At 40.4% G+C, this 144,179-nt stretch overlaps 4 protein-coding genes and 1 long non-coding RNA gene across 9 annotated transcripts; 1 reads left to right on the top strand and 4 right to left on the bottom strand.

Moving 5' to 3' along the window:
• Positions 1-53,838: 53,838 nt before the first annotated feature.
• LOC129366835 (ependymin-like) lies at positions 53,839-56,533 on the bottom strand. Its single transcript, XM_055040896.1, has 6 exons — positions 56,428-56,533; positions 55,918-55,952; positions 55,667-55,798; positions 54,770-54,953; positions 54,325-54,412; positions 53,839-54,088 (listed from the first exon to the last, which is right to left on the bottom strand). Exons 1-6 carry the CDS (start codon positions 56,501-56,503, stop codon positions 53,938-53,940), a joined length of 666 nt encoding a protein of 221 aa, XP_054896871.1. The 5' UTR covers positions 56,504-56,533; the 3' UTR covers positions 53,839-53,937.
• Positions 56,534-57,802: 1,269 nt separating this feature from the next.
• Positions 57,803-91,734, bottom strand: pnpla6 (patatin-like phospholipase domain containing 6). Of its 5 annotated transcripts, none has more exons than XM_055040891.1 (39): positions 91,661-91,734; positions 89,762-89,953; positions 89,163-89,295; positions 86,534-86,622; positions 85,209-85,262; positions 84,956-85,043; positions 84,768-84,850; positions 84,304-84,395; positions 84,075-84,215; positions 83,815-83,974; positions 82,838-82,918; positions 82,404-82,532; positions 80,955-81,035; positions 80,035-80,170; positions 79,144-79,215; positions 78,345-78,445; positions 77,979-78,158; positions 77,180-77,257; positions 76,894-77,099; positions 76,580-76,711; positions 75,363-75,486; positions 75,158-75,271; positions 74,297-74,372; positions 74,019-74,168; positions 73,847-73,910; positions 72,520-72,688; positions 72,258-72,440; positions 72,043-72,161; positions 71,383-71,539; positions 71,120-71,236; positions 70,404-70,473; positions 66,726-66,842; positions 63,995-64,111; positions 61,776-61,924; positions 61,508-61,660; positions 60,948-61,064; positions 60,739-60,826; positions 60,334-60,473; positions 57,803-59,296 (listed from the first exon to the last, which is right to left on the bottom strand). In XM_055040891.1, the coding sequence occupies exons 4-39, from the start codon at positions 86,579-86,581 to the stop codon at positions 59,231-59,233; spliced, it is 4,152 nt and encodes a 1,383-aa protein (XP_054896866.1). In that variant the 5' UTR covers positions 86,582-86,622; positions 89,163-89,295; positions 89,762-89,953; positions 91,661-91,734; the 3' UTR covers positions 57,803-59,230. The 5 variants fall into 5 exon arrangements, with proteins under 5 accessions (XP_054896866.1, XP_054896867.1, XP_054896869.1 ...); XM_055040892.1 differs by having other exon boundaries at positions 80,047-80,170; XM_055040894.1 differs by lacking the exon at positions 63,995-64,111.
• Positions 91,735-93,566: 1,832 nt separating this feature from the next.
• Positions 93,567-97,141, bottom strand: atp5pd (ATP synthase peripheral stalk subunit d). The gene is made up of 6 exons (XM_055040797.1): positions 97,063-97,141; positions 95,300-95,428; positions 94,435-94,531; positions 94,095-94,166; positions 93,842-93,904; positions 93,567-93,750 (listed from the first exon to the last, which is right to left on the bottom strand). The coding sequence occupies exons 1-6, from the start codon at positions 97,110-97,112 to the stop codon at positions 93,619-93,621; spliced, it is 543 nt and encodes a 180-aa protein (XP_054896772.1). The 5' UTR covers positions 97,113-97,141; the 3' UTR covers positions 93,567-93,618.
• A 1,989-nt stretch (positions 97,142-99,130) lies between these two features.
• On the bottom strand, positions 99,131-101,411 carry LOC129367071 (homeobox protein MSH-C-like). The gene is made up of 2 exons (XM_055041299.1): positions 100,904-101,411; positions 99,131-100,268 (listed from the first exon to the last, which is right to left on the bottom strand). The coding sequence occupies exons 1-2, from the start codon at positions 101,334-101,336 to the stop codon at positions 99,856-99,858; spliced, it is 846 nt and encodes a 281-aa protein (XP_054897274.1). The 5' UTR covers positions 101,337-101,411; the 3' UTR covers positions 99,131-99,855.
• An 891-nt stretch (positions 101,412-102,302) lies between these two features.
• Positions 102,303-121,802, top strand: LOC129367144 (uncharacterized). Its single transcript, XR_008606683.1, has 4 exons — positions 102,303-102,391; positions 103,996-104,387; positions 104,470-104,599; positions 121,232-121,802. It is a non-coding gene; the product is annotated as an uncharacterized LOC129367144 (long non-coding RNA).
• Positions 121,803-144,179: the final 22,377 nt, after the last annotated feature.

Here is a 144,179-nt window from a genome sequence, read left to right as displayed (position 1 = left end):
GTCTTTGCGGCGCGACTCTGGGCTGGGGATATTTCCCAGGAAAATAATTCGCCTGGACAAATTTATTTTCCAAGAACTCATTATGATTGAGAGAAATCTTGTCGTCTCGGAGACCACAAAGCATCACGAGACGTGATTATTAGACCTTTGAGGTAATTTGCTCCGGTTGAAAGAAAGAGAAGATGCACGATTTTAAACTGACCCGACTACATGAAGGTGTTTGCAAGCCAAGATGGGCAATTGATCTGTGTATCTATATATTCAAACTTTAAAATGGAGGGTTGTAATTGGGGGTGATTCCATAATTCCAGCCCTAATTCAAACTCTAATTGACATGTAGCCGTCTGGAGGACAGAGTACAATTGATTGTGTTCTCAAAACAGAGTTTGGATCAAGGCCTGCTGCAGATGACTGTGATCAACTCCAACTACCACATGTTCGTCTGCATGTAGGTCACTGGTAGCAGTAAGCTTCACAATTTTGTCATACATACGCTGTATGATGGTCAAATCAAACATCAATAAGTGAACGTAGTTATTTGATGTGTTTCTTGAGTCGAGCGACAATCGGTTGTTCTGGTCAGTTTATTCGTGGCGTCTACATGTTGGAGTCGAGCTCATTTGCCTTTGAGCGCAACGCGCCTCATTTGAGGCTCCAGGATGGATGTAATTACAGAAGAGCTATTTACAGCTAGCTTAGAAACTGAACGTTACTTTTTCCCTCCTGATCGGCTGAACAAATTGCCGACTTTTGCCTGAATTCACGCCACATAATTTGGAATTCACTGTCATGAACAGCGTTTTTCCTCCCACCAGAGAAGCACTGAAAATGTACGGGAGGCGAGACGCCCCCACCATCATGTACTGCCAGGCTACATGATGGAGGGGCGTTGTTTACATGGTTACTAATGGGCGGGTGTGTACCTCCTCCATAATGAGGTATTCAACATCTTTCTAATACTTATTTACATACATACTTATTGATAAAGTTTTCAAACGTTAATCTTCTTTCTTTGTAAAAAGTGTTCGCATCAAATCCGTGATTACACCAAGGGCTGCCAGTCATTCTTTGCTTATTAAAAGTTATTTTCTTTGACACAATAAAATTAGTCGTTTGGTTTTCACCCTCGTCTCCTTGTGCAGCCAGCCGCGAAGCTTCCTGTTAGTATTTCTCACTGTGAAATCAACTAAATGAAAGCGATATTAGGCGACCAGCTGTGGGTTTTTTGACAGGCTTTCCAGGAGCGCACAGATTGCGGGTCGAGTTTTGAAGAGAGTGCGAAGACTCAATATGTCGTCAGCTCTACAACAGCATGGCAACATGCATTTCAAAACCAGCACCTTTTTATGCCAATGTTTATTTTTAAGCGTTTTCCCGAAGGCAAACCAACCAGGCAAGACACACACACACACACAAACGCACGCACACACGCACACACACACGCACACACCTAGTTTAAATAATAATTTGAAAGATCACACCTTGAAACCATTTAAATTTGAATGAATGTGCCAAAGACATCTGAAGCAAAAACTGCACATGAAACACAATTGGCGTATAATAATTTACTGGTAATTACACAAGTTTATGTCAAACGAAGCATCTCTTTGCAGTAAAAACTCCCAGAGTGACAACATTCCAAACAATCGTCCACAACAAGAAGCGTCTGACACGGCTGGCATGGCTTCTTCACAGGGCTGACATACAATCTGTGATACAGAAAAGACATTTTCACAGCATATCTTCCGTGGTGTCTGCAGAGGTCAGTCTGTGACTTTACCCTGCAATAAGTAACCGTCCCTGTGTGAATGATTTCTTTCAAGAACAACATTTTCACCATCACTTTCAATCTTCTCTTCCATTAAGTGCTCACTAGTAGAAAATGGGCATTTTATTTCCAATATCCCTGCATTGCCATGTTCGCACACTTTTCCGTCCAGAGAAGCTGCAATAAAAGGAAATGCTGGAGTAATAACAAGTCCAGAGTCACGAATACGGCTTCCAGATTGACGTTGATGCATATTTCTGGCAACCTTCTCACTCGAGGTGCCACAACCTGTTGCTTAGAGTACCTATTATTGTCAGCAAGTTAATTTGTTCATTTCTCGCCATTTGTCACGTAAATTTTGTTCACAGGTGTTGCTTATTTTGTCAGAGCGAAGGTGTCCTGGTGCTCATCCACAGTCCCGAGATTCCCAATATCTGACTCCCTCTGAGACTCCAAATCACCACATCCATTACCGTCCGGCAGAAACTGAACAAGACAGGAATTTAATGTAAACAAGTAAATAGAGCTGCTATGAATTTTTCTCATTTGTTGTTTTAAGAATTATTTTAATGCTGAGCTCTTTTTTGTTGTTGTTTTCTCAGCGATTCCAGCACTTGAAAATGAATCTTTTAAACAACAATTGAAAGACGACCAGAAAGTCATGCTAGGATGATTTCTAATAAACAGAACTCTTCGGCACGAAAATACCAGGGTTCAGGAAAAAACATCTCAAAGGGACACAGAAACAAAATTCAACAGAAATCATAGTCTCTGTGGAAAGTTTGAGGAACAGTAAAGGAAAATGGTACTTTTAAGTACTAAGAGGGTTCCACTTACCTTCAGTTTACTGTGATTTTCTTGTGCCAAATAAATGTAAATTTTGAAGAAGCCTTCCAAGAACAATCACAAGCATAAAAAAAAGAAAAACTTTCCTTAGAAAATCACTTAAGTCTAAAGTGAATCAAACTACGCCCAAACTTCCAATTCAGATGCTGGTGCATTGTTTTGACTCAGCCCTGCTGAGTCGAGTGCTCTGATCACACATCCTGTACTATTCTCAAACGTCTTGTTGGAATAGATTCCTGCGGATCCTTCATATTCATCTCTACATTGTTCTCATTCAAGGAAATTACGGTTCAAAGAGGACTATAAGACATGGTGCAGAAGTTGTTACACTGTGAGGAGCTAAACCATGGAGACGGTGTAATGGTTGATAAAGGACATCGTAAACAGCTTTGGAGAAATACAGAAAAACAACCAAAACAGCTGCATTTAAACAAGCTTCGCAAACTGTTGCATTTACAAATAGGAGCAACAGACACGAATAAGATGAACAATCAGTTCCTGAATACAATCTCTTGGAGTAGTTGAGATTTCTATTGGATGACTGATTGAGCGTCACATCCATCCATCCCTGCAGCAACACCATCTGCCCAAACAGGGTTTGCTGTTGAATTTTCCAGATGAACGCAGCACACAGCACCTGTCACACATCGATCATCAACTGACAAGCTGATTGGTCAGATGGATGACCTGGCAGAGCGATTTAAAAGAAAAAAAACATTAAGGGAAGAGTATTTAAGCAAGGTGGAGCACAGAAACCTCTCCGGGGCTCGGCTGACCCTGCGGTACACCGAGCACTTTGTGATTATCACAGGCTGGAGAAACAAACAGCTGAGCCATTATTTCAGCTCTTTGTCATGAAAATCCTCTGTCTCGCTGAAAGTGAGTGACAGCAGAGAAGAATGTCTGCGCTCTGACATGGCAGCAGTAAAGTGAGCGCCAGGCAGGAAAGACGGTGTTAGTAGGTTGCTATAGAGCCTGTAATGACTGTCTTGTGAGTGCTGATGGACGGGCCGGTGGGTGTTTGAAGGAGATTATACCTAAGCACTGCGCTGCTTCATCGCCGCAGCTCTTAATGACTGAGATTTAATGAAAGCAGCTGGTTCATGGACTTGGCCAAGTCTTGGTGAGTTTCAATGTGATTTAAAAAATAAAAAATCTCTGAAAGGGAGACTGCTGCTTGATACTTCAAATTCAGACCATGTTCATTTTCAACGTCAGTCACTTGGAAACACATAATCCAGGATGAATAATCCTAAATCCACTCACTGTTTTAGACGTAGCTCTTTATTGGACCCGGAACATTAAAACGCGTAACAGTTTTTTTTGGCAACGTCACTATTGTGCCTTTCATAGACACCAGGGTGCATGATAAATATGAGTAAATAAAGTGTTTTCCTGCAGAGCATAATGTGGAAACAAAGTGTTTCTTTATGACTTGTGCTGATTCTAACGTACTAAAATTCATGGTAGGTTTGACCTGAACGAACGGACTAAAGTCATAGGCTGTTGCTCCTTTTACATACTTTTATAAACACGTCTTTTCTTCTGATAAACCATACAGGACATATCACAATAAAGTAACGCTTGTACAGTTTTCTAAACCTTTCATCTTGATTTCATTTTTGTATCAAACTAATGCCTGGAATCTTAAAGAGGGTGTCTACACAGCTGAAAAGAAAAGCAACACAGAAGTAAGAATGCATGTTTTCCAGGGATTTTGCGACGCAAAGTTCTGGGGAATGCATGAAATTTAATCAAGCTTTTACAAAAGACAAATCACGGCCACCTGCTCAGCTCTGCCCTCCAAAGGTGAGATGCTACACCTTCACTCTCAGTAGAAAATTACCGCACAACAACAAACCGTGGTGGGGTTGCTCGCCATTGCTTGCAACCAAATGATCCAGGTAACCCATTTGGAGAATGGGCTCATCCAATAAAGAGCCACGTTTAAAACAGTGAGTGGAATTAAGTGTTTGTCTGACTTTGAAAATGAACATGGCCTAAATCTGAAGGATCAAGCATGAAAGTCGTCACAGCAACAAGAAACTTTGATCAATTACATTTTGTATTCTCTAATTTACACGATCGAAGTTTAATTTTCGTCATTCGCCTTTCAATCTAGCCAAAAGAAAAATAAACGCTCCACCAAAACAAATAGTGCCGCTGCATTAATGTTGTCATGTGACGTCAGCAAAGTACGCAAACGGCTCGCTCATTGTTAGGCTCCAACTGTGCATGTAGATTTTCTGTCATTTTCAGCCTCCTGCTGCAAGAAATGACATCAAACGAAAGGCTTCTTCTAACAGGTGAAGTTAATGTAACTCACACAGTGTCACGCACTGGGACCTCGCTCTAACGCCGTGCTCATCCCATATTTCCATATCGAAACTTAGGATAAATAAAGCACATAAAGGTTGTCATTTCAGACCCAGGGACGCATGAATAATTCAGCAGCGCCTTGTTTTTGTGTGCGGTTGAAACCTTTTATGTGAAACCAAAAGCAGAAGTAGACGCTCGCAAATGCCAGACAAAAAGGATCACATTAGAGTTAATTATCTGTATCATGGAAAATTGGAAGAGGTGTATCAGTGAGCCTGAATCCAAATGATGCAGATTATCTCATATCTGGGCGTTATCGAGACATTGATCCTATTTGTACCAGGGGAGACAGATGGGAGGAAACGCTAGAAGAAATGTAATAAGGAGAGAGTCGAAAACTGAGAAATAGACAGGACTGGAACAGGGAGTGTTAGGCAAAAAGTACAAAGTAAAAAGTCCTGGGTAGCTCTGCTATTGTGACAACAAACAGCCAATTAAGATCAGAGTCAAATATTCACAAGTAGATCTCTAAGCTCTAAGCAAAGCGGCTGTGAGAAGTGAATACATTTCATCCATATGCTAAATCCTGCTCTGTTTGCACAAGAACATCCTCCGGTAGTGCAAGCTTTAGTGATACCTGAATATTCCCAACCTCTGCGCAAACTGAAGCAGTCTTTTTTTTTTTTTTTTTCCTTCGTGAAGCTGATGTGATTCTGTCTCTTCCCAGCAATGAGAGTAATCCTATTTCACTCAGACAAAAGGCACATCCTTCATATCAGTGGCAGTGGTAAATTAGTCTGAGGTCCAGGCATGGAAAATGGACTGGATAGCCCATATTTATGGCGGAATTGGTTTACGCGGCCGCCAAACACAAACAGACAAAAACCACTGGTATTCTCTCTGGAACATTCCCAGCAAACCAGAGGACGGCTGGACAAGCAGTGTGTACATTAAACACAGGCGAAGCTGAGTGAATGTGGGTCTGGAACCCACTGGGACGCTGCAACACCCGAAAGAGTCAAAACAAAAAACATAAATAAATACATTAAAAAAGAAATGGTTACAAGTCCAGTTTGCCATATTGATATATCAAAGAAAGAGACAAAAATACTTGCAAGGTCTTTGAAAAATAGTTGCACCATCATTTGCCCAAAAATAAGAACTTAAATCTCACTGTTAGAGTTGGAGTTCCACAGGGATGAGTGCTTGAACCAGAGCTCTTGATTGCTAAGCTACCCATCACAGTTTTGCTTTCAAATTTAAGCAAAGCAGAGGTTGTTGTCATTAAGCATCACCACCTAAAATAATAAATTAGCTTGCGGGTCATTTATCTCGGTGATAAAACTTTAATGTAAATAAATCTAATGTCACCTCTGAAGGCCCCCTTTTGTCCCTCTGTGTCGCTTTGTTAAATTCTGTCTAAAAGGGACAACGGAAAACTTTTTCATACATTTAAAAGTGAAGCCATGCGAGTTATTATTATTATATAATATTTGCAGAAGAAAAATGATTTTCTGGATACATCTAAGAGTTTTTTTTCAGAGACTGGAACTTGTGAAAGTCTTCTGAAGGGCCGTGTCTCTCAGTGCACCCTTTCCTACCACACTTTTTTCTTCCTCCAAGCTTTGAAATGATTGTATATAGAACTTCATGTACTTTTCTCAGCCACTCCTGTGACTTGGGCTCCTTTTGGCGGGAGGACAGTGATTGTCAGCAGGTCGTCCCGTTAAAATGGACAAAATCAAGAACAACACCGGACCGAATTCAGCCAGTCTGTGTGCAACGAGCCCCTGCAACGTTTGACTTGGACTTTTCAAGTAAAAGTTTTTAATTGTGATATTGATATTCTAAAGTTAAGAGGCACCTGAATTAAAAGCAAAGTGTCACATACTTTGTGTTCTGCGCAGTTCATATTATTCGTTCACTCACATAAACACACCATTATGTACAGGAGAAATAAAAGTGCCTGTGGGTGTTGTGCAAGCACATCAATGGACTTTAATGCCTTAATACAACTGTTCCCAACACCGAACAAAAGATCTGCTCATTATTTTGCTTCGCTCTGACAACATTTCAGGTTTTTAAGGCGCTGTTTAAAAACTCCTTAAAGCAGAGAATCGGTTCATCTGCAGCCCAGTGAAGGAAGTGAGCGCTGCTTCATAATTCTTTCCTAGATTACATATATATATCTGAGAGGTTTTCAACCTTTCTGATGAATTCACAGCATCCCCGCCTACAAAAAGGTCAGCCTTAAAATTGATCTTTTTGCATGTTTTGCTGGAACTCAGACCTCAGCCGCTCCACGGCAAGACTACTACAGATCATTTTCTTTCTTTGTGTGTTTCGCTGTTCATCCGCTAATATACTGTTTAAATGCAGCAAAAAGATTTGTATTACAAAGTATTAAAATCTGAGCAGAAAGTCGTTTTCGGATGGGCTCTGAATGCTGCCCTTTGACCTCCCACTCATCCGCTTCTTCCCCTCTCGTCCCGCGTGGCTACGTTTTGAGAAAACTCCGAAAGCACAGATTCTCTTTCTGATTCCTGTTTTAATTTGTTTTTTTTGTTTTGTTTTGTTTTGTAAATCACTTTCTCTAATTCTGTGATCCTATCAGAGTAGAGCTGGAAGGGTGCTTAGCAAAAAAAAAAAGAAAAACCAGGCAGAGTGTGAAAAATGAGACGAGAGGCAAATAAAAGCGGTAACACATGGGCGGCGGAGCGCGCCCGGCCGTGAATACCGATGGGATGATCATTTGCCTTTCGGCTGTGCGTGAAAAAGCCGGCCGGGTTGGCCTGAAGTGGGGAAAGAAACGAGAAGAGAAGATGGGAGCCGAGCTTCGGGGACCATGACATCTGGCACGATCTCGCACTCTTTGCTCTGCACTTTTTTTTTTTTTTTTTTTTAGTCCTTGTTTATTTCTGGGGGAATTGCTCAGCCCAGAGGGGAGTCGTCCGCGGGAAATACAGACATCAATCTCCCATAACATGGAGGAAGAACTGAAGTACATCAAAGCATCGCTCTCAGCGCCACAAATGACGGGTCGCACTACGGCCACACAGGGCTGTGAAAAATTATGAAAAAGATCTGCTCTGCTTTTGCTTTTTTAAAATTTTTTGTCACTCTTAAATGTTTCAGATCATCTAATCAATTTTAACGCCACACATATCGTAACCCGAATCAACACGTAATCCATCCATTATCTAATACGCTCGTCCATGCAGAGTGGAGGGGGGGAGGGGGGAAGGTTTCCTGTTAACACAAAATGTATTTTTCAAACGATGATTGCGCCTACATAAAGAAAAAAAAAATGAAATGGTAATGGGCTTCTAAACCTAATGGCTGGAGGAAAATTGGCATACTGTTCTTGACAGAATCAAATTTCAATTCAGCTGAGCTACACTGAGCAGTAATTGAGCATCGTTAAGGCCACGCCACAACATCTCAACTGGACTGAAGTCTGGACTTTAAAGAGGCCATTTCAGTACTTTCCTTCTTCTGTTTTTTTTTTTTTTCAGATAGATTCAGAGATGGGCTTTTCTGGTGGGATTGCTATTAGCATTCTGCTTCTTTTATGGAAGAGCAGAATTAATGGTTCTGTCAATTAAGCTGAAAACCGGCTCGAAAAGGGCAGGAGCTTCTTAAAGAGACAGAAGCCAATTTCACAGAGTCAAATTGTGAAGACAAAATACTTTGAAGTTACGTTTGATGTATCTAACTGAAGGTAACAGTGACTGGATTGTGCCATAAAGTGCCTTGAAAATATGTGATAGGGCCCCTTTAAATGTGATCTTGGAGTCGCTTTGGTAGGCTGGTCACTCCTGGGAAGGTTCAAGGCTGTTTATGTTTTCTCCATTTAAATATAATGGCTGTCATGATATTAATGACTTCAGGATAGACAAAGCTGATAGATAAAACGGACTGTTCTTGGATTTCTGCAGATCAGGACGTGGGGCGTCGTTTTTCTAGATCTTTTGGGCCGACTTCCTGTTTTCAAACAGATTCTGATGAAGTGATTTATGATTTTACAAGTTTGTGTGGTCTATAGAAAACTCAATAAAGTCAAATTCTTGATATATATATATTTATAAAATTATCATAATACGCATTCTCAGTGCTCATTGCTTTAGAAACACTTTAATTTGAGGAGCTGGTCAGCATCAGATGTTTCTGTTCTTACTCATCCTTGACATCCTGCCAGCTATGAAAATCTATTTCTTGCAACTTTGTGCCTTGATAAAACCGTCACCGAACATCATCAGCTCAGTCGCTGCCGTCAGAAAGAGTCTGAGCAGGTGGCGAGCTGCTGCTCTGCGGCCCTCAACGTTTTGTCAGCCGAGTGTTTTGGCCGCAGCTTCTGGGGTTTTTCTGCTGTATTTGTGTTTGTTGCATCTGACATGGAGTGGGTCCAGAGTTCCACAGTAGTCGGTTCTCACAAGATTTTCGAACCTTCCTGAGGGGATTAAGCGATAAACAGTCAAACTCATCCTGGAGCTGCGCACCCCTTCCACTCCCTCCTCCACTGGTGATTTTTCTGCTTACGTATTTCACCCTCTGCTCTTCCTGCATCCCACTCATTATTTCCATATGACCACTTCCCTTGGCTTTTAAATGTCTCGGCTCAACATCCTCTTTTCCCGTTATTGCCGTCAATCTTTTTCTCCTCCTCTTCACTTTACTGGTTTTTATGTTCTTCCATATTCATTTTCTGTCCACCCTTGTTCTTGTACTGGTTTCGTCGAAATGCTCCAGTCCCGATCGAGGTCTGACCTCTGACCTCTGAGCATGACTCCTGTTTTCTGCTCTGGCAGCTAGATCCACGGAGCTAACCAGGAAAACATGCTGGTGTTAGCCTCCGCTATGCAACTTCAGCATCAACAAGAGCTACTTTAAGGCCTTTGTTTATTTCTTCTTGGGTGATTCTGAATTAAATTCACTGTCACAACATAAACTACAGAATCAAACTACAGTCTCGTTCATGTGTCATTTTTAAAACTTTCCCTGCATTCAGGCGTTTAAACACACTTCCTCAGTATTTGGCAGAATTGCCTTTTGCTGACTGCTTTACATGCTTCTAACAGCAAATAGTTTGGTGGAAGTTGGGCCCATTCCTTCAGGCCCAACTGGTTGGGTTGGGTTTGTAGGCGCCTGAGGTCTATTATCTTTTATGGGACTGAGATCTAAATTTTGTCCAAAACGTTGACATTGTTGTCCTAAAACCACGCTGTACCAGTTTTTTGTTGTTGTTGTTGTTTTTTGTATGCTTAGGGTTATTTTTATTTCTTCTCTGCAGATAACACTATCTGATCAGCTTCATCCAGTATCTCAACAAGGACTTTGTTTTGTCTTGAGGGCCAGTTGGAAAGTTTTTACCGAAACATGTCAATCTCTGAGGCACAAATCTGGACAACTGGATGTGATCACTGTGGAACTGTCTGCAAGCGTTAACCAGCTGCTGCTTTAAAATATAACTGCCTCTGTTTACCTGTTTACTGCTTTTGTTTTGATTTGTTTTCAAGAAGTATCCAGTCGTGACATTGTCGCCGTTATCATCTGGAGGTGTGCAGCAATTGGCTTGGTTTGGCTGTGGATTATAATCAGTGCCAAAAGTGATTGTGATCTGACATATTAATTTTGTTAGTAATTATCCAAGTCAGGACGCCGTCTGTTTATTGTGAAATAATACCCAAAATAGTTTTCAGTCTCATTTATTATTTCATTGGAATTTTTGGAAATTTCAATTCAAGAGGGAATCTGAAAATAAAAATAAATATGTATCTGTTTGGAAGAAAACTGGTTCTGGTTATATAAATACGGTACAGTTGATATTTTACATATGATTTATATATCATTCATTGATCAGGCTTACCTAGTTTAGATAAAGTACCAAATTTAAGTTTGAAAAATGTACATACCTTTAATCTCTTCTGTGTTTCTTTAGGATCATTTTTGTAATCCTGTGCAATCTAAAAAAAAAGAGACAAACTTAGCCCAATTTAATGTCAGTGAACAAAAATATTCTCACGATTTCGATTTTATACATTTTTTTTGTTCCAACGTTTCATTAAGTTACTGCAGTTTTCAGCTGGAACTGAAAACAAGTGAGTTATAACTGGACATCCTTAGTTTGTTGATTTTTGTTGCTATTTTTCCCTTCTTCTTCTGCCACTTCTTCTTTTTCTTCTCCTCCTCTTGTCTAACCTTTCCTGTCTTCCTCCTTTCCCTCTTCTTGAATCTGGTGACCTCCACTCCCCAGCGGCCATTTGACTAAGTGGGAACTTGTATCAGAAATATAAAATCAACAAGCCAGACACAAGACAAGCGGGGGGTTGAAACTGCTGTGCAGAGATAAGAGACCAGCTAGAGTCACTCCTCATCACACACACACACACACACGCACGCACGCACGCACACACACACACACACACAGTCAGATGCATGTGTGGCAGCAGGTAATTGCGGCTCTGCTTTGGCGGACAGGAATTACACCAGAGGGGGATTGAATTTCAGGGACCTCCCTCAGGCTCTGCATGCGTCCTTCCATTACACTGTTATTTTGCAGGGGGGATGATGAACTTATCATCGTGATGTGACACTTGGGAGATGCAATACAAACAGGAACATTCACAAGCGGTATATGTGATTATAGAAATGTTCACTCCACTAAATTCTTTGCAGGGAGGAAACTCGGGCAGCGAAAGGTGGATGGGATGAGAGTTTTTTTTTTTTTTTCTTCTTCTTGCTACATGTGGGAGAATAGGAAAGAATTGAAATACCTGGAAATGGATAAAAACCCAAAACCTTGCCAGTTGATGGGAGTGCAGCCTCTCCACATGCAACACGATGAGAAACGCCTCCAGAGTGTGATTGCTCTTTAACGAGACTCATGTTTACACGCACGCAGAGGAGAGTGAGCCTGTACGTGTGGCTGCGTCACGGCGCTTTTCTTGAATAATGTCAAAATAATCGTTGGGATTTAGTTACAGGCTCAGGCTCGAAGCGACCCAGACCCAAACGATCAGAGCTTAAAAATGTTTCGGCAGCTCGTCTCTTGCTGCTCAATCAACTCGATGAACTTTAATACGAAAGATCATCCAACTTCTGATCATTTGGTGTTTTTGTGTGTTTTTTTTAATTTTTTTATTCAAACCAACGAGAGCATTTGGACAAAGTTCATAGGTGTCTACGAAATACAAGCAGAACCAATATGAAATACAAATCTGTGTACAGTTTTTTCTCGCTAAATAAGGGGTGAAAATTTGTTGAGAAAAATCACAATACAAAATAAACTAAATTTCAAGAGGGAATCTGATGCAACAGTTTCCAGCTCATCATGCCAGTATTGATCCAATATTGATACTTTCAATACTTTGGCTCAACCTGCCCTCCTCTATTGGACTTTATACAAGTCTCACAGACGGCGAAAGTTTCCGGTGAGAGGAATAAAGGCTTGCAAACAGCAGTCCAACAAGCAAAAGGATAAGGACAGAAGCAACCTCCTTGTTAGTCGAGGCAGACGTGACCAGAAATACCTGGGAAACAAATAAATCTCGGTGGATCAGGCAGTTTTATGGAGCGTGGCGTCTCTGGATACGGCCTGTGGTGATGTTTGATTGGAAAAAGATGACAGTGTTTGCATGGAAGAACACCGGTCCATCATGAAACAATGGGAGACTATGTGACAAACGGATATCCGGCGTTATCATCGGCGATATTTATTGAATGAGTGTCACTCTGCTCGCAGGTGTATGCGTGTGCATTCATGTCGGCGCTGACGCCCCGCAGTCTTTGTCCGTCGGAGTGACTGAATGTTGATTGTTTTTGTGTCGTGTGGGTTTATTGGGACCATATTTCAGAAGATCTGCTGTGTGATGGTACAGGTAAAATGGCATAAAACAAAAAAGAAAACACAATTTGGTGCCAAAACGTCTGAATTTACTCAACATTTGCAGTCGTTATGTCTGGCTCATCTCCAGTACGTCTCTTTTCTGCAGTCTTGCTTTTTTGCCCAACACAAACAACGTCGACCGTACTATGATTCTGATTGAATTTATTTGCTTGCTAAGAAAGTCACCAAATTAACCAAGTGAGTGTTAGTGTAATATGCACAGGTCTATTTACAAGCTGGGGCATCTCAACCAGCCTTTGATTTGTACGGTAAGAGCTGAATAGCTTGTTTTTCTCGATTAATGCGTGCGTTTTTTCTCACAGACAGTGTTGACCTGCAGGTCATGTTTTATTTTTCAAAATGTAAATGAAACTGGGATGATTTGGAGGAGTGTTAAAAAATAAAACCCCAGACTGATCAGGTCAGCTTAAAGACAGGCTTGTTTAAGACTGAAACTTATAGTTCGATTTCCATTCAGGTGAGTTTTAGATGGCGGTGACGATACCTCAGGGGGTAAAGAATTTCCTGTTGAATTGTAACGTTAGAGGCCAAAACATTTGCCCTTTAGTGTTGTAATCTTGTATTTTTGTTCCCAGAAGTTTTAGGTTTCTTGTTAAAAATGGGCATTTGACAAGAGCGGACACTAGAGAAAGAGAATAATGTGATGAAACTGTATTTATTCAGTCAAAGCTTTAAGTTTGTTTGCAGAAGGTGATTTATTTTCACTTCTCTGTTTCCATGATGCTACAGAATCTAAAGTTTAGGCGAAAAATGTTGTTTCCGTCTGCTGGTAAAATGTACATATGCACGTGTGTCCTTATGTTTAACAAAGCAAAGACAGCTTAAAACGAAGCTGAAAAGAAATTCTGGCATTGAAATAAGCTGAAAATATCAACGCTGTCTTTGAAAATGTTGGACTGAATATTTTTGTTTTATGAGTCTGAATTTTTGTTTGTCAGGTAAGAGACACAACTTAATACCAGGTTTGCAAAAAAAATATTTGTTTTATTCGTATTTTCATCATAAATAAATCTCCATGATCAATAGAAAACGCTTTACTGGCAGTGGGTATCTCAGCTCTGCAATCTTTCAGGTTGGAAGGTCTCCTTACCATCACCCTAATCTGTAAGTCTCTCCACAAATTCCTTTGCTAATCAGAAGAAACATGCTGACCAATAAAAAGCCTGAAGCTGCAGGCTGAACTGTAGGTCGCCTTAAGAGTTTTATTGTTTCATGTTTTGGGAAAGAACTGAACATATTTCCTCTGATCACTTCTAACAACCTTCTGGCACATCAGGCAGATTATGTTTTATGAATCTTTGGCAGCTCGGGTATTTAACGTGCAAGGACGGTTTGAGCTGAACTTCGCCTCAAGACGAAGCTCAGCTCAGTCCTCTAAACATTCAGCTCTTAGGTTATTTTCTCAATACAGCATGAGAAGACGTTTTAAAAACCGCGTGTGATTTGTTTTCATCTGTTGCGTTTAATCGTTTTCGTGTCGTTTGCCTGTCAGGATGAGAAACAGAGGGAGAGAGAGAGAGAGAGAGAGATGCGGCAGGGTTTTGATTACAGCCGGTTCTGCAGAAAAACATGTTTTGCCAGTGTGATGCAGTTTATTGGAAGTGTTTATTTTATTAATGGCAGTAATTTGCTGCTCATGTTACAGTGTTTCAGGCTACGGGCGCGCAGCCGCTTAATACGACCCGCAACCCGGGTTCAGCGCCGCATTTAGACGTTATTACCGAACGCCGTGTGCTCTGTGCTGCAAATCATCATCACACCGGCCACTACCGCTCTGCTCTCTTGTTTTGGTTGCTTTCTCCCCCCCGCCCAAAGATGAGTGCATATCTAATTTGCACAAATGTTTTCGTCACGCAACACTTTAACTTCCGCAATAACATGCATTTTTCTTCATTCGTCCTGCAGAATGAGAGATTTTTCATTAAGAGTTTTTTCCTGTTGCTCCCGTCATCCGAGCTCAGCCTCTCAAAGTGCACGAAGGTGATATTAATAAAACAACTTACGTGAAATATATGTATAAAAAAAGAAAATGATAAAAGAAACAAACTGTATGAATCGTGCAAAGGAGAACATTTCCTCCCACAGCCTTATGCAGATGGTTATTTGTTTTATCGCTTTGAGACATTTCTATTGTAATTTTCACAAAGAAAATTAAACAGAGAGCAGAAAACAAAGAAGCGCCCTGGTGTAAGGCTGAAAAAATTAATCGGATTACTTGTGATGAATCAACTATTGAAATAATCCTCGACCAGTTTAGTAATCGATGAATCATTACCTGAAGTATAAACACCCCAAAAAGGGTAAAGTGCTGAAAGAACATCGCATTCAGAGCAGTAATTAAGCTCAAGTTGTACAAGAACATGTCTTAAGCAATAAATCTGCAGAATGTACAAATTTCTTCTATCCGATCGATCGATCATCAGAATAAACAACCGATAACCGAAATAATAGTTGCAGCTCCACTCTGGTATTGAACAGCCCAAAAACAGACAGCTGGCCATGTCTCTTCTTCTTCAGTTCTTGTCGTTGAGGGTTTTTTTCAGGCCCGTTTTAACGTGCTGGCTGCACCGCGCCGTTTTTCAGCCTTTGTTTGAACAGTCGTGTTGACAGAGGACGCCTGGTTATGTAAAGCGGCATCCCAGCGGATGCGGCATTTATGCCAGAGAGCTGGTAGATTCAACTGGTCAGCTGCATCAGCACTCATTTGTTATGCGTCACTTAGTTAAAAGGAAAACGCTTTCGGCCTTTAAACAACGCATCCAAGGAGCGGAGAGTTTTCCTGCAGGGCCTCGTTGCATGTTTTACATACATGCTGAAAAAAAAAAAGACTTTGCATGGAAAAGACCTAAATAAATTGCAAGTCGGAGAGTTTTGAACTGACGGTGAGTTGCCCGACTGTTTGGAACGGGCACAAAACGTGTGTGGTGGATCCTCATGGTGGCGACATGTCTGGCCGGTCCAACAAACACATCGACTGATCGCATGGCAAATTAAAACCAGCTCAATAATTTCCATCTGCCTGATTTATCGTTTTTCTCTTTTCTCTCCTTCTACCAAAGATGGAATGATAAAAGTCTTCAGTCTGGTGTTTTAGTCTCAACTATCCCTTTGTTGAAAGATAATTTTGTTTACAGTGACTTCACAATTTATTTCATTTGTTGTTTCCTTTATTTATTTTTGGATATTTCAAATGTCTTCCAGCTCCAGTGTTCAAAGGTTCATTAGCACTTAAAGTTTATTGATCTTTGAGAAAACGTTCTTGGATTATGTCGGAGAAAATTTCGTTTTTAGCCTCATTTCATTTTTGATGGAACCTACGACGGTCTTTACCATTTATTTACTGATTATAGGTGTCAAGGTGTGTTTTTTTCCATTAAATAAGTTTCCAGATAATATTTAGATGAGAGCAGAAGAGAACTGAAGACATCTTGAGTCAAATGCCTGATCTGGACATTGTCTTAAAGGACTGATGTGTGAAATGTAGCTGTGCCCTTGTTTGAACCTGCGCTGATGAGTAACTGACAGAGAAGAACTAGAAGTTTCTCCTGCTCTCTTTCCTGCCATAAATCATCCCCTCCAAGAGGTGAGGGACGGTTCATGGGGTTGGGGTCAGGAATAGAGATAAGATCAGTCTTTGCCTTGCTGTGACTGTATAACCATGTGTGTCGCTCAGGGCTCTTCTCCTGACTGTGCTCAGTGAGATGGGTCTTCAAACACTTTTGCCTTCGAATAAAGAAACTTAAAGACGAAGATTCATCTTTCTCAGATCTACGACAATCATTATCCCATTACTAAAGTCAGTGTTGTTGTTTATTGCAATAAGTTGTGGGACGATTTATTGTCCAGCAAAATGTCATTGTGACAGGCCTTGTGCTGCGTGGAGGAGACTGGCTCCCAGTTTAGAAGAGGCACACACACCTCCAAATCGTACCTAGGTTAGTTGACGAAACAATGCTGCTTGTTTTCACCTTTTGTATTTGTCATGGCATTGCGTTGAGTGATGTGTGCACAACCTGTAGATTCTTGGTGACCAACCAGATGACAATATGCTTTATCACTTATTATATTGGGGTTATGACCAACTTGGAACCCACACCGCTCTGTGAGTCAGCTCCCAAGGGATTCCAGATGTTTCCGCTGAAGTCGCCTCTCGTCTCTATTCCGCATCGACGCGAGTCAGTCTTTGGCATCTGTGACCTCAATCGAGTCCTCAATGTTCACGTTCAAATAACAGAACAAACGTTTTTCCCCCCTGAGGTCACAAGATGCGACTACTTTGAACTTCATCAATCTGACAGCAAACTTTGCCAACCTGTCAGTAACAACGAGGCTAAAAATAACTTCCTCTGTCATCATTATGACTCGTCTCCTGTGTCAGCTGCTTTGAACGCTGGGCATCGGTGGAAATGACCTGAGAACAGTTTTAGTGTTTGCTGACGGTTGTGACATAGTTTAGTTTAGATGCTCCAGATTTGATTTTATGGCTCGGTTTTCAGTGTACATCCATTAGACTTTGGTCAGAGGCGTCTTATCTAGCGGAGCTAGCCCTCAGGTGCAGGTGGGTAAATAAGGAAAGGGGACTGCGAGGAAAGTACAGAAAAAAGCAAACCTTTTACCTGATTTACAAAACCTCCAGGTATAGTGCTTTAAAACATGTTTTATATATCTGTATGACTTTGCAAAACAAAATCGTTGATCACTGGGTAATTAAAAAATTTAAGTAGTAAACAGTTCTCCTTGCAGGATGACACTGATCCATGTTAGCACATTGTTTTCATCGTCGCAATGTAAATAATTTTTAATTAATGTACAAAAATGTCTAAAAACGTGTTTTTACTTTGTCTTCATGGACTATTTTGTGTAGGTTTTTCCACAATCTTCACAAGAGACTCTTGAGTTACTTTTAGAAGACACATAAACAAATCTGTCAAGAGCTGTGAACACTTATATTTGTAGGAATGGCGGCTTTAGACACTTTTGTCCATATTCCCTTGAATTGCACACATGCACTCAGAAACAAGGAGATTTAAAAACCAAATGAAGCAGTCAGAGGCCAGCAAGGAGCAACGAATAAGTAAAAAGACAAAAATGTTTCAATGGACCGTCCCTCCACAAAGAACGACGAGTGGACTTCAGATCCAGAACGTCAGCTGCAGAAACGCTCACTGCGGTCTGCAGCATTAACAAATCAGCAGGTTGTGATTGATCCTCTTCAGAGGAAGCCTCCCTCTGCCCTCTACTTTGTCGACATGATTATTAACTCTATATCCTCTCAGTGCCGACGTGATTTCCCCCCACGCTCTCCGGCAACAAAAGAGAGGAGCGCTATACTGAAAAACATAAATAAAATATGTCTATCAAAATGTTTAAACTCCCCTTTACCTCATTCCTGGACACCATATTGGAAAGGCAGCACGAGCTCGTGCCTTCGTTTTTCGGACTAACGTTATCCCTCGGACCAAATCTATTCTGTTTAGATGAGCAGACGAGAGGCTTTTTCAACACTCGTACATCAGAGCTGGGGAATGAGCAGGAACATTCCTGCTGCTCGGCGCTTTCCCCTCACAGCTGGGAGTCAAGTTTCCCTGAAGTCACTAAAGAGACATTCAAAGATGGCTAACCTAATAACAGCGGAGCTGTGAGAACCGCCATTTGTCAACGGCGCAGTATTTCATTACCCCTGGACGCTTGTCTGCTGTTGGCATAACTCATACGCATGCGACCCAAACCTGCCAGCCGACACTAATGAGAGAAATGTAGACGGATGAGCCGAGAGCCGGAGCAGCAAAGTCCTTTATTGGGACATCAACTGTTTTCTGCAGACGACAAAAAGGAATGACACCCGGTGAATTTGATTGTATTTGACACTTTTGCCCTTGCGTTATCACTTAATGGATTGATTGAAAGTTTTATTTTCCCCATTTTGCAGGAATATCTGTCTTTGGCTTTGCTGGGGAAAAAAATCGACTCGTCCGCTGTTACTGGTGTCCGTTTCATTTACATTCTGAAAGTTCAGAGTTGCGACGCTCCGCGCGACGCGGCCTCCCGCTCTGCACACACCAGTGGACTGTGCGATTCCTGAGAGGTCGCCTCTTCCTTTCGCCCATCGATTTTCTCCAACAGCTTGTGGTCTAATTGCCCTTATCAAAAGCACGGCCTGCTTAATGATGACTGCCTTTAATCGCCCGCTCCCTTGCCAGCAGCTACTGACATTTACTACAATTAATTAATGCGCAGACAACGGGGAGTTGGGCTTCTGTTTTGGCTAAAAGCACCGTTTTAGTTACATAACAAACCCCCAAGTCTCAAAGTTGGGTTAGAAAACGATTCCTCCTCCACAGGCTGAATTAAGATGCTTCATTCTTACTTAAATGCTGGGTTTAAAAAAACAAACCAAAACAGCAGGCGTCCGGTTGCCAGGTTAGCTCTTCGTGTTTACGTCCTGAGAATTCAGGCTTTAATCATCCTCACTTATCACCCGATTGATTGATTCCTTCTGGGCGGGTAAAGCCGGTGACATGTTTCTGTTGACGTCTTCTGCTCAGAACAACAAGATTCCAATCAGGTCCGAAAGGATTTCACCTCGTTTGTGAAAATCCAAACGCGCTGTCACAGATTACGCTGAGTCGCGATATCAAAACTAAGTTTGTGACTTTGACCCCAAGGCAAGTGCCTGGTAGTAACCTCTGGTCCTGAAACTGGAATGCTAATCCCAGATTAGCTGCTGAACTCCCAGACTGTTTCATAAAATCTGTGCAGAGGGAGAAATCACACACAATAGTGTACGAGTATGTACGCGCCCTCGTTTATTTCCAAGAATTACACTAACAAAAACAAAAAACAAATACAATCTAGGTGCAAATCACAAACCATTGTGTTTTGGAAGATCCCGCCCAGCCTCACAATGGGAGAGGGCAGAAGCGACACCTGGACTGTTGCCTTGACGAATTCATGCATGTTTGAGAAATCCTTAAATCTCCTGATCCTAAACCGCTTAGTCATACAAAGCTGAGGTCCGTCTCCCCACATATGACCAAATATGGCCAAAAATCTACTGAAGACAGAGAGCAAGGAAAGCTTTTATAAGAACCTTAAAATCAACACTTCTATCATAGGTGACATTCTTAAAGTTATTCTCCACCGCTCTGAAAAACAACGCTGACACTGTTGAACTGAAACTACTATGAGAGATGTTTTCAAAAAGCTGCACTTTTAAGTCGCACCGCAGTGGGAAGATCCTGATTTTTTTCTTCTTCCCCGGTTTCAGTAGTGATTAATGCATCAACCCCCAGTATTCTTGAAAACGACATTTTCAGCTTCCTGGCTGTGTTTTTTTCCCGCCGCTATTTGTTCCACCAAACTCCTTTTACGGGTTTGCCACTGTTTACAAGTCTCATGACTGGCGCTCATTACATGCTCTGCCTTCAACGTGCTCTCTGAGAGTTTTACGGCCCTCTCTACGTGAGATCCAAACATACGTTCCCGGCGGGGCCGGAGCGTTCACCTCCCTGGGCCGTCTGTACCAAATGGCAATTTACAATTCACATCTGTCGCTCCTCGGCTTGTGCAAGTGACACAAATGTCGTGAGCAAGCTTCCTTTCTGGGACTCGCAACTCCAAATTGAACGCAGATGTTATGGTCGGGCTGCCAAATGCAACACAGATGCTGTCGGAGTTTGATTGCCTGCTAAAAGAAGCAATCACATGCCACAATGCGTCTTATATCCCTCCAAGCGACCGTCGCCCGGCTCTGCCAAGCAACAGAGAGCAGGGAGGAGACAAGTGATTGAAAATTGTGATCAAACTTCGACGTGAGAAAAAATGCAAAATGAGGTTTAATAGTTACAAAAATCAGAACAGAAATTTGATGTATCAAGTGCAGCGCCTTGCAGAGGTATTAAATTGGGCTTTGATGGAAAATTGACTTTTTTTGAGCCTTACATCCTTCGCTCCCTCATGAAAAACATACCTGGAGTGTTGTTTTGATTCTTTCATGCGTGTTCGAGGAGTCCGAGGCTCTCCCATGGCAACCATTCAAAGCGCTGCCTTGGAGCTGCTGTCTCCTACAGAACGCCCCTCTCTCACCACTTCCCCACTCGGCTCCTTCAGACTAGTGGCAGCGGCAATCAGCCAACACCTGGTGGAACTGGAGCTCTGCTGAGCTCATCAGAGAAACTACTTCTCAGTCCAACGCTCCTGAGAACGGATGTGAACGGCATCATAATGCGATGGCGTCCTGAAGGAGGCATGTCAGAAAGAGCAGGAGCTTCTTAAAGAGACAGGCCCAATTTCAAAGTACTAAATTATGAAGTGAAATTTCTTTGTCATGTCATATATATATACATATATATATATATAAATAGCATTTTTATAACAACTCATGGTAACATAATTACTAGGTTATGTTCGTTCTGCATTTCCGTGACTGCTAAAAGCTAGTCTTATTTTTATTAGTCTTATGCCATACATACTATTTTCTGAGAAACATAAAATTAAAATATCGAATTTTGGGTTTTCATGATCGGTAAAATCAGCAGAAAAAGACAGAAAACACTTCACTGTGTGTGTAATGAAACTATATCATCTGCAAGTCTCAGTTTCTCGACTATAATTCACATTTTCACTGATATTCTGTAACTCGCTGTGATGCACCTGTGCGCCTCAAAACAGGGAAAATGCAGCCAAGGCGTCAAGTGAGGCTGTTGCCCACAACTGTCTGTTTGATGTTTTGGAGCCAAATTGGGGTCTTTGATGTTGCAGGGGTCCACTTTAGAACATACTTGGTTTGAAAGCTCTCAGCAAACAGTAGGAGGTAAGAAACAACTAAAAATTATGATTAACCTTGAATCATCCAATTTCTCTTCTACTTGTTTTTGTGATTTCATCAGAAAACAGACAGAAAAGAAATGTGTGTGTGTGTTTTTTTTTCCAGAGCCAGAGAAGCCCAGGTAAATGAAGAAACTCTTCAATGTGTGCTGGGTAAATACAAGCAATGCCAGTCCTAAAACATTTTTACAATGTGGAACCTTTAAGTCGACTGGATGCAGTTTGGTGTTTGGGGTTGAATCTTTGATCTCACAGCGTCCAAGCAGCAATTACAATCACTTTGGTTTGCTTTGAATTTATGAAAGAAAATTTTTATGAGCACATTCATAGACACCGTGTTTATAATACACGTTTCTCATCAGGACGAAGCTGTGGAAAGACAACAGGTTTTGTTATCTGTCGTTTTGACTGGCACTGTCCACAAAAAATCCTGTCGTGAACTTTTTTTTTTTTACCCGTTTATTTATATAATGGTAACGATGACATGTTCAGTTTAAACATTGATTGGTCAAATGCCACCATCAGAATCCTCCAACAAACACATCAAATATATTCTGATCAAAGTTCCGCTCAGTTCTGGTCAAAAGCAGAACTAAACCGGTGGGTTTTTAGCACTGACTTAAAGGCGCTCAGTGTTTCAGCTGTTTTGCAGTTTTCTGGGAGTTTGTTCCAGATCTGTGGTGCATAAAAGCTGAATGCTGCTTCTCCTGGTGTGGTTCTGGTTCTGGTGAACCAGAAGACCTGAGGGGTCTGGAAGGTTGATACAGCAACATCAGATCTTTAAGGTATTGTTGTGCTGAGCTGTTCAGTGATTTATAAACTAACAACAGTGTCTTAAAGGTTGTTCTCTGAGCTGCAGGAAGCCAATGAAAGAACTGTAGATCTGCGGTGATGTGCTCCATCTTCCTGGTTTTAGTGAGAACACCAGCAGCAGCGTTCTGGATCAGCTGCAGCTGGAAGATTCATTTTTCAGGCAGACCTGTGGATCGATGCAACTAAAGATGACTTTTTCTGCATCCTGCTGGGACATTAGTCCTTTAAGCCTCGAAGCGTCCTTCAGGTGATAGAAGTGTGACTTTGTAACTGTCTTTTTGTGATGCTGAAAGTTTCAGGTCAGAGTTCCTCACTCAAATATCATGAATGATCAGCAGTTTCTATCTATGGCGACTGAAGCAATGTGTGACTGTAGATTGTTTTTCTTGAGACCTGTCTGCAGTGATCAAAACCACAGACTGTGGCTCTAATAAATACAGTAAATAATGAAACTATTATCAATAATTCGCCTGCTGTGGCTTGAACCCACAGTTTCACAACTTCCTCCTGGTCTGCATGGGCTTACATGAACTTACGTCAACCAAAGTTTTGACATCAGGGAACATTTCTCTAACTGCAGCGGCCCAGAAGTTGGCATTGCTCTCTGAACGAGGGGTTTCCTGATCCTTCAAGCACTCGCCTCCACTGGAGGAAATCCCACAGGGCAATCTGCTGATCTTGTTCCAGCAAGGAGTTCGCCACTGCCAAAACACACAAGCTGGTTGCATGTTGCTTTGACTCTTGGCACTTCACAAAGTCAAGCAGCTGGTCTGGTGGTTGAACTCAAAACATCTGCAGAGAGACCCGCAGTAATCAGTTCGCAGCCACTTCGCTTTCAGACCCTGTCCGATCCAAAACCACACACAAAGCAGCTGCAATTAAAGAGTTTATTCATCTATATAATACAAGTCAGGAAGTTTTTTTACAAAGAAAAATTGCAAAACTTGAGCAAAGAAGGAGAGATGCTTTTAGCAAAAGTAGTTAACCCTCAAAATTACCTCCTGTTCTTTAAAATAAACAGCTGTTAAATTTGTTTGCAATGTGATGACATATTTAGCATTACAGCTTTTGTGCTTGTGGCAGATAATGCAACGAGGACAGACTGCCGGCGAGGCTCACAGCGAACCGCATGCAGGTCAGTAGCCTGCGAATGTAGAAAAGCCTTTTTTTTCCCTTCCATGATGCCTGATATTGATTTCATGGGAGGAGGGATAGCGCATTAGAGTGGAGGGATCAGAGAGGCTCGGAAAACAACGTGAGGTTGATGGTGGTGGTGGTGGAGGGTTGATGCTCAGAGCAGGTAAAGCAAAGGGAGTATGGATGTTTCTCACGTACAGATGGGTGACCGTTCTCACTCCCTTCGCTCTGCAGGACTTCAAATGGGTTGATTGGTGCATTAGGAGCTTGTTGTGGTCAGAAAGGATCAGTGGCTCATGAGGTGAAGATCAAAGGAGAAGTACATCAACCACCCGGGGTCGGTGTGATCTGGGCCTGGTGTGCGGGATGGATACGTGGCAGGAATCTTAATTCTGCAGCGGAGGAAACATGTGAGCAACTTTTGAAGCAAATGTGTTGTTAAGACAAGCTACATTGAACGAATAAGAAAAAAAATATATATATTAATGATTTAATCCCCAAAGTGTAAATTAGCTTTGTAAGGACACATGCAGCTTGAGAGGAGACAAAACACAATATTTTGTTCACAAGGAAAAGAGTTTAGCAAAAATCTTTTCCATCTTTTTCCATGAATACAATCAAGAAAAAAAAGTTTATATAATTACAATTTAAAGAATTGGTAGTCCAGGTGTGACTCGTCTGTTTTGAATTTTCACAATAAGAATAAAAGTTTCATAAAGCTGTGCTTCAAAATAATCTCTGTGCAGTATAAAAATAAATCCAGCTTGTACAGAGTAGCTAAATAAGCTAAAAAATATTCAATAGTACATAGCAATATTTCATACTTGTACCAAGAGGTGATCAAATGCAGCGTAGCTGTAAAGAAACCTGTGAAATTGCTTTTTTGTTTCCCACAAAGAAGCTACGCATCGATGCTAACTTTAGCATCCAGTCTTTATAAATGCATGTTGAAGAGAAAACCTGCAGCGTCTGGAGGATGTTCAGTCGTTCAGGATCAGCAGATCTTGTCTGTAGTGGGGGAGTTGATGGCCGCTTTTGCTCTGCCGCCTCAAACTTGTGACACGTTGGCAGATTGACAAACATTGATTCCAGGATGCATTTCTCACACGTTTGCTGAGCTTTGTCATCTGCTTTGTTTTGCTTCATGTTGAATCAGTTTCTGTTGTTCTTTTTCTGTTTTTTTTTTTTATTGTTTCCTGTCCATCTGCAGCTCAGCTTTGCCTGAAGTGCAAAGTTTAAAAAGAAACATTTATTTGTTCTTCCCAAAACAAAGTGGACATAATGGCACCGTTATAATTAGAGGCTCACATATCACGGTTGTTTTTGTGAAGCTTTCTCTGTTGCTTTGGCCTTATTGTCATGTGGAAGTGTTGTGCAAAAAAAGAGAAAATAATACAGAGATAAGCTTTTAGATTAACTATTAAGTCTTACTGCAGTTATAATAAAGCCATAATAGTGTAGCCTAAATTCATAAAATCGGTTTGTGAAAAAACATTTTAAATTTACGCAGCATGTGAAAGGATGAAGTCCTGTTTGTTGCTGTTTCTGCTTCATCCTCCTGCTGCATTTGTTTATAAGGATGGGAGCAGAAGATATATATTTTTTTACTATTTTCTCCACTGTTTGTTCAATTAAGGTGTCAATAAATATCAATAAAATATGTTTAAATGCAGTTATTGTGTGCAGAATAGCGGCACAATACAGTTAGCTAAAATAGGCATCAATAAGTAGTTTGTATCGGCACATTTATTGTTGTCAGAACAGCATCACTGAATATTGTGATAAACCTTTTGGTTAATCCTACTTGCCAAAGATTCTCATTCAGATTCGGCTTCTAGTTTTCATTGAACCATTCAAACACATAAAATGCTCTGATGTAAACTGTCCTGTTGCGTCTCTGGTTGGAGGTTTAAGGTCAGCGGCAAACTTCTGTCCTGTTTCTTCTGATTTAGTTTCTTTTTATTTTTTTTTTGTAAGGATTTAACTGAATCTTTCCAACCATTAACTATTCTAGAGGAAATACTTCCCGTTGGATCATTTCTGTCTTTTCCTTTCATCCAGCTTCATATTTCTTAGACTGCACATCCCTGAGCCCTTCATGGCTCGTCTCATCTTTGTCTCCTCCACCTACGATGCTTTCTGAGGAGTTGTGGAAACATTTAATAAAATATGACATCCCTCCGTCAGAGGCATCGTTTCAAAGCAGCTTTAATGAAATACGACACGCCCGACAGATAATCCGTCGGCGTTTCTGCCTGCCTCTCAAGCCCAATAACTGTGTTTGTGACAGGTTGCACGTTGACTTTTAATTGGATTTACAACGCGCTGTATGCCGTTCCTTTGCTTCCACGCAAAACGAGTTTTTATGACGGAAACACCACCGACATCCTCTTCTGTAACTCCTCCTGTAGGCTTGCTCTTGTTTTCCTTTTTTCGTCTTTAACTTCTCCCCCAGATGCATTTTTACAAGATTAAATACCATTCAAGAGGTTTCTCCGAGACAAAATTGCAGGTAAGGGGGGGGTAGGAAGATGGAGGAGCGGAGCGAGACGCCGGCACAAAATAAATCACGCCGTAAGAGCCTGAGGCGTCAGGGTGATTCACTGGATGATGCTGAAGTGCTGATGCAAGCCGAACACGCTGGCGTCACGAGTTTAGCATTTCAACACCAGACATGTTTCATCTGATCTTCATTAAACATGGTACTGCCAACCCATGGATGCTCTGTGAGCTGAGAAATGGCTCCTACCTCAACGTCATGATTAAAGTGCATTAACTTCTTATCATTCATTCCGTAATAATTTTCATCTGTTGTTAGATGAAAAACGCCCACTGAGGGAAAAACTCAGCGGGCGTCTCCTCAAGTTGAACTTTTGGCGGGATCAGCGACGGCCCTGACCTCGCACCAGTGCAGCGTCGAACAAACACGCAATCTTCTGCAAATAAGAATTTACTGGAGCCACAAACAAACAAACAAACAAACAAACAAAAAGCAGAATATATCTAGAAGTTTTTGCCCGAGACAGATCTGCTGCCAGAAATAATCGTGTTTAGCTCTGACTATTCCTCAAAAGCTGTCTGAACCACAAACTCCAGGGGGAGGAAAAAAGATTGTTTTGATGAGCGTTTTATGTCAGGCAAATACAATTCAAAATGAGCATGATATAAAAGTATTCGATTTGGTTATGAGAACAAAAATATGTCTTTATGCTGACTGAACGAGCGAGACAATATCCTGGAAATAATGGAGTTAGCAAAAAGTAATAACGCAGGATCCCATTTTATTACCTTACATCAAAGTTTAACCTATAAAAAAAAATTTGTGGCAGTATTATATACTGTCTCTCATTAAAACAACTCGGTTTGAGAAAAAAAAAATTAAGAAAACTTGTTACAGGCGCAAGAGACAAAAGAAAAGTGAAGTGTGATATTTTACAATATTGACTTTTATAAGCTCACTTTTGTACTATCTGCTAAAAACAATAAAGTTTTAATCAAGAGGTAGCACAGACGATGGATGATAGGGATTTAGGATTTGTGGTTTTTGTTAATTAAATAAATTACCACTGATTCTCATCAAGATTATTTTTATCAAACAAAAGAGCTGAGGTGTGACTCAATTCAAAAACATTTACAAAATATTTACGAGGTTGGTTTTGTCTAAAAATGAAAAAAGGGGTTAAGGAGAAACATGCATTATTGTTTTGTACATTTTAATCTGAGTGATTATATGCATTAGGGAAGAAGATACTGTTGTAACGTGAGAAAATAATGACAAAAGCAGAAAGACAAAGTTTTTCTGGAGGTGGCTTGTGTACCTACACAAGTGTATTTTTGTTTGAGAAATTATCTCATCAGTTAAAGACTGTATTGAATTTCGTATCTATGAAGGCAGCTTAGGTTAACGAGGGACAAGTGAACTCAACAGAGAAAGAAACCCCGGGAGAATGGGATGATGGGAAGAAGAGGAGAGAGGAACGCGGGAGAGAAAGGAAGGAGGCTAATGGAGGCCGCGGCTAATGTTTCCAGACTGTTTCTAGACGTTGAGGTTGGAGAAGGAACCAGAATCACTGGGGTTTACCGGCACAAGTGTTCTGTGGAGGAAGTACGGAGGAAAAAACTGCGGTTGATCCGAGGAGAAAGACCCTTTCTACGTCTCATAATTGTCTTTCATTGAAAATCCCCACAGCTGAAGAAACTGAAGGATCGTCATCGAGTTCCCAAAAGCCTAATTATCTCAACTCCACATTCGGGCAGATAGGAGTAAAAACAAAACATTTTTCACGGGGGTTGAATGATGGCTAAACACAAACATCATAGATTTTTAATGTAGATTTTATTGAATCACTCAATGAGTCACATGAAGCAGAAACACTAAAAACTCTTGGTTGATGATATCTGACTGCAACCAAAAATAGTTTGATCAAAAAACAAACAAACAACAAAACCTATTACAGTGAACACTTTAAGTCTGCTGTAGAGTTTGGTGGTGAAAATGATTCCCCAGGTGAGAATCATCGGGAGTCCTTAAAAAGATCTTTCACTTTCCTGTCACATTAAATATATTTCACTCTTCATCCACAATATTTCTCCTTCAAATCAAATCAGAGAAAAGAACAGAACAATGAGATAACATCATACAAAATAAAAGGTGTTGCACATATATTAATATTTGGGTTGCTCTCCAGGGGAGAAAGATTTATGAGGAGCTACTTACCTAAACTCGTCCATATCTATGAGCGAAGCATTATTTGATAAGGTTAAAATAACCAAAGTTTCACTCATGAGAAGGGACAATCGAATCTGGTTGTCAGAGAACTACGAGTGGCTAAATCTTTCCATGTACTACAGCAATGAAAGTCATTTTATCCAGTTAAAAGCCGTCAAGGCGGTTTCTGGTCGCCAGTTCGGCAGATTAGTGAGAAATCTCGAATGTGACATTCACATGTTAAAATCAGAAAGCCTTCATGGGAGCGGATGCCAAACCCATCGTGAAGGTTGTTAACCTTTAACCTTCGGGTTCAGCAACGTGCTGCGTTGTCCGTCTCACAGGCTTCACACTGAACATGTAGAATACGCAGCTCGGCTCATCCCTTCTACTTACCGTGTTGCCTCCTGTTTGAATATGACTCAGGCGAGAATGGCCTCCTTCCTTCTTCCTCCCTCAGAGTGGGAAAATTGAATTTGCAGGAATAAAGAATGGTGTTAATACTCTGATGAATCAAAGTTAGCCTCAAAGTAAATGTGCAGAAAGGTAACCAGAGCTTTTTACTGCGAGTCTCTGCCTGGAGAGGCACTTTCTTGTTTTTTTTTTTTTTTTTTCTCTGCGGTGATGGCAGATGGTTTCCATGACAGTGATGCACTTTGGAGCTGTAAATGAGGAGCTTGCACATGAACTTTTAAATATCCGACGCCCAACCATCCCTCGCTTCGAGGTAGTGAACTTTTGATTGCGTTTGTCACAGGAAGAGAAGAGATCCATTTGAATTTGTTTGTGATGATTCACTTCAGTTTCATCGGAATCTGCGCCGGCGTCTAGTGAATTACTTCTCATTCAGTTTTCCATATTGTTTATGTACGTTTGAGGATGTTGCACATTGTGACCCGTAGCAGTCCTTATAGATCAGCCATTTCCATTTATCATCATACATTAACATTTTTCTTTTACAATTGGATAAAGACGATGAAGATAAAGAAGTTACATAGTGATAATAGAAGGATTGCCATCTACTGGTTATAATATACACTCAAAACAACCTTACTGGTGGAGCCCTGGCGCACAGCACCAAGAAAGTAGAAAAATATAATTTCGCAACAAATATTCTAAAATTTTTATCAACTTAAATTTATGCATTTTTTTTTCTCAACTCCTTCCTTTTTCAGAACACTAACAAAAAGAAAGTTTCATGTTTGAGAAATCCTTGAATCTCCTGCTCATACAATAGCCCACCTGTTTACCCAAAGGCAAACAGGTATCCTCCATCTTAAAGAGACAGAGGCTAATTTCAAGGCATCAGATATGGTTATGATACAAAATCAAATTTCTTTTAAATTGTGTTTGATATATGCACTGAAGGTAATATAGTCACTTGATTGTTCCACAAATTGCACTGGAAAATACTTAATATCTCTCCCTTTAAAGCAATTGTTCTTGTCCCAGAACATTTTCTTCATCAGATTTTGAGGCGTACTTTGCCGATCTTGTCGGACCAAGATAATCTCTTGGTGAGAAAATGTCGGCTTGGGGACTCAGAGAAATGAGATACTGGGAAAAAAAAGAGATTTTTTTTTTCAGGAAAAACCATTTACCAGAGGAATGAAGGGAGCAAGAAAATGAAAAAGAATTGGAGATATAAAATGTGCTTCAGTGACTGATCGAAACCCCGAGAGGGCGAGAAGAAGGACCTTCGCTTTGTCATAAAATACAATGTTGATACCTACGGCAAAAATGTTCAACATTGAAAAGACAGCCTGCTGAAAGAATAGCTCAAACGTGCAATAGGAGTGGTCTGTTTTAAAGTCCTAAAAGAAGGAGATCAGGTTCAACAAAACGGACTCAATATGGTGGGAATAAATATGAAGGTGAAGTTTGAAAGCTAATTGTCACGACATTAAATAATCATCACCCATGTCTGCTGGTTACGTGGTTCTGTCTGTCTGCAGTAGTTGTCATTAAACCCTCCCAACAGGTGTCTGGTGAGTGATTATAACCTGAGCAAACAGGACAAGATTAATGGTGCGAAAGGCTGCAAAGGTGTTGGTGCCACAGTGTCAACGAAAAGGTTCTGAACGCTACAGATTTTCACCGTGACCTGTGGGGACAAAGTATGGGTTACAGACTCTGTTATTTCTTAGGAACAAATTCAGGAAGCACCTGGACGCTGGCGAAACCGCAGTGGATCTGAAAAGTGCAGATACGACGGTCAATGCCATGATTTAGTGACGCGTTTAATGACGCCATGGCAAATCATTTCAAAGTCTTTTCCACTTTTGCTGGGACACTGCGACACACTGAAGTGTAATCACATTGAATATTTGTACTGGTTTAAATGAGAGAAACTGGGGATAAGCTTGTTAAAGTTGTAGTGTCACCCCCTTGCCAGAAGGTGGCGCATTGCTCCGTGAGACAGAAAGGCGACGTCATCGCCCTCTCCTGCCTTATTTCTATATGTTGTCTAAGTTAACGATGGGTTAAAACCACATGAAAAAGGTTGTTCAGTGCGTATAAGAAAAACAATTAAACCTGGTGCATAAACTGCGTTTTTAACCGTGTGAAAAGTCTGAGTCGGGGCGAAGCCGCGGGCGCCATTTTGATTTCGTTTTATACTTACTTCAAGCTACTTTTTTAGTTATACAGGCTCTGTTTTGTGTAGGAGCGTTGATATGCCGTTGGGTGTGAGCAACATGGTTTTGAAGATGAACATTGATATCATTCAAACATTAACTGCTGAAGCTGCTGGGAAACACGACAGTCCCAGGCTGCTGACATGAGGAGTTTCAGCTCTGTGTTAAAAACAGTCCAGCTGTGAGTCTTAAAGGGAAATCCTGGCTAAAAGTGGAACAAAAAATGCACAAAAAGGAAATGTGTTGATGACACATTTTTAGACGAGTTATGCTGCAGCTTGAAAACACGTTTGGACCTAAATTATCCAGTGGTTAGTAACAGGTTAAATAAATCCTTGTTCTACAATGTTTGGGGGGAATCTAACCAGGTCTGCTTATTCATTTATTTTTCATTTCTTAGTAGACAAAGGTGGAGCACACAGCCCACGGCTATCTGCTGACAAATATGTTTTTATGCTGGTCTCTCTTGACCTTGCACAAGTGTTTATGATGGATGGGTGTTTTGTGCACCTCTCCTGTCTGATTTCTTTGGTGAATGGCAAACAGCCTGTACTCGTGCGGCACTTTATCAAGTCAAGAGGACTTCACAGCACCGAACACCACGTTCAGTCGTTCACCCATTCACAAACACCAGCAGGCAGAGCAGAGGGAGGGTCAACACGGGAGACAGACGGGGCGGGTGTTTGAACCGGCAACCCGCCGGTTACAGGAAAAACTGTCTTTATACAGTGAGAGAATATTGATATTTTTAAAATGGCTTTTAAAACAATGCAAATGTTAAATAAGAGCAGCTAAAGCTGCTGGAAAACTACTATTAAGTCAAATAAAACATTTTTAGGGGTCTGCATACTCATAATTTTTAAACTATATGTCATATTTCACCTTTTCAGAGCACAGAAACCTTTTGGCATGAGTTTGTACACTTTAGTGAGAGACTTTATCTTTATCCGTCTTCGTCAGACAGGGAACAGAATGAGACAAAAGCAGTTGCGGCAAACTTCATTAAAACACTTCATCATTGTTCTCTTCCACAAACCTCCAGGTTTGACAGCGGAGGTTCAACTCCGCCTGATTTGTCCAAATCAATAAGTGAGTTTAAAGATGTCTGTGTTCAGCCTGGAGCTCATTACACGGGTCGGTATTATTTACTAGCCTCGGGCTGCTCACTCCTCCGTCCCCCTCCTCCTCCTCCTACTCCTCCTCCTCCTACTTCTCCTCTTCATCCTGTTCCAGTAGAGATTTTCACACAAATTCACCACCGCAACGCGTGACCTGCTCCCACTCAGTGTCACCGACGGCTAACGCCCAAATTAAACCTGCTGTTGTTAAAATGTCTACATCCCACCGACGCACTCTGCATTATTTTACATTTCCTCTGCGGTTGCAACGTTTCGGCGAAAAGCCCTGGAATCTTAAGTGTTTGTTTTATTTCTCTCTCTCTCTCTTTTTTTATTTCTCAAACAACACAGGAGGGCAGATGAAATGGAAATAAAATCGATTGGTTATAGACACAAAGCCTGATGTCATATGGGAATTCAACACATCAAGAACAACAGAATTAGGACTCACATGAAGCGAGAAGGCAGTCGACGTGTACAGTGGCCGCTCAGACACTTTATGCATAAATTCAGCTGAACTAATTACTAGAACGACACAAAGCGACGCTCATTCCACTCTGTTTGGATCATTACGTTAATTTCATTGTGTGCTGTTCACATCATATCGCTAAAATTAGACACCTGAAAGCTTTTGAATGTGATCGTTGTTATTTGTGTTGGTATCGCTGACATTGCTTCAAAAGTCACCCCTCCCTGCTGTCATCAGCACATCAGAATGGAAAAAGTAGCTCTCGTCGTGATTTATTCGATTCCACTAATAGCTCGACCGGATGCAGGCACTAATGACTTACCTGAGGAAACAGCTGGTCCAGAACAAATCATTTCATGTGGCCCGGTCAGCCTATTGTGTAAATAGAGATGCAGGACTGTAAGTAAATGCAGGCCCAGAATTAGCTTTCCGCCTGCCTGATGTCAGCGCAGAGTAATTCAACGCTTTAACATGTGCAGACATTTTGTGAGAGTTACACAAAATAATGGCTGACTAGTAGTAGTACGGAGTCCTAACTATTTTCTGATTCGTTCAGCTAATAACTGGGTAAACACTTTGTTTTTTTTACATACGAGAACTGAGCTTCCTGCCAAAGATGGTCCGGCAAATACTGTCCAAAATACAGAAATATTATGACTTTCTGTCTTTAGACAGTAGAGGTACAGAAAAAACAGATTCAGTGTGCAAGGGGCAAAAACTTGTTTATGGCACTGTACATTACATGTTTTAGTCTATTAATAATTAAGACATATATTAAGGATTTAAGGAAAAATTTAATTTAAAGAAATATTACAACAGCCAAGCAGCATATGCCGCTTCATTCATTAGATATATTTTTTTAGTTTCTTCAGTTGTTTTTAAAATTATTTATTAATTGATGTAATTTTTTACTCCCGTTAGAATACAAAAAGTCAATTTGTTATAATTTAATTACGTGATTCATAGTTACTTTAAGGGTCTGTGATCAACGTCCGCTTCCCAGTTTAAACCGTGGCTCAGTGTTTTCCCTCTAAATGAGTCAAATCAAATGAGACAGCATAATTTTTAATTTAGGGACTCGGTGAGTAAAACTTCATCTGTTCACGGCCCTGAAGAATCGATCAGTGTCGCGGAAACAAGACGATTTGCTGTCAATTTTGGAAAAAAAATTAAAAAATACGTAAACGCAAAAGAGCTTTGCCGGAGGAGAAGGTTGTGGTTTTGCCTCCTTTCTGTTTCCTGGTATCTGTTTGACCAGTGAACGTCAGACCGCGCAGCCTCTGCCAAATGATGCAGAACGGGGCTAATTCTATTTGAGCTTCACTTCTTGAGTCAACCTTACAGCACAATTAGAGAGACACCAGAGTGACCTTTCGCTAACACAAGGGACGAAACACTGAATATCATCTTATCGTTTGATTAGACGTGACTTGGCTCTATAAGAACTCGCCTCTTTTTAGTTGTAGTGCAGTCCCATTCAGAATCTCACTGTAAAAAGTGGTGGCATAATTACTGGAAACCCAGAGGGAAAAAAAACTCTGATTCGTCTAAAAACTTGCATCTCGGTTCAGTTGAAGTGAACTCTGGTTTAGTTTGAAGGCATGCGGGGACGCAAGCAGACAGAGGACCGCTCCAAAAGCAGGAAGCGGACTATGACGCACTGCATTCTGGGTAAACAAAAGCAAAAACAAACTTGTGTGTCCAGTACTAACATGAGAAATGGCTTGTGGTGTTTGCCAAAGGCAAAAGAGAAATCCTACAACTACTACAATCTGATGCTGCTCCGTTTTTATAAAGAAGGAAGCTGTGCTCGTGTTTTCTTCTGAGGTTTTTGAGTCGCTTCCTTCAGTGGTTCTTGGTGCAGCGCCTCCACAGGCGAGGAGGGGAACAGGTTTTTCAAAGGGGTTGGATAGTTTGATGACGTGAACGTGAATCGCACCAGCTGAAAACCAAACAAATGTGGACATTTTATGTCGAATCTACCGGACTATCATGCATTTGTGCAGTTATTTGTTCATCCTTTCTGGTGAAGGTTTTCGAAAACTGTCTTGTGGAGAGCAAAACCATTTCCTAATGCAACAAAACCCTATTTTTAAACTACAAACTTTCCACTTACTTCAATAAACTTAGGTTAATGGCAACAGCTGCAAAGTCATGCAGTGTCAACACAAAAGCTATCCGGTTCCAAACATGTGAGACGACAACAAACCAGAAGCGCCCTCAGAGACTTTGGAGGAGTACGCTAAAAGTATTTTCCACTGCTACAGACGTTCCCACAGATTGCTGCTCCGAGCCCCAAAGGGATGATCAACATCTCTCTCTCTCCTTTACAGAAAGGAGCAGAGTGGAGAAATGCTTCCTAAATCCATCTGTCAGTATATTTCTGGTCTTCACTGGCTAATTCAGCTGCTCTTTGAGTGAATCTTCTCTTTCGGTGGGTTATTTCACCTGGAAGGGGATGCAAACAAGTTTAAGTAAAATAAATCATAAAAGAAACTCAGCTGTAGTGTGGAGTGAAGCCAACAAAAAAGTGTAACAGTACAGCACAAACTCTAACCAGACAGTAGCCTCTCTGGCCTCTTTCTGATAAATTACTCATAATTATTGTTCATCCTCTGGACTTCGCAGAGCTGCAAAGGCGTAAGAGATTTGATCAGTTAAACTCAATCTTTCTCTCGCTGAGTAGAATTGTACTGAAGGAATAAATTAATCTGAAAAAAGAAAAGTTAGTCTTTTATGTTGCATTGCACGATTTCTCATTGAACATAAGTAATGAGCAAAACAACTAGAGAATTAACCACGAAACCAAATCTAGAAGCAGCTGGAAGAAAACACTAACCCGGGGTGCATCCTGACACTAATCCTGCACAACTTTACACTCCATCCTACTGATGTTTTCATTGCCTTCATGATTCTCTTTGCTCAAAATGGTTTCATAATAAACAAATCAGCTGGACTCTGTTAACCAATTCAGCGATGGGTTTCATCGCTGAATGTCTTAGATTTTCATTTGCAACGAATTAAAAACATGCATAATCCCTCCGCTTCACGATTCTGACCATGAGAGGGTCTGAGTAGTTCTCCAAGGTTCTTTATGCATGCATGATGTTCATGTGGTTGTTCTTGAAAGCAGCGACGGAGAACAGGAGAAATTTGATGAAAGTAGTTCACGCTGAGCGATAAACACGATTGCATCATCACACAGCAGCCAGCGCCAAGTTCATTTCTTCCATTTGACAAAACTTTATAAAATTTTAAATTTTTTTTCCCCCCCAACTTTTGAAATACAAAAAGGTTGTTTCAGGGTAAAACTTTCTACGAGGCAGATTGTATGAAACTCATGACTGCGACATTGATCTGAATGAGGCTATAAAACAAAATTAAAATCACACAAAAGAAGTAAACAAGTACAAATACTAATTCACGTCATATTTTATGTAAACTCAAAGTTTAGATCATAAACTTGGGATTTCTTTGTAGTTAAATTAACTCATACAAGCGATGCTACCACAAAGAGAAAAGATTTCAGCAAAATGTAGTAAAACATAATTAATGCCAGTATACATAGTAGTAGTTTAGGAGAGCCTTGCAGAGCATTGTGCTTTTGGAAAACAAATAATATTTCAACAATTTGAAAAAAAATGGATGATTCGCTTCTTTCTTTTTTTTTGGTTCCAAAAAAAGTGACCTTCCATCTTTTCAACATCACTTCTTCATCACAGATAAGATGCAGAAAACAATAAATGTCGTTGGACCTCGGTGTGAAATGGTTTTCCAGTAGAGGTAAGTGGTTTGAATAATAATCAGAGAGACTTCAGTTGCCTGGTTACTCTCACATAAAATCAGAATTTATTTCTTACTTCTTTTTGGGTGGAGGGGAAAGAAAACAGATTTTTGACCCCCGGGGATTTTGTGCCTCCCAGTAGTTTGATTATTCCAGTGAAACTCAAACGCTGGAGAAGAAAAACAACTCCTCTGTCAAAGAGGGATAACAACTTGTTTTAAATGTGTCGAAACAAAAGCATCTGCTTCGATTTTATGTTTTATGGAGCACAAATGTTATTTTCAAATCCTAAAAGGAAAGATCCTTTGGTGGACTTTATGGCTGATCTAATCTCACAATTAAATCACTTTCTTTGAACTTTACTGTCTCATCATTTCATCATAAACAAATCAGTCAATGGAGCGCACAAAATGATGAACGAAATCAAATGTAGAAAGTGAAAAACATGCAGAAGCCATAATTGTCCATTTAATTGACTTTCAGGGCGTATAAGTCATTTCAAAATGTTTGTTTCTGAAGCAAGAGGAGCCAGTTGAGTCAAGCCCACAAAGTTTTATGTCTTGTCAATAAAATGTAGGGAGAACCCTTCAGCTCGTTGGAAACGTCGCATCAAGAACATTCTGTGAAAAACAGAAAAGAGAGAACTAATTTCTGCTATTTTAACTTCCCTTCAATGTAAAATTCAGAACAGAGTCCAAGATTCTCCTTTCCACATATCACCTTCTTGAAATAAAGTTATTTTTTCCCCCAAACTGAGTCTCCTGCCTGATTCATCTTTTGGTCGTTATTTTACTTCATCTCTGATTGGTCCGAATGCTCCTGATGGAGCGCTTCGCTCTCAGACTGCAGGTTCACTGGTGGATAAACACATTTTAAAAAGTAGAAGGGGAACTAGCTATCTCTGCTGTGGAACCGGAAGCAAACAACATCTTTACTTTGGAAATTGTGACATTTAAGTTTTTTGTTGTTGTTCCTTCTAAATTGATATATGCTGTTGTTGTGAAAACCAATTCTTCGCAGCGTTTCAGGGCCTGAAACAGTGAAGTGGTCATGTGGAGAAAGTGATGAAAGAAGCTCTCTGGGGGCGTTCTCTGGCATTACCTCCAATGTAATTAACATTTTAGGAAACGCTGGGGTTCCTAAAACCCCAGGGCAGGTGGAGATGCATCAACATCGCCACCTCTTGTTGATGAAGAAAATAAATGTAGATTAACAAGATTCAGCAGAAGCATCCCTTCTCTGAAAACACGCGATTACAGTCTGGTTGGTTGTACTGCAATAACAGACATTGTCAGCTTTTTGGCTTTGTTGATTTGGGCTTAGTGCACAAGAGAGAAAACACAGTTGTTATGAAATCAGCGTCAAAAGGATTTTTTTTCCCTAAATATAATCAAGACTTTGCAAGTTTGTTTCCAGTGAATATTAACAGTTTAACGCTAACGCGCTAACATGAGTCACTCCTTATGGGAGAAAAAGGTCCAAATCATACCAGATTATCAAAAAATATAAAATAATAAGGTTCACGCAAATACAATACAATATTGACAAATTCATATTCAGCTTTCACACATTCAAGGCAAGTTTTGAATTTAGTTTTTTTTTTTTTTTTTTTTAGCCTTTTTTTTTAACAGAGTAATTTGGTTGCAAAAACGTTTTCATTAAATGAAACATGTTCCATGTCAGTGACAAAGAAAATACTAGTTTCAACTCTGTCGGGAGAAACTCGACCCTTGCGTTGCTGTAGCCGTGCTAAAGTGTTTTAGCGTTCAGACAAAATGGCTCCTCAGCCTTTCTGCCTTCAAAGATCGTTCCTCTCAGTTTCTTCCTCTTTGAGAAAGCCCCAAAAGAGAACGATTTCAACATCATTTCTTAATCCTTGTATCCTATGAGAGGTGCCGTAAGTCAGGAAGACTCTGTTTCAGATCATTTTGACATGAAACGGCAGGTTCAGATTCAAAAGCCCAACTCCTTCCTGGTGGATTAGAGCCATCATGAATGCATCAAAGCTTAAACTATTCTTGGTAATGTTCACCTTGGCTTAAATGTGATGCACCATTGATGTGTGCAGACATTAACCTCGACCTCTCTGTGACCCTGAACAGTAAAATAATGGAACCGAAAGCTGAACTTAATCAAGAAAATAATAGTGATAAAAAAAACATGTTTCCACAATTTACTTTCAGTTACGTTTAATTACCACAATCTAGTTAATTTATCGATAATTGTACATAGAAATTTATAACACTCGATGTGTTCACAAGATCGAAAAACTGAAAAACAAAGTCAGCTCAGCTGACAATGTGTGATGTGGCGCCTCGGAACCAGAGGAAGGTGATACTGGGAATTTTGGTATCGATCCAAGTAAACGCAGGGCCAGAATCGTTGATATCGATACCAGTACCAATACTTTATCATATTTAACTCTTCATAGATCCAACAGATCCAGAAGACGTGGGATAGAATTTCGCCAAACATTTCACTTGACGAAATTAACACACCACAACAAATGCTGTAAACAGTTTCATCTTTTTACATGATTGTCGTTAAATATCAATTGGTTTCGATATTAGGATCGATCTGCCCTCCTCTATTAGGACGACCGCACCACATCAGTGACCAAATGAATCCTGGTTGAGTGGAGGAGTTGGAAACCTCTCTGTATGTAAGTCTCACCTAATGCCAGCTTGGGTAACTTTCTTCCTGCCACTCTTTGGCTACAATCTGTCAACCCCCCCCCACATTGTTACGCGGTGAAAGATTTCTTATCATGAAAGCTAATTTAAAAGCAATCCCTCCTCTTCGACTTCTTATTACAGTTTTCAATTTGCCGATTTAGCTTCCTCCACCTGCGATGTAACAAGCGAGACAAGATGAAAATTGAGCCGACTTTTTTTTCCTCTCGCTCTCAAAGTGTTCTGTCACTGTGAGGCCGGCCTGCAACTATCATGCTGCTTTCAGCACCTTTTCACCGAAGAAGTCAGAAACCTTGAGAACAAACACGTCCCACGTCTCTCAGCGAGACGGTCCATCACATCCCTCATGTCTGCAAACAAACGCGCCGATGCCGACGTTGCTGGTTGCCGCGTCCTTTTTGCTTCACAAACTGAAACCGTAAGCACCATCTGTGTGTGGATGGCGGCGGCCAGGTGGGGGGATTTCCTTGTAAATGTTATTCTGCTGGCTGCGGAGCATCAGGGGCTTGGCGTGGAGGGCTTGGCTGAGGTACGCCGCGCTGCTCTGGGAGATTAGGCACCATCTGCAGGCTGTCAGTCGTCCTCCTCTTTGGGCGAGTCAGTGAGAATAAGTGCAGGGATCAAACTCGTCGGATTTGTCGGTGCGGCGTGAAAATAGAAACTGGAATGCGAGGGGCGTCAGTGCAAGGCAATGAAAGCGCCTCAAGATCTAGAACATCTTCAAAAAGTTCATTTAACTGTATGGATTCATCACCAACAGGGAGAAATATTAATTTTTGATCATGAAAACCAGAATACGTGTTTGTCAGAATATTTGGAATTTTTTATTTATTTAATTATTATTCATCCACCATCTTTAAATACAGATATTAGGGTGGTGTCCTCTGGACACATGGTGATGTAAACCCTCGCCCTTCCGCAGTCTTAAGATATGGAGATACACAGACATTTTCCTTCTTCGTTTCCTAAAGCCCCAAAAACTCATAATACTTAATAAACTGAAAAGGTCTTTATACTGATTTATATTCAAATGCCATTCTCTGTCCTTGATTTGCCTCCCCCTTACAGAGATGACCAGTTTATCTCTCATGCATAGCTTCTATAATAAAAATACTCCCGAGTGTATAGACGAATGCTTTTCTCCTTCTTACGATCACACCTGGTGGGAGAAAACAGTCCTGTCATTTTGTGCTACCCATCATTTCAAGAGGCAGAACTCGCATAATTACACCTGTCAAACAGATTTCACACAGAATGCAAAGTGCATTTTTGGAAGTGGCATGGATGCAAGTAAACGAAAAGGCCCAATTAGATGCAAATTCACAGTTGGCCATTTGAATTGACAGAGTGAGAAAATGACTGCATAAATAGAAAATGTTTTCCAGTTGGAAGGGAGCGAGGGAGGGAGAGAGATCTGGTGAAGAATGGAGTTTTATAACTCGGACGCCGTGAAAAGGAGGAAGAATGGACGCCGAAGGACAATCCGCTTCTGGGAAATTCAGTCAGAGTCAGAAACTATCTCTTCACAAGTGATGTGAGGCAAACGTTTTAAAGAATAATAAAGGTACAGATTTTTTTTAGCAATCATCGACAGTTACCTAGTTTTTATGAAAGCGTCATTATTAGGCAAGTTAATTCCCCGAAGGCAGAATAAAGAACAGAGCTCTGGTGGTCCTGCGTGAGAGAGTTGGACGGATAAAGCGCAAGAGGACTGTGATGGAAAGGCCAATAAATAGGGACAAACAAGGAATCATTTTTCAGATGGACCCTCAGACGAAACCAAATCCCTTTAATGGCCCAGGGCCAAGCATACAGTCGTGATCAGCAATGGAAGCGAAGCATCACCCAAAGCGGTGGCTAACTCTGGAGAACACAGTGAAGCAGTGACATTGTCTCAGTAGCCTGAGCGGGGAACAGAGTTTGGAGCAGGAGCAGAGGAGTAGGCTGACTGGAGAACAGGTTTCATAACGCCAGGGGCGACAAAGAGATGTTTCACAGACTCCCTTGAAGAGTGCTTGGCATCAAACCTCTAAAGCTGAGTGTTCGGCTTGGCAGTACCGTATCCATGCTGTGTAGCTTTGGCAATGCTACACTGGAGAGCATGGAGAAAAAAACAAAAAAAAACAAGTCTTTAATGGAAAAATGGAGTAGTTCAGATTTGAAAACCGAAACTAAGAGGTGTAAAAGTCAGGAATGAGGAATATGGGAACATTCTTGGCCATACTTAGATGGAGGATGCGTGTAAAATTAGAGAAATAATTTAGGTGAGCTGCAAACCATGAGCAGCTAACAGCTAACTAGCTTCTGTTGTGTTCTTCTGATGACAAGTCATTCTGATATGCTAATGAAGAATATCCTCATCTTAATTATAAAATAAAACACCATCAGTCCATCTTATCAACTTGGTGGAAAACTGTGTAAATATGACATTTCTGTTTAAACTGCACCATTTTAAGCAGGTCAGAATAAAAAGAGGATGATCAAACTATTCTGCAGACAGAGTCTCAGATAAATACAGTTATACATTCTATTGATATTAAATATTAAAAATGTCGCCTGAGAGGAAAACATAAGTGAGTCTTAAATGTTTTATGTTATATTTATCTGTTTGAGCCTTTGGCAATTAATGCAATTCCTAGTATTAGTTGGACACTTAAATTTATAAATTTGTATACCTTCTTTTGCATGGACAGAAATGAAAAAAATGTGATAAATACATCATGTGACACACAGAGAATGCGTCATTATGTACAGCTCATCTCCAATTGTGTGACCATGGCACTATCACAAACTCAGAATGGAGGGAAGTCGTGAATCCAGATCATCTACAAACAAACAGACATGCAGAATGTTCCCTCCTCCTCCTCGAACACATAATGGCCCAAATATGAAAAACAAGTCGGCTCTGGAACACCAGAACAACCCAATCTGTTGGCAGAAGCAAAAGAAGTAATGGAGACCGACTATTCTTCACCTCGGCTCCACTTGGAGAGCCATTTCAGCAGCTGCAGGAACAGAGACAGACACAGGGACACGAACACAGAACTTACAGAGCTACGTGATGATTAACGAGTCGGTAACGACAGGTGGTTGATGGACTGTTCCCATTATTCCCATCATCCCATCATCTGCGGCTGGCTGTTTGTGTCACAGGCGCAGCAGAGGCAGGTGGTTTTGGGTTCAGTTCAAGTCCCCTTTTGGGTTCACCCATAAACAAGAACTGAAATGGCTTGTTCGTTTGTTTTACCAATCTAAAATAAAATAAAATGAAATGATCAAAACAGCTGTGAATATTTCTGCCAAACCTCCTACAGATGACAGATGCTGTGAATTGAAACCATAACGCCTGATTTGTGCAACACAGCAAAGTGTTAGTTCTACAAAAGTGGTTTGTACTTCTCATTTAGCTTGTGTATATTTTCATTATCGCTGCAGCTGGAACTTCCTGTTTGCTCCAGACAGTCAATTATCAGTTCAGACAACGGGAAAAGGCTTACAACGCCTGTACATGAAGAATATTGCAGGTTTGAAAAAGCGCCGGAGAGACCAGACTTTTTCCATGCTGTTTGAAACAGAGTAATGACATGTGCCCCTCCCCAACCTGTTTCCGTCCAGTCAGTCACCAAGGTTTCTCTTCACTTGGTCACCTGCTGGACGAGCAGTTTGGACTCTGAGGGAGTGAAAGAGTTTGTTTGTGCTCGGACGGTGCTGATCTTTTGTTTGGAAGGTCACGAAGGATCGATTGTTCCTTCAAGTACTTTGTTCCATTGTTGTGCTGTCATTTGTATTTTCTGCTTTAGCTCCTATTTCTACCTTGATCTTGATGCCTTTTCCCTTTTCGTTATGTGGTTGAAATAGTTCCTTTACTCTCACCGGTCTCAAAGTCACCGCTTCTTATCTTTCTCATTTTCTTGGTGGCTCGGCGTTCTTTTCTCCTCAGGCATGTAAAAAGCCTGGACTTAATGAGCTGTACGAATCTTATGTTCAACAAATCTAACATTTTATATGCTCTTTTGCAACACTTTTGACTCACTGGGTCAGTGTGGAAGAGAAAACGGACAATCACAGCTGAAGTCTCTGAAATACGAAGGCGGCAGTGGCTGAAAAGTCTCCAGCTGTGGCCAAGCGGTACGTGAGCGCTCAGAGGCTGCGGGGCGCATTAACCGAGAGTGAGATGTGAGCCGTTATTGAAAATGATGTGCGAAAATTCCCGTAGAGAGTAATATGTCTGACGGACAACCACCAGGAACTCGGTGTCTCTTGTACACAGTATTTCCTGAAGAGTGAAGCAACATCTGTCGTCTCTGCTTATTACCGCTCCAACTCCTCTGCTGCTGAATCTGCGGATCCAGAGTTTAGGCTTCAGAACAGATGCAAGAAGGTGGAGAACACGATGCTAATCGGACTTACTTTAGATAACATTGTTCTGGTTACTAAACTCTTTATTTTCTCTCTCTTACTTCTTTTCTCTGGTATTGACTGGATTGATGACTTCACTTTAGGCCAGGGGTCCAAACGTTTCAGCGACGGTAACGTGAAACTTTTAGATGTGTCCCACACACCTGAATCAAATGGGTGAATCACCTCCTCACTCCTCAGTCATTTTCTCTTCTATCTCCAGTAATCAGGTAATGAAGATCTCACTGTTTCACTCAGGTGTTTTGAAACAGAGACACGTTTTAAAGTTTCAGGATACCGGCCCTTGAGGACTGGAGGTGAGGACTTCTGGCATCGGTACCAGCAGTGGGACTGGCTGGTCAAAGTCCAGACAATCACTCTTGGTGGATTGGGTCGATGTCAGAGGTACTCTTTTTTTTTTTTTTTTTTTATTCAGCTTCCAATTTAGTTTTTTTTTTCCACATTATTTTTGATCACTTCTTGCTCAAAAATATAAAATCCAAAGATTGATCAGATTTTGACCTAGATTACTCTCGGTATCTTTTTGAATTAGATCTTCATCCAGTCAGTTCCCAACTTTCAAACTAATCGATGCTTCGTTTCTACAGGTGCTAGAAAGGTAAGGCATGGAAAAAATAACTTATTTCAAAACTCTGCTTTAATCCATCACCAGCCTCACATTTACCAATTTGTACCCCTTGTTCAAACTTACCTGTTGCATTTTCCTTTTTATTTCCAATGTCATATCTGAACTTATACCATTTTCTTTCAGCTCACTTTTCTGTGGAGTTAAACATTTTCATTCATTTCCAAGACATTTGTCTTCTGTAATTTCAATTAGTTGTTTATCTCTTTCTTAATATTTTGTGTTATGCACCGATTCCAGTAACTTCCAGCCGACTCATACAAAACATAACAGAATTTGATCAAACAAATGTTAGCAGTGCTGCTCAAACAAACTAAACAACCTCCTATTAGTAGATTTAAAGTACAAAGGAGGGAAACACAACCCACGTATTGAGGCCCGAGTCCTTGTGTCAGTAGTCGCAGGTTCGATTCCCAGCCTGGCAACATTTGCCGCATGTTTTCCCCTTCTTTCCTGTTAATTACTTTCAAATAAAAGCCACTAGAGCCAACAAAACCTAAACAAAAAAAATAAATAAATACAACTGAGCTGAGTCATTTCCTCTCAGGAAACAGTGCAGAATGGAGAAAATGACTGAAAAAATAGCACAAGTAATAGTCTATTTTTAAAAGATGATGTCTAACTTAATTTAAAACCGTTTTTTTTTTTTTTAGAAAAGTAATGAGTAAAATCTTAATAACTAAAAGGTTTTTGTTGTTTTTTTTTTACTTATGTCATTGCTTTTTCAGATGCAGTCCCCCAACTGTTTCCTTCCATTTTTGCACAAAGAAAATGATGAAATAATAGAATAACTCCAAAACCTTTTCCGTGAGTGTCGACTGAGTTCTCGCAGGCGAGTTTTTTAATCTCTGATTGTACAGAAACTCAATCCTCCCAACTGGGCAAACGAGAGAAATCATGCTCAAACATGACACTCTCGGTGCAAACATAAACAAAAGGAATAGAGGAAAGGAAGAAAAACAAACAAACAAGAAAACCAGCGCAGCATGTGCGCAAGTTCAAGTTGTCCTAGCCTCTGTGGCTCGTCGGGCTTCGTTGACACGCTGAGCGATGAGGCCTGGATGACGGATGTCCAGCCGGATCTCTCAGCGGTTTGAGCAAAGAAGCATAAACCGACAGATTCTCACAGCGTGAACAAGTGGCCAAACAGGTTAAAGTTAAGCTGCAAAGCAAAGTGTCTGGGACAACAATGTGTGCGTGGCGCACTCTTTTATCTAGCAGACACATCTGAGCGATGGCGGCGCCACGTTAAACAAAAGTCTCTTTGTTGTTGAGCTCATCCCAGCTGAGAATATATGACATATGAAGAGACGTTTGTGAGAGCTTTGGTTTGCCAGTCGCATTTGCATATTCCAAATTACGGCTTTATAGCTAGTGTTCTAACATTGTAACTCTATTTGCCTGGGATGTCTCTGTGCTAATGCTTTTACAAGAGCGACTTTTGTCCGAATTTCTGCATAGCGTTTTTGCAGCCAAGTGACCTTTTGAAATGGTTTTTAAACACTAATGTGGGCTTCTCACCCTGTTTAACGTATTAGCTTCTTAAAATAAAATTCACTCAAAATTTGCAGGTGTGTATACATTTTCTGCTGGTTTCTATGTATTCATTTTTATGGATTTCAGACACAAATGTAATCGTAGAAATATATGTGCATCTGTGTGATCACACTGTGTGGCTCATGTTTCAACCTAAAGCTCAATCACATGAATAAATTAGACTATTTATCTCTGATGACGCAGAAATAGGGTTTTGATAATAGAAAGGTCATGAGGTCACGCACCAGGGAAGAGACTCCTGTTATGTTCTAGCCACTACCTTATACGAAATAACTGAGACTGATCAATAAGCTAACAATCAATCATCCATAAGTTTATTGATTGCTAATTCTGCAAATGAATTAAACATCACCTTCTCAAACAAGTGTTTTTTTTTTCTTCACTTCTGCTTCGGATTGATAGCTGGTTGTTAGTCTAAACTAATTTTAATGAGTTAAATTGTAATTTAAAGTGGCCAAGTTATTTGAATAAAATATGTGAATACAAACATTTCTTGAGAGCAGAACTTTCAAAACTGATCCAAATCAAGATGGCAGGAGAAAATGCTGTCAACCTGTTTTCTTAATGGCTCAAATTACTTAAAGGAATTGAAGGTAAGTCGATTTTAATCCTGCTAAACTTTGTTAAAAGTCACCCTCTGTGAGGGGATAAGGGGCTCAGATGGAGGGCACTCAGAGGTAAGATTTTCTTCAAACAATACGTTTTCTCTGGAGATCTCTTGTTTTCCTTCATGCAGCAAGAGCAACTTTCCTGTGAGTGCAGAAAATCAGATTGCCAAGCTAAAAAACATCTTTGCTCTGGTCTGAGTTCAACCTTTAAAGATGTTTCACAAGGATGCGTCAGATATTTGTCTGTACCATTCAGCGTGTTTATCAAAATATGCACTTCATATTGTAAACAGATGTATTGATGTTCAGACATCCAGATAAGCCGTTGCGCCTTCTCTCTCGATGTGTTTGGTATTTCAGGATTACCGAACAGAAACTGAACTGATAATGGTTTGACTAAGACCCAAAATCTACTGTAGTCTGTCATAAATGATAAAGTATGAAAAAACAACAGTTCAACATGCAAATCTACTGTAGATGTTTTTCCATAGAGAAGAACAAATACAAGACAAACCTTCTGTTTCTCCTTGAATGTCTGTAAAAAAAAAAAAGACAAAGCTGTCCATTCAGACAAGATCAACTTTTACCTGTTTGGTAAACCTCTATATATTTTCTAAGGAGGTTTTAAGATCAGTTTGTCTCACATGTTCAGAATCAGTAATGAATTTTGTCACCTCCTTAATTTAATTGGCTGAGTCACTTTTTGCAAAAGTAATTATTTTTTTGTGCCATAAACATCTTTTGGAGAGAAAAAAGTGGTTATTTTTTTTGTTCTTTTTCTTTTTACTTTTTATTATATTATAGGAAGATGTCAATGGTAATGTGCCTCCAAATTTAAGCATAAAATCTGAGGAATCATGTCCCACCTGAGGGTTTTCTGCAGGTTTTCTGTACCGTCAACAACCTGTCCAACACACGTGTCCACTAATTTTACCAGCCAAAATAAAATATATATATATATATATATTAGCTATTTATTTAGGTCTTTATGCAAACCTGGATCAAGAATAGATCGATGTCAGAGCTATGGCCAAACTCATTTCCACATCTCCTAATGCCTCTGCAGCAGTTCAAACAGGAAGCGTCTGGGCTGATGCAAAGCGCTCACAAAAAGAGAAACTGTAAGGATCCTCACTGGAGGAGAAACGGGATCCTCTCATCTTCTGGGTCGTCTCGGCGGCTCTTTGGAGTGTTTTCTTGTCTGCCTCAGTGCAGCCTGGCAAACTACAAGCAGATGAGAGAAGTCGGCGTACAAACGATGGAAGCACCGAGGCGGTTTGGCAGCTTGTGCTTTCCTTAAAATCCCCATCTTTAACATGAGTAACAAAATAAATGATGCTGCTAAACAGGCTAACAAAATGAAAAAATTTCCTAGGAATTATCTAATTATAATAATAAATACTTATTTTTCTCTTTGTGGAAAATTCTTCAAAAATCAGCGAGTGAGAGCATAAATTAATTAGCCAGAACGTGTTTCACCACATCAGGACGTTCAGCCTGCTGCTGAATCAGGTCTTTCATTACACGTTTAAACGACGACCTGGGTCAAATGACCTTGACCCAGGTCATTAGACCTGGGTCAAATGACATGACCTGTCATTTGACCTGGGTCATGTCATTTGAACATGACCTGGGTTCAGAGGATCTTTAAATTCGCGCCAGGTTACTGCTGCTATTACATGTTCCTCGTTAAAAGTATTTTTGAGATTTTTTTTCTTTTAATTGGTCAAAGACTGAAGGATTGTGTCTGGTTCTGTGTGGGGAAAAAAATATCTCATGAGGTCAGCTGATGTGAGCTTATCAGTCCAGTCACCCAGATCAGCTGCAGCGTCGTCTACCGACTGGTTTGACGAGACACGGACAACTGCGGGGGGCGGGGGGAGAAGAAAAATACATTTTCAGACATTTTGCTACTGGTGGCCTAAAGACACCACAGTCTGAGCTCAATACTCTCTAGAGATTTGTTGTAGGGATTTGTTGGCCCCCATAAGAGATAGTTTGGAAAATCTGAGATGTTTGTGCTCACTTTTCATTTCTGCCATCCTGAGGTCGTACCTTCTCCGTTTTTTGTTCCGGTGCCTGGAGAACTTTTTCCACTCTGGATTTTTGAAACACTTGATGAAGAGCTCACGTCTCTTTTCTTTGCTCTTAGGTTTCCTGGCAGATAAATATACTGGGTGCTGGAGGGGAGAGAGAGAGAGAGACAGAAAAAAACAGAGCATAATTGACAAGCAAAGAGAGAGTGAGTGGATTAGAGTGGATTAACTTTAAAGAGTATGCAGATGCTGAACCTCCTCCATCAGTGAAAAGAGGATAATTGGTGTGATCTTCTGACATTATCCGTCCTGTGCAGATTAACAGGGTGACGGTGGATAAACAATGCTCCGCCGCGACGCGAGCTGGAACGGACTCCAAGGTTCACCGTCGGCTCTCGTCCTCCCACAAATTCTCGTGCACAAACAGTGAAACCTGGAAGCTCGCAAACTGTACCTCCTTTGTACGTGTAGTACCCACTCACTGGACTCATTATTCACTAATGTGTGTAATTAGAGCTCTTTGATCAGGCCAGATGGATACTCAAAGAGTACACTTGACAAAAAAAACAAAACACAAAGTGTGGGCATGTGCTGTGGGTTAAGGTCAGGAAGGCATCGACTGTTTTTCCCTCCCTTGTTGTGCTGAAATGAAACTTTTGCATTTTATTAAAGGGACAGTATTACGTAAAATCAGACTTTTTGAGCTTTACGTCATGTTATGATGTTATCCCCTCATCAGAAACATACCTGGAGTTTTGCCTCGATTCTGAGAAATCGTTCAGTTTCCACGGCATCCATTCGTCTGTGCAAAAGCGCCTGGTCGGACGGAGCTCCGCCTTCGCGGACAAAGCTCCTCCTCACAGCTGCTGTTTCCAAGTTTCCGCCTCACAGAGCAGCCCTTTCCCGAGACGCGACAATTCAGCTCCTTCAGACTAGCCAGCAGCAATTAGCAAACATCTAAATTGAACTGCGCATGTGCTGAGCTCATTTTACGAGCTACTTCTCAGTGCAACACTGGTAGAAACGTTAAAGGGTTCATAGAGGAGCCTTGTTGTGAGGGTTTAAGAAAGAGCAGGAGCTTCTTAAAGAGACAGTGGCCAAATTTCAAGGCGGTAAATTACAAAGTCAAATTTTTTCAAAAGCTTGTTTGATACACGCAGTTTTTTTGAAGAACTCAAGGCAACAGATATTTGATTGATATGAAATACTTTGTTGGGACTGGAAAACCCATAATACAAATAGGATCCACCAATTATAGTTACTTTATTACCCAAATAATTGTTGCAGTTCTGAATTGATTTGTTAGAGAACAGGGGAGAAGAAAGGGCATCATGACGACAAAGGAAAGCAGCAGACATGTTCGCTGTGAGGAGGGTTAGGTTGCAAAATAACATCTCAAGTACTGAACATCTTACAGAGGATTGATCAACCATTTAACAATAAACAGAGTCCCTCACAACTGGACCTGTCGGACTGGAGGAGGGAAGGGAACTTCTTGTGTATTTAAATGCGACACGATGAGGCTGAAAGTGGTGGGAAAAACTCTCCCGTTTCCTTTCCTTATGCGTAAACAGTCAAACAAGGACATGAGAACACATCCAGGAAGACTTTGTATGTACATTTTGGGTGATGCCGTAAAAACCGTCTTAAACTAATATTTAAAAGACATCCAGCATGCAACCACAGAAACTAAAACAAGTCGTCTTCCAGAACAAGCTCACAATAACAAGTTCAGGCTGTCCCTTTGGCTTAACATGAGTCCAAGAGACCCTGGTCAGTAGGACACGGACATTACAGGATAAAAGTCATTTGATAATTTGAATTTGGCCAGATGTGATTAAGCCACAAGTTGTGGATGTGAAGGCTTGACAGGATTAGAATTGCTTGGATTTAGAATCACACAGGGAGCCTGGGTTTCATAAGCCGTCTTGCACACTTCTACTTTTTGCATCACTAATATTAACAGAAAGAAATGACAACTTATTGTTTTAAACTGTGTCTGTGTGTTTTTAAATCTGACAAATTACCCTGAAATTTCTCCACTGAGGAATAATTAAGTGTTATTTTAATCTAGATCGGAACAAATTTAATCCAGTTAGATTTATTTTTCTTTTCAAAATGATGTAATTAGAAAGACATATGTGCCAATGCGAGTGTTTTTTGCAAAGCAGTCTTGTCTGTAATTCTCAAGTCAAAGTGACCAACATGAGAGCAGTTTTAAAATCATTATTCCAATAGCAGCACTCCTCTGCAAAACAAAATCACACATGAATATAATTCATATTACATGTTAATTTACTTGTTTTCTCTGATTATGTGCTTTGTTCTTAATTTTAATTTCAATTTAGACCACTGGTTTTCAAGGAATTGCTTTGTGTTTCTGCAGGCTTTGCCTTTGACTGGCACCGAGACGAAACGATGAAGCAACAGTTTTTGTCTCTCACATAAACATTCAGGCTCAGGTGAAGTTGGGCAATGTTTAGGAGTGGAATGGACAATTCACAATATCATTTTCTTACTGCAACAGGAACAACAGATTCTCGTCCCACACACATTTCAGCCGCAGAGCCAACGCACTCAGAGAACGATTAGTCTGATAATTGGAGTGGCAATGCTATTATTGCAGCTGATGCTCTCAGAGCAAACTCGCATCGCGTTAATCATACCAGGCAGATGAGTAGCTTTAGACAGCGAGGACGGACGACCGCCTCTGACCAAACAGGCCATGATTAGAAGAAGACGACTCACAAGTCTTCAAGGCTGAGAGGTGAATGTGCGACGACCCTCTAATGAAGAAGAGAATCGTTCGTGACGCTCTCTGGGTTAGAAGAAACAGGACACATTCAGCCTTTCCGTGTATTAAATATGCCTTTTTACTCTTCGCTAAAGAAGAGTAGAATGTCAAGGAGTTATTTGAATGTTTAGGGGGAAGACGCAACAAAGCTGAAGCTGCATTCAGTGGGTAAAATATCACACATTTGTATTAGTTTGAATATACATCTAATAGCTTAAAATCCAGGAGGAGTTCGATCAAATGCGAAGCCTGTAAACTTCAATCCAAAATGGCCGACTTCCTGTTTGACTTGCACCATGACATGAATTGAATTTTCTGTCGGAGTCTTGGGAATCTAAACAAGTGTGCCAAATAATGCATATAGGCCTAATAATAATACTATATAATAATACATATAGGCCTAATAATAATACTATATAATAATACATATGGGCCTAATAATAATACTATATAATAATATATACAGGCCTAATAATAATAATAACTTTAGGAATAGTAACATGTTCATGGTAGGATGCTTTCTACAAAATAAATACATAAATAAATAAACAAAAATATTTGTAAAAAATAAAAAAGCAGACTTAGTTTATCACACTCTCTGCACTGACAGGAACTTTTAATCTTGACCTTTGGTCAAAGCATTTAACATCATTTCCTTTCCTTTTGTAAGACGTTCATCCCTTTCCGATCAAATTTTAAGAAAAAATTATACAAATCTAATAACAAAACAAAGCTGTACATAAAGTGAATTTTGAAAAAAAGATTATTCAATAAAATACAGTTTGTTTTTAATGAAAGCGCAGTCTGGTTGAGATGAAGCCAGCCACAAATTTACCATGAAGAAGGTAGAGAACACTGCCGCCCTCTGGTGACTGATGTTAGGTAATACAGTTTTACACAAAACCTGACTGATTATTTGTTGCCTGTAAATACATTATTTGGTTAATCTTTTAAACAAAAGAAGATAACTTTTATTATTTCAGGCTTTTACTAACCCAGCTGCCAAAAACAAAGTTTCAAAAGTCTAACAAACATTGTTTAATTTGTCCTTCTGTTTCCTTTTACTTTTCTTCATTTGGTAGCTTAACAGTGAGGCTTACATATACTTTTTTTTTAGCAATCAATGTGCTTTTTCATAGATAAACAAAACAGGGCAAGATATCTATAAATATCTTGCCATGAACATGTTAAACTGTCAGAGTAAAATTGTTTTCCCAGATATTTAAAGTTGGGCCAAAATTAACAGAGGAATTTGCCTGATCGCCTCTTGAAATAGAAAAAAAATTAGTTCCACTGTTCATTACAATGATGCATCTGATGTAAACTATGAATTTAATATTGCAGACCAAAAAAACTCTAAACAGTAACAGTAAAAACTATTACTGGAAAGTTGAATGGAGGGTAAAAATATGTAAGAGGACAGTTAATCTAAGAGTTTGTGGTAGATTCATAGGGTGGCCTCTGGCTGAAGTTGGTGCTTCAATATTTACAGAATCTATGTTAAAACAGAGGCCTGTAAATGTATTCAGTGTGAAAATTAGCAATCATGGTTTCAGTGTCTCCCTCACTAATACTCAGGAACGGTAAATTGCATCTCCTCTCCTACACAGCCGCAGAGCCAGCACACTCAGAGAACGATTAGTCTGATAATTGGAGTGGCAATGCTATTATTGCAGCTGATGCTCTCAGAGCAAACTCGCATCGCGTTAATCACACCAGGCAGATGAGTAGCTTTAGACAGCGAGGACGGACGACCGCCTCTGACCAAACAGGCCATGATTAGAAGAAGACGACTCACAAGTCTTCAAGGCTGAGAGGTGAATGTGCGACGACCCTCTAATGAAGAAGAGAACCGCCGCTCAGTTATTAATGTGAGGAAGAAATATAGTCTGCTGGGAATCAGACTGTTTAGAAATTGAATTTAAAACACTGTGAAATTATGTACCAGAATGTTTTCCTAAATAAATTCAACAGCAAAAATTTCTGCAAAAATTTGCCTTCTTCAATCAGTTAGCTCGTGGCTAACTGTTAGCGTGGCTGGCCTCTGGACCAGCCCACTCCACTGGTGTCATATGATGGATAAAGGTGTCATTTGAATGATGGGAGTTTTGGTATGGATTTGATTCTATATAAATACAAGGAAAGTCTCGCAGATACTAATATCGAGAGCAGTATCGGATCTGAAATCGATACCAGCAGTGATCATTTTATCTTGAAGTGTCATTGTCACCGACTGGCGTAATGACTGGTCTTCACATAGTTATGATTATGATCAAATACAGGGAAAAGATTTTTGGCAAATGAATAATGAAAATAAATAAAATTGTTCACTTTCACCTTTACTACACGCAAATATTTATTGACTAACTCGTTAACTGTACTCTGCATACATAGTAGGAGTACTATTTTTATCATATGCAGCCCTATTAAAATGGTCAAACATTACAAAGGTATAAAATCCTGCTAAAATTTAAAATGTATTGATATTTTAATTCCTGCATATGCGTTGGCATAAACTCTGTGATGTGGACATAAAGGACAGAAACTGCAGACAGAAATATCAAAGTCATCACATGCCAATACTGTCGACAGCATCGATATTTAGATCGATACGCCCAGAACTCGCGCTGACTGCTTTGGCAAGGGTCACCAAAAGGTCACCACATTTTCCTGACATTTCCTGATATTTTGATTTTGTCCATCTGACGGTTTTTCATAAATTAACACTTGTTCTCAGCCATGTTTTTCGAGTGAAAACCCATAAAAACACCATAAATTATGTTTCATTTGATTTCTATTTGAACATTTTTATTGGTAGCATTTCCGAGATGGCGTCAGCATAATTAGAAATTTATTTCTCAGAAGATCCCGCTGATCACTTCATAGACTGCACCTTCGTGGCCATGGCCTCCATGGCAGAGAAGAAGGTTTGCGGCATGGCAGATTTCTCCATTTTTGCGTCGTAACAGAAAGGAGGAGGGAAGAAATCCTGAGGACTAGACAGCCCAATCACCCAGTTGTAGGTACTGAAACAGAAAAAAAACAATTAGTTGATTTTGCCAAAATAAACTTAATTTTAGAAGGACAATCTTCTACACTTTGTCTATTAACTATTAGCTAGAGATCGATTTCTGTGGGATTTTCTCTTTTTTAAAAAAACCACTAATCTCTTACTGTAATGGATTACTTAATTTTGGTAGAAAAAATAGATGCATAGATGTTCTGCATGGGGCTGGTTGTTGTGTGGCCGTGTTTGTCCAACCTGATGGTGGTCCATCCTGTTTTTGGAGAGTAGTTTGACAAAGTCACAGGGAGGCAGCCGATCTCAGTGAAGGTGAGTGAGTACATGTCTGCACAAACATGAAACACGAGTTTATATGTTGCATCCAAAAATGACATTAGTTCAAGGACAGCTTGTATTGCAAAGTCGTTATGCGGCCATATTGGAGGGTTTTTGAGCATTATCAGTCAGTTTATGGCATGGCCACAGCTTCTGAGTTGATTTAAATTTGGACTTTAAGTAGGCCATTCCAAAATCTGAATGTTTCACACATGTCCAGGTTGGCTTCTTATTACCTTAAAAAATACGATCCTAATAAATGATATAAAATATTGTTCACTTCCTTACATCTCCAGAATCAATTTGACACACAGACCTTGTAGAAACTGAATCTACTCCAGGGTCACAGGTCAGGGTTCATTCTTACCGCTATTGGGAAATTGCCCCACCCAGGTGTTGGTCAGCAGACCCATCCCCCAAGAGGAGCTGGAGCCCAGGAACGCCTGGCCGAGCAGCGACGCTTCTTCAGGAATATGCAGGGGCATGAAGTAGGTATCCAGAGGCAACTTCCTGCACGTCATGGCGCTCCAATTGATTTCATACATGACCTCCTGAAAGGACAGATGCGGGCAGTCTTCACAACTTCATATTTACTATTATAATTTGTTGTTGTTGTTTTTAAGACTCTACTGTTGTGGGTTTGACTAGCATTCCACTGACAATGTCTTCCCATAACCCTGCACCTATTTTTATCATTTTAAAGAATGCATTTAGAGTCAAATAATGTGTTTAAAAATAGATTATTGAAAGAAATGAAAATAATGAAAATAATGAAATTGATATGATTTTGACTTAAATAGCCTTCTCAATAATAATATTGAATAGACAGTCTCTGTCCCCGCCTACACATTTTTCTTTTTACTTTAGTTATTTAAGAAAGAATGAAATGTACTAGTGCCATTTTTCTGTGATAAAACACATTTCTGCAGGGAACAAGACACATTTTTTTTTCTTTTTCATGCATATTATACGCAGCATGAGTTCATCATTAATCACATAGAGCCTCATTTGTGTTTCTCTGTAACAATCAAAGAGTTGTTTTAAATAATAACAGAACTGGAAAAAAAACTCAATCTATCTCAGGTGCAAAGAAAAGCTATTTCCAATTTTAGAGTTTCAATGCAAAATAAAAATCAAACAAACAACAGAAAACCTTTGTGGCCTGACGCGAACACTGAAGATCTCTAAAGGAAAGAAACTAAAATCAGAAAAAAATAAAATCTGTGGGAGAGGTTTCTGCAGACAAAAGGTTAGTTTAACGAACCTGGTGGTAGAGCATCAGCTCGTCCACTGCCACGGTGATATTCCCGAAGTTGCCATAGTGTCTGGCGCGCAGCCTCTTTCCCAAAGCGTCATAGGCCACTGTTCCTGACGTCATTAATCCACTGGCGGTCGCCTGGAGAGGAGATTCAAATGGTAAAACGCGAGTAAGAACTACAAGATCCAAAGTTTCAATCTAGATGAGAGTCCAGCAGGACAAATCTTATAAAGGGTACGAGAAGTCAGTGAACGCACCACAGAAACGCCTCCAGTCAACATTTCTGGAGAAACTGTGGAAAAACAAATTAAAGTCATTGAGAAATGCTCTTAATCCAAATCCATTTAAAAATTTAACTGTTTTTTTTTATTAATTATTCACAGCTTAAACCTGCACTGTGTAACTTTTACAAAAACGGTTTTGTTTTCCAATGTTTATTAAACCGTTATGATGTCTTGACAATTTGATACGAGGCTTCTCCACATCCTTCCTGAGCTCCAAAAATGCACCGCTCCCGGTCAAAAAACATCCAGTCACAGCCAGGAGCGCAGGTCTGAGCGGTCAGTCACCTCAGACATGCAGAGCGAAATGTGGCAATGGGTCAGAAAAGAACTTACCTTACGGGAAAACCGCCTCTCTGCTGTCATACGTTATATAGTGCAGCTTTAATTGGGGGGAACAGAAATAACCTAAACACGTTTTTTCACCATTTTGTCTACAAACTACGGGGACAGAGCCCAGAACATTTCCCGTATCGCCACACTGACCGCAGGGTTTTGGTTCCTGACCGGCAGCAGCTGCCAGCAGCAGGCTGAAGCAGGACAGCACACCAACAGAGTTCATGGTGAGAACAACCTGGAGGAAAGTCCACACTCAGTCCTCCTTATATAGCAGCACACGCATCACTGTTCACATGTTCCGCTGGATTGTTTTCTGCTCTGCCTTCTTCAGATAAGAACGTTTTATTTGGTTAGAGGCCATTTGAACTCACAAAAAAAAAGTCCCTTCGCCATGGCCACAGAGTTGAACGACTAAACGCTGTTGATGGAATTCAGCCACGTCATTTTGGTATGTTGGAGCAGCGATGCAGGACGGTCGCTCTGCAGGGCTGGGGTGATAAAATAAAGTGCAAAGGAGATTTTGGAACTGATGGAAACAAAACTGAACGTTCACGAGCTGCGAAAAGTTTCTCAAGACACCACGAGTCTTGTTAGACTTCGTAAGATACAATAATTTGACTCTGCAGAAGCAGCCAAGTATATTTTTATGCCTTTTGTATATGTTTTTTAAATAATGTGTAAAATAGATTAATCAGTTTCACATAGCGGGTCATGAATTGCCACTCAGGCTTTTCAAGTTTTTTTTGTCTTTTTAACTGCAGATGGGAATATTCCCAGGGTCAACATATTGCATGCACTCTCCACTGTTCAAACAACAATCCACCTTTTTTTCAGTTTTCATAATCATGGCTGAAGTTTTTTTTTTTTTTTTGGCTTCCATTGGTACGGGAGCAACAGGTCAGATTCCCACAGACACAAATTAATGAAGTAATTATGAAAAGAAAACGTGAAATGTGTTTTACATACTCATTCTTAAAAATGCAACCCCCAGAACCAGAGGCAAACATGGTGAAGGAGCATTCAGTTTTTACACTCCTGTAAACTGGAACAAACTTCCAGAAAACCGCAAAACTGCTGAAACACCAAATGCTTTTAAATCAAAGATGAAGCCCCACTTGTTTAGTTACCTTTGATAGAGAAACATCTGGGAAGTGGATCACAGTTTTCATGACTTCTCTTTATTCCACCACTGCATTGGAGCGTTTCTTTTTGTTCATCATGTTGTGCTTCAATTGTGTTCAGCACTTTGAACCAATGTAAAATATGAATTAACTTGAAGTAAGATGCAGGAAGAGGTATTGAAGGGATTTTCTCAAGTGTGTAATCCTGAGGTCGGATTGCTTTACTGATATGAAAAAGTGACGCAATATGAAGACTGAACAGGTGGTTTATGAAATTGATGAGAAATGCACTAATGTGAGCAAAACAAACAAACATCGACCTCCAACCACCGACCAACGAACTGTGTGACTTGCATTTTATGATCACTGAAACAAAGTGATTTAAGACATGTTCAAGTGGATCAGGGTAAATGTTATGTTTATTTCCCAATATGCATCATAAATTACAACCTCTTTGTAATAATCCTTGTCCTAGCAAAGAGTACATCAAACATTTCAGTGCAAAAAGCTAAAGCCATGTTAATTAAAATAACACTTGACCGCCTTTTGTTAAATTGCAAAGCCAGTGGTAGACGCATAAATTAAAAAATAAATATAATTAATAAAAAAAAAAGAAAGAAAGAAAACAGATGCAAATGCTGAAACAAAGAAGAGATGTTTAGAGAGAACAGCTTATTATTTTTTGGTTTAGATTCCCTATTATGCAGCAAAGTGTCAACTTACAAAATCCCTCCCGTATACATGTATGAATACTGACGCTATTAAACATGTTATAATCTAGTTACAGTTTCTAACCGACAGAAGTATCGCTGAGGTGACTCGGGATTTCTGCGTACTTTTTGTGCCCAAATAAATATTTACATTAGATTTGAGGATTTTTTTTCTTTGAGAGAGTGTGTGTGTGTGTGTGTGCAATCGATTGGAGAATCAAGCTGGAAAAAAAACAAAACAAACAAACCCAGCTGTTCACCAGTTTTTTTTTCTTTTACCCCCCTCTCGTAAACATCAAGTTATACGCAGGAACCCTGAGTGCTGACATTGTGCAAACAGAACCAACACGCTTGTTTGTTTAGTGAAGTGAGTCCAACAAACGCGCCGCAGCCGTGAAGTGTGGCTATTCTTTAACGCATTCTGACATGATCTCTAAAATGAAACCGTTTCTGACTCCTACAAATGGTCGCTCAGAATCTAGTCGTTTGATCCCTTCCTCACAACGGACCTAGTCTAGAAAAAGCACCTTGCTCTCCTGAATTCAAAATATACAAGTAGTGTTTCGTTTTTCCTGTGAAATAAAATGCTGCTCTATTTTATTCACCATATACCCTACCTGATTTTTCTATTTTTACCTTTACAATTTGCCTGTCCAACAGTGTGTTTTCCTAGCGTCGACTTGCTAACAAGCTAATTGAAGCTTTTCCAATCTGAAATAAAAATGGCACAAGCAAAATGCACACACCCTTACAAACGAACGCGCAACGGCAAATGAGGGCCGTGAAATAAAACAAAGGCTTAATGGAGAGACGCTTTGCCAAATCAAATACATTTTTCTACAAATTATTACCTTAAAATCTAATTTAGAGAGCTTGTCTGGTGGTATAAATTCAGTTCAGCTTAATGTCTGTAAGAGGAGAAACTGCTTACGTTCAGGACCACAGATATTAAAGCAAATGCGACACAACGGGAACAAAACTGGTTCTTGAAGGTGGTCAATAAGAAAAAGAAAGAAAACCCCCTAAAAAACATTGCAGAAATTTCAGATGTCGAGTGTGGCATCCACATTTCAAGTCTTAAGTCTCAAGTTTTGTCCTCTGCTCGTCCAGGGCCTTCTGTCAGCAGTCTGAAGCGTTTGACTCGCTGGCAAGTTTCCGCCGTTGCCTCACAGATTTCTCCTCATCCTGCAGAGCAGACAAACAGTCATTTTAAAGTTAAAGTGCGACTCGAGGCCCGTTTCTGCTTCAATCATTTTTCCTGAAAACCAGGGCCTTAATGGAGGCGACGCTTTTGATATGAACCTGAATATTTAAGCTTTGCAGCCTGAGTGTTAGATTGGTTAAAACCAGTGGTAACTAAGAGGTGAGTAATGCTACCCCTTAAGCAATAATCATAAACATTAGCTTGGCTAATGCTACAACACTAATGAACATGAGTTTGCGTAAATGAAAGAAACATTGCCTTTGCTAACGCTAAAACGCTAAAAAAGTGCGAAATTCAAACACGTTGATATTCACCATCTGTCAATGAAACGTGTTACAACATAATTTATTTATTTTTTTGCCCTAACCCTCACTCAAACAGCACAACATATAGATTAATCCATTAATCCAACAGAATGAGTTACGGTTTGAAACAGATCTTTCACTGGTGGTTTCAGTTTTATTGTCGCTGATGTTGCCCAGTTGACCACGGTAAGCAAACATCGGAAGATTTTAAACAGCGACACAATCTGGGTAAACACAAAGCATGTTATGAATAAAATTTAAGACCTATATCACGACAGAGATCTACAAGAGACATGGAAGTGACCAAAACTGTGAAATTTCTGGAGTCTTTTTGTGGCTCATTGTAGGAACTTTGTGCTACGATGGTCGCTAATGGCTTTTTTGTTTGTTTTCTTGCTATCTAGCTAGGAAGTATTTTCAGTCTGTTGACGGTAGCTGCAACCACCTTGAGTCTGAACACGGCTCAAACTTTGACCTGATAGAAAAGTTCCTGCAAACACTGTATGAAATGAAATACTCTTACCATGTCAAAATTTAAGACCTTTGATGTAAAGCCTACTTACGCTTAAATAAATAAATTAAAGGCCTTCATTTTAGATAAATGCGTTTAACACCCTGAAAAACCTACAGAGTCTTTGACGGTTCAGAAACCAAAAGCAGACCCAAATCTCTTGTTTTTGTGTGTCTTTTATTTATTTTATTTCAGGACTCACAGTCTGAAAAACGCCATTCTGTCCCCACTCTCCTGGGGACAGGTCCTCAACTTCCTCATGCTCGTCCTCATCTCCCTCTTCCTCTCTCACGGTGTCCATCCCGTCTTCCTCGTACTCCGTCAGATAGTCCGACTCCTCCGCTGGACACAGAGATTTAAAGCACCCATTATAGAGTATAAATAACAATATAAATAACACCTAATTTATTAGTAGGTATTATTTAGACTAGCAGAAAATTCTAATTTTTTATCTTGTACCCTTTAATTGGTATTACTACTAAAAGGATCAAGTAAGAGGCTCCAAATCTCATTTATTCCTAACACGTGAATAAAGCAACGCTTGTTCCAGAAACACGGCGTTGAGGGCAGAACGGACATTTCCTCTGTTCTGGGAGACGGGTCTCACCTTCTGTAGCGACGTAGCTTTGCACCGGCTCTATCCTGGACACGATCTCCGCAAGATCTGTGAAGTCAGCTCCGGGACATGTGCTGACCTGAGAGACAAAAGGATCACCCTCCTTATATTGTAAATTCACACCTGTTGTAGTGAACGTGTGTGTTCTACAGGAGACCAATAGTATTCTTGAGGTGTGTGTGTGTTGTAGCGCGGCTCACGTCCATCCCCTTGCTGTCTTTGTATTCAGCCGAGCGGTGATCCCTCAGCATGTTCTTGATGATGTCACCCCGAGCCCAGCCGGTGAACAGCATCTTGGCGTGCTGATAACCGATCTCCTGCAACAGTCGTTCAAAAACGCTGAAAATTTCAGGAAGCACTTTTTTCCCCAGCTAATTAGAGATATAACACGGCCGGACTTTAGGAAGATAGAATATGTAAAGATATGGTGAATGACTGAAGTATTTGAGTGTATATTCAGTTTGGAGGAGTGCGTCACAATCAAGTGACTGTGTTGACTTCACTTGTTATAAAAATCCTGTACAAACCAAACGTGACTAAAAAGACTTTTGACTTTGCAAGTTACGGCCTTCAATTTGGGTCTCTGTCTCTTTAAGAAGCTCCCGCTCTACAGCACATCATCGCAACAGTTGAATTACTAAACTAAATTAACTTCCTAATATTAACGTACTTCACTGAGATCCAGCTGCAGCTCTGGATGGTAAATGTTGGTGTGCTGCTTCATGCTCTAAACGTGCTCTAGGAATAAATTGTCACTCACATAGATCTCATCAAACTTTCCAAAGTCCATGGTCTTGAAGCGGTCGATGGGCGGTCTGATGTACTCGCAGTAGGCACTCTTCTTTACCACCTCCAGCTGCCGCACACAGGACACATATGCCAAGCGTGACTGGATCTCCGCCATGTCCGGCACCTGAGGGAGGAAATTAGGCCAACAAACCGCTGGAGTACTGGGACTGTATTCCAGAAAAGTTAGTGGATTTCATACATAAATTATCTATTGTTTCAGTGGTCCATCCTGTATTTACCTTAACTTTTTCTGCCCAGGGATTGATCCGCTTCCAGAGCAGCCACCAGCCGGACAGGCTGTCGCCGTAGTTACAGAGGTCCGTCTCGTCCTGGCTGCCCACATCGATGGCGATGACCGTCCTGGTGCCCACGTTTCTCGCAATGTCCGCTGTTGGACGTTTAACATCAACCCGGAAAAGCGAAAACCAGCAGCAAAAAAGCAGAACAAAGTTACCACCGTGTTCGTGGGTTCGATTGTTTGGACGCCGACTCAGAGCGGCACAGAGTCTGGATGGGTTTGAACCACAAAAAAGTGGGTTTATGCTGACATACTTCAGATTATTTATGGTCAATTTGTTAGATAAAAACTGAATATATCCAGTTCGACAGGTATTGAGTCCAAATCGTGGATTTTCTGTTTGTCTTAGAATTTTGTGGTTTTGAATTACTTTAAGGACAGAAACAGGAAGTCTATCTAGAAACCCCCAAACAATGAACCTTCAGCATGTGCCAGGAAAAACAATAATAAAAAAAACAGCTGAATTCATTACATGTAAGATACTAATTTAAAGGGGTTTCTTCAAGTCTTGTCTAGATTTTCAGAAAAACACAGCATCCACGTTTCATTGTTGAGACATAATTTCCAAATATTAGTGTTTCATCTGATTATTACCTCTGTGGAGTCTTAATCAGTACAATGTGAGTGTATACAGCTTAAAGCAGTAGTCTGGGTTCAACCCGAGTCAAATAAAGGCCGGGTGCTGCTGCCTTAAATTTATTCAAGTGGTAAATGTAATTATCTAGAGCATGAATGAAGAAATCAAAATTCCTTCATAATTTCAAAATGACGGGCAGACTTGGGGCTGGGCGATTTGCATCGGGGTTGCTTATTTTTGGGAATCAGTTTGGGCGCCAGTTAAAATTGGGCGCCATAATAAATAAAAAATGAGCCAATTTTGTTCTTCAGTTATACCTTTTGTTAAATAAATAAAGAGAAATTTCTGAAATGAGATAAATGACAGCATACCAAATCGCCCAGCCCAACAACAAATCAGAAATACCAACTTAACAAATTTGGATTTTCTTGTCAGAACAGACTGGTGTGTTGTGCAAAATAAAAACAAGTATTCTTTGATTTTTTTTTTGTCTTTAGTGCAAGACTAAAGGGAAATTCTCCACCTAATTTTTAATTAAGCCACACCAGGCTGCTTGATGGGTCAAAATCCCTTCAGCCACTTCAGTTCATCAGGACCAATGGCTGCGAGTTTAATAAAATGCTGACTTTTCCCATCCTCAAACCAGAGTTGTATTCAGTGAACATTCAATCATTTATTTAACTGAAATAAAACTGAACTGGTGGAAGACGGATTTGAGGCATTCACCTTTATGATCTGAAATTATTCATGTACCAGGCAGATTTAAGCTTAGATTAATCTATTCAATTTTAACTACACTTCCTTCTGAGTGGGAGTAACCATAACATTTTGGGGTGACTTAATAAGAAGAGAGATACAGATTAAGGTGGTGGGAAAGACTCACCACCTCTCATCTCAACCCAGGAGACGAGATAAACTGTAAAATTATAAACTGTAAAATTCTGCTCAGCCATAATGGGAAAAGATCAATTATATTTATTTTCACAACAGAGTTTCCTTTTTATTTTATTTGTCTTTTTTAAATATAGCTGACCTCACTTCAATTTTTAAGCAAAATTTGCCAGGGGTATGAATAATTTTGACTTACATAGAGGTTCATTTCAGTACTTAATAGGATAATCAAAACCTTAGTTCATTTATTTAATTAAAAATAAGTGAACGTTCATGTGAAATGCACTTTCACATTGACGTGAACAGAATGAACACAAACCGGATTGAAATATATCACTGTGTATGTAATGAATCTCTGTAAAATACGAGATTCATTATCTTAACTGAACTGCCAAAAATAAAACAATATTTCACTTGAGGTGAGATGAGTTACGTGACAATGTTTACTGGTTTGATGTTTTTTAGACTGGGAAAACTCAGCATCACCACTGGACTACCCTCATCTAACCCTGCCTCCTTACTTACCGTTACAGGTAAACATTAGTAAATTGATTAATACGGCTCCCCATCATACAGCGCTTCCCCATCCATCGCTACACCTCCCCCCCCCCTGCCTGGACCTGGCCAGATATTCAGAGGCATGGAGCATTTTGGTCGAGGGAGGGGGGCTGAGGGACTCCACCTGTACTTGCCTGGCAGGTTGTTGATGTAGCCACCGTCCATTAGCAAGTTGCCGTCTTTGGGGTCGCAGAGAGGCGGCAGGTACCCCGAGAGGGTCATGCTCGCCCGTACATAGCGCCACAGAGAGCCTGGCACACCAGGGAGGAGGAAGGGAGGGGAAGGGGGGGATAACATCTCAGTAACGTTTCCTATAGCTTATTTGATTAGTGCTGACACAGACCGCAACCCAAACAGCAGAGGGAGCTCAGCCAGAGGGCGGCAGCTGATCCCTGCGTATGCTGGGACTGCCGTGCTGCTCGTCTTTAGACTCTGTGAGACTTATGCAAAAGGTAATAAAGCAAATGGCAACAACCCCCTAAGAGAGCACAGAGGCCATCACAGACCTCCAAATGGTGTCCCATCAACAGTGCTTCATTGCTTCTAATTGTGTGAAATTATTTATTGTAAATTTCTAGATAGCTAAATAGCTAGACAATTAGCTAACTAATTATCTAGCCAGTAAGTACCTAGATAACTAGATAGCTAGTTAATTAGCTCACTACATAGTTAGATAGCTGGATAGACAGACAGACAGACAGATAGCCAAATAACTAGCTTGAGATTTAATTAAATGAGATATTTAAACACAGATATCTAGATTTCCAGATATCAAAACATATCAGGATATCAAGAAACCAGATGTAGATAGATCTGAATATTTATCTTTATATCTAGATAGGTATCTAGCTAGATATATCGATATCTATCTATCAAGCTAGATATTTAGCTAGCTAGAAAGCTATTTAGATACATAGATATCCAAATATCTAGATATACAAATATAAATCTATTTAGATATCTAGCTAGCTATACATCTATCAATATATCTAGCTATCAATCTAGGAAGCTAAAAAGCAAAACTCCTTTACTTGCAATGTTTCTATTGACAAAGCAGCAGCAGTTGTTGAATGGGCAACATTTCAAGGTCTGATACTGTGAACATGGCAGAGAAGCAACCAGCCTACTCAGTCCTGCAGTACAGCTCAGAGCCAGCAGGGGGAAGGAGAAGGCTAGACGCTGCATGGGTTGGAAGGATAAGGAGCACCACAGAGAAAAGCGAGGGGTGCAGCTGTGCATGTAGTATGCTGATTGCTAATGTGGGATTATCCAACTAAAACATGACTATAGAGAGGCAACCAGCTTAAATTTCAATTCAAGGGCTTTGTTGGGTTTATATAAGGGTTTGAAGTGTGCAACAACAGGATCCAGAACACATATTCTCATATTTACAGCTGATCTTCAAGAACTGGCATGCAGATAAAAGGAAGCAAAGCCAGGGAGGAGAACAGGAGCTGAGCAGGAGATGCTGAACATGTTCCTGTAGGCAGAGATGATTGAAGTAAAAACAGGAGTGTCACGCTCCCAGGGAAAAAAATAATAATAATAAATTAAAAAAAAAAAAAAAATTGGCATCAGTTCGGCCCACGGGGACAGAAACATTTAGATTCTCTGAAACGCACGGCAATCAGTAACAACAGAAACCACATGATGCAGGTTTGAGGTTTCTGCAGACTTCATACCACGCTCCGCAACAATATTTATCATTCTTAAACTTTTTCACATTTTATTCATGGTAAAACCATGAAATTCAAAGTATTTTATTGGGACATTATGTGACAGACCTACAGTGAAACTGAAGGCAAATGTTTTCTTTCACAAATAAAAGTCTGGACATTTGTGGCCAATGTTTATATTAATGTTATGGCTGGGCGACATGGCTAAAACTGTATCCCGATAAGGGTTTCTTATCAGTCAATATCAATAGTTATTGATTAGTTTTTTGTTTTAAATATTCAGTCAAACTGGTGATATGACATTTCCTGTTTAAGCCACAGTTTTCATTCCATATAGTCGTTTATTTTTAAGTGGTTATGAAGCACATTGGCCAAACCTGAAACTGCTACTGCGCAAGTTACTGAGCAGGTTGTTGCTCGGTAACTTGATACCACCAACCTAGCTTAATTGCCCGTGAGAGTTTGGGCGGCTAAAGTCTTTCAATCTGTCTACATTACCCAGAATGTTCTGGATTAGAGCTCAGTAAAAGTATTGAAAATTCTACTGAATGTGTTATCTATCAATATTGGTCACGCATTTATCTCCATATGTGTTTGTCGAACACATTAAATGTGAAAAAGTTCAAGCAACGTTCATAGTTTCGCAACAAATCGCTATCTCCATGTCTGGTGCTTTGAAATCAACTAGTTAACCCTCAACTTATTGTAGAAAAATATAATTTTGCTAAAAGAAAAAAAAAAAGCCAGCAAAGACATAATTTTTTTGTGTCATATTATGATCTTCCAACGGAAAATAACTTATTTTAGCTCAAATGTCTTGGACAAAAAGAAACTTCATGGTCATGCATAAGACGTTCAAACATGCATGGGCAACATCTCCGATCTCGGCGGTGTTGCATAGCTGGATTATAGTCCAACACACTGATTTAAGAACGGGAATGTGAGTGCATCACAAAGCCAGTGGGACCTAGAATAGGATGTATGAAACAGGATACTCAAGCTACATCTATAAAGTATTTCCTTCCAAACCATGGGCTCCCAATGTCCACCTGGTCAAGGATGGGTTAGTTACAAAGGAGAACTGGGGTAACAGTAAAGAGGAGGGTAGCCAAGTGGTTGACCGTCGATTCAGGGACCGTGGGGAGAGAGAGAGAGGTGATTTTTGGTGAGTGGGTGTTTGAACTCTGACCTGGGACATTGTTAACATAGCAACCATCCACAAGCAAGTGGCCATCCTTGGGGTCGCACAGGGGAGGTAAATAGGGGGTGTAGGAGGCGCTGGCTCTAACATAGCGCCAGACGCAACCTGTCGGGGAAATGGAGATGGACAAGGAGGATCACATCAAATATGAGCCGGACTCCACGTCACAGATGGAGAAAAAAAAAAAAACAGAAGGAGGAAAAGAAACCAAAACGAGAAGGACAGAGAAAGGAACACAGAAGAAGGCAAAAGACTGAGAGCAAGAAACGGCTTGAAACACAGAGACAAAAAGTTAAAGAAGCTCCAAGGAGAGAAGAAACAGAAAGATACGGGATGTTTCCTCACTAAAGTCTACTTACAATAATGTGCAAAAGTCTTGGGGCATCCCAGATCTCTTTATACAACGCCGGTCAACTTATTATAGTAATAAAAGTCTCTTTATTGGCTTTTAAGAATGCATCTAAACTGTTCCACAACCTGAATTTTAAAAGAAGGTGCACAAGTTTGAAGTGAAATAAATACATACACCTCCATCTTCAAGCTTTTTCGTAATTCTGGCTTGAGATTTAACCATTCATCAGCAGACATAGTAGAGATCATTTAGGTTGGTTGGAACTTGCTTTTAAACATAATTTATACATTTCCAAAAAGCTTGAGATCTGGACCAATCCAAACGATTACTGCTAGCCCATTTTATCCATTATGAACGCCAAACAGTTTCAAAGTTTCAATGAACCTTTGTTTTTATCCCCAAGGTTTTTGTGGGCTCTTGTGAAAGTTGGCTGGCAGGAAAGAGGGCAAGGAGAGAGGGGAAGACAGACAGCAAATGTCGCAGGGTCCGGGAATCGAACCCGCTGCCAAACATGGGTCACGCTAAACCTCTTCGCCACGCCCGAACCTTTGGTTTATGATGGTTTTGTTTCCCCAAGTGTCTGTAAATTGTAAAATCTGATTCCATCAACCTTTCTCTGGTCACCGAGACCAAATGTTTCTCATCCAACTACAAAACTTTTTTTCCAGAAGGGATTTTGTTTGTCCTTGTGGAAGGAAACAACTTCCAGTCATGCCTGTAGGTGTTGCTTTGGAGCAGGTGTTTCCTTCTTAGATGTTACCCCGGGTCCATATTCAGTTATCCTCTAGCTATGATACTTTAAGCCTTTGGGGTTAAAATGCTCCTTTAAGTTTGCATTTCTTACCAGACAGAGATTTCCATATACACATTAGAATTGATTTAGTGATATATAAAGCATGTTAGCAATGGCCCAAATCTCAGTTGTATTCCAGTTTCTAAAAAGTCAGACCTGTAGTAGGAATCTAGCTTTAATTAACAATGCCATTTCCGATTGAAGAAGTGTTCAAATATTTAAATGGAACAATGCCAGAAGTGTTTTGTCCATCGATTTAAAACTTGTTCCTGTTTATAAAAGTCATTCAAGTTTAACGTTTGTATCTGATGGAGGAACGAGCTAAACACACTTAACAGCAGAGAGATCCTTGCTCTTTCCCATATTGCTTGAAACCTGCTTAATAATGTGAAACATCCTTCTTAAGTAGATTTCTTTAATTGAACTCACCAGACAAACTAACCAACCCAGCTCCCTGAAATTAATTATAGTGATTCAAAGAGCCCTGACACACAATATCATCTATAAATTTAATAGCACAATAAAAAATGTTAGCTTTTTTGCATAATAATTTAAATCCAATTTGCATAATAATTTGGAACACGGCATATGCGTTTTTAATTCAAACTTGCAGTTGTATATTTTCAAATACAATCAGATTTGTTTTAAAGACTCCAAAAATAGGCAGACAAATTCTGAATGATAAACTAAAGCAAAGAAAAACTTGTTTCGATTAGTGTCAGTCAAACTTAATGGTTGAGGATTGAGAATTACGCAACGAGACTTGTTTAGAACGTCGGCTTCTGAATGATCGGTGCTTTAAAATAGAGCTAAACATAGCATTAGTGTTGTTAGGAGACCAGCTCAAACGGTTGACGTGGGAGAACCACTAAGACAACGGGAAAAGCGAGAAAAGGGAAGAGAAAGAGTGAGTGAGGAGACCGTCAGTTTTGAACTACTAGAGATGTAATTATTTTTCCATAAAGATTAATGGGGAAATCAGCAACATTTGTGCAATCTCTGTTGCTTCAATGTCGGGATACGGCCAAAAATAACAACAAGTGGCTTTCTAAGTTTTTTCCTTCTCAAACCTGGAGTACTGAAATGGTATCAAATAAAAACTACAGGAAGCAAAGAATGAAAGTGAACATAGGACAGGAACAACATAGTACGTTACTGGAGGGGGGTGATTGGAAAAGATTTAAGAAGCGATGTGTTCTGGATCCTACATGTTGACACCGACGTAATAGGGCACTTTTGTGATTTAGGATCAACATCCACACAGGTTATATCTAGGGCAGAAGCTTTAAAAGGCTATCAGAGTAAGGCATATTTACACTAATATAAATAATAATAATAAAAAAAAAACGTTAGCACTTTATGAAAAGAAGGAACATGTAGAGGAAGTGAGAAAAGAAGAGGAAGAAAGAGTCTAGATGAAACACATAACGAAAGCAATGACAGAGGAAAAGCTTTGCTTCAGCAGTTAGTCCAAACACAAACGAAGATGCAAACATCAGCAGCATTCCTGCAGGACTACCAACTCATCAAATCCAGCGTTTAAGCTCCATAAAACCAGCAGCTAAAATGCAATTAAAGCAGCAAGATGTCAATGTGACGCACAATGCTGCACAGAATAGCTTAACATTACGTTGACTGGAAGTCAAGAGCGCTGGATTTGATTTCACACATTCAGAAAATGCATTCAACAGGTTAACTCTTCAGCTGAAGCTAATCCAAACACAATTAGAGGATTATTCGTGCAGAATCGCAAACAGTGAACATGTGAATTAAAGCTGTTTTGGACTTTGATGTCTGCCGTTAAATTGTTTGATGGCGAGAACATTTAACGTCCACCACCTCCACTCGATCCAAACGCTAACGAGAAACTTGAACGAGACTTGACGAGTCTTTGGAAGTCAGGGTTGGAGACGAAGTGCCTGAGGTTCTCTGAGGTGAATCACGGTTTAGAAAATTAATTAAAAAGAAATAAAACTGGTTAATGGGCAATAATTAATCAATATTACTGTGCTAATCATGATCTTTTAATGAAGATACATTTCAGAGTAACAGTTGCTAGAGCTGGGCAATAAATCGCTTTTATCAAATTTTTGGATGGTCAAAACGTTGACCTTCTGAAAGGTCAACGTTTTGACCTCTGCTGGAAATGAAGATCTGGACCTTCCAGAAGCTACAGTCACATTCATTTCTGACATTTTACGCTTTGATAAAGTTTTTAAAACATTCTTCTTGCCAAACTACAATTGGTGTGATTTATAGTTCTCCTCAGTGTTTCTGCAGTGGAGGTTATGAACCCAGCAGCTTCATAAAGCAAATCTCTGCCATCGTTAAGCCCAATCAGTCTAAAAGTCGGGTTTTCATCCGCTTTGTGCTCCGGGTTATTCAAACTGTGATTATTTTTAGATGCAACACCAGCAGATGCAAAACTTGTCCAGAATAGTTTTTGATGGTTGACTGACTGCAGTGACATGCCATTGCATTGGTTCTGTAACGCGCTCAACTCAGCCCGGCTCCGACTCACCGTCCTGATGGACGCGCATGGCCGACGCTGTGATGTCCGTGGTGACGTTGAAGTATGGCAGCCACAGGTCCTGAAGGTTAAAGACAGGGTCTTTTACTGCTGCCGTATTTTTTTGTCAATATTAACAGAACAAAGGTTTGTACTTTTTTCTCAGAGTAAAATTTAAGCATTTTTAAAGTGAGTTTTCAAACTTTCCCAGGAGCATGTTAGAGATAAAAACAACACAAATTAATTAGACAGATCCAATACACTATTTTATAATGTCATTTATTACTGTTATTAAATCTCTCTATTATAAGTAAAGTATACACCTGAAACTCAAGCTCTTGCTAAGTTCTCTTGCATTTAGTAAATAGGAACATATTTATTAATTGCGACTGACCTAAAACAAGAGAAATTTAGTCTGACTTAGTCTGACACTGTTTGGTCAGACAGAGTGAAAAAAGTGTCTTTTTATTTTCTTAAAATATCTGGTGTCAACTATGAATACATTTAGGCTTTCAATCAAATGTTAAGATTGCACTGTATTTCAGCGCCAAACAGTTTCAAGGACTTTATACAGAAATTCAAAACTTTCTAAACCTTGAGAACACCAAAATGAGATTCTAGCATTTTTAAGGATTTCAAGCACCCATACAAACCCAGCGAGTGGGAAATCTATCACGAACGACTACATATGAAAATTCTTGCTAGAGAAAAAAAAAAACATCTCTTGCCTCAATTTGCTTGTCCTCAAACACATTATAGATGCTGGTGTTGAAGGCCGAGCCGGAGAACATGGAAGTGATGGGGTAGGTGAGGTCCAGGACCGTTTTAAATACTGAATTCATCGCCTGTTAAATAAAAAACAAAAAACACATCATCTTCTATTCCATCACTCAGTTACATTAATACTTCTTGTTTCCATCTTACATGTAAACTAGCCACTACGTTAAAAATAATGGAACAAGAATGGATACAGCGAGGGATTGCACAGAACCTTGGACCATTCTCTGGCTCTCTGTTTGGTCCGAACGGCGCTCCTTTCCTCGGCATACAGCGCTCCGATGAAGGAGCCGATGGACGTGCCGCCCACGATGTCGATGGGAATCCCGGCTTCCTCCATGGCTTTAATCACCCCCACATGTGAGCAGCCTCTGCAGGACAAAATGCACAGGATGTGAGAGTCTATGAGTATGAGATGAAGTGAATTTTCACATTATTTGCACAAAATAATTGTTGATTCAATGGATATGCACTAAAAGTACTTTTATTTTTAAAAGTTTCAAGTTTTTTTCTTGAATTTGATCCGCCGGGTTGAATTTTTGGGCCGCAAATAACAATTACTTCAGTAATCAGTAAAGCATGGCGGGCCGCCAGTCTTATAATACACTGAGGGAAACCCTGCAATATCATGATAGAAATGCATAAATGAAATATTTCTATTTCAGTGTCAAGTTTTGTTAGCATAGAATGACTGTAGCATCGTACAGGTTGGTAACAGAAGTGAGCCAGTGGTGAAGACCAAAATTGTTCAGCCAGTCGGCAATGAAGTCACACACAGATGACTGTGATGGATGCAAAAGAAGCTAGCTCACCAGCAGATGTACATTAGCAGCTAGTTAGCTAGTCGGCTACTTAAACAGCTACTCAGATTCACCTGGCTCCGCCTCCACCCAGCACCAGCGCGATGTTGTTTCCAGTGAGAACTCGGGCCAGCCGAGAGAAATCGCTGTGTCTGTCTGCCGTTTTCTGAAACACCTTCTCATAAACTTCCCTCTGCGAAGACAAAATACAAACTGCAACGCATGAAAATGAGCTCTTTGGTTCTATAATTATAATGTCAACTATAATTAAAAGTATACAGAAATGTACCAGCTTGGTGGCGCTGCGTCTGGAGAAGACCCTGCGGGGACACTTCAGGTGGAGATGACCCGAGCACCAGCTGCGCATGTTGAGCCACTCCACGGTTCTGGACGGACCGGGTCCGTCTTCTTTATGCAGTAGGATGAGCTTCTTCAGCGCGCGGACGGCCGTGTTTTCCAGCATCTGCTCCAACTTTAGGGTCGACGACGAGAGGAGAGGCGCGTTACAGTGCAGTTATTACCCTTACAGTCCTCTGCTGGCGGACACACACCTCCCCAAGAGCAGGTTCCTGATCCCCCACGCCCACTATCAGGATGCAGTCAGCCTGCCGGATGCAGCGCTGCGTCCACGGCGTCATGCTGCTATCCGTCTGGTACAGGACAATTCGATTGATGTCCTCCTGCTGGGCCAGCCAGCCAGAAAGACGGTACTCATAGATGCTGAAATCAACAGGAAGAGGAGGAAAGTTGTTCTATTCCAGCAACACCGAAGGTTTTAAAAGCAAAACAAGAGCTTAAAGGTCTGACATGCCAGTGAGATAATGTTGCCATAATAAAACATCACAAACATGGCAGAAAGTTCTCTTTGGATCTTCCAGAGTCCCGATTAACAGCTTTGCCTGAAAACAACTATAATTACACTACTACCGAAGCCAACACCTGCAGTCTTACTTATTTTAACCTTTGCAGGTACAGCCAATCAGCTCCAAGGAAAATGAATGGGGCTCCTGGATTGGCTGCTGTGAAAAGCCAACAGCCTGTCATTAAGCATTGTTCTGAGGTACTTTCAACTTCCCAAGAAGCTTTTTCTTTTGCGTACGTCAGAATTTGTTGTGTTTGGCGTTACGGTACACAAAAACATTCGCAAACAGTTTGAATATACAAATGCTGAATAGGTGGATCCCACGCCCGTTTGTGGTTGTGTAATCCAACGTTGAGAAAAATGGAAAAAAATGTATAAAATAAACAATGTTTTTATGATTGAGCTTTTAAAATGCACAGATTTAACATTTTTTCTTATGAAAAAGTGGCTCTCTAGCTTTCAGAATTTAGTTTTACAGGCGTGGTTTGCGACAGCCATAACTGAGAGCCCACTGTTGTGTTTTTACACATGGATGTAAACCAAACACAGTTCTTTTTAATGGAGTTAATTGCATAAAATTTTCAAAACAGAATGACCAAAAAGTACAATTGATATATGTTTAGATCTATCTTATTTGGAAAATGTGATTTAAAAAATTCCACAAATATCATCATTCTATGGAAGAAAATGTTTAAATTTTCTAATTTTTTAAAACTTACAAATAGAAATAAAATGGTGTTTCTTTAAAAATAACAAATTATATCAAGAGAGAGAAACTGCGGCTCAATTATTTTTGTCTTTGAGGGCAAAATGACTGACGTCTGGCTTAGACGAAGAGGCATCGAATCAAATTTGAATTAAACAAACTTTAAACAATTTGATGTATGAAACGGATTTAGTATGTGTTGAATTTTAAAAATGTTTAACATTTTTCTGGAAGTCATGTTTGTAATTAGTAAGAAAAAATATATATATATAGTGAAAAAGGGAAATGCTTCCCTGAGCAGCAGACTGACCTGTCCAGAGCAGAGGCTCCAAGGCGCTCCCTGATGATGTCACTGGTGAGCAGCAGAGTGGGGCCTTCGAGTGTCAAACGGGGACAAGGTAAAATAAATAAACCAAAACAAGATTAAGAGAACACGCCGATATGGAGAAATATTGTCCAGAAAGTGAAAGGGGGGGAATTACCGATGGCACTGAGGGCGTGGCTGAGCTCCAAGTTAAAGGCGCTTATTGGCACATCGTCACCCACAGGAAGCACAGCCACAGTGGAGAGGTTACTAGCGGGGTTGGTGACATCTGCACTTTTTGTCATACTTGGCAAACTCAGCGCCGAACCTGGTGAGCGGGGAGCAAAGAGTGTGAGAGAGAGCATGAGACAGACCGTCAGACCGTCAGAAAGAGACAGAGAGAAAAGAACAGAGAGAGAGAAAGAGAGACGGAGGTGTGTTTAGTCATCCTCTGACCTGAGAACGGCCCCCGACCGTGCTGCAGGTTCCCCAGAATCTTCTGGCCCAACAAGTGGATCAACCTCGTCACAACCTAAGGAAAAAGAAAAAAAAACACCAAAACAAACATGTGAATCAGAAGAGCAGCCATGAAAGTACACAATTCAATAAATTAATAAAGTATTTACGTATGTGATGACATAAAAATGTCCATAAATAAAAATAGAAATGATGTGCAGCTCAAAAAGCACACATGTAATAAAATTTGGTAATATTTTACACAGATTTATCACATATGTTGTAAATATGATTGTTGAAGTATTTATTTTGTTTTCTTCATGTATTCATGTTCAGGAGAGAAGTGACACGAGTCATTATTGATCATCTGAAAGACCCAAAATCTATGGCTTCATAGCAACAGCTGCAGACCAGTCGCCCTGTCTGCTGAGCAACAGAGGAAAACAAGTAAAGCTCTCGAAAATGAAACTTAATTATAAAATTAGTAAATTATAATGTAAACGTTATTAATTGTGGTTTTCCAATTATTTAAGAACCACAAGTTTATTTCAAAACTCTGAAACAACAAGGTCTAGAAGACAAAAAAGTTTTGCGTTTTATGCTGTTGTTTTTTTATTTTTATTTCTGCATGCATTTGAAGATTCTCGATAAGCAAGGCAATCAAAGAATTTAATGAAAATTCAAATTGTGACGCCGCAAGTCAATGACGAAAGATGCCACTTCAATAAAAATGTATGTGAAAAGTGCCTCATTTATATGAAATTTTCCTTTTTTTTAATATATCATACTTATCCAGACCTTTCAGAACTGTGTGTGAAAGCTGCAGAGATCGCGGCGTCTTAAACAATGCGCTCGTCTCACCTGCGGGTATCGTCTCTTGATGTTGTTGAGCGTTCCCTCTGGCAGCTTGACCAGCTCCGTGTCCCTCACGGCGTGCACGGTGGTGGCTCTGGGCTGCTTGGTCAACGCCTCCACCTGAAGGACAAACAAGATCCTGCTCCAAAACCCAGAGTTTGATACAGAGCCGAGCGTCTGCTCCAGAGAAGAGAAAACCAAATATGCTTACGACGCCAATGAGGTCTCCTCTGCCGTATTCCCCAACCAGCTCCTTCTTGCCGTTCGCCTTACGGATGACCGATCGCAGACGCCCATTCAGGATGATGTAGGTGCAGTCCGACTGGTCGTCTTGTCTGCAGTTAAACAGCCGCCATCATCGCAAAAGATGCAAAACATGCAGATGCGTTTTGAGATGTTTTCGCTAGTAAAACGCAAAAAGAGTCTTAATACTGACGCATGTCAGTAAATCTGAATGTGAATGAAACATTTATTTTATTAATTTGTTATGGATTCATTTCAAGTAGTGATATGTACGATATTCTCTTTGGTTTCAGCACATACAGCTGATACAAATTAAAAGATCAAATGTCTCTTGTTTTATTGTCGATCAAAATGACCAACATGATTTTGCTAAGCAGATGGATTCGGTGTCCCAGAAAATAATTGATTTTCATCCAAAAAGCAAAAGATGTTGTGAAGATTCTGGCTCAAGCTTGTAAGAGTGATTATTCACAGTGAAACATGTTCTGTGTTGTTATTGGCTGAAAGGACACTCAGCAAGGAGGAAGCCAGTACTCCAAAAGATCCTCGTTTCTGGACACACGTCTTGAGGTTTGATGAAGCGGAACTGTTTGGCCTCATGCTAACAGTTTACAACTAATTAGAACCCCAAATTAATTTTTAATAACTTTAAATAATTACGGGTAAGCCACAAAAGAAGTTAATCAAGCTCTGTTTCTAACAAGAATAATGGAAAGTTCAGCGGGCGGAAAAAGTGCGGTAGAAACGACAGGGGAAATTTCAAACAAATCCAAGTCACAGTCTGCTGGACAACTCTCAAGTCCATGTTATGGATTTAAGATTTCTGTACCAAAAAATAAATAAATACTTTTGTCCTTTTAATTTGTCTCAATTTTTAAAGAGACAGATAATACGACAACTCACTGAGGAACTGAATAGGAAAGTTTTTAAATTAGCTTTAAATTATAATCCTTAGAGTAACAGAAAGTAAATATATCCCTTCGTATTGTCACAAAGTTGTCCAAGTTCCACTTTTACTTTAAAAAAATGGAAGCTTTTATTCTAACTGAGATGCATCATCCATCAGTAAAGACTGTACAAACATGCAGCTGAACTGTGCGAGAACAGCAAGCAAAATATTTTCCTTTATTGCAAATAAATGCAAATTTGTCTCTGTGCATCTGTGTGAGGAAAACCTGGACAAACCTGTAGAGGGCTCTGCCCGCTTCAACTGCCATCCAGTCGATTGCAAAGTCCATCTGCCTGACAAAAGCTGACATTCGAATGGCCACCGTGTGGGCCACACTCAGCACCACGCTGGGCTGTTCCTTCATAATCCTGCAGGGGGCAGAAACGAGGAGGAGTACTGAAATAGTGAACAGCAATGATGAACAAGACAATTTGCTTTGGCTAAGAAGATTAATTCAGAGGAAAACATGCTGATCATTCTAAACCGAGCTCATAACTAGCATCTTTTCAAGCACGTATACTTTGGCCACAGAAAAGAGGAAAACACTCACTCATAGAAATCTGACTTTGAGATCTTCAGGTAAGTACAGTCTCGGACAGCCTTAATGGTAAAGATAAGGGGCTCTCCGGTGAGCACCGCGATCTGGCCTACCATCTCTCCTGGGTGGGTCACAAACAAGCAGACGGCGTCCTGTTTGTCGATCATTCGCTGGTAAACATGCAGGCAACCAGACAGGACGAAGTGCAGACTCACATCCTGCGGGACCACGAATGGAAATAGACTGTTTTTGTGCCAGCTACCACACATGATCAATCAGCATCTGGTAGAGTAATTACCTGGTCTCCCTGTCTTGCTAAAACGGCTCCAGCTTTCGCATAGTGCATCGTCACTTTCCCGCTTAACAAAGCCGGATCCTAAAAGAGTGGAGACACGGTGTCAGGATGAAGATGGAGGAAAATAAAGTCGAACAAAATGCACGTGCATGACACTTTGGAGACCCTTCACATGGGACTCTGTTTGCAGACACATTATTCAGACAAATGAATGACCACACACAAAAAACATTGTGGATCCAAGTGAACATTTTAATCAGTGCATTGGTTGATTGGAAACAAGAATTTGGACAATGTGACAGTAAACAAACTAGCCTCTGCATAGAAAAGGTTAGCAGGTGGTCTGGCTTAAATGTCAAAAGAAATTACACCAATAAAAAGAAGAAAGTACAAAGGCAAAGTAAGAATGCCCTCTTTCAGTCCCAACCATAGGCGTAGGAACGTAGGAATGTGACTGTCACATTCGTCCCACCCAATATTTTCACCGCAGTTGCAAATAATTTTTAAATCTTCTACTCGCATGCTTTTATTTTGAAGGCGCACCCCAGCGCCTTCAGCTCAGCGCTTCCTCCCTCCTCTGAGCCGGAGGCAGCGGGAATAATGCGTTATTAATGTGTTGATGGCACAATTGCTTATGACATTTCTGCTCAAGCTATTTATTGATCTGTCAGGTTTCCGATATCGTGGCGACTCACTGGACAGTCTAACAACAACAACAAAAAACTTTGACGTCAATTCTATAAAAAAGAAAAGAAACAAAAAGAAGGAACTGAATGTAACTGAATGAAAAGCTAAACCATACCTCAATTCGCATGAGTTTGAGAACTTCTTTTTGAGCTTCCTCAAAGATCGAAGGGTTGCACCGACTGGATGACGGTGCAAAAATGTTGTCTACACCCGATTCCTGATCAGGATACAAATAGATCCCTGACGGAACTTCTTCCACCGTCACTTTCCTCTCACGCTGCTCGTGGGAAACGGACTGCAAAGAAAAACCATCGTTTCAAAATGGTACCTTTCATAAGCTCTACATTTAGATGAGTTGCTTTGCTTCCTCGCTCCCACAAGTTAAAAGTGGCTTCAGGTTTTGTTGTCAAGCGAAACTGAATACACTTTTACACGTGCGAGGAAGCCAGAGGTGAGCGTATGGTCTTATTTGTGCACCGACCCGACTGAAGGTTGGAGGTGTGTTGCCGTCTTCTGCAGAGGCAGAAATCCGCCCTCGATCGAACGCCATGTCAAAATCTGACTTCACGCTTTTCTGAATACCTGCACAAAAAGAAAAAGTAAAAATGTAAGTTAAGAAAAAAAAACAAAACAATTCAGTCATTTCTCCACACAAACACACAAAAAAAGAGTTTTAATTTAAGCGAAAGCATCAATGCTTGCTTCCTTGATGATTTGTCCAGCACAACATCTGCTGAGAACAAATTATTATTCTGATGTGTCATAACTTCAAAAGGCACATCACAGAATCGTCTCGTTTTATTTTGCCAAGCTAAGCTTTTCGCTCTGCTGATTTTCATTTCTCACCATCTGTTTGGTCATAAAACCATAAACCAACAAGTCATTACTTCCTAATAACCGAGTGAGAGAACTGCAGTTGGAACAGTTTAGAAAAAGTGATCTGGATTGAAAATATTGTCTTTTAAGCAGCAATCAGTTCATCTTTTAAAGTCCATAAAGGGGAAATTAAAAATGATTTTAGGGCTAAAAAGGCCCAGAGATTGGTTCAACATCCCACAGCATCAATAAAAAAAGACATGATGTTTCCATGGTCACACAGAGACTTCTTTAATCTCTTTCTTTAATTTTTCTCAGATGGGTTACATTTCAAACATGCAGGCTGCAAATAAACAACCCGACCTATTAATAGGTCAACGAGAAAACTGCAAAAGTAAATAACAATTCAAATTTGTTATTGTTGAAACTGGAAAACCATTAAATAATGACCAAAAGTCTCTCACCAGAGATATCCACCGGCATGGAAATTGTTCTGCTGAGATTTGGCGGACCTCCTTCTTTTCCTTGGTCCACCCCTGTGATTAAACGAAATGCATGAAAACAGCAGGACATTCTTAAAAAACTAATTCTGGGGAATAAAATTTCCAGACATTTTTTAAAAAAGTGTTTCCAGACCTTGTAGTCCATTTATAAGTGCGAAATAAAAAAGGAATTCCAGAGATTTTATGGCAGATAAACAAAGTGGCCAACTTTTGGACCATTGAATAAATGAATACAAAAATAAAGAAAGACGAAGAAGGAAAAAATAAGAAAGGAGAAAGAAAAAGGACAGAAGAAGGAACAACGCAAAAGGAAGTAAGTCTCCAAAAAGAAAAACTAAAGGTTCAAGGAAAAATGGAGGAAGGTCGCAAGAAAAAAGGCAGGATCGAGAAAAAAAAAGAAAGGGCACAACTAATACGGAAAGACACAATGAGAAAAGGAAGGAGGACGGAAACAAGCTCACAACATTTCGGCGATGGTCTAGGAAAGAAACTATCGAAACACAAATATATTTTCCCAAACTTATCCAGTCCTAGAAAATGAGCCATATCATCAATAAAGCTTATTCAAATGTTTTCAGACTGAAACATGGAAGAAGCTGTATTTTATTCAGAAATAGTCGGTTCTTTCTTAATATCAGAGATATTTTTGTAAAAATAAAAATAAATAGATTCCTATCAGGTGAGGTTTTAGTTTTATTCATTCATTCATTTTTACACGTCATTAGTTCCCTCATGTCTCTAAACTACACGGACATTTTGTTTTTCTAAATAGTTGCCTCTATTTCTACCTGCTCACTGATGCATCCCTCCCAACACGGTGGCGTTATGCTAAGCTTAGCATAATGACGTTACCTGAAACTTCACCTTTGAGGGCAGCTTCCCGATGCTCCTCTGGAACGCTCAGGCTGCCGAATCGCTTCCCATGGCGGATGGGGCTGGTGCGCGGCACGTGGGGCGACGTCGGCGGGAGACGGGAAGGAAGCATTTCCTGTGAAACCACAGGACATGGAAAACATGCATGAGGCATAAAATCTACAATAAGAACCTAACAAACGAAGAAATTAATACAGGCTGGGTCATATAGGTTTCATTTTGTGTTCCATTGAAAAGCCCCAAAGTTAGAATTTCTGCTACATCCACTTAGTCTGATTTAATGTCAGAAAGTGAGGAAAAAAGGTTATATATCTACTCTATACAGTGTATGTGCAGTATATGTTTATCTGAAAACATACCAAGTATTTTTGGTCTAAATTCTACAACAAATATTTTAGATCACTTGAAATAAAAAAAGATAACTTAAATTAAAAGCAACTTTAACAAGATGTAGGTGCTTGTTTTAAGTCAACAATTGCTTAATGTTGATGAAAAAAACACCAGTTGTGACTTGCCTTAAGTTATAATATGGGAAAATGTCTCGTCCTACTGGTAGATTATTTCACTTATTGTACTTTTTCATCAATATTAAGGAATTGTTGACTTCGAACAAGCTCTTATCTTTTACTGAAAAGTTCATTCTCAACTTTAGACAAGCTATTTTGTCTTATTTCATATTACAGTAGAAATCATACCAAAAATACTTGGTAAGATTTTGTTTCTTTTTAAGTGACCTGTGACTAAAATGACCTCCGACAGATGTAGATCATTCTGATCATCAATGATCATTTTCATTTATCAAGCGATTAATTGATTTATTGTTTACCACGACAGGCCTAGATATTGATTCTAAATAACAGATAGTACACGGAGTGTGTTTTGTGCCTCTGATAACTCACATGACTGAACAGCTCATTGGTCAGCCCCAGGTAGTTGTGCAGAGCCAGGACTGTAACCCTCTGGAGACGCACCATGATAATCTGAACAGAAAGGAAACGGAAAGTCATTTATGCATCACCTTGAAACAAACAAGGGGGAGGGGATGAAAAGTACCTCAAGGCTCCATTTTAGGCCCATTTATTTTACTCTGACTTCTTAAAACTGCTTGAATTACTAGATTTCTGAAAAAAGAAATTTGAAAGTCAATGAAGATAATTACTCTCTTCAACTGATCTGCTGTGATCAGGCAACAGATCAGACATGTAAAGATGTCTGTGAAGCCAAACTGAAAGAATCGAGGTGTTGTTTTCCACCAGTCAACGTCTCTTGAATCTCCTTCATGACACACTGAGATTTGAAATTTTGATAATAGAAGCTTGATGTCAAAACAGGAATTCAAGGTAATTATTAATGCCATTATTTCCTCTCGTCTGGACAACTGTAACACACTTATCACGCGTTTCAACAACAACTGCAAAAAATCACCTTCAATTTTCAAAAGCTCTGCATTTAGTTTAAAATGGTGACTTTATCTATCAGGACGCTGCCTGGCTAAATAACTTAACGCCACACACTCCAACTGAGACTTGCAAACCAAAAGTCTCAAATTCAGTCGTGCTTTGTCTTAAATCTTTTCAAATATTGTTTTCTATTCTTCTTTGTCATCTACTTCATTTATTTTTTTTCAATTTTTATGCTCCATCTTTGAGAAGCAATTAGATTTTTTTTTCATCTATGACAGGCGCTATGTAAAGAAACCACCCGAGTGAAGCCCCCCTCCCCACTTTCAAACATTTGTGCTACGTTTGTGCAGCAGAAATTTTCAATTGTGCCGCTATAATTTTAAGACATGTTTCCAGAGGTTATGAAAGGTCAACAAATTCCTCCCTACTTTCTTCAAATCAGATAAAATTTGTGTCAATCAACTCGGCTACATTTGTGCAACCAACATTTTTTTTGCTTGTGATTCTTTGGCTTTAAAGATATTAATGAAAGTTTAGAAGTCAAACGGTCAACCAGTCCCCCCACATTTACTAAATTGTTTAACTTTTCATTAATATCTTTAAATCATAGCAGCACAAACAAAAACATTTGCTGCACAAACGCAGTCGAGTTGACTGACACCAATTTCACTTGATTTAAAGGTGGGTGGGCTGGTTGACCTGTCATGACCTCTGGAAACGTTTCTCAATATCTTTAAAATGATAGCGGCACAAACTACATTTTTTTGCTGCACAAAAGTAGCACAAACGGTTGACACCAGTTTTTTTCTAATTTGAAGGAGGTGGGGGAGGGGCTCAGCTTCACTCAGGTCAAGAAAACTTATCTACTAGTTGCTGAAATCTCATTCAGTATCCAGTGGAGAACATTTATACTGATGATAAAGCAATGAAAAGTACTAAACTCACCTGAACTACTCGCACCAGACTCTCAGGATACTTCTCAAAGATGGTGAGGAAGGCCTCGACGGGCAAACGGAGAACAGTGGTGACCTCTGCAGCTCGAGCCGACACTGTTCTGTAAGGCCTCTGATGGCCCTGGAAACAGATGTTCCTTCATTCTTAAACTATTCAGACAACAACATAGTTAATGCAGCCGACATCATTTAAGCATTAAAGTCTAAATAGATTTGGATTGAAATGAGATCAGGCATATCCGTGTGACTCACGAAGGAGGAAGAATGTTTTGTGAGTCAGGAGTTAAACATCAACAACGTCAGGAATATACAATCAATGCTATAAAAGTACTTTATATCACTTACAGGTAATAATTAGAAGTTTATCTGGGAATTGGGGGAAAGAAAAGCCTTTGTGTGCAAATGTGAGTTTGCATTGTGACCTACTGTAATGACATCCAGAATGCTGAGAAGGCTGTGAACACTGTCTCCAGCAAAAACCTCCTTGACCACACTCTCTTTGCCATCCTGCAGGACAAACAGGAGAGATTCAGGTTGGGGGGACATGACAAGATATTTAACCGTTTATTTATTTATTTTTTTTTACTAATTTACATTTGAAAAGATGTCTTTATCAGGACAAATGCTATATAAAGCTTAGTGAGAAGGTGATGGATATGGCTGTGTAGCTTTGGGTGTGTTTATTAAGAAATGGAAGAAATGGAAAATCTAAAACGACCAAAAGTTTACATCAACCTTGAGCTTTGTCTCACATTGTGAAGACGATCATGCTCGATAACTATTGAAGCCGTTTTATTATTAAAACTGCTTTTTTTTTTTTTTTTTTTTTTTTTGCAATTTTAAGATATTGATGTTTTCCTGATAAAACTGCATTTTTATAAATTTATTCTTGTAATTTAACTAAAAATTTCATAATATGGCATAGTGTTTTAACTGACCTATAACAAGAAAAGTTTAGTCTGATTTAACTTCATTTAGTGAGAAAAAAAATGTGTCTCTTTCTATTAGTTGTATGAAAATATCTGGTGATAAATGTAAATGTTTTCCAAGCTTTGGACTTTTAATCAAGTGTTAGATTAAACTTTAATGCATGCAAAACTGTCCAGTTTTATTTTCAAGCACTTTCATGAACTTTATACAGAAACCAAGCAAGTTCCAAACCTGGAAAACATTGAAATTCAAGGATTTTGAAGGATTTCAAGCACCCATGCGTATCTGGTCTTCAGATTTATATGCAAATGAGTGTCGATTCAATCAAAACACTAATTACTTGGACAAACCTATTCAACAACAAAATAAAACTACCATTTCTCAGCAGTAAATTAACTCTAAATTCGTGCTAAGCTTAGATAGATGACAGCTGATAAGCAAGGAGAGTGAAGCGATATGAACTGCAGCCTCACCACCCCTGTAAGGCACAGTTCTAGCTTTCCGTCCTGAACCACGTAGATGCTGCTGTCAGGCTGTCCTGGCCTGAAGACGTGCTCCCCCTGCTGGAACTGCAGAAACACCATGTGCTTGCACAGCTCCAGGAAGAGCGGCTTCTCAAAGTGACCCAAAACCCTACGGTTAGTGACAAAACAAACAGTGGCCACGGTGAGGAAACGGGAATACGAGCGGGCGACTACCAACGCGAAAAAAGCGTCTCGCCGCGCAAACCTACCGGACATTTTTGAGCATGTAGAGCACCTCGGACGGGAGGTGGGAGTTGGCCACGTCGAATTCAGTGAGATCTGCCTCCAGCACCGAGGGAGGGGGTTCCTTCGCCTGCAGGATGGGCACCTCCTTCTTGAAGCGCAGGATCCTGCATGGGCAACACACAATGTCATAAAGAGAGATTAAAGAGGGGGAGGACAGAGAAGGGAGGGCAATTTTTATGAAGAGCCTTTTACTTTTTGGCAATGTTGAGCATTTTCTGCTTCTTCTTTAGGCGTGGGCGAGAAGAAGAGGAAGCCCCCACCAGTGAAGAGGTAGACTGGGAAACCTGTGGGGAAACGGATGCAAGTATGGGCCCCAGTGCTAATGTTTGTTTTTGTAAAAACATGCGTCCCTGCTGTAAGAAGAATCTTTTTTTAAAGTGTCATGTCTAGAATTTTTACATATTTTGTCGTGTTTTACCCACAAACCCAGATGGATTACCAAATGGAAACTTAGATTTCAGTGGACTGAAAGCGATGCATGATTTTCACAAAATCTAGAAATAAACATCCACCTCAGTTTTCTTCTGAGCAGAATTCTCAAATACTTTCTGCTTTGAATTAATCTAGCACATAAAATCTGAATTCAGTAGGTGAGTGTTTGTGGCCGGAATTTCACCAGACGCAAAAAGCCGAAACGTTTTCAGCCCGCCACTCACTTTCCGCATAATCTTTCGTCCGTAGAACATGACTTTGTCTCTCTTGCGGAAGCGATACTTCGGTGCCTCCTGAACCTCTATGTCTGCGAAATAAAGGTTAACGTCCAATGAACCAGAGCTGAATAATGTGCTGTTTCCAAGACAACTTTTCAGAGCAGGCTGAGAAATGGCACTCTGCGTTTACTGACTTCGGTGCCGGATCCTCCGCAATATGAAGAAGATGAGGATGGCGATGAGGACTATGGCGACGCCAGCACCAATAACCATTTCCACCATCTGGAGAGAGAGAACAGCAAGAAAGAAAAATGAGAGCATCAGGTTCTCCATTAAATCTGCTTGAATTCACAGAGAGCGGTGGACTAAACTTTTGGCTTAAGGTAATAAAATTTGCTGCAGTGGTAAAAACGGCTGAAAAAAAGGCAGAAATGAAAGTGCTCTCACCATGCTCGTCTGTAGCTCTTCCTCCACAAACGTCTTAAGGTTTTCAAATCTGTCCTGAAAGACAAAAAGTGAAACAGGGAGGCATGCTAGTGCGCCCGACAAGCTGACGAGACAACGGTTTCACACTACAATGTTGCTGCATGAAATGTGGGCCCGGCGGCGGCCTTTCTTTCACTGAGCTGTGAAAGCATGTGGGAATCAGGAATTCACCCTGCAGGCAGCAACACCCGGCAAAAAGGGAAAAAGTTGCATCTCATCTAATATTTCTCAATATACTTTCTTTTCTTATTTTATTTGCTGGATTTTTTTTTTAAATCACCAAAATACATAGAGATTTTCTTTCTCGTTTCCTGGCAATGTTAGGTTAAAATGATCTTGATTAAAATAACAGCAATCACTAAAAAAGCATGTCTGTTGAGAGTGCAGAGATCTGAGATAAGACTGTTTGCTTTGTGTGTGTCTGGTCAACCATAAGATTTAACATCATAAGATTAAAAGTGAGTGTAATTGGTCTTTGGCAGAGAGCCAGTGGATATTTATCAGTGTTATCTGCAATTATCTATTCGTTTGTAGCCAGGTTGACATTAATTGGCAGTAAATGGGTTGGATGGGACAAAAGTACAACGGAATTGAGGAGTACAACATACTCTGGATCTCTCAAAAACACACCCAGGTTTTCTGAGGTTAAAGGCGACCAATTATTATGCTTTCTTGAACAACATGCTCGTTACATTTTTTGCATACATTCATTCGTAGATAATGAGATATCAGTCTGCTCACTTCTGCCTGTTTTGAGCTCCTTTCAGAATGAGCCATTTCTGTCACTTTCAAATAAGTAGCTGCTGGCCCCGACCCCCAAATCAAAGTTTAGGTGAGGGGTAGTGCCTGCTGATTTGTGAAGTTTTTGAAACGACTAATTTTCCAGACACCAAAAAACATTAATTTATTGCCAAAACTTAGCTTTAATGTGACCTGTATAATTTAAAGAAAAAAGCAATCTGGCAGAAAGGGAGAAAGATGGAAATGACCTGCATTTATGCAACTCTTTTTAACAAGAGGACTAAAGAGGACTTTGCACAACAATCATTTGTTCAATCATATCGTCGGCGAGATTGTCATTCAATTAGCGCCACAGGAAAAGCAGGCGAAGTGCCTTGCCCAAGGACTCAACAGGATGAGGTAGGTTGCCGATCATGATGGCTCACATGACATCATGCTTGTCGCCTCATAACTGAATCACCTCAGAAAACTGCTGGTCTCTTCTAACTCAACTCACTAACATACCAATATGGACTCGTAACGACGTGCATTACTCCAGAACCTACCGGGAAGGGTTCTTCTTGGTCCTCTTGCTCTGAGGTATTCTGTCCCATTGTAGCTTTGTGTTTTCATAGGGATGGTCCATCAACAGCCACTGCAGACAAACAGGAGGATGTCAAAGCTACGCATCACAGCAGGAGCTACAGCACAGGGCCTACAGATCTTGTTGCTGATATAATCAATTGTTCGGGTGAGCCATAAAACTAATGAACTGCTTTTGGTTGTGTACCTCACTGTACCGTCCTCTTCTTGAGGAGGAAGAATGACCTTCAATGAGCTGGCACCGCTTTAGTAAGGGATTTAACTTTAAAGAAATTTGCTCTAGGTAGTTCTTCATTTCAGATTTCCTTTTTGTTTATGTTTCCCAGCCTTTTTCGCCTCACCAATGAGTAAGCCTGACAAGTCAGAGTCTGTCGGGGTGATTTTGATGGCAGGCAACACAGTGCTTTGAAATGAATGTGGAAAGTCACTAAATCTGCTAGATATGATGCAATCCAGGTTGCGTATTAACCACTGGGTGATTGATTGCATTTTTTTTTTCTTCACACAAACCAACCCTTGATCTCACTAACAAATGTGTCCCATTCAAAGCTCAACACCTCCCAAGGTAAATATTTTTCTTCCTCTATGTAATGCAAAAGCCTCCTTCCATACAGCGGGTCAAATTCCTGTTCGAGCTCTCATAAAAGATGAAGCAACTGCCAGTTTCTGCTTTCTTTACTTCATTTACCACAATTGCAAAGCAGTGAGAAAACATTCGTGTCTGAAGATTACTTCAATCTTACCCTCTCACATTTATGTGTTTCTGATCAAATTAATTTTACTGTTAGGAAAAGAAAAGCTGAAGAAATACAAATATGAATTGTCAGGTAGCTAGCTTGCAAGTCAGCACCCAAAGTTAGCATGTAGCTTTTCTAGCAAGCTAGCTAGCAGAGCTAGCCTGGGAATTTTCCCTCACAAAAATTGTTGCCAATACAGAAGTTAGACATACATGAAGACACTTTAAGGCAATTCTTTTTGGTGGGAGAGTTTGGGGGGCTACCCAAGACAGCGTTCAATTTTACTAGCTACACGCTAGGGCAAATGTTGCCAGATCCTCAGAGATAAATTCCTTGTCTGGCAACATGAAATAGACTTCAAAACAAACACATCATGTCTTCACCAAAAATTCAACAATTGATAAGAGACCAAATTGTTGACATGTTTTAGACTGGAAAGAGTTACTGAGACATTTATAAGGCTTTGGGATTCCAACCACCCTCAGTGAGAGCCATTATCTACCAATGAAGAAAACATAGCCCATCTGAAAGAATTACGTCAAGACCACACTGAAGACTCATTCGGGGGAAATAAGAACAACGCTGAAGTTCACAAAAATGGCATCCGTGGGAGAGTTCAAAGGTGGAAACCAAAAAGAACCCGTCTCACATTTGCCAAAACACATGATGATCCCCAAGGATTTCAGGGAAAGTTTTCAGTGGAATGACAGGACAAAATTGGAACTTTTTAGAAAGTGTGCATCCCACTACAACCTGACAGAACATGACGACATTATTTCAGAAAAAGAACAGAATAACGACAGCTTAGAGATGGTAGAAAGGTTTCTGTGTGCTATACTTCATCGGGACCATGTGAAATTATTTTAATTGGTTTAAAACATAAACTCTGCTCTCCATCAGAGAAACCTGCAGAAGAAAGTCCAGGTATTGGATTGAGAACGTAAGCTGAAGTGCACTTGAGGTTACGGAAAGGAACAGTAATGCTAAACACACCACAAGCAAGGTGACTCCTGAATAGCTTAGAAAGGGCATTTGTTGCTGCTGAAAACACTGTGTAGTTAAGAGGGCAATTACTTGGTTGGAGCAGCTACTTCCTCATAAAAACGGAAATCACCATGTGAAACTACTTCTTGGTTTTATCTTTGATATTATTATTTTATTATCAGAAACCTTTAAAATAACAATAAACAATTAAATACATTTTGCAGTCCAAGTTCTATTACCACTGTAAAAAATGTGCATGAATGTGCCATTTAGATACTAGTGTGAGTTTTCCATGTATCATTTTAAATAAAAATAAATAAATGAATTAAAAAAAAATCAAATAAATATTTTATTATTAGATAGCTTCTAAAATAGTTCAACAGAAACAAAAATGCAGAATAACTACACTACTTCTTCTAGTCTAAATAGTTAATGTACGTTTACTGCAGAAGGGCAATAAAAAATGGTTTCAATGCTCTTTCTTATATCTTATATTACAATTCTGGAAAAAAAAAAAAGGTCCCAATAAGTCAAAGACTTATCAGAAATCAGCCACAAACGTTTGACTGCTTCAAACATGTCACCACTAAACCTTCAAAATCTAATTTCTAAAAAGATTTTATAACCAGCGATCTCTAGTTAATTAGTATCTTAATCATTTAGCTTACTGGCAATTCTAATTTCAAACCTATTCAATGTAAACAAAAGCCCTGAGTTCATCTTTAATTTCTCATTTCAGTGGCACAATGAGGATAAAACATGAAGATTTTGAGTTTGTGGTTAGGTGAAAACACAGTAATAAATAAGTACGTCAACTGAAGTAACAATCAGTCAAGATATTGTTTCTGTGTGTAACTAAACTGAAACTTACTAAACACGTCGTACTTGTCACAGTTACTGGCACACTTTCCAGCACTCTGGTCAGGTCTGCTCTGATGTATTTCCTGCTTAATGTACTTCACAGCTTATCTGTGACTGGGAGGCAGGGCGGGGAGGCTGAGCTGCTGTATGGATGAAATTCAATCAGTGCACAGCTGAGGATGGAGGGTCATGTTACACGGGAGCAACTCTGTAATTCATAAACAAACCATAGAACAGGATGCTGTTTTGAAGGATGGCTTATAAGGCCACTGCCATTTTATGTACTCCTTAGTCCAGCCATTATTTATTATATAGGTCTACTATAAAGGGCTTCACATGATAACCAATGTGAAGGTAAAGTACAAGTAAAATACAATACAATTAGCTTTGATCTAATGAATGACAAAAAAAAACAAACAAAACAAAAAAAAAACAGTGAGAAATATAATCAATATCAAGAAAATATCAAAAAGGACTGAGGTATATTTTAGTTCAGGTACCATGAACACAAAATCTGCATGTCATTCATTTTTGGTGCACATTTTATCCCCTTCCTCTAAGATAAAGTCACTGATGGAAGTATTGCTGCCATTAACTTTTTGTGTGCACCTTGTATTCCAGGTCCGTTGCTTCTCTGTTGTTGGTTTTGTATAACTTGAACCTGGTCCCCAGTTGATTTCAGCCCAATGGGCTCTCACACTGATTCTGGTTCTGCTGTAGTTTTCTTCTCCTTTAAAGTTTAAGGATTCCTCTTTTCCCAAGTGCTTGAATGGGAGGAGAGGTTGCTACAATGTCAACGACCTGATAAAACAGGTTGGGCTTTAATAGATAGATGATTTAAGTTGAACAGAAGTAAAATCGCTAGATAGAAATTGGTCCCGTTTGTCTTGCAAGTTGTTTACATTTAAACTTCTCATGAACTGTCAGTAGATAAACTGTAATCAGAGAATGACACTGTTGTCACAAGAGCTGAAAAACAGTATTTAATGCAGGAGGAGCTGCGAAAACACCACAAAGTTGCATAAGAAACCTTTTACAACACAACATTGTCGTTTTGTTTCTTCACACTAGAGTTTTGCACAGACTTGTAGCAGCAAAGGGGAGATACATTATCCAAGCCCTTGTGCCCCCCCATCAGCCTCCCTGTGTACAGGCCTGCTTCCATTGTCCTCTTGAAAACAATGAAACCAGTGTTGACCACACAATTCAGGGTCAAGCCCACACAAACCACCAGCACAGCCAGCTGGATTTTTTTTTTAAACAACCTTTCTAACAATGAGACCAATGACAACAGAGTCAAACATTTAGTTTCAGGTCCTTAAGATGTGTTTAGTCTTACAAAGATAGAATCAATTAGATAGTAGGAACTGGGGCTGCACAATAAATCAATAACAATATATATCACAACAGACACACAATTAATATCATTTGATAATTTATGGGAGAGTATAATAATTTAACTGAACTTCGATGGAGAACCACACAGCATTCTGGGAAATGTTGGCCAGCCAACAAGATGGGTGGCATCAACTCACCCTTTGGTTGAGAAACTTGCACGGCAGCAGTTTCAAGGTCTCGCCACCTTGCCTCATGACACAGTGGAGCAAAAACTGTGTTTTGGCAGCACTTCAAATATTTAAAACAAAAAAAAAAACTAATCGATAATTATCAATATCGACTGAAATGAAGTGCTTATATCGTGATACATTTTACCGCCATATCGTCCAGCCCTAAAGGTATATATGTAGGCTATCTGTGCAAATAAAAATAACAGTAGCAATCTATGTACTTTAGCCGTCCTCTGCTCGTTTTCTCATTCAACCGAAACAGTTTTGCATATTTTTCCTCTCAAAGCCTTTCCTCTTCCTCACCTCTGGACATTTCCTCGTCAGGGCCGTTTGGATGTGTTGTAAACATGGGAGTCCAGGAACACAAACCAGGAATTGGTAGTTTTCTATCCCATAAACTATTTCCCATCAATATTTCCCATATTGCGAAATATTGAATAAAGTGGATCCAACTAGAATCATGCACTACTCAAATACAAAAATCTGGACATAATAAGGCCTGGTTGATCAGAGACGAGATCGAGTTAGTATTTTGATTTTAAGCATCTCGATAGGTCCAGGTTTTTTTTTAATTTATTTTATTCCTTGAGGAAAAACAGACAAATTCAACATCAGAGAGGGGAAAGGCAGCACCCGGCTAACGGTACCTCTAATGGCTAACAGTGTCCATGCAGTCAGTGTCGATGGCAGTCCTTGGTAATGGCCACAAACACGTATGTTAATGTAACAACCAGCACTACAGTTGTCTTCGTCTTCCAATTATGTTTTATACTCTCTTTGACCTCCACGAGATCATTTTGACAAGGAACCTTATTGAAACACCAGACCTGATTTAAGCTAGCACGGAAACAAAAAGCTTCTACAGTTACCCCGCCGTACGCTCAAACGCAGTGAACACAACCTAATTGAATAAATACCCGTTTTTTTCTGTCAAACTTACCTAAACTGGTGCACTCCCGTCAATCGTCACTGACTTTCAAGCGAAGAATACAACGGAAATTATGTTATATGAAGTCCCTCCTTTTCCACAATATATCTATCCAATCAACAACCGGCGAGGTGGACGCCGAACCAATCGGAACGACGGAAAGGCACGAAGCAGTTACGTCCCGCCCATGTATGTTACAGAAAGACGCTGTGTCCAATGAGCTTAAAGAGAAACAAACAGCTCAGGCGTTGATTGGACGGGGGTGGAAATTATTGACATTGCGCTTACCTGTAATTGATATTTAACCACCAGACAATACCTTAAAGAGGAACAAGTCGAACAGTGTCTTCAAAACTTTTACATTTGTATTATATTGTATTCTTTTTAGGTTTGGTCCTAAAAACCTGATTCAATAATCTATTCGGAGACCAAAGAAGCACGTTTATCGAGAGAAATGTATTGTTGTAAAAAAACAAAACATTTAACTCTACTGCAAAAAAAAAAAGACTGCATTGCTGAAGTTATTGCTCCCCCTTGTGGGCACTTCATTGACTTTCGTAATTTACTCGTTTTTGATTACAAAAAGTCTGTTTAAATGTGTTCCAGTCAGGTTAGGCAACACCAAAGCACTGAATTTTGGTAAGCTTTTTGAATAACGGCCATCTTAGTAGTGATGTCTGGAAAACTTCTGTCTTGGTTTTACTGGATGTCAGTGCTGCTTTTGATACACTGAACATTTTTGATTGATATATTGGAAATATGGGAAGGATTTTCTGATGCTGCTCTCCACTCAATCAGATCTTATTTAGCAGACCAGGACTAACACGTAATTTCTCACAAAGCAAACAAAGATCACAAGTGGAGTTCCTTAAAGCTTTAATTTCAGGCCATTTTTTCCTTCAACATCTAAATGACCTAATATCTAAAATGATGACAAGTTTATATTTATGTCTCACCACTTGACTGACCAAAACGTTGGTGCGGTCTCAGGTCTCAAACAATTGCCTGAAACCTGGATGAGAAGAAACTGTTGACTCCTTTAAATTAGGACTGTTTAAATGAAATTCAACTCATTCTTTAGATGCAATCTGTTGTTTCTGATGTCACCAGGAATGTATTTTGATGTATTTCTTGTCACTTTAACACTTGAAATTGTGCATGAATAATATTAAAAACTTACCTTACATGCGATAATCTATTGGTTATAAATTTAAAAAATGAAATGAATACACATTTTGTAAGGAGTGTGCCTAACTCTTAGGAGCTTGAAGTAACATTGGTAAATATTAAAATTAAAAAATGTAGGATATTCATTACCAGCACCCAGATATAAGAAAGAAGTCAAAACTAAGTTTTGGTCAATAGTACTTTGCTATGAAAACAGCCAAAGTGGCCAAATAGTAAGTGCCTAATGGTTTGCTTTTACTGTTAAGCTGCACATCTTTATTTTTCTCCAACACTAGATGTAATAAAATGAAGCGTAACTGAATAACTAGTTCTGAAAGCACGACCAAGAAGTGTAAGCATCTCAAATGTGACCAATAAGAATTCAATATCACTAGTTACATGATCAAAAATGTGTAAAATAAAAGGTTTTAAAAGAAGTGTTTTTTTAACAGGAGTTATATATCTTTGCTGAGAAACAGACGACTTGAGATTCACCTGAAAAGCCACTTTTCAATGTTGCTCCATCACAAATTTACCACATTTTAACAACGGCTTGCAAAGCTGCAAAGTTTAACAATCTTCATGTTTGCACAATTACTGAGTTTTTCCAACTATATTTATTAGACCACATTCAAAACAAAGATGAAAACATACAAATTTTCCATGTATGTGTGCTTTAGTAATCATAATTTGGATCTCCTCAAACAGTGCAGTGTTCTAAATGTTGTAAAATAACAGAGGCGAAAAATGATTCACCTTAAAATACATAAACTTTATTGGAACATGAGTGCCAGGTAATGGGATTACAGATTTGCAATGGGCTTGTGAGGCCAGTAAGGATATTTGACCTTGTCTAACTTGGTCTCAGGGAAGGCGTCGTTCAGGTCTTCGATGGTCATCTGATCGAAGGGAATCATGTTCTTATATTTCTCCAGCTGGAAAAAAAAAAGCAGAGAAAAATTTCATCAGAAACATTCCTGGTGACATTCTTCTTGTATCAAGTCCCTATATCAACGAGGATCTCACCTCTTGTTCATACGAAGCGACGCGCGCCTTTGATGCTTCAATGTAAGCCAAAGCACTCTTGTTCTGTTCGCAGAAAGTGAAAGAACGGGTCTGAAAATAAACTGCAGATCACACTTTACAAAATGTAAACATACATATTTAGCAATAATGCAAAAACGACCTAGCTTTTAATTCCTGTGTCCAACTTTCAAATGCTAGATACATACAAATGTTTATGTACAACCAAAGTGAGATCTCTGAAATCGCCACTTACAGCTTCAACCTCCTGTGCGTTGATTTTGCTCGTCTGTGTGTCGACAGGCTCAGGGATCTGCAGAGCTTTGAACTGCAAAAATAAAACAATTAATGTCTTAACTATGTAATCCACAAATTGGTTCGGATTATTCTTAAAATTAAACTTCAACCGGATTATAATATAGCCAAATAAAATAAGCCATTTATCTCATTTTAAATGCATAATGTCTTAAATAGAAGGTCTAAAAAAAATCTTTGTGGATGGATTTTAACAGAAAGTACACACTTTTTGTCTTTAGTCTGTGCAGCAAATCATTTCGTGGTAACAATGGTATTGTGTATTTAGAAAGGAAAATTACCTTCTTCTCAAACTCGTCGACCATGCCTGCTTTAGCCACAGCGGTCCTGTAGTAGCTCCAGTCGATGGGTGCAGGACTCTCAGGCAGAGAGGCTAGTCTGGAACAAACACAAGAATCAGTTTCAACAGGTTAAAAGGAAGCAACGCTGAGCAGACACAACTGTAAACAATTAAATGCATGGAAACTGTTGGGGGGACAAAAAGAAAAAGAATAGTTATAATGTACACAAATCGAGGTATGACAAAAAAAAAAATTATGAAACTGAAACGTGGTCTTTACTCCTGAATGAGCACCAGATTTTGGGAGACTATAACTTGCGTTAAGATATAGAACGTAAAGTAGTTCTATCAGGAAAAATGTTGACTTTATTTAATAAAAAGTCAAGGATATTTGGATTGATGTAGTAACTACGGTTATTATGTCATTGACTGAATAATTTGAGTATCATTTTGAACGTAAAACTTAATTTTCATTGCAACTTTTTCAAAATATTAATTTTTTTTAAAAGTTGGTTAACTTTCTGAAAAGAAGATAAAATTCTAATCTCCTATTCAGCTTAAGTCCATTAGGACAGTGATCATTTTACTTATAAATGCATCTGTGAGCTTTACTTTGAAAGATCAAACTTTCAACGTCTATGAGCGGAATTGTCTTTTTAGCAACTTCCACCCCAGTCAGAAACAAACACCTGGGACATTTTCTTACTCTATGCTGAGAAATATATTGAGTAGGATGAAATTCATTGCTTTGCTTTTCACAAAGTATCTTAGTGTTTAGTCGTGCCCCTGAAAAAACAACTTTTCGTAGACCCCATTCTGAAAAGTAAGTCACAGTTATAAGTACATCAACCACTGTGGCGGCATACTTAGCAGAGATGGCATCGGTGCGAGTCTTCAGAGCGTTGAACATGCTCCGCTGGTTGGGAGGAACCCGCTCAGCAAACGCCAACCAGTCAATGGCCTTCAGGGCTGCACGGCGGCCTGCCATCTTGACTCTGAAAAAGAAGACTGTTTAGTCGCTCACATCCCGTTGCGATCATCTTCTCCGTAAATTGAAATGTTCCGTAGTTATGCTACCCAGTTAAACCTGAGGTGTCTGGAAAGTCTTTAAAATGTTGCTGTATTTATGATAAGTCAGCTGTTCCTCATACAGCTTTCACAAATTGATTAAAATCTGTCTGTTTTTTTCATCCTAGAGTTCATACTTTTACTTAGGAAAAATTTACTAAGTCGAGAAGACAACTATAGAAAACTCAAGGTGAATTATTTTTTACATAAGGCTTGTATATCTCAAACTGAACATAGTAGAAGCTGAAATTCTCTTTAGATTGATTAATGGTCTGATTTCAACTTGGAAAAGACATTTTAGCCATTTGCAGCTGCTTTTCGTTTGCAACATTGACAGGCTTGATTTGTTCCAACCGTAACTCAAACACGGTTTGGAAGATATGTAAATAATGTGAGAAAAACCAAACAGTATGCTTGTTAATATTTTCAGGTCTACGTACTAAAACAAACCAATCACCAGATCTGACACAATTACTTAATCCGCACAAGGTCCAAATTGCAACCAAAATATTTGAAATAGTTTGAATCTCAGTTTCCTACTTCAAATATATTAAAGTAAAATATATTTTTGATTGAAAGCAAAACGCTGTCTGAACTACTTCTTTTGACTGATTTTATTGAGGATATTTATTTTTTTACAAGTATTCGGAAACAAATTTTTTGTAGAAGGTCATCTTTTACAATTTTTGGTTTTATTTTCAGATCTACGGAAAGAATCTCACTTTCCTCTGTAAGGGCTCTTTTAGACAAAATTATCAATTGTGACTATAGTTTTATATTTGTAGGATAATCTTGTTTGGAAACCTACTGGTCTGGCCACCAACACAGTGTTGGTATCTCTAGTTATTAAAAAATGCAATTGAACAGCAGCAAAACGATAATCCAATAAAAGCACGCCACTACCTTCGTGAAAAATATATAACACTTAAAAACACTGTAAAAAAAAGACATTAATCGAAATAACTTTGCACAAATAAATAGGAAATATGATTCCTAAATCGCACAACTTCATTGGAATACAGTGCGCCTGTCAATTATGCTTAATTGTGCGAATGTATTGTAACACCATCAAGCGTGTGTTTCTGTCTGTTACTTGGAACCAGAAAGTGAGTGAGAATAAAATGTGCTGTCTGTTGCTTGTTTATATAGGACCTTTTAACTAGCTTTTTCGCAAAATACAATCTATTTTCATAATCTACGTGGTCGAAAAGCCACAATCTCTGCCGTTTAACCACAACCTAATCTTAAACTACTCAAAGCTGTTAATAAATTAAAACTAAACCGTTTCAAAAGAACAAATGCAGAACTACACTCGTAGGAAAGTCACCGTCCTTGACATTTTCTAACATTAACACAGGCTAATGTTAGCTCGTTCCGTTAGCCTGCTAGCCAAGGTCAGACGTTTCCATTTGAAACGAGAGCCGTATCTCAAAACAGTGAGCCGCACATACGTTCACCCGACTGTTTTCTGTATAAAGATACAGCCGTGGAATAAACATAACCGTTTCCACACAATTATTCCACGTCAATCCTTCTGTCCGTAATGCAGCTGTGTACTCACCTCGCTGCAGATAACTGTGACGGATCAGAGCAACGGAAGTTCTTTTTCATGAGAAGTAGTGAGAGCAGAGGCGGATAACCTTTGCTGCCCCCTAGGGGACCGACTGAGCACCTACAGTTGATTCAACTCTGACTTGGTTCTTTCAGAAAGCCTTGGAAGGGGTCAGCTACAAAGTGACAACACATAATATATCTGATTATACAGATTTGAAGGCTCGATTTAAGTAGCACAAGAATGAGAATCAAACTTAAGAGATAGCGTATGTTTGTTTTCAACATTCCTGTAATTAAAGTTCAGCATTTGCTTAGAGTTTGAATAATAAGCCTAAATTTTGGATCATTGGAATCTTCCTAAAGATTCCAGTTTGATCCCGGATATCATTGATCAGGGACTAAATGTAGCACAGCCGAATAAATAAAGAAGTCATTTTTAAATCTCATTTCAATAAAATTGGAAACACACATGAAAGTAAAATGAATATATGCTTATATGTTGTTCTGTAAATGTGAAAATATTTATTAAGCGGAGTAAGAAAATTAAAACTGGATACAAAAATATCTCCATAAATTAAATATTAAATATTCATTTTTTGAAATACTTATTTCATTTTTTTCCAGTCTTGTGCTGCTGCTCTTCTATCAAAGTCTGTGAGTTTGGCTCGATGGACCAAAGTGACAACTTGAAATATTTCATGATAGTTCGAGAATCATAGTGATCATGTGAAGTGATCGTATAACTTGTAAAATATAAAAAAAAATCCACATTTTAAATCCCAATTTATTTATTTTTAATACTTATTTGTCAATTCCATCAAGTATTGACAAATTATAACTATAAAATGCATTTATTTATAACATAGACACTAATTTAACTATTCTTTTAATTTAACAAATTGTAGCAGTTTTAGAACACTGAATTGCTCATTTAAAAAAATATATTTACTTTTTTTTGGCTTCCATTAATATTTATGTAGGTAGTAATTCATCAGATTACTGTTTTTCTTTGTTTTTGTTGTTTTGTTTTTTGTTAGGGAAGTCTCAGCTTTTGGCTCTCTGTAGACCAAAACGTTTCTGACACAATTAAGTTGCTGTATTTCTTTCTTTCAGTTGTCATATACTTGCATGTGTTGGATTATGGCACCATTAGTCCTCCATAATGCATGCCCTGACAGCGCAGCTGTAAAGCCAATATTATTTAAAAACCACGTAGCTTTTAAACGTTCAGAAAAACGTCATGCAAACTTTCTAACGTCTTTAAACGGGAAACTTTGTGGGTCTAAACGCCCCGCTTGTTGCCAACATGTGCATTTTGTATTACAGGTTTTATTTTCTTAATGTTTTGTGTTTATATATATATATATATATCTATATCTATATATATATATATATATATATATATATATATATATATATATATATATATATGTGTGTGTGTGTGTGTGTGTGTGTGTGTGTGTGTGTGTGTGTGTGTGTGTGTGTGTGTGTGTGTGTGTGTATTTTATGTATTTTAAAGACAACTTTGAATAAGTTTGTAATTTTGACATATTCATGCAAATATGTCGCATTAAAAATACATTTCAACTCTGAATGAAAACGTCAATTGCTTTGAAAGTAAATTTTACGTGGAAAAAGACGCGAGAAAACATCTTGTTGTATTCCTGGTTTAAAAAAAAGTGCTGAAAAACACATGAGGAAAATCGATTTCAACATTTAGAATTGAAATTTAGCATCGGAACGAGGACATCGGATCCTAATCCACAAATTTCAGGAAAAAAAAAACTACGGAAAAAAATGCAATTGTTTGGCATCCCTCAAAGTTGACAGCAGCAATCAGGAGTCGAGGTTTGGCAAACTCTTGTGTCTTGTGTGTCTCTGTGGGGGGAAAAAAAAGAAAAAGAAAAGAAAAACAGCCCCCACCACACCACCTCGAAAAAGAAAAACAAAAAAAAAAAAAAAAACACACACACACACAAACAAAAAAAGACAAGAAAAACAAAACAAAAAGTTATTGTTATGGTGCGGTGCAAACGCTGCGACTCTGATCAATCAGTTAAAAACAGTTCACGCAGTTAACTTTCAAGTCTTTAAATGTTTATTTACTAAAGTTAGTTTTCTTTACAAAGAAATGTACACAGTACAGATACAAAGACATTCAATAAATACCACTTTCCCTGCGCTTCCAACGACGCTGCAATGTTTCTTCTTTTTTTTTTCTTGAACGCCACACGTTTTATTTACAATTACAGCAAAGTAGAAGAAAAAAAAACTATAGTACCCATTAAGGCCACACTGTGAAGGTTTAAGAAACTAATACCATTTGCTAAAATATCATTTGGTCCCTTTTTATGTTTTTTTTTAATTATAATTTTTAATTACAAAATATAAAAGTTGACAGGAGCTGCTGTTCAAAAATATCAATCCTTTCAGAAGCAGAACCACTCAGGTAATTCTGGGTGAAAATACTTCAAGTGACAATAAAGACGCTTTCATAAGGCACAGACACCGAACAATAAGTACTTTGCTGTTTCATCTCCCTCTCTTACTAATTTAAGCGTCCACCTTTATATTATTGCGGAACCACAGTGGATCACCTGAAATTAAGGCATTTCAAAGATTTTAATTTATTCTTTTTTCTGGGGATTTAAAACTGAAGTGGACGTAAATTTATTTCATTTTAGTTCTAGAAATGCGCGCATGTTTGAAAAACAAATTCCCAACTTTAAGTTTTTTTCTTTTATAATAATACAAATGTTTTCTTTTTTCTTCATCTCCTCGCCAGGTCTTTCCGGAGATCCTAAGACAAATAGTACATCCCATAGGTGACAGGTCCGCTGAACAGTCCCGGGACCGGCAGACTGGGCCTCGGAAAGACGTTGGAGGGGCCCCACGACGGAGAGCTCATGTGCGCTCCGAGGGGGAAAGGCAGCGCGAACGCGGGCAGGACGGGCTTGGAGGCCAACTTGAACTTCTCCAGCTCGGCCTCCTGCAGTCTCTTGGCTTTGGCTCGGCGGTTCTGGAACCAGATTTTGACTTGAGTCTCCGTCAGGTTGAGAGAGTTGGAGAACTCGGCTCTCTCGGCGATGGAGAGGTACTGCTTCTGGCGGAACTTGCGCTCCAGCGCCAGCAGCTGGGAGGTAGTGAACGGGGTGCGAGGTTTCCTGTTGTTTTTGTGTTTCCTTAGGGTACACTGAGTCGGACTAGAGCTCCCTGATGCAGAAAACAAAACAAAACAAAAAAATATATATAGATGAGGTTAGTTTGACCAGCTGATCAGAGACGCAAAATGCGCAAAACAGTGCGCAATAATCAACACATTGGTTTATTGATGAGTCAAGTAAGGTGCTCATGAGGATGCAATCAGCTGAATTCCTTTTACTTTTTTTTAACCGTTTGATAAAATAATTAAACTCTACATGATCGTCAAATTGAACTGCGCGCAACTGAATTGAACGGCTTGTATTGATTAACACGATCGATCCTCTTGTACCTTAAAGAAGTCTGGACCGACTATTTTGATGATGCTGATTGAGTGAATTTAACTTGTGTCTCAAAACTCGTCACAGGCCTGCAAATTACGCATTCGGAGTGGAGTTTGGAGCAACAGCAAGTAACGACAACATCCTTTTCTGGGACAGTTTTTTTGCGATTAGGAGTAAAAGAAAATACAATCTGCCGCAGAGATGAGGCGCGCACAGGCGGCTGGAGGAACGAGGGACTACAGAGTGGAACTTTTCTAACAACTCAGTTGAACTCGTTACAAATTTACTCGGGGATTTCTGAGGAAACAGTAAGCGAGCGACGCGTCGCTGCGCTTCTTATAAACACGCATGGGATGGACTTACGGGGAGGTGTCGAGAAGGAGGACGTCTGGAACCAAGTGCTCTGCTCTTTCTCGCAAAACTGCGCGCAGTCCTCCCCGGAGCTCTTGGCAACTCCCTGCGAGCTCTCCCCGGAAAGCTTCCTCTCCGCGTAAAAAGTCCTCGGAGAGAACTGCGCGCCCTGACCGGCCCCGGGCGTCGTCGGCGGCGGCGGCGCCGCCGAGTCGAAAGCCGGGTAAGAAGTCCGACAGGTGCTCTTCTTAGAAATCAGCGACTCGACGCTGAAGGGCAGGCTGCTCCGCTGCAGCTTGTATCCTTTATCCGTGGTCATGTCTTTCGGCTGGAGCTCGTCGCTCTCCGCGCCCTCCTCCATTTGGTGAAGCTGCAGTTTGGCGTCTTGAAACGGTGACCCAGGCTGCGCAGGATTCATCGTACGATAAAGGAGGCCGGGGGCCATGCACGTCGGCGTGGCCCGTTGGTGAAACGCAGCGGCTCGAGCGTGAGGTCTCCACTGTGAGAGCTTGCTTGCCTGTCAGCGGTGCCCAGTAGCGTTTTTTTACGCAAAAGTGGGACGGGGGTCGCCTATAAAAGGACAGGGGCTGTTCCCGTCTCCCCGCGTCATCCAATCAGCTTCTCGTGCTGCCTTCGTGACGTCTCCGCGTGGGGTTTCGATTGGCCCACTCGCCATTTTTGGGGTATTTGGGGGGAGTAAAGAGGGAGGGGAGCAAATCAAGAGGCCTGCGAGAAAGCGAGGGGACTTTAATCATACAGGCTCCCTGCAGAGAGCGGGGGGCTTATTGATGCCTCTCACAAAGTAGCTTTGACCAATTTCAGCGCAATTAAGCAGTGGGGAGGACTTCCCTGCGCATTTTACATCCATTAACAGCGCGCTCCCAACTGTATCGAGTTAGTGTTTTTTTTTTCCTTTTCACTGTAAATACGATCTGGAAAACTGATAACATCAGAGTAAGGTGAGGCGAAAGACAAGAAAGTCTAAAACCAAATCCATAAAACATGAAACGAATTAACGCGCGGAGAACAAAAAAATTGTCCGAAGAAGTAGGAGGAGAAGAAGAAACAACATCCGTCCACACTTCGAATAGAAATTGATTAGGTATGACTGTTGGTCACACAGCATTACAGCAATTTAAGGCCTGTCAGCAGCTCCTCTCCCTCACAATGGCCTCGGCTGAGAAGCAACAGGCGTTTTTCTTTCTCCAGGTCAAACTATTTAATAAGCCAGACAAAGTTGCGTTTTGCGAGGCGCCAGGCTCGGCAGGATAAAAAAAACCCCAAAACAAAACCGGAAGATACCTCGGGGAGAAAAAAGAAGGAAAGAAAGAAAAAGGGAACTGGGTAACTGCACTTAACCAATTGTCCTCAGAATATTTCACAGTCCGCCGCGTGGAGCAAGGAGGAAGAGGAGGAGGAGGAAGAAGAAGAAGGCCAGGCTGCTGCTGGAGAGCTTCATGCGTTTTTGAAAACTGAAGCAGGAGATGAAACAGCAGGAAGGTGTGTGTGTGTGTGTGTGTGTGTGTGTGTGTGCGTGCGTGCGTGCGTGCGTGCGTGCGTGCGTGTGTGTGTGTGTGTGTGTGTGTGTGTGTGTGTGTGTGTGTGTGTGTGTGTCTGAGTATGAAAATGGTTTAATCAGGTTTGTTGTGATAAGCTCCCGTATTGAAGATCTGAGTCGCAGCTATAAGGCGCTAGTGCAGAATTAGGCCAGTAGTTCCAGGAGAGATTCTTGAAATTATTTTTGGGTTCCTCTTTCGGTCTGTGGCGGTTCTTGTGTGAATGCTGCCCTGGGCAAGCCGAGTTCTTCTGGGGCCCCCAATTAACACCAAACACCTGTTCTGAAGAAATTCTACTTTTTACTTACACATCAGCTTCACAGATTAAAACAACACATATTGCGCACTTGAACTTGAGCAATCAATGTCAACAGTCCAAGCAGAAGCTGTAAAAGTATTCTGACCCCTTAAACCTTTTCATATTTTCACACCTTACAATGACATGTTCATGTAGCACTGAAATGGGAAGTGAGTACAAAAAAAATGTAAGTTTTCCAAATGACTTTGTTGGATAAAAGTATAAAAGTGCAAAGTGCATGTTTTGTTGCACTTCTCCCCAAACTGACATTATTCCATTTGTCCTGTCTGGATATACTCACACCTGAGCTGGCTGATATCTGCAGCTCCTCCAGTGGTACAATGGGCTTGTTGCCTGCAACTCTTTGTAATGTTCCATGTTTGTAAGTCTGAAAGACATCCGCAGTCGGCAAGGGACGCTCAATATATCAGCACTAACATCGGTATCGGCTGATATTCAATGTTTTTTTTAACATATCGGTATCGGTCCGATCAGTAAAACTGGCCCAATATCAACAATCAACTCTCATTTCCATCTTGTTGCATTGGAGGAGGTTGGTTGTGGAGTATTTGGTTGCGTGACAGCGGTAGTGATGCAGTGCAAGATTTTGGGGCGTTCAACTGAAGCAGCAGTGAAGTTAGCGGCGTGTTGTGTTTATCAAGGTGCTGAAAGGGTAACGAAATGTATATGATATTGGTAAATATCAGTTATCGAACATATTATGATACGGTCTCGATATTGGCTCACGTTTTCGTATTGGTGCATTTCTACAGTGGACATTAAGGACCACAACTGGACACAAATCGTTAAAATCCACAAATAATTGAGAAGGCATCTAAAAATACATAAATTGTCCATTTTAATTGTTCAAACACAAAATATATGTTATGCGCATTAATACACACAATGGAAACCGACTTAGCTCTTAGAGGTAACTCCACTCTCGGGTATGCAACCAATCAGTTTCATGGAAAATAAATGGCTTTACAGGATTGGCTGTTTTACAAATGCCAGCCAATAGTATGCAAAGTCGCATCGAACCAATCAATTTTCAGCGTACAGGCAGACTTTTCCCTTCACTTTCCCAAGCCATCACAAACCAGGTCTCATTCCTCCAGCAGTTTAGGATGAGGTGTTATAATAGATACTTTGTTTCAAAAAGAATTAAAATTGCTCACATTTTCCATAAGAGGAAACATGCAATAACACATGAGCACACTTTGTTAATTATCTGAATTCTTGTCTTTCAGCACATCCAAACTGATGTCTCATTAAGCGTGTCAGCAGCAGCGCACTGCGGCCACCAAACCAACACGAGGTTCCACGGAGCATTAGCAGCCGTCAACACCGCTAAACACACTTCCCAAGCGAACCGGGATGCGAAGGGAAAACATCGGCCCTTTTAATGTCTCGATGCTCCCTCGCCACTTTAATAGCTTCATCTGTCCACTTTATGGTCGCCCTTCACGAATGGAAGAACCGTTGAAAGGAAAACGTCTGACTCAGGACGTGAGACGGCCATTTTCCCACAACGAGACAAAGAACAAGCGATCCTTTGACTGACAGAATTCATGCTCAGGGGTCACGGATGGCCGACCTCTCGAAAGCCCTCAGGTGCAGAAAACAGTTTAGCCTTCGTCAGGTGAGAGGCGCAGCTTTTTTGGTCGATGATTCAGGCCTGAGTGAGTCCTGATGTCGAGTCTGCTCCTTTCATTTCCTATCAGACGAAACCAGCCCTCTGTCTCCCCGCTGCTTCTCGTTGCCCAGCTGGTTTGTGTTTAAATGCCAAGCAAGTGCGTCCCGACACGCAAAGAGACCGTGGGATGGGAGTCCTTGGAGATCCATCCGATACAGGTACACCCAAAGATAGCGGTGTTTAGCTTTTTCCCTCTTTCCTTTACTCTCTCCCTCCCTCCATTGCCCCAAAAAGACATTTTCTATAACAGCATGCAGGCGAGTGAGTTGTGTCAGAAGGTGTTAGGGAGTTTGAAAGCAGATCTGCTCCTCAAGGTCGATGCGGGCTCGATGGGAAGCACTTTCCCCCCCTCAGCTGGCTCCAAAAATGAAACTTTTTTTTTTTTAACGTTTTGGTTCTGCATGAGCTGTTCTCCGTAGCAGAGGAGCTCCAATGAAACCATTTAGCTGCTCCGTAAAGTTCAAGGGCCAAGTGGTCGCGTGGTGTGAGAAAACAGATTTAGGCTACACACTTTTCATGTGATTCTCTTGCTGTTTTCTTCTTCTTCTCTCAGGCCTCCCAACAAAAACAAAAGCTCCCACTTGATCGAAACCATCTGCAAACGGTGCATTTCTGTTGCTTTAGATTGTGCGTTTAAAGGTGTGCCAATGTTCACTTATGGTGCATGGGCTTATTTTTTACTTTGCTGCAGAGAAATAATAAACATTATTTAAAGAACAAACTGTGGAACCAAATCCCTGCGAAATACGTTACAACAGCAGACAGAGGCTGTAAACTTTTACCCTCACTCTTAAACTTCAACTTCTTTGAGTCTTTATGTAATAGTTTGATATGAAGCAGAGGAAGACAAAAAAATGGATAGAAGGCGTTCAAAATATAAAGAAAAAAATAAAAAATCTCGCTGTATTTACCTCCAATAGTTGAAAATGTTTCATACCACTGCAGGTTTTTTCAATATTTTCTCAAGTTTTTGCCAGTACGTGTTTGCTACGAAGCTCAAACTCAGTCAAACTGGGATCGGTTCAACTCTTGCTCTAGATTCTTGGATGAATTCGGGTCTGGACTTTGACTAGGTCATTCTAACTTTACGGTTGGCAGAGAGGTGAAATCTCCTTCCTGCCTCAAGTCTTTTGCAACGTCTGTCACATTTTCCTGCCTGACTGACTTTGTAATAAGACTGAAATATAGCGATGTGGACTGTATTTACCAAACAGGTTGCCTGTTTATGCTTATGTTTAAGGTACTCCACATTTTTGTTTTTATTCTTTTTTTGTTTGTAAAAAAAAAAAAAACTATGTATTTTCTTTTTACCTTACTTTCTTTCTCCCTCCCCTAAACTGCAGAAGAGAAGTTGAGGCAAAGCAACACTCGGTTGCATCTACATCTTCTATTTCCATTTTCTTCATCTCTGAACGCTTTTATGTCTTCGCCTTCATCACATTAGGTGACCAGTGTGGAGCTCCTGATTTTTTATTTTTCTTTACCAGCAGCTCAAATTACAGTTATTTATGTTTTTTAGCGCTGTGGGAAATATCTTTGACCTTTCATTTGACTTAACAAGTTGATTCCGTCCACATCAGACTGGCTCGGCTCCTACACTTAAACGCCGGTTTGACATTTTCTGCCAAAGCCACTTCCTCTTGTGGCATCCCAGTGCCCTGTGTTTGAGCGCCGGGTAATGAGGGAAAGATTCGTGCCGTGCGAAAGCAGGGGAAGCAAATTGCCTCCATCACGGCTTCTTTTTTGGACTGTAAAAAAGCAATCAGGGGATGGAGTGTCCTGCGGTTTTACAATTGCTCTTTTTTTTTTTTTTGAGTCAAACCGGGCGTACAACAGGGTGGGTTCCATTAGTTAGTGGTGTTGGAATCTACATTTTGACCTCGAGCTTAAACTAATGTTTGCTCACATGCTGACGCTCAAGAGAAACTTCTTTTTTTCTTTCCTTTTCTCTTCTTTTTTTTCTTCTTCTGCTGCTATTGATTGAGCCGTTCCTCTTCTGCCAGCGGAGATTGTTATGGAGAAAAACCGCGAGAGGTGACAATGCAGTTGGCAGCTCCATTTGGCCTGCCATCGGCCATAGAAATCCACATTCTTGAGGAAAGTCTAGAGACAATGCGAGTGGGCGAGTTAGGCAGAGCGCTCGGGACGAGGAACTCTGTGCGGCTACTTCGTGGTCTCATTCGCAAAACTCAAGAATGTCACCACAATTTCAGGCGCTCCCTGCAGCCAAAGATGTGATGGAGCACAACTGAGAGGCAGCAGCGTCAATTTTCTCCCTTTTGCTGCACGGTTGAAACCAAAAACCAGCAGCTATTGTATAAATTACTGCAATTTGGTGCTTACTCCACCTTACTCTTAATAAAACAATATATATATTAAGACTTTACAAAGTAAAACTTGAGTAATTTTCTTATTTTTGTGTCACATTGTTATCAAACTCAATGTAATATAATGTAAACGAGTTAAACTACTCTACTTAAAGTTTTACAGTATTGTAGTTTTTCTACTGGACTTCAAGAATACTTAAAAGCATGTACTTAAAAAAACTCAAATTACTTCATATTTTAAATGAGCAAATTAACATTTTTGGGATACAAAGGTAAATTCTTCACACACACACACACACACACGTACACACACACACCACACACACACACACACACACACACACACACACACACACACACACACACACACACACACACACAAATATATGTGTGTATGAGAGTCCTGCAAAATAAAAACACAGGTCAATTTTTTTTCTGGTTATTTCTGCATTGTTCCTAACAGCAGATAAATGCCGTATTTGACTGGCTGTGAGGTTTCTAATTGATCAACCCAGATTGACAGGATAAATATTCAATTCAGCTGTTTGTAGTGACACAGCTTTTTTTTGTGGCCCAAAAAAAATCCAGGGGTTATGAATATGTTTTATGGCTCCACATTCAGGTTTATTTACTTATCTACACCACATATAGTTTTTTTTTGGTTTTACAAATCAATCATGATCAACAAAATTTGGCTGTTTTGACAGAAAAATTCCTTTAATGTCAGTAAAAACAGTTTTTTTTACAGTTATTTTCTGTCTTGGGCCACACAATACACAGTAAGAAAAAGTGAAAGATTTCAGAAGGGCACTTTTTTGTTCAGAGGAAAAAGGGCAAGTGCTCTAACGCCTCCTAGCGCTAGAGCACTAGGAGCACTCTTTAGACTCCAAGACATCTTCATCCAGCCAAACTGACAGGTTGAATAAACTGAGCATTAATTTCAGAAAAAGCCAAGAGGCTGATAGTAGCTCTGGAGAAGCTGCAGAGATCCACAGCTCAGGTGGAGGGGGAATTCTGTTAGATGTTCGCGTCACAAAAATGTCAACCACCCAAAAATTGCAGCTATGATTGCAGCAAATTTTTTTTTTGACCTCTGTAATTTTTTGTCAGTTAGTTGCATGAAATGCAAATAAATCCCAGTGAAAGTTTGAAAAAGTTAAAAGGCTATAAAAAGGCTATAAAAAGGCTCAATGTCTTTCTTTTGTAAGACATTGATTTGGACCTCGTAACAACCTTCCGTCCAGGTGATAATATGTAAAACTGAAACAATGTTAAAAATGATAGACTTTAATAGCACAACAAAATTTCTCCAAAGTGGGTACTAAGTGAAACAGGCCTGTAAAAGTTGGGTCTGAAAAGACCGGAACCGTTAAAGTATGAAACGGTATCAACAACATTTCCAAAACAAGAAAAACACAATAAAACCAGAAACCACAACCACATTCCACAGAAGCTTCATAAAAAAACAAACAAAACAAACAAACAAACAAAAAAAAACCCCAAGCAAATCATGAAACAGGAAAAACACAGAAATTACATATAACCCTAAAACATCAAATACAATATCTGCTAGCAAAAGGTTTGAAAATGCATGTATATATAAGAGAAGCAGGACAAAAGAGAAAAATCATTATATTACTGGCATATTTTATTCCTGAACTGGCTCAAGAAGGCATTTGTTATGATTTGGTGGCACATAAATAAATAGTTTTACAAAAATGCAGTGTTCTAATCCTTTTTTAATTTTCTTCTAATTAGCCCCGCCATGTAAACTCACTCATCACATAAAGGCTCGCAAGCCAATAAAACGCTGAAGGGCGGACGGCGTTGAGCCAGGCGGCGGCTTAACGCAGTGCAGGCTCCGGCTGACAATGCTTGTCTGGCAGTAATAATGTTATTGCAGGCACCAAAGGTCCGAACAAATGTGCGTGTTTGAATATCTCGAGATTACAATTTCAAAGTCCTCCCCATGAGCGGCCGAACAATGGAGAGGGTGGGAAGTTAAAAAAGCGGGGCTTCTTTCAAATAAACAGGCATGAGCCGACCCTGAATGGAGCAGCCGGATTGGTTCTCAGGGGCCGAGACCCCGTGGCCTCTCCGCCTTCTTCTCCTCCTCTTCCTCGGATACCAAACTATTTGATGCAGTAAACACAAACAACCATAATTTAGAGCTTTCCTGCTGTTCTTTATGGCATTATTTATGTCTCCTATGAACCTCGGGACGGGAAAGTTAGCGAGGGGGTGGGGAAGGTAGGTTTTAAGGATGCCTGTTTTCTTTAGTTTTTTTTTGTTTTGTTTTTTTGTGCTATTGCTTAATGAGCCTGAAAATACAACTGAACTGTCCTGACTGTGAAGATAGCCTGCAGGCCAATGTAAATTAGCAGAGCGAAGAAGCCTGCAGGGCAGAGTCTTGCTGAGCCCATCAGATTGGAGAGAGAGAGAGAGAAAGAGAGGGAGAGAGAGGGAGAAATGGTGTGGGGGGTGAGGGAATCAAGTAGCAGGGGGATCTTGGCATGTTTTGGACTCGAAGGGACACTTGTTGCAGTCTCGCACATCAGTCTCAGCTGCTGATGTGTGAGATTTATTGAGACTCGCACTGCGGCCGCGTGCGCTGGCGACGGTTTTGCAAGATGTCGGTTGTTTGTCACTTCTCGAACCCGTAATTCCGGTTAGTTTCGCACAATGGTTCTTTTGAGCCACCGCTACAATCATCATTCAATTTAATTTTCCATTCTTCTGTGGATTCCAGGCCGAGGCAGCAGCGGCGGCGGCAGCAGCAGAGGCGGGAGTCTCCCACATTGCATATGTCCTGTCAGGAGTCATGAGTTGCTCTTTTGACCGCTCCGCTTGGCATCTGCTGCCCATGGCCTGTCCATATCTGCATTCTAATGCACCTACCCTGCTGGGATGTTAACTTTAGGCCCTCCGTAATTGATGGCTTCCACACTTCAGCCGAGTACGCCCCCTCCCGTGAGCCCCCCACTTTCCCCGCCGATTGTTGGTATATCTCTGTGGTTTGGGGGTCTTTCAGTCAGCCATTGTTCTTTTATGGAGGAATTATAATAGACCAAAAGAGGAAGAAAGAGGACGGGTTGGGGGAAGGGGGGCTGGATGAAAAGAGAGTTGCTGCTGATATTTAGTGAACTCCAAAGGGGGAGTTTTCATTCTCATTCTGCAAGTTTGGCACATGCCTTCTGTTACTAAGTGGCAGTGCATTCAAAGAGTCCCTTGCATTTCCCATTCTGTGGCTCCGCTAGGTGCCTAGACTTACAACCCTGGCAGCTGTTGGGCATTCTATGCAGCTATAGACTTCTCTCCACAGGTGAGCTCCCCTACCCAACTCCCAGTCTCCACTTTTACTCAATAGGGCCCCACCAAGCCCTTTTATCGGCCGGGCAGAGGCTGACTTTATGTGTGCCACTCACACTGACTCAATGTTCTCAGGGCTTGCAGTCCTTGTTGGTTCAGTTTGACTTGCCTGCAGAATGATTCACGTCTTGTTTGAGAGTTTTTGAAGTCTGCTCAGGCATTGATTACACTGTAAACAAACAGAGGGATCATGATTGGCTTCGATGATTAGCTCAGAAAAACAAACCTGCGGAGGGAAAACGCAGCACAGACTCATCAGAGGAGCAGAAGATGTCTAATTTCTTCCAAGTTTGCCATTATGAGGCGCTCCACACAATATAAGTTTATGTGATATTGTGCAGCCACAGAGGCCAGCGGTAGACGCTCTATTTCTGTCAGGCAATAATTACCTTAAAAGCTATCGGCTGCATTGGTGAACCATCCTCGGTGATGTTGTTGTTTTGGTTTTGGAACGTTTCAGCACCTTTTTTTTTTTTCCTGAATTCAGAGGCAGACCATCGGCTTGTTTCTTTTCTTCTGTGCTCTCAGGGATGGGAGCTGTTCCACATTACCCGTGAGGTGTGGTGCCTCTTCCCTCAAAGGCCTCCGCTGTCCCCCCCAACACACACACACACACACACACACACACACACACACACACACACACACACACACACACCCTCTACCCCACCAAACTGTTGCCAAGCTGGGCTATCTATTCATTTGGTTACTTAAGTGTAATTGCTCCCCTTTGAAGCCTCAGAGAGGCAAATCATTTGCCCTAGCCCCTGGGCAGGAATGGTCACCGTGCCTATAGCGACCCCCTCCCGGTCAGGGAGCGTCGGAGAGACTGTGAGAGGCCAGCTCCCATACGGAGAAGAAATAATACCGCTAGGGCCGCTCAATTTCACCTCCCTTTTCATCCCATTATTTGAAAACTTTTTATTAACAACAGCTTTCTCTCTCATACCAGGGCGCCAGGGGAGGAGGAGGAGGCGGCGGCGGAGGGGAAGGGTGGGGCGAGAGGATGTAGGAAGGGTGGTGGTGTTGGTTGAAGGGGGTTGCCTTTCTGTAGATGTCTGCTGGATTCTCACACATACACACACATATCATCAATAGTGGCAGGTCCAAGCGGTATTGAGAAAACTGTTCACTCCAACAGGGCGCGCCGCTCCACCCAGAGTCTTGGTCCATGCAGCCAAAGGCTTCATACGAACATCACAGTTGAGGCCTACCGATCAGCAGCTGCCTTTATGCTTCAAATTTGCACAGAACTTTGTCAACATTCTGCTAATGTGAAGAACCTCCCACATAAATCTGCAGTTGCAGTGTTTCTGTTTCTGACTCTTTTTCTGTTAAACAAGAAATGCAATTAAAATCACATAAGAACAAGTTTGGTGAGTCATTAAGAAACATGGTTCCTACCACTTCCTGTTGTCTTTTCTGCCGGTAACATCCCATTAACTAGTGTGATGCAAATTAAAAAGGGTCTCTGATGCAAAAATACTCTAATTTAGATAGAGCCAAAGAAGTCCACCTCATCCTAGTGCCATAGTGTTTCAGTGAAAAACATGAGCTTATTTTCAAAATTAGCATGTTTTCATTAAGCAACTTTTTATTTTCTATGGTCAATGGAAACGCAGCTTGTGTATAGGAATATAAAAGTGTGTGCGTTTATGAGTACGTCTGGATGAATGTGGCTGTAGCAGATAGATCAGAGGTTAAGATACTGTGATGTTTAGTTAAAGCGAGGTTGGGGTAGAAAATAAAAATACCAATAATTGAACATCTCAAGGAGCGCTATTCTGTTCCTTATCCCAAAATGCAAAATGCGCAGAACAAACGCGAGCTATTGCTGCATGATGGTAGGAAAACTTGGAAGTGTTGTTCAGTATTGCAGTGACAATATCGATGGCAATCATCAGCGTTTGCCTGACTCTTCTCTTTCTTTTCGTCATCATAATCTTGAGGCCAGACAGAGAGTAGCAGCAAAAGCAAAGGAGGGGGATAAGCAGTGCCTGATGACGATTGATGGCGTTATCCAGGACGTGTTGCTGTGAACCGACTCCGGGTTGGCATGTCATGATGAGACTGTGTTCAGTCAGAGGCCTGTTCAGATTCACTGCAAGACTGACTGCTATTGCATCTTTTCTGCCCACATCATCAGCATCGACAGCGACTCTTTTCAGATTCTTGCATAATACGAGTTACAATAACTTTGGGATGAGAAACAAAAGGAAGCATTTCTGAGGATCCAGACTGCATGCAGATACAAAAGGCAATGAAAATCCATCTGACAAACCAAATGTATCGTTAGGATGCAGAATTTGAATGCATGGCACCTAAAAAGGTGTTGCACGCCAAATACTGCATCAAAGCAGGCACTGAGGACTGAAGTTTGAGGTCTGCTCAGATCAGGGAGGCTGCTCAGAACTGAAGACGAATGAAGCTAAATTTCTTCAGTGCACAACTCCTAGTCAGTTGCTGCAACTCAAACCCAGTGAGTTGCAGCAACTGTCTAGCAGTTATGCAAAGACAAAAAGAAAACCTGTGACGTTGTCCCCCCCACTTCACAATTTTGGTCAACTTTGTGTTGATCCATCACATGAAGTCCAAATAAAATATGACATTTGAGACTGTGGAGATCAAAGAAGCACAATGTGGACACACAAACACGCACGCATCTGTTTTCCTTCCTTCATTGAGCACATGAGAAAGTACTGGAATCGCCTTCTTTCAACCTGTGACGGGTCGCGGAAACACACAGCAACGTGGAGCACAAAGAGTCCATTTAACGCCGAAAATTACTCCAGCACTTATTGTAATTGTCACGATTCTGACCACACTGACATTGTAATCTCATAATGAGGTAATGGGGGGGTTGAAACCGAGTACAGAAGTGCGATTAGAAGGGTGTAGCTTGGCAAAAACGGGTTAAAATGTCAGACTGGAAGGATTGCGTTTGACGTTTTATTTATTTATTTTTTTCTCGTATTCGGGAGGTTGTGTTGATGCAGACAAACCGATAACAGTCGGCCGCTGGATTCTTCCTTATCCATCTGGAATGCTGCTGCCTAAAGAGATTACTGGAAGTCACTTTTTAAGAGAAAAAAACAAAAAGAGTAACAAAGTTAAACAAAGAGTATCTGTCATGCCTGAAATATCTGACTGTACTCGGATGCTGCGGCATCAAAGACCTGCTTTTTGGGGCAAAAATGATTATCCCTAAAGTGCACGAGTTGACTCTAAAGACACCATGGAGCCAAATCAATGTGGACAGGCATCCATAAAAAGCCAACCTGGTTATGAATGCTGCATTTTACTTGTATCATTTTGACTTTGAGGTTTTTAAGAGAGAAGCCTTCCCCGCAGTCGAGCCAGATGGTAACAATTCTTCGACATATTACGAGCCGCTCTCTGCCAAATAGCATACCTTTGGGCTATGTTTTCAGTGGGCTATAAAAGCCAATAATGTAATTTTGATCTGTTTTATCAGATATCACCCCAGCCACGGCTGGGTTTATGTAAGAAAACGTTTAAGCGGGACAAGACGGCTCTCTGTTTTGCTTTTCTTTTTTTTTGGGGGGGGGGGACATAGAAGTGCACACCATGTTCAATACCTGCCCCACTGAGGGGTTTTGCTTGTTTGACTTGTGCGTCGTTCTGGAGTGGAAGAGAACGTCGCTGTGATGAGACTCATGGATGTAAAAATACTCTCAACCTTCAGGAGTTTTCCCACATGATGACGTCTGCTGACCAGAGCGAAGGAAAAACAAAAAGAATCGGGGATTCTTTGTGGAAGTGCTTACAAAGTCTGACCCTGACATCTCTTGGTGCAACAGTGACACGGTAGCAAAGTATCCCAGTGGCGAACCACAGTCCCCTGCGGCCCGCCATCAGCGCCATGACTCACCGCTGACCTTGCTGTAATGTTCCAGGACTCCTCCAGACCCATTTAGAAAATCTTTAGGGAAATGCATTTCTATATTCCACATGATGCAATATAAACACACCTCAACACACAGCGGAATGAAAGTTTTTGTGCTCCTTGAACTTTTTCACGTTTCCCTCCACTACAACAACACACTTCAGAGGAGCGCAGTGGGGTTTTATGTGACAGGCCTACACAATGTTGTAAGAAAATAAAACGAATGATTCTCTGATCTAGAAAAAATGTCTGTGGCCGACAAACTGATGGAGTGGTTTCATTCCTGGGTAGACTTGGTTCGACTCGGGACCAAAACTGCAACATTTGTCACATTTTCAGCTGGCTCGGTTTGGTTTCACACTGCACTTTGTCAAATGAGCCAAACCCTTTGAAAAACCTGTTCATTCCCTCGCCTGCGGGGGGCGCTGCACCAGAAAACACTGAAGTAAATTGCACCTAAACTTCCCAAAGAAGACAAGAGCGCAACTTCCTTTTTCACAAAAATTAAACAAAAATAGAGTAGCATCAAATTTCGGAAGTTTTTGGATTTCTCTTTTGTCTTTGGTACAAATAAACCTTGAGCCATTTCACCCACTAGCAATGAACTCATGTTCATTGCTAGACCTGAACTCTTCTATAGTTCACTTCCTGCTTTTGGAGCGGTGTCTGGGTCGGAGTTCAACTGCGTATTCACACCTCCTCAAACGAACAGACTAACAGATGGTTTCCATTCATTTGTTTTAGGGGTATTAAGGTATAAAAAAGGGGTTAAATAAAAATTTAATAGGAAAGATTCTTACCTGTGAAAAAGTTTTGCGATCCATGCACGATTTCTTTCCCCCTTCAGAGTATCCATACATCCTTAAAAAGTCTTGAATCCACATGCCTAACAATTAAGTCCATGAAACATCTTAAATTCATTTTAAAAAGTCAAGTTAAATACATAATTCACAGGCGTTAAATTTGGTCATTGCAGTAGTATTCGTTCTTGTACATTCTGTTCTTTTTCTGCCAGGCAAAAGTTTGAGTCCCACTCAAATATCCTCTGCTTTATGTGACTCAAGACTATTGAGGCTATCAGTAAATAGCTGCTCATGTGGCCTTGCTAGCTAGCTAGCTTTATTTGTGTCCGTCATGGGTAAGTGCAGCAAGTTCACTGGCGGTTGGCTGGACGAAGCTCGTACATTTCTGTGGCGATATCGGTGTACATGTATGAGATATGCAATATATATGATACAGGTCTTAAGTTCCATTCATGATGGTCTTAAAAATGTACTAAAAAGTCTTAAATTCGAGTGTGTGAAACCTGCTGATGTCCCGCCCTTTGACGATTGTCTGCGAGCTCGTAAGACGACAAAATGTGAAAAAGCGGTGGGCCATAGTGCGCAGGGCGCCGCAGCACAGAACAGGATTGGCCGTCATCTGCAGATCTTTCTCGCTCATAATGCTTTCGGAATGCAACTGCCCCAATAAAAGAGAGAGAACCACAACAAGGTCGGCTGATTGAGGACATTAGCTCAGGTTTTCCATGGTGAAGCTTGTTGTTTTCCTTCTGCTGCCATCACATCCACAACTGGAGGCCTGCTGTGTGGAATTACTTGCGCTAATGGCTCGACACTCTCTTGTTGCAGGAAATCGGACAGCCGAGCTGTAACTGCTAAAATGGTGATTAAAAAAACCCAAATTGCATCATGATGTTGGGTAATTTAGCACAGGGACGGGGGGGAGAAGGGGAGTGGGATAAAAAGCTTCTTGCTAAATGAAGCAACTGGCATTATTGACCGGTTATAGGGGAACGTGTAAAGTTGCATGCATTTTTTGGCGTTTTTTTTTCTGTGGGATTTCCGTTGGAAAAAAAAAAAGAAGAAAAAAAAAAGACTTTTAAAATAACTCGCCAAATCTGATGGCAGTTAGTAAACTCTAATTAAAGTTTGCAATGGTGACTCTGTAATTTGCAAGTCAGTGGGGGTCATTAAGTCTTTCCCTGGCTTGATTTAATGAGTTACAAACTGCAGTTAATGAGACAAATAGTTCTGCCTGCTTGGCCCATGGCTGTAGCTGCGGCAAAGACCAAACAACTCCATTGGAGATTTGCTTGATAAATTCCTTGAAGGATTATGTTTTCGTTTTGTTTTGTTTTTTTCTTTTATATGCCAGAGGCAAATACTGGAAAATGTTGCATCAGCTTGGTGCCGTCGAGGCAAAGAGGAAATCCGTTTGTGTACAAACAGCTGCAGCTTCTAATCATAAATGACCTTTTAAGACGAATGTGCTTTTAATTTAAACATCAGAGGAGGAAGAGTAGAATGTGCGTCGTTTTGAGCTTTTTTCTCCTCCTAGTCATATCCTCTTATTGCTTATTAAAAGCCGTTGTTGATATCAAACACAACTGGCCTGTTGTAAAGTGACTAAGACAGGGGCGCCCCACTGAGCGGGCTGCACGGCACCGTTTTTCGTCTCTCATCCTCCGTGGCCGGTCCCACTCCACCCGGGTGGATCAGGCTCACTTAGCTAAACATTTATCCCCCACCCCATCCGTTTCTCTTGTAAATTTGTGGTTGTGTGCAATCCTTTAATGAGCTCCATCTTTGACCCGGGTTGTAGGTTTCCAGGGATGTCATGTCTTGTAAGTCAAGGAAAAGACTTTAACGTCCACACGACTTAACATTAAAGCGGCGCAGTTGAGAAGACGCGAGGTCAGAGCCGGGGAGGTAATGATACCCCCGTAAATGAGGAATTGTAAAATGAAGAAGATAGGCAGTATGAGCCCAAACGTAAAGAACTACTGTACTTCAGACTAGACTTCGGCTTTATCCAGGGCTACATAAATACCGTGCCTCACAGAGGTATTAATAACTCTCCAAGGTTTTTAATTTGTCATGTTACCAGATTTAAAACTTGAAAGTGTTTTGTGGGAATTTCAGGTTAATTGTGAAGAGGACAGAAAAGTTTACGTGGATTTCAGTGTCTTTTTATTTTACAAACCACTTTATGTGACATCTCTGGGTCACAAGCTACACCTATTGTGTCGTAGCTTAATGATACAAACAGATGTGTGCAACAAATAACGTTTAGAAGTATCCCAAAACAACTTTATAGCTTCTGATACAGTACAGATATTGCAGCTTTGAGTATTGACCAGTACTGAGATTGACCTGATATGATGTCAGCGGCAATCAAGCATAATTTCATAACTTATTTTTTAGCGTGGAACATTAGAAAAGGCTTGATCAAGTCATATTACAGAGAACAATAGAACAACTGACCCATTTTTTAAACTCTCATTGTGGAATACCACCTCCCGGATAAAAAATATTGACTAAATATTGACGCAGAGTGAAGACATCCGCTGCTTATATTGAGATTTTAGATGCAGGCCGATACGATACGAGACTTTTTTTTTTTCAGACCAACAACTCAGGACAGCCCTCATTTTAAATATAATAAAGTAAATCATGTAATAACTTCCAGTGATGTATTCAAGTTTTTCTAGGCAATGACAGGACATTTTACCAATAATGTAACTAATGTGATATGTTATTGGCTGGTAAACATTGACGCATCAGTCACACAATCTCTGTTCTTTTCCTGAATTATCACACATTGAGTTGTCAATCTGTTAAATTCACCTAACAGAAATGAATCACTGAAATGAACTGCATAGTCCGTGTGCTAGATGAGTAAATACGACGAGTACAACATCCACTGCAACATTAATTAATCAACAAACTAAAACAATGACAAGAAAAGCTTATATTTGTAAATGTACTGAAATGATTTTAAGGGGGAGGTGTTATGTATTTTCCTATAGTACAATATGTAAGACATCAGTCACGCCCACTTCAGAACGTCACTCTGCTGACTTGAAACCATTAATTTAATGCATTAATGGCTTTATTAAATTTAAAATGACAAATTGGTTACAGCATCGGCAATGAATTCTTTTTTGGATATTAAATGCATTCCCATAACTTCTTGGAATGCATTTCTACCAGTTTTGCAAAACCATCAAAAGAGCCTCAACACTTTTACTGCAAATCAGCAGTTAGAATTTGAAGACTTGATGCAGATTTAAAATTATATCCAAATTGTGACTTTGACTAGGCCATTCTAACGTATATCGCAGAGTTGGCAGGCAATCGTCTTCTCCAATCTCAAGTCTTTTGCAACAGGATTCAGCTCTGAACCACGAAGCTCGTTACCGAAGGTAAACGGAACGGAATCCAGCGAAAAGCTGGTCAGCGATTGTTATGACGCCAATAAAGATTTCCACACCATTTCAGAAAGGCTGAGAAATTATTTTCTACATGCTGTTATTTGTAAAACAAAATGAAACAAATTGCTTCTTGGATTTTCTTGAAATTGCACTCAAACGTCTGTCTTCTTCTGTTGAGTGTGCACATAAATCAGCCTCTTAACTGTTTTTTTTCTCTTTTTTGCCTTTACTGTAAATTTGTTCCACGTGTTTTCAGTTAAAAAAAAAAAAAAAAAAAAGGTCAGACTTGTGCGTCTTCAGGTTCAGGTCATGAGAACGAGAAAGGGAGAAGAAGAAGAAGAAGAAGAGAGAAAGAAAAGCAAGACAGAGACGGACCTTTGGCTCGCGGCTGTAATCGTGGTGCTCGCCACTGCATTGTTAGAGGCTTTGGCAGACCTGTGATTAAATCTGGGAAGGTTTGGAAGCCTCTCGCCACGGCGCGCTCTCCAAGACAGAACGATGTCCAGTAAAGGGAAGAAAAGAAAAGACTCTCACACGTTTTGTGCTGCTTCACCGTGAGACTTTTTGAACACAAAATTCTCCCCACCCCCCCAAAAAAAAACAACTTCCATGAACTATGACAAATATTTGTGTCACAACTCCAGCGGTTCTGTTCTTAAAGCTGTTTGTTTTGCGACTGTGCTGCAGGGTTGTTTCTTCTTCAGGAAACCCTGCTTCAATTAAGAGTGATGGAACCCATGTGTCCCTTATCGTGGCAGGCTGGATGGGAGGAATCTTGTTCTGTCGGCCTTTTGTAATAATTGGGTTTTAAAGGAGCTGTTTCTGTGGGGTTAGTTACTTTCTGTGGCCGTCGGGTGCGGATCAGCTGACGCCCGCCGCGTCTGTCGACTCCTTCCGGGGCGATCATCCTAAGTGGGTAGGCATGTAGCCGTATAGCTGCGGGGAAGACAGCGATCCGGGGAACCAGACTCCCCTCTCTTTCATTTCAAGTCGCCCCCTCCCCCGCAGCACACAGACAGACAGACACTCTGACTGACATCTGACCAAACCTGATTCAATTATATGCTTCATCTTTGAAGTTTTACGCTCTGGCTTTTCCTTGCTCTAAACTTGTTCTGTGTTTTCCCTTCTTCTTACTTTCTGCATGCTGACGCAGAGTGATGACATCTGCTGCTTATATTGAGATTTTAGATGCAGATCGATACGATACGATACGATACAATACGATACGTTATCTTCTTTATCAAGACAATAACACGAAAGATGGGAAAACAAGCCCAGCTGAACAATTCAGCTCTCAGCCGTTTTTTGAAGCGACTGACTGCTTAGCGAGCCTTACGGGCGTCTCACCGCGGAACAGTGTTTACTCTTACGCTCCGTTTGCAGAGCGGCACAAACATTGTATTTCTCAGCCCCGCATGTGAACAAAGGGCTCCGTAATAACAGCTTGTGGCACTCCAAAGCAACAAGAGAGAGAGAAAGAGGGGAGGGGGGTGAAGGGACAAAGAAAGTTTGAAAAGGTCATCCTGGAAATTGTAGACGATAGGTTTTGCCATGTGACAGAGACGGAGGAGCGCGCAGAATGGAAAACTTGATTCCCTGCAATCATCTCCTGTCATCTTTTGCACCACTTTAGCCTTCACTCCAATCAACCCATTTTTGCTTTGAGTACCTTTTTGTTCTTTTGATTTCACTTATTGCCTCATATGTTTACGTGTGTTTACGTTCGAGCATAAACAACTTTCCAGCGACTTTGAAAAAAAAAACGGAACTTAATCAGTGCGTTGTACAATCTTCAAACACACACTCTTAACTTTTTTTTTTTCCCCAGAGCAAATCCAACTAACCATGGAGATTTCCTAAAGCGCTCTCATAATAGGTCTGGATGTAAAATAAAAACTAAATAAGAAGTTTTTACTCTGGCGGGAGCCGCCGGAGGCTCCGGATAGCGCACCGCGTGACTGCAGGCCGGCAGCTTTAATTGGCCCACAATTCCCTGGTGCTTTATCAATATAGGCCGATAATCAGACAGTTTTCTAACCCACAGCCAGTTCAAAGCACAGGTTACTGGTATTTATATCATAGTCCATCAATTTCTCTTGATTTAAGTTTGTTTGGTTCATAAAACATCACGTTTCAGCTCAACAGGAATACAGGCTGGCGGAAACATATTCATAACGCCTAAACATTTTGTGACATTGCTATTACAAAGTTAAGTACCTTTGATTGGGATTTTAGGTGACCTACTCAAAACAGCTCATAAAGCGAGATGAGCACACAATTTTGATAATAAAAAATGTAAAAGTGTGCGTTTCTTTCAGCTACCTCTAATCTGTTCCCCCTAAATAAAAAATTGCCATCTTTGGAAGTCAGCCAATTTGAATTTAGATAACATTTTTATCACTGTTGCACTGAGAAGTAGCTCCTGCAATGGGCTCAGCAGGTGAGCAGCTCCACCAGGGGTTTGCTAATTGCTGCTGGCTAGTCTGAAGGAGCCGAGTGGGGGGATAATAGGCAGGCCTGCGCTGTGCGGCAGAAGCTCAGGAGCCTGGAAGCTGCAGATCTGAGGAGATAAAGAAATTGTTGTCAGAACATCATAAAATGTTATTAATTTTAATATGTCTGAGTTTTTCGTTCCTTTGTGTAATATTTTTTTCATGAATCTGTTGTCAGAGTTGCAAAATCTTCAGTGACACTAAGCCTCAGAAAACTCCTGAGCGTAAATAATCTATAGACACAGATTTCCACATAGAGGACAGCTGAACAGAAACCAGAAAGAACTCTGCTTTGAATGAGCCCCAAATGTAACTTTTTTTGATACGATTACAATAATGATTTCCACATTTTCAGAGCGCTTTGAGGAGATTAACTCTGGAAGATTCTCTGGAGATTCTCTGAGGAATTGACTCCATCCTTCTTACGGTTTAGTTGTGATTTCTCAGTAATGGACTCAACGTCTGTTCTGTTCCAGGTTGACACGGCGAGACGTCACGGGAGACGACAAAGGCTTCAAAAGTCGAACACCTCAAGAAGAATGGCGAGAAGACGCTCCATCATGTCGGATGTAACTACTAAGTAACTACTGAAGTTCCTTTGTCTTGTCCACCTAAAACAGATGTCTTCACAGACAGTCTTTAGGCCAGCATATTACTTTTAATATCTGGTTTAATGATACATTTCTTAGCCATTGTCTTCTGCTTGAGTTTCATCTCCCCTCAGTGATTTGTCTCGGCTTTCTACCATTGAGCTTGATTTCTCCTGGGCCAGTCAGCAAACGGAAGGAGAAATGGTCAACGATGATATAAATATCCGCGCTGTTCTTGAGTTATAGTCTTGCATTTGAGCAATGGGGGAAATGAATGAAGTCATTCCGTCCATATTGTCAGTCCGGTAACCTTGAAGTCATAGCTAAATTCTGGCACACTACATACGTCAACGCCAAACGTTAGCAGATCCAACAACTTCAACAGACTCCATGCATCGTCAGCTTCCATTTCTAATTTATTGGTCTGTACGTACGCTGAATAAAACATCACATACGCCTCGTTTGTCTGAGGTCAAATTATTCCAAGCTTCTCTTAAGATCAGTTTGAATCACCAATTGTATTTCTGCTTGCTAAATGTCACAAGAAAGAGACCATTTACTCAATAGAGATTTATTTATTAGCGGCTTCGAAACCAGGAGTGTGCATAGAGTGATTCCCATCCCTTTAAACAATGAGAGAAAGCCCAGATGATGATGATGATGATGTCATGACTTGAGACTTCTGACAAGTTTGGTTTGAGACGACTGTAAAGTCAAAAGAAAATAAGTCGAGATATCAGGAAGAGAATTGTGCAGCTGCTCAAATCCGGTTCATCCGTGGGAACAATTTCCAGATGCTTGAAGGTGCTGCCTGTTCAAACAGTGATGCACATGTTGGGATGATGGGAATTTCCAACCACCATGACGTTGAGGAGCGGATCAGGTTCTGTGTCGAAATGTGCGAATCAATCCTCGAAAAACGGCAAAGACGTTGTCAAAGCTGGACAAAGTTGATAAGACAGTGCGATTACCCACAATCAGTAATCCAAAAGAAACACAAAAAGTCAGACTGCAGTTTGCAAATGTTCACTGGGACAAAGATGCTCATATTTGGAGTCGCGTCTCGGGGTCTGATGAAGTTAAAGTGGAGCCGTTTGACCTTAAGCATGGGAGTGGCAGCATCATGTTGTGGGGCTGTTTTGCTGCAGGAGAACTGGTGCGTCTCATAAAATAAATGCCATCATGAGGAAAGAACATGATGTGAAAATATTGAAACAACTTCTAAAGACAACAACCAGGAAGTTTAGTCCAAATGGACAGTATTAAATAAATCTCTTATGTTCTGTCATTATTGTGACAATTAGTAAATAGAAAAAATTCAGGTAACTGACTTAAAGCAAGAGAAATATGGTCCGATTCAACGTCAAAAGGTAAGGAGTCTGTTTCGGTCGGTCTGTGTGAACGAACGGCTTCAACGGCAGTCCAACTCAGACTGAAAGTTTTCTCCTCAGGGAGGCGAAGGCGTAAGGTTGTCCTGACTCCTCCCTTTGTTATTCAGAAGTGAGTTCAAGGTGAAATAGCTGTTGTCTTGTTGGACGTTTCTGTGGCATGAATGCAAAACAACAAGGCGTCCCAGAAGGTAGAGCAGTGAACAAACCTCAGTGAATTCAAACTATGCAACCAAATTCTTAGGCTGATGGAGTCAAGAGTTACAATGTGTCAAAGGCGCCACTTCTTCTTCTATGATTCTGTGTCTCTTTGTCGATCAATTATTTCTTCTGCCTCGCAATTAGCACAGCAGAAAAATGATTACTTTGTGAAGTTTATGAAACAGAATATTATTTGAAGTCCGTTTTATGGCATGATGGAAGACTTTTTTGATAGTCTGGTTCGTATGACGGCGTGTTGGGCCCACGCTGAGAAAAATACAACAAACAAAATTACGAGAAACGTTAAAGGTTTGCAAGAATAAAGTCATAGAATAAACTCAAAGCGTTATAACTTTGTTCTCATAAAAACACGACTTTATCCTTATAATTTTACTACTTTATTCTTATAATCTTACATTTAAAGTTTGTAGTTTTTTCTTAGAATAGCCACAAGAAACCAACTTGGGATTAGAGTTTGCATCTGAATAAGTGAAAAATCAGAGTTCTAAGCATCTACTGGTGCAAATAAATGTTGATTTTCTGTAATAAATACAAGCATGTAGATTATGCATGCATTTTCTTGTTGTTTTTTTTTTCTTTTAACTTAAGGTTATTATGCTGTGAAAAACTCAGTTAGATCAAATGGCTGAAACATTCCCTGGAGTAAAGAATATCTCAGATTTGTGTTTTTTTTTTCCCTCACCGGTTGCCATTTCCTCTCAGTCTTTACCTTTTTTTTTTTTTTTTTTTAGTACGCCTTTGAAGTTCACTGAAAACAGAGTTGAGATAAGGTGAGACTGATGTGGAGAAGCCCATAAAATCGGCTCCAGTGTTCTTGTGGTTTGCAGGGCAGAAATCGATAGTGGGCACGCTTGATGCAAGCTGCCGCTGCTACGTCATTGTTTCTACAAAAAAATAAAAAAATAAAACGAATCTCACTTTACCGCCACAGATACACTTTGCTGTCAAAATCTCCGCTGGTTTGCACATGGACAGATTCAGCAAAACTGTCCCTTCCTGTTTGGCGGAGGCCTGGAAAGCGACGGGCGAAGCGACGTCTGCGTCAGTGGAAGACGGCGAGTCGAGACGACAAAGGAACCCGAGTGAAAGGTCAGGCTTTCCCCGTCGAGGCCGGGGTTTGTGAGACGTGAGCCCTTTCATAGCTGCAGAAATAATGCCGTGAAGCGTCTGAGCGAGTGTGACAGGTCGTGATCAAAACCAGCTGCCAATTAACTAAATGACTCGAGCTATCACGTTCAATTAGAGGGAGTCTGTGAACTGCCGGCGCAGCCCTTCGCCTGCTCGGTAAACAAAAACACGGGCCGGGAGCGGTCTCTTCAGGAGGCTTGTCGCTGTGTCTGTGATGGTTATCTGGCGGGCCCCGCCTGCGTCGTACTGGGCCCGGCCGGCCCTGACAAGTCCCACGGATAGACGGGGGTATGAAAGGGGTCGCCTCAACCTCTGGAATCCATCGTCAGCTTTCTGTCTCGAGCAGCTGACAAATAGTTTCAAACAGCATTCGGGGGGCTTTAGAGAGGTATGCCCTGGTGTGTGTGTGTAGGTGTGTGTGTGTGTGTGTGTGAAGAAAGAAAAGTGAGGAGGGAAGAGATGTTAAGGAGAAAGGGGGAGAGAGGTGAAAAATTAGATGAAGAATGGGAGATTCAAATGAGATAAACGAAAAGAATCAGCGTTTCTGTCATTGGGCTCTCCTACTGTGGTTCCCGGAGGAGGGGCTATCTGGCAGGAGTTTGCCCCATGGTCAGCGTCTTTAACCCCCAGATGATAACGCTTAGCCCCTCCATAAAGAATAGGCCCCTTTAACTGATCCATTAGCGTCCAGTCGCTGAGACCGGACCCGCTGGTGTCTACTGAAACTTACCAGGAAGCCTTGAAGGAAAGCAGCATGGCAGACATGCAGAGAGATCAAAGACGACGTCCCCCTCCTCTTCCCCGTCCTCCTCCATCCCCCCTGCTCACCGTTCCTCTCCTCATTCAGCTTTCTGCTCTCCGTCTGACTAAATCTGCAACCAGACCAACACGGAAACACTTTGGGCAGAAATCATCAGGACATATAAATAAATGTTGGTGTTTTGTTGCCCTCGTTTTCTCGAATGGTCAAGATCGGATCTACAAATCCACGTTTCAGTTTCAGATGCATCGGTTGCCATCGAGCTCCATGTGCAGCAATAATCCGTCGCCATTTCATGGATTATTAATGCGATGACAAACTATGCTGGATGATAAATTGTCCCGGTAAATATCACAATAAACACTAATATTCTTGTTGTCTTTTGACAACCAATCAACTTTAATCTTGTAAAGCACATGTGTCAAGCTCGAGGCTCGTGGGCCAAATCTGGACCACCAGATTCTAGACTAAACACTAAGTGCGCTTAAATATTATGTTATCAATCAAATCAATGCAGTCTCTATATGTTTACTGCCAAAAACATATCAATCAGTGTCTCCAGTTTCTTATGAATTATCATGGAAATTCAAAATCAACATCAACAAATCACAGTTTTTTCCACTAATACATAATTGGGAGTTTATTCCCAATTATGTACTGGGATTACATAATTGTGATTGTTCTCAAAAATTATCAAAAACGTTGTGACTTGTACTAATGAGTTGCCTGAGTCTTAATTAATGTCAGTCCATGATCTATATAAAAAGTCACATTTACCGTCATAAATGAGCATAAATATTGCAAATATTTCTAAATTAGTACCACAAACACATTTAATTTTGTTATTTAAAAAGAAAAAAAAATCGCAAAATGTATCAAAATCCTGGAGGAACTGAAAAGATGTTTAACAATATTATTTAATTTTGAGAATTTATTGATATTTAAACGGTTTGTGAAACGGTTTTATCAATACATTCTGGCCCTTTAAGAGCTTTTTTTTAAATCAACTCTTGATTTAAAAAAAATATTAATAAATAAATCTGACATATTCTCTCATTATTGTGGCGTTTAGCAAATAGAAATAATCTTGGTCATTTTTTAACAGACCCAAAACAAGAGAGAAGTTTAATCTGATTATCAGTGAATTGAAGAAAAAAAAAAGTGTTTTTTTATTCAGTGCAGGAAAAATCTCTAACAGAAATTATTTCCCCCTCTTTTTCCTGTGTCCACTGCCTTCGTTTCCACTCGTCTTCTTTCTCTTCCACACATTTCCACTGGGCTCTCTCTCCCCGTCCTCCTCCACCAGCGACGCGCTCCTGTCTTCCTCCCCGGGTGTTTCCAATTTAAAGCTGCTACGAAGCAGTTCACATTGTAACGCCATCAATTAGTCAGTGACTCCAGCACATTTATTTAATGGGGCCAAAAGAGAGCTTTGCTGATTTACAGGCTGTAAGGTAGATGTGAGGGAGGGATGTTCTGACATGCCTGACATGCGTGTGTGTTTTTTTTTTCTTTGGTTCTGTGGGTGTGTGTGGGAAGCGAACCGATGCTCTGTGCACCTTAAGGCTCGGGTCTTGTGGTGTAAAGTCTCTGTGGCAATGCGCTGAGATGAAAAGGTTTGCAGAGGAAGAGAAAAAATGCAATGGGAGACGAGAATGTTTGAGATTTTCTGGACTTTTTTCGTAAGTGTTTGGTTTCAACCACAGTTTTTTTTTCTTTTTCTACATGCTAAAGGTTTCTATGTGCCATAGAAAAGCTTTGAAGGTCTCAGTGCAGCACGTAAGCGTTCAAATCGAAACGAGATCAACCTCCTGGTGTGGTGAAGTGATTCAGAATAGACTGTCGTTTTAACCAATTAATGGAAAAGATTGTTCTCTGCTGCTTTTTGTTTTGAGGAAAAACCTAAAAAGACTCCAAAATAGTGAATAGTTTGGGATCCGTCCGATACCAAGGATCGGCAATAATTTTTATTTAAGTTTGACATCGAACTTCTGACCTTTATTTGTGCGTGTGTGTGTGTGTGTATTTCTTCCTAAATTGTTTTATTCAGACCTGTGAAATAATTTGAATAAAGTTTATATCTGTCTGCAAAACTTAAATAAAATAAAATAGAATTGAATTGGAGAGTAAATCACAACAAGATCTTTTTGAGGTAGAGTTGAAGAAAAAATCAAATAAAATTTCAAGATCGAATCAAAAACTTGAGTGTCCATCTTGTCATGACAGCAATACTTGTCAATATAATCGACATTTTGAATTGATTTGCCCATATCTGGTGGACGAAGAAAACATTCTTCAAGCAGATTCGTGATAACGCTGTTACTCACGCGGATAATTTCTGGTCAATAATATGAACTGCGACACAGATCAGCCTCACCGAGTTCTGAAGCAACTGCGTTTAGCTCCATACTACAAAACTGGACGTGCAGTTGTAGAGCGCAGCCCCGTAAGGACATTTAGACCCGTTCATGTTCTGTCAGGACACGATGACTCTCCTCACATCGTGCGCTTTAATAAAAGAGATGAAGTTTAGTGCTAACAGCAAATCAAAGCAGGGCCAAGGCGAAAGCAGACTGCCGCTCTGTTAAAGCTTCCCCACTCACAAAGGTAAGTGCGTTTCATTCAGACCAGGTTTTGTGAACTTTGTCAAGTCAAGTCTTGTTTATTCGTGTGGTCTTGTTTATTCGTGTGGCCCGTTTCAGCAACGGGACGTCATAAAGAAGCCACTTATGAAACGAGCCATGAATCTTACATTTTGTCAAACGCCGTCAAAAGAATCATCAACAATCGTCATCATAACATGTTGACCGATGTTCCATTAATTGTGATTCAGGGGAAACTTTAAGCTTTCATTTAAAGAATGTGAGTGTTTCGGTTGTTTTGCAGTTTTCTGGAAGTTTGTTGTAGATTTATTTGTTCATTAGAGATGGGTGGATCAATCAGAAATATTGATAACATCAGCTCCAAGTAGCTGATTGCTGCAGCCAACACTGAAGAAAAAACTGTCTAAATTTAAAACATTGGCGGTAACTTTTAATGAATATCAATATTTTAATGAATATAACAAACATTTTACTGTCAAACGTCTATGCATTCATATAAAAGAAAAAGCTAAAGCAGTCAAAGTACTTTTAGTTTTAACATGGTGCCGTTTTCCAGCTTAATCAAAAAATTGCATGTAAATACTCACTTGTGATGGGTAACAACTCCCTCACTGTGAAACATAGTTTTCAGCAGAGCATTATGAATTTAAAAAAAAACTGCAGTGGCCCAGAGCACTTTCACTTTTCTCTGGTGAAAAAAATTCAATGTTTTAAGAAAACATCCAGATGGTCTGACATAAATACAAGAACCAATATTGTGAAAATAAACCTTGTGTTTGCAGGAAACCCCTCACCTTTACGGTATTTCCATTCAGAACTTTGCTCTGAAAACATAGTGAAAGTTCTCAGTCATGTTTGTGAGGAAAGCGAGGCAGAGCCCGAGCGCTGCGTTAGTGTCTGAGTGTGAAACGGAGCGGCGTGTTACCGGAGAACCAGAGGAGGGTTTGTTGGCTTGTCATTACACACAGCCAATCGCCTGTTGCCTGTAACCGAGCCCCCCTGCAGCCTCTCTCACTGTCTTCCTCTTAATTACCCATCATTCCTCCTGCTGCAGGGCCCCTCACAAATTACAGCACATTGTCTCCCGCCGATCGGCCTGTCATCGCACGGCTCCGTGTTTCAGAACGCAGCCCATTGTGCATGAAGTCAGGAGCAAAAGACGGGTCTGGGGAGGGCCTCCCTGTCGAACGCGCACAGAAAAGACCCTCATGTGTCCACACACACACACACACACACACACACACACACACACACACACACACACACACACACACACACACACACACACACATGCACACAGAGGCCCATTAGCTCTGGTGCCAGCTGACTCTGTGACCCAGACGCTTTTCTGCCGTGTCAGCGGGACCAAAATGACGCTGTGGCAGTAATCACCCCCCCATCCACCCACCCCCGCCGCTCTGACACACAAACCCTGCACCGAGCAGAGCATCGCTGCAGAGATCCTCCTCTGTTGATCTGAGTAACTTCCCCTGGAGATGAGAGGAGAAGAAGCGAGCCTGTTGTTCGCGCCATCAGGAAGGGACGACGGCAGCAACAAAAGCTTGTGTGTTTGCTGAGGGAATGCCGCCAACAAGGTAAATGGAAATGAGCTGAAAACAGAAACGCGTAGAGCTTCAAAAAAAAAAGAGAAGAAAAGCTAATAAGTGTTGCTTTTTACCTCAGATTGTTAGATTGAAATGGGACAGAGTTTGATGCAAACTTAGTTTAAGCAGTACGAAATAATACAACTACGGCACGACAGGCAAAGGTGTGTGAAACGACGTAAAACATATTCGTCATTCACTGCAGCAACAAACTCAACAATTTCTTCTATCAGGGAAATAAAATCCCTCCACTAAGGATTATTTATTTTCAATAAAATCATTGGAGTTTCTATAAATTGTCTGTAGTCAAAGCTTTTTGTAAATGTATCATCATCGAGACTTTAAAGTTGTAGAGTGTCAAAGCATCATCCTTACCGTCGCCTACTTGCTGACTGAGAGGAAAATGAAAGAGTTTCCGGCTGGGTTTTGTCTGAGATGCTGCAGCAGACACCTGCTTCGTCACTTTGAGGCCTGCAGCCATCGAGACGTTTCTTTACTGCACTTTATCAGCTTTTTACTGAACAGAGTGAAAACTCACTCCTATTTCTGGTGCTACATGTCGTTTACTGGCTGAAGAACAGATCGTGAGAAACTGGAGCGGAAACAGGGGTTTGACCTTTGACCTTTAGTGGTCGTCCTGCAGTGTTTCCACGTTCTCAGCTTCTTCTTATGGACTGTTTACTGTTGCCAGGTAATGCATTGGATGGGTAATCATCGATCATTGTTTACACATAAAATGGAAGGAGGAGACGGCGAAACGCAGAACATGAAATACTTGATCAAGGAGTGCAAAGAAAACAAATAAAAAATCAGTTGTATTCACTTTTATTGCTGCAGTTTTTACTTTTAACGCCTTTACTTTTTTATCAGATAGTTACTGATAGTTGTTGAAAGTTGTCAGTATTTGTTTCACGCAGGAGGATCACTGGTGATGCAAAGACTCCAACGACCACTTCTTGTCGAAACAGGACAAAACAAGGGCAACAAGAAACGTGACGATTCATAAAATGACTATCCACAAAAACAGCTGTGACGTTTCTGTGGTCATAGTTTTATGGTAACATTAGTCCATGTAGGTCTTTGCCTCTCTGTCACCAACCGTTGAAAACACTTTAGCGTTTTGGAACCAACTCATCTGGATTTACACAAAATTAAAATGCCAAGAATGTTGCGATCATTTACAAAAACATTTTGGACCGTGAAGATTCTCTTCATGAGATTGTCATAGAAAAACAGTCTTCAGTCAGAGGCTTCTTCAAATTCACTGCAACACAGACTACTACAGGAGCTCTTTCCTGCCTATAACTCTATGAAGAATCTTGAATGATACAAGTTGCAGAAACATTTAATTTCCTTTCGGGATCAACATAATATTTTTGAATTAGGATATTTTAATAGGACCTTATTCAAAAAAGCTGAAACCACTGTTTTAAGTAGAATATTAAGTCATCTGCCATTTCTGAAAATACATCTTGATCAGATGCCTTTAAATACACAATTCGTCTTGTAATAAAAACACATCGAGGTCAACGAGTGAAACCATAAAAATGTACAAACCTTCACGATTTGAGCCACAAAGTGGCTCAAATCAGCGAATTTAGAAACAGGCAAACAGCTGACATCCCATCCAGCCAAATTAATACAGCAATAAAAAGACAAGAAAAACCACAATAATAGGCAAAAAAACCAGAAAAGAAATACAAGGAAACACGCAACCTTTATCTCCCTTCAAAGAAAGAGAAGAAAGAAACCTTTTCTTTCCTCTCGGCTCTCGCTGCTGCTCGGTTTGCTTCGCATTAGGAACTTTAACTCGTTCGTGTGTACGTCTGCCAAGCTGTTGCATCAGCCGGACATTAAAAATCTATCGAAAAACAAACACATAGTAAAGTTTAATTGCGAGGCATTTGCCTTGGGTATAAGGGAGAGTATTTTTATGGGCTTTCCCTCTCATTAAAAATGCAAGCAAAAAAAAAAAAAAAACCCCACTTCATTAATAATGGCTTGCATATGCTGGGTGCAGAGTGGAATTCTTTTACTGTGGCATTAGGTGCAAATGAGATTAGAAGTGCACCAACTGTTGCAACTCAGGCCCTCTGAGTGCATGTTTAGCCGTAAATTAGCAAAGATGTGTCCCTCTCACGTGTAAAAAAAAAAAAAAAAGTCCTATCTTAATTCGGACTGGGTTTTTCTCCCCCCCCACACACACACACATTGCCAGTGAACGCCGATAAAAAGTGACAGAAAAAGAGCCCATATGCATGAAGAATTTCACACCCCACAGCTTCCAAACAAATACCTCTTAATTATAACCAATTGGCCCTTCTTCTCCCACCAACCACTGACTGTGACACATAAAAGCGCTGGCAATTGTAAGGGCTCCTTACGCGAAAGGTTGCGGAGGGAGGGGAAGCGGGGAGAAAAACAAAAATGGAAGACGCTTCCTTCCATGCCGTGCAGCGGCATCCTGCAAGACGGATCAGAAAATGAGCAGCATTTGGCACTGATTAGGGGAGACGCAAATTGGAAGCAGGGAGGTGTGGGGGTATTTGAGGACCACAGGGGTAACACACATGTATCCGAAGCCGCGACACTCCGGGTCCCCTGTAATTTAGATGTCTAAGAATTTGCTGTATGTGTTGCCTCATGCCAGGAAGTCTCAGCCTCAGCGCATGTAAATGGCACTGGGCAGCGTACAGTCACCCCCATTTGTAAGCCATTAAAATATTTTCTCTGTGACATATTAATTACAGAGCTCTGTTCGTCTTCCCGCCGGCTCACGAGGGCCGCGTGCGTGACAGCGAACGACCGCTCGCGGCGTCGGTTGTGTCGCTCTGAGAGCGGGACAAGACAGCAGCTAGCTCATCTGGGGTTTGTTTTGTGAGGGTTTGTTAATCATCGGCCTGCAGCGACTTTCGAAGGTTGTTGAAGCTGTACTTGAGGAGGTGCAGCTGCATTTGAAAGCAGCACTAATAAACGGCTGTCCGTCGTATATTCGCTGTGAGATAATACGAATGAGCAGGAACGAGAGACACACCAACGGGCTGCTGCGCCCTCGAAAGTATCAGCTGATGTTTTTATGGAGCATAAAATGTTCTGAGCACGACGCGGCAGATGGTACTCCTTTACAGAGCTTCTTCGACAAGTGTGCTGCCGAACATTTATCCACGGCGGTGACGTGAGCCGACTTCATTCACTTAGAGCTGCGTGAGTTCAGCTGGGCCTCGTCAGCTGCAGCAGCAGCAGCCATGTGAATTTTGGTTGGCTGAGTGTTGAAGCTTTTTTTTTTTTCTTAGTGCCTCGGGATACTGACTCTGAGCTGCGTGTACAAGAAAGATCGGTTATGTCAAAACAGGACTTCACTGAGTTTTAAAATTTTATTATTTTTTTTCCAGGCACATATATGTCATTTTAACTGTGTCAGCTGTTAGAAATTTGACTCCACAATCTGCTCATTGCTGCTGCCACTAGTCTGAAGGAGCTAAATGGAGGAGGTGGGGAGGAGAGCTGCTCCGTGAGGCAGAAACTCAGCTTTGGTTTAGTTATGCAATACAAACTGATCATCTCAGATGAATAAGAGTGGACAAGTTTAGCACACTGAATGAATAGTATACTGAAAGTTGTTAAAATTGCTTCTCTCATCTAGAAGATGTTTTGTGTGAACACAAGTCAACCAAATTTCTTTGTTTTTTTGCACTGAGATGTTGCCATGTCATTCGTTTAATAGCAACTGCTTTGCTGAATTATGAAAAACAAAAACTCAAAACTACTTATTTTAAAATCTCACATATGATTTCATTTTATTGGGTTTTATTTTTATTACTGAATTTGTGTTTCACTATTTTTACTCCTGTTGTTTGTAGATCGATGCTTCAACTTCAAAAAGAGAGAAGAAAAAAAAAAGGAAATATGATTTTGACCCCATTTTATTGGAGTTACAATAACATTTCCCTACAGCATCAGTTGGTTTCATAGAAAATTACTTTAAATCACATCACAAAATAAATCCATAAGATGGTTATAAATTGACGTGCGCTGCTACAAAACACGTAATAACAGACAAACCAGATGAAACATCAAAAATGCTCCATCGGTAAAATGACTCGTTTCTTCTGCAGAGTACATGAATAATATTTCACGTTCTTTTGTTGTAACTTCACAACAGAACGTCAGTGTAGCCGTAAGCCCTTAAAGCGAGACAGACATCTTTCCTCTGAACCGATCAGAGATGACATAATGCTCCCCTGTCTCTGATTTCTGATTGCACGCCAAAGCATTTGGACTCCGCCAGAGAATATTCAGGAATACGAATTACACACAGTGACCATCCCTGTGACAAATTACCCACATTTTTCCACAGTGATGTCGAGAGTGATCGAGCATGACTGATGGTTCTGCTGGGTTCTTTTTTTTTTTACTCTCCTGTTTTATTTTCTCATAGAAAAGGGGGAGAAAAAAATATATATACTTTTGATTTTCAGAGATTTTCCTGCAGGGATTTTAATGGTAGCCTGAGAAAACCGACTTAATCTTGACAGGAAAAAGGACAAGCTGGGAGAAGGACAGCTGAGCGCAGTTATTTATTTATTTATCCTTTTTTTTTCAGTAAAATCTGTAAACTGTTTTTGGGCTTTTACTGAGCGGTTGTACATTTTTCCGTCCCATCCATGAAATGCACAATTATTCAGAGATAAACACAAACACATGTACTGGTGTAAATTATTCTAATCCATAGATAAAAAAAAAAACAATTTACTTAGTTGTAGAAAAAAAATTACACTACAAACTTCTATACCAAATAATAGAAGTTAAATCAAATATCCTCAAATAAATCATTTTAAATATGAATAAAATTAGTTTTAATGTTCATTTTCCTCTATGATTTTGGTAAAATATGTAAACAGTTACTTCAGTCATCAACATTTCTTAAATGCTGGGAATGATATTCTGTAGTTGTGTCACATGACATGCATTCACACCTGCAGCCAAATCCCAGCTAGGTGAAGTCACATGACACGGAGGAAATGACATCATCAAACCTTAAGCTGAGGATAAGAGTAGACCAAACAGGTCAGCCATCTTTTATTTTGTTGATATATTTCAGGCTTTGCTAAGTGCGCTAACCAGCCAATCATTTTACCCGTGTTATGAGACTAATGTGAATTAACTCCAATGCTTTATTTATATAACCAAGTTTGACCTTTGCAGTAATATTTAATTCCCACAATTTTTTTCCAAACCTGTTACTGTTATGATGATGTGTGTAATAATAACCCAATCATCCCTGTTACTCTAATTTTAACCCAGTTACATTATTTTTATTAAATTAATCTTCTTGTTTGCGGAGCTCATGAGGGCTTGGCTTGTCGTCTTTTTAATCATTTGAAAGCCTTGGTCCAATTTGGATTGGAGGAAAAGAAAAAAATAACATACTTTTATTTTAGGTTTATTCACAAGATATCATAAAATGTTCCTTTTTGACAGTTCTGTGGAATTATTCTAATTATTTGACAATTTACATAAAAAAAACAGTATGAATCAAAGGGTTTATTCTGTGAAAGCATCAATTATTAATTTGTTCCCCGATTCTCGAATGACCCATTTGTCAAATGTAATCACATTTAAAACTGTTTTGTGTTTTTGTAAATACATTGGCTCTTTTGTTTTTTTTTTCTTTTGGGGAAAGAAACAGATAAAAGGGGGGCATCAAATCCCAACAACCTAATAATAAAGGAAAAATGACGTCAATTCAAGTGTAAGAAGGATTAAAATGTGTAATTCTGAACGCATTTCCTTCACAGCAGCCACATCCTGCTAGCAGCTAGCTTCAGTCTCCCCTCTCTCTAAACGTGGAATATCTTTGCCTCTCTCTAAACGTGGAATATCTTTGCCTCTCTCTAAACGTGGAATATCTTTGCCTCTCTCTAAACGTGGAATATCTTTGCCTCTCTCGGGCCGCTGGAAGAATTACGGCTCTAATAACTTTCATTTGGGGCCCCCGAAGCGTCAGTAAAATGTTTACAACAAGAACGCAGATTAGTTCTTTGGTAAGGCCGTGCCTTCGTTACTCAGCCTTTGACTCAATTCAGCGTGTATAAATATATCCATTTCATTATGGGAGTCCGGTCAAATATTTGTTTCAGTGGTTTTCCCCCCATATAATGTAAATTGCTGCAAGCTGTTGCACTTGGAAAATGCTTTTCTCATAATGCTTCTCTGCCTTGACATAAATCACAGCTAAATGTTGCATTCAAATGACTACAGACAGGCAATTTATTCTTGGCTTCCTTCGCCCCCCTCTGGATCCCCTCCGGGGAGGCTTGTGGCGAGTGGGACGCTTCGGGGGTTTTTAATAGCGACTGTCATTATTTGTTGACAGTTGTTCATCATACTCACAAGATTTATTGTGTGTGTGTGTGTGTGTGAGTTTTTTTTCCTCCCCTGACAGTATTTTCGTTTGTTTTCTCCTCTTCTGGCCATGGTTTCCTGGCCTGAGGTGCGGGCTGGAGAGATGACAAGTTACCCCACAGGATGTGACGTGTTTAGAGGGATTCTCCCCGGCAGATTCCTCTCGAATACCCAAACCAATAAATATCGATATCAATATCAATAAAACCTCCACAAACCTTTATTGTCCTCACGTCTGGCTCGTGTGCTGCGCCACGCAACGAGGGCCAGCGGACTGAAGGAAGTGTCTGAAATCGACAGAGACGTTTTAATTTCCTCCGTGAAGGACGACGAGGACGGAACATGTACAGGGATCCACCAAATGACGGCGGATCGTGTTGTCCTGCTTTAAGCGGTGGGATTTGCTGACAGGCCCTCTCTCTGTGTGAGTGACCCCTCTCAGCGGGGCTTCAGGCAATCAAGCCATCAGCGGCTGCATTCAAAATTAATCTTGAAAAGAAATCAACCACAGCTGCCTCTTAGCTCCAAAATGACAGATGGGGGAGTGCGGCCCCGGAGGTGCTGATGTGGAGTTTAGCATCGAACCCACCTGAAGCAAGCTGCGCCACAGGGGTCAGGGTTCACAAGGAAGGAAGTGATGACTGAATCTGAAAACCTGAAAGCAGTATCTAGTCATATTCAGCTATGGACAGTATGCGTTCTGATGAGGCTCGTTTGTTTTAGAAATAACCTTTAAGCATATTTTTTTTCAACCCCACATTTCTGTTTTAAACCTGCATCATGTAACATTTATGAATGTTTTTTCTTACATCTGCCTTTCTTACAGGCAGATAATCTATGAAAGATTAATCTCCTCCCCTTCCCGCCTGAGCAACGTCCTGACCAAAGTCAACCAATCAGAGCCAGGGGGAGGGTCTTAATGCTGTCACTCATTCACATGTACTTGATGCTCAATGTAAACAACTTATCATTACAGGAAAACTTTAGCTGTGATGTCGGTGGCTATGCTAACTAGCGTGAGCATTTATGACAAGCCGTACTAGCTACAGAGAGCAGGTGGGAAAGGCCCGCCTCCTAGCTCTGATTGGTTGTAGCTCTAACAAATATGTTTAATTGGTCTGAAGTAATATTCTAATCTTAAATGTTAGCTGTAAGTCCTAAACACTAGGAATAAAAGAGGCTTTGATCATTTCTTAGATTATTATAGGCAATAATCCATGAAAAATAAATAAAGAAGTGTAACACTACGAAAAACACAACAGAGCAGAAATGAACATCAAACCTGACCGGCGTAAATGAAACTAATGCGGATGGATGAAAACCACAACACCGATGCAAGAACATTAGAGGAATTAAGAATAATCCATAAATGTAGAAATGAACTGGCAAAACCTGGCGAGGAAGGAAAATAAAGAAACGGGCAGAATATGAAAAGATTTAAACCAGAATAGACTAACTCAGCAACAGAAGCAACATGGGGAAACTATTGAGGAAGGTAAACAACAGAACAACGTATGAAAACAGACAGAACTAATAATGTAAAAACTATGAGCCATAAATAACAAAAACCACAAAACTCAACAACCACAACAGTCTGAGTGTAAATCATCTACATGATGTGTTTCCCTTAAAGATGGCTGGGTTAGGGTCAGCACTAAAACCAGTGACATTTTCAATAATATTCCAATTATGAAGTATCTGATAGCAAAAAAAAAGTCATTTATTATCACTCAAAGATTTTGCGATCAAAAGCAGGAATAGACTTTTGAACGAGCTGCAGCACATGGAAAAAACATTTTAAAAACCGTCATTTGTTTTGGTCTGCTCTGCTTGTTCGTCTGTTTTGCGTTTGTGTTCTTTGTTTCTATCGTGCATGCATTTAGTGAACTGAAATGCTTGTGAAGTCTTACTTTGCTGTTGAATTCAGGGCATTCGTCTTTTTAACAGTGTGATATGATAAATGTGTGATCTCGTGATCAGCAGTTGTGTTAAAGGACTAACCGAGGACAAGGCTCAAAATCCGCATGCGTGACGTCTGTGCATGTTTCACATGAAATCACCGGCTAAAGCATTTGTCAGTGTTCAGTACATTTCTACATTAATAAAATGAAAACTGTCTCATTAATTGGTTTGCATCAGTGTGCGGACGTGAAGTGCATGACGAAACACAATTTTGGAAATAAGATCCACTCAGCTAAAAGGCAACCGGAGCGTGGGTGTGTGTGGCACAATAACAACAAGAACGTGTCAAAGGTGGCAGGACTCGTAAAAATAAAAAACACACTTGTTTCATCGTCTTATTAGAGTTTCTGGTGATCTGATGAATAAAAGGAACAGAGTGGGACCTTGGACTGAACCCTGAGGAACACCATGCTACGAAGGAGGGTCGTTTTTTCATCTTACATTCAAACATGTGAAAAATAAAAAGGTTCTGGAAGAAAACTACTTAAGAAATTCCCATCTCATTCTGCAGTGGATGTAGCAGGGTTTTGTGGTCTGCTTTGCCAAAAGTTGATGACAGATCCAATAAAACTAATGCAGTTCGCTGACCAGAGTCTGCAGCCATAAATTTATCATTAGGCTTAAGGAAACATCACGAAAAAACAGTCTGCAATCGGTTAAGGAAGTCCTTCAGAAACTTTGTTACTGAATATGTTCAGCTTCGTTCACTTAGGATTCATCCCAGAATCTAAACGAAATGTAAGGAGCAGCAGGGGGCCTCTCAACCACAAAACGACTACTCACAACACGGCTTTGAGACCAATTATATCAACGAGATACTTAAAGTATTTAGCAATTTTAAAGAATGCTGCACATGCAGCAGATTAGATACAGACATACAACTTGAGGTTATCAAGGGGTCGAGTTATGAATTTTCTTCTATTTTTGAGTAAAACTTGGAAATCATCATCATAACATGATTAAAGGCAGCAAAGACCAATTACAAGCTTTCATGTTTGTTAGATTAAATTTCAAAGGATGTAAGAATTTATTGAACAAGACAAAAAGAAAGAAAAAAAGAAAAGACAAACAGGAAGACGTGGAGAAGAAGCCTATTACCCGATAGGGATTAGTACACCACAGCGCATGTCAAATGTGAACAGGGATGAAATGAATTATTACCCGCTAAAACTCAAATGTGTCTTCTCCCCACAAAGTTTTTGAAATATTTTGCATTTCTGAGAAAAGAGATGCTACTTGCTGGCTGTTCCATTGTCACCAGTGAAAAATGTTAAATGATTAAATTTGGGTTTTGGGTTTGGATTTTCAACACCCGTGATTGGAAACCCACATGCCGGACTGCTAACTCTGGAAAATCAGAGTCTGAATCTTGTTGGGGGACTGAAAGGTGTTGGTAGAGCTCTGAGGATTTTTTTTATTTTATTTATTTTTCATTTGCCTTGTTGCTGCTATTTGCTTGAACGTGTCAAACTTAGCATAAATGTCAAAACAGCGTCCATGGGTCAAATCTGAGATAAACAATTTTCGACATTGTGCTGATGGGAAAATAATGAGATATAATTCTGCTTTGTTGTTTGAACTTTGTTCTTCCTCCTTCCATCTCAAGTAAATAAATTAATTTCTACTTCGCAATAGAATACTCATTAGCCTTAAGCAATGCAGGTGAGCGTTCAGCACCTGTCGCTGTAGGTGTCCGTGTTGCCATGGAGTCCCGTATCCATGTCACTGCAAAAGACAGGCGCCAACCATCACCCAATGTGAACAGTACCTGAGTTTAAGTTAGCTTAGCCTAGCTTGTTCTAGCTGAGCATGGCACATCTTGGCTCAGGACCTGTTCTGGTTTAACTTTTACATCAGAACGCGCTCATTATCCAGTGCTAAAGGGTGTTTAGTTTAGCACTTAGCTAGGCTACATTACACTATTCTAGCTAAGTGTAGTTTGTGACATCTTAGCTTAGCTTAACCTAGCGTATGTTGGCTCTATTTTATTTACCTCATCTTATTGTAGAAAACCTCCTTACATTAACTAAGTTCTGTTTAGCTTTGTTTATATTATTTACGCTCAGGTAGTTTAATGTAGCTTAGCTTGGTTTAGCCTAGCGTGTCCAAGCTAAACTTATTGTTGCAGGTCATGTAAAAAAATACATGATATTGGGCGCATTCATGTCAAATGAAATACAGAAAATAAAATCTATATATCACTGAGACATCGTTAATATAAGTGACAACAATGTTTGAACTTCCTTGAACTCGATGGGCTAGGATTTACATGATGTTTACGAGAGCTCCATGGATTTTATGGACAGGACTCTAATAAAACAATATGTGTACTTCAAACAGAGGATGAGAATGATGATTAAAATGTCAGAGCTCTGTTGCTGTGGAGTGTAATGAGTCATTTGCTGTGAACATTGTGATCCTATAATTAAATTATGGAATCCCAAATATGCTTTGTGTGACACCAGAAGAGACAGATGAGAACACCCACATGAACAGATGAACATGATCTAAAATATTGCACGCAGGGCAACAGAAGTTGTGCAAAAGCAGAGGTAGAGAGAATATTATATTTATAGTTTGCAGACAGATGGACGGTGTTATAATTGGGAATCAGGTGGGAGTTGAACGTGTTCATTTGCAGCTTGCTCTGGCAAATTCCACACCAATGGTTTTTCTTTAAATAAATCAAATTCAACATCTGAACTTGGTGAAGCGCTATGCTGAGCAATATTTTAAAGCGTAGCCAGCAGCAAAACGTGAATCATACCAGATTAATCTATCATATGCTCCATGGTTTTCTGACAATAATTGCCAGTGATTATAATGAACATTAGGCTACCAAACACCAAGTTCATCTTCATTAAACTGCTCCCACCGCAGCTCCAACATAACAGCAGACAGAAACCAGATCTCCTGCCTGGAGACATTTACAAACCAAGTTTGCTGAAAAACAAATGTGTTTGCACGACCACTTTGGTTATCCCAACAATTCATTTTGTTGTATATTTGGTTTCCTGCTACATTTCGGCGATCTGCGTTTGTCCTGCAGATGTTCATTTGCGCCAACGACTCGACCCATCTGACTTTTTAACTTCTTTTTTTTAATTTTTGCCACATTTTCAGCAAATACCGGATCACCATATATCACAGCGTGACCTTCCTCTTAACCAGGCCCGTCGACGGCATCACTCATTCCTGTTTGCCACGCAGCTCTGCGGGTCAATAAGTGGCACAGCGAAACACAGATTGAACCCAATTTGAGAGGTTTGGACTTGAAGCTGAGCAGAGACAGCCAGGGACCGGGCTGAACTGGAGTTCACTGCTCTCTCTCTCTTTGGTTCTAGTTGTCTGAAGCTGCACCGGGAGGGAACCGCAAAAACCCAAATCAAACCAGTCTGTTCTCTCAGTGTGTGTGCATGCGTGTGTGTGTGTGGGGGGGGTGTGTGAGTGAGTGCACTATCCTACTCCTCCCTGCATCGCTGTCACTAAAAGAAACCGACTTTCTGCGTTCAAATTTAATTTGTCTCATTAACCTATTCCTCTAAAGTTTAATTGCAGGATGTCGTAAAGTGACTCGGTCTGTGAGTAATGACAATTTTTCAGCTCTGTAATCGCCAGAACAAAGCGAGTCTGAATCCAAGCAAAGCAAAGATGCTTGTTTTTTCCTGCTGAGCGTCTGGGCTGCAGCTTTGGGGCCTTGCCGGTCGGATAATTATTTACTGGCAACGTTTTTTTGTTGCGTGAGGGTAACATCACTGCAGGGTAACAGAGTAATGACTAATTTCATGGATATTGAGTCATTTTACAAATGGAACTAATAAGGAGGGTCAACTTTAAACGGCACCTGGGGTTCATCTGATTGGCAGGGAATTCTAGTTTGGACCAATGAGGTAAAAATTTACTGGGGAAACAATCACATCGAGATTTAAAAGGGCTTTTTTAGCACCGCTCGCTCAGAGTAGAGGCCCCCCTCTTTTGCAGTAACCAGGAGCGCCCTGCAGGTGGCGATGCATCTCATGAAAACTTCACCCGGATTCATTACTGCAAATACACAACACCGTCTCATTTGTACTCACTTAATATGAGTATTTTTTTCTTATTATTATTTTAGGAAAATAAATCCTGCGTGACGCACAGCTTTTCTGTAAGTTATGGTCAGCTGGCGCGGCTCCTCCACGCAGCCTTTAAACAGCGGCCTGCTGCGATCCGTGGGGCTTGCTGGGCTTGTATAGTGTTACCCTCATCAAAGGGGGACTGAACGGTGGTGAATGGAGGATGATGTGTGTGCTCCCTCTGCTTAGTGGAGGCATTTCCAGCTGGCGCCAGGGCAGAGGAAACCCACTGAGACACACAACAACACACACAGACACGGGGGTCAGCTTGGATCCACCCTCTTCCTTCTCCTCCTCCTTTGCTCAAATAATCCCCCCTCCTCACCATCACCACCCTCAGTTCCCAGGGATGGTCACTGCTCCCATCTTTACCTCTTATTTTTTTTGTACATTTCTGTCCTGCCTTAGCTCGATTAACGCTTTGCCCTTTTGAGTTTTCGTTAAACGTCGAGAACTGCGTTCAAAGGAACCGTAAGGAGCCAATTTTGGGGTTTTTTGCTGCTGAATTAGAGCAATCAGTGAAACATTTTTCAAGAAACTTCAATTAACAGTAACCTTTAACGAGCTCTGCCATGCAGGAAGAGCCGATTGGGAACCGTCTCGCTACGCTTTGCACAGTTGCTCGATATATGGATGTGGTTTCGGAGGTATTCTTCATGGTATGTTGGAGATTGCCATTTCCTGGAAAAAAACAATAAAAAACAAAATCACGTACTCTAATTTAGCTTCCAATAAAGCCCTTTTATGTCCCTCCATATGCAGCAGAGCAGCTGGGTTCTCACCAGAATCCATACTGCAATGCTCCAAGCAACATGTTTGTGGCAGAGGCACAGTTGATTGAGACCACTCGCCGCTCTCGACGAGCGAGACTTGTTGTTGTGTCCTTTAGATAGATATTCAAACGTAAAATAACTAAAGGAAAAAAGGAGAGAGCACATCAATTTATTGTTGATGAGGAACATTTTCTCTACTGCTCCGGATTTGTTTTGACAAACAAGAGATTGATTACCAGCAACAAAATTTGATTCGTTGCTAAATAATGTGTCCAACCAGTAACAATAGTCAGGACTATCACTGGATGTCTGTGGGTTATAGAGAAACAGGTGCTGGTAGTCACGGCAAGGCAAGGCAAGTTATTTACTAGTATTAGTCACAAGGTAATCCAACATGTTTTACAGGAGACCAGAGCCAAGACGGCAAGAAAATTACGCTTAAAGTTGCAGTATGTAACTTTTATACAGAGTATTTTATTTACTTATTTGTTAAAACTGTCACCATGTTGTGACAGCTTGTTAGGAGACATATAATCTGTGCTGCTGTTGCCTCTGAAGGAATTCACCACTCCCCACCAAAAACAACCAATCAGAGCCAGGAGGAGGGTTTTAACGCTGTCACTCATCCTCGCATACTCTCCGCTAAATGTGCTAACGGCAGAGAAACAATTTACAGTTACAGCAAAACTGTTTATCTGCTGTTATTGGTAGCCATGCTAACAAGCCTGAGCATTTACAACAGGATCTACTGAAGGGGGGAAAAGCTGTAGCGATAGCATAGAGCTAGAGGGGAGCAGGACGGGGAAGGGGATTATGATTGACAGTGCTAAGACCCGCCTCCAGGCTCTGATTGGTTGCTTCTAGTAGCACTGGGTGAAGGCAGAGGAGCTGACATTTTTGGCACTGTCTCATATGCTGTCGAACCACAGGAACAGTTTCAACAAATATATATATAAAAAAGTTTTTAAAAAAGTTACATACTGCAGCTTCAAGCACAAAAATAAAGCTGTAATAGTACAGACATCACACCTCAATGTCCGTTCAAGCGGGAAAACAATGTTCTTCAGCTACAATAAAATGATTTAGAGATTTTTATCACCACTGCAGTAAATATTACGTTTTTCCAAATACAAATATTTTCTCACAAAAGTTAAGATTTTCATAATTGAAATTAAGAAAAAAATTCAGATAGAGAGGTCCAGACAGGAAGTTCAAAGGTTACTTACCAGCATTGCCCTCATAATCCAATATGGCTGCCTTGCATGCAGCATGTCGTGACAGGACAAAATGTAGAAAAATACATCAGTTTTAGTAGCAATAATTAGCTTTTGTTACTAAGCGATGCTTTTCCACTTCTCCTTTTAGTTTTTCATTAAAAGTGTTTCTATCTTTTAAATTGCGTCCAAGAATTCAGCTGCACCTGTTTGATAAGTCTTTGTACCTACTTGTATTATTTCACAGTACATTTCATTTAAGCTAAAAGCCAAACACTGTGGGATGAGATACACATGGAAAAACAGAAAGATGGGAGCACTTAGGCTTAGTCACCCTGAAGCCCTTCTTCTCTGCTTCAGATTCAGGTGAACCAGGTCTCAGAGGAATGTGATGCTAACAACCAAATAACTCTTGATAAGGTGATAAAATGTTCAGAAGGAGTTAAAAAGAAAAGAATATTATAAAAAAACGAGTTTGGAGAGGCTCCAAAACAGTCAGAACAAATTAAAAGCTAACCTGCTATTTTACTGTTCGGTTCTGTTGGTGCAACAAAGTCTAAGTGACTATTCGACTGATTTTACATGATTTTCCTCCGGCCCCGACTCTAAGCCTTTCTGGCTCCACTTGCTCTGTTTTGATGAAACCTGGGATCCGTAAATGCC

The sequence above is a fragment of the Poeciliopsis prolifica genome, unplaced genomic scaffold (genome assembly GCF_027474105.1).
Source record: "Poeciliopsis prolifica strain line A6 unplaced genomic scaffold, Auburn_PproV2 SCAFFOLD016, whole genome shotgun sequence".
Classification (NCBI taxonomy): domain Eukaryota; kingdom Metazoa; phylum Chordata; class Actinopteri; order Cyprinodontiformes; family Poeciliidae; genus Poeciliopsis; species Poeciliopsis prolifica.
This window is presented reverse-complemented; position numbering and strand designations above follow the sequence as displayed.

Bases quoted from the DNA above. Each gene is read 5' to 3' on its own strand.
- LOC129366835 (XM_055040896.1), bottom strand. From the start codon at position 56,503: ATGAACTCTGTTGGTGTGCTGTCCTGCTTCAGCCTGCTGCTGGCAGCT. The intron at 55,953-56,427 runs GTCAGTGTGGCG...GTTTTTCCACAG, and splicing joins TCAGGAACCAAAACCCTGCG to TTTCTCCAGAAATGTTGACT. The intron at 54,089-54,324 runs GTTGGACAAACA...TTTCTGTTTCAG, and splicing joins ACAGGATGGACCACCATCAG to TACCTACAACTGGGTGATTG.
- pnpla6 (XM_055040891.1), bottom strand. From the start codon at position 86,581: ATGGGACAGAATACCTCAGAGCAAGAGGACCAAGAAGAACCCTTCCCG. The intron at 80,171-80,954 runs GTGAGTTATCAG...GTGGTTTCACAG, and splicing joins CCAATGAGCTGTTCAGTCAT to GAAATGCTTCCTTCCCGTCT. The intron at 75,272-75,362 runs GTAAGCATATTT...TTTGTCCTTCAG, and splicing joins GAGGAGACCTCATTGGCGTC to GTGGAGGCGTTGACCAAGCA.
- atp5pd (XM_055040797.1), bottom strand. From the start codon at position 97,112: ATGAAAAAGAACTTCCGTTGCTCTGATCCGTCACAGTTATCTGCAGCG. The intron at 94,167-94,434 runs GTAATTTTCCTT...TTATTTTTGCAG, and splicing joins TCGACGAGTTTGAGAAGAAG to TTCAAAGCTCTGCAGATCCC. The intron at 93,751-93,841 runs GTGAGATCCTCG...TTTTTTTTCCAG, and splicing joins TCGCTTCGTATGAACAAGAG to CTGGAGAAATATAAGAACAT.
- LOC129367071 (XM_055041299.1), bottom strand. From the start codon at position 101,336: ATGGCCCCCGGCCTCCTTTATCGTACGATGAATCCTGCGCAGCCTGGG. The intron at 100,269-100,903 runs GTAAGTCCATCC...TTTCTGCATCAG, and splicing joins CTCCTTCTCGACACCTCCCC to GGAGCTCTAGTCCGACTCAG.